Source organism: Brachyistius frenatus, unplaced genomic scaffold (assembly GCF_029030835.1).
Source record: "Brachyistius frenatus isolate BFR_SWC_R1_liver_20210118 unplaced genomic scaffold, ASM2903083v1 Contig_120, whole genome shotgun sequence".
Lineage (NCBI taxonomy): Eukaryota > Metazoa > Chordata > Actinopteri > Embiotocidae > Brachyistius > Brachyistius frenatus.
In genome coordinates this window covers 1,079,571-1,219,885 of record NW_027210719.1, presented here as the reverse complement: position 1 = coordinate 1,219,885, position 140,315 = coordinate 1,079,571, and the positions used below count along the sequence as shown (strand labels likewise).

General features: G+C 40.9%; 12 protein-coding genes and 2 long non-coding RNA genes across 20 annotated transcripts in view; 6 read left to right on the top strand and 8 right to left on the bottom strand.

The window, feature by feature from the left end:
* rpgra (retinitis pigmentosa GTPase regulator a) overlaps window positions 1–6,285 on the top strand; it is a 12,875-nt gene extending 6,590 nt beyond the window's left edge. For both annotated transcript variants that reach the window (XM_069713626.1, XM_069713625.1), the window contains exon 13: window positions 533–6,285. In XM_069713626.1, the coding sequence (XP_069569727.1) occupies window positions 533–4,687 (4,155 nt within the window). In that variant the 3' untranslated portion in view covers window positions 4,688–6,285. The remainder of the gene's footprint in view (window positions 1–532) is intronic.
* Window positions 6,286–7,819: 1,534 nt separating this feature from the next.
* On the top strand, window positions 7,820–23,691 carry srpx (sushi-repeat containing protein X-linked). Of its 2 annotated transcripts, XM_069713649.1 has the most exons (10): window positions 7,820–7,947; window positions 12,547–12,603; window positions 15,050–15,238; window positions 16,483–16,659; window positions 18,291–18,417; window positions 18,539–18,660; window positions 19,430–19,609; window positions 20,914–21,047; window positions 22,790–22,911; window positions 22,988–23,691. In XM_069713649.1, exons 1-10 carry the CDS (start codon window positions 7,887–7,889, stop codon window positions 23,169–23,171), a joined length of 1,353 nt encoding a protein of 450 aa, XP_069569750.1. In that variant the 5' UTR covers window positions 7,820–7,886; the 3' UTR covers window positions 23,172–23,691. The 2 variants fall into 2 exon arrangements, with proteins under 2 accessions (XP_069569750.1, XP_069569751.1); XM_069713650.1 differs by lacking the exon at window positions 12,547–12,603.
* A 2,757-nt stretch (window positions 23,692–26,448) lies between these two features.
* Window positions 26,449–64,803, bottom strand: sytl5 (synaptotagmin-like 5). Of its 4 annotated transcripts, none has more exons than XM_069713636.1 (18): window positions 64,693–64,803; window positions 45,053–45,427; window positions 44,749–44,964; window positions 42,923–43,035; window positions 41,860–41,977; window positions 40,706–40,846; window positions 39,768–39,876; window positions 39,545–39,674; window positions 37,392–37,492; window positions 36,646–36,741; window positions 33,486–33,551; window positions 32,178–32,356; window positions 31,483–31,585; window positions 31,218–31,379; window positions 31,006–31,114; window positions 28,674–28,812; window positions 27,926–28,134; window positions 26,449–26,776 (listed from the first exon to the last, which is right to left on the bottom strand). In XM_069713636.1, exons 2-18 carry the CDS (start codon window positions 45,169–45,171, stop codon window positions 26,634–26,636), a joined length of 2,253 nt encoding a protein of 750 aa, XP_069569737.1. In that variant the 5' UTR covers window positions 45,172–45,427; window positions 64,693–64,803; the 3' UTR covers window positions 26,449–26,633. The 4 variants fall into 4 exon arrangements, with proteins under 4 accessions (XP_069569737.1, XP_069569739.1, XP_069569738.1 ...); XM_069713638.1 differs by having other exon boundaries at window positions 39,774–39,876; XM_069713637.1 differs by having other exon boundaries at window positions 41,860–41,971.
* Window positions 64,804–66,697: 1,894 nt separating this feature from the next.
* On the top strand, window positions 66,698–69,126 carry dynlt3 (dynein light chain Tctex-type 3). Its single transcript, XM_069713611.1, has 5 exons — window positions 66,698–66,810; window positions 67,217–67,258; window positions 67,373–67,496; window positions 67,966–68,043; window positions 68,310–69,126. Exons 1-5 carry the CDS (start codon window positions 66,784–66,786, stop codon window positions 68,384–68,386), a joined length of 348 nt encoding a protein of 115 aa, XP_069569712.1. The 5' UTR covers window positions 66,698–66,783; the 3' UTR covers window positions 68,387–69,126.
* Window positions 69,127–69,792: 666 nt separating this feature from the next.
* Window positions 69,793–79,002, bottom strand: xk (X-linked Kx blood group (McLeod syndrome)). The gene is made up of 3 exons (XM_069713609.1): window positions 78,559–79,002; window positions 72,888–73,150; window positions 69,793–71,673 (listed from the first exon to the last, which is right to left on the bottom strand). The coding sequence occupies exons 1-3, from the start codon at window positions 78,801–78,803 to the stop codon at window positions 70,739–70,741; spliced, it is 1,443 nt and encodes a 480-aa protein (XP_069569710.1). The 5' UTR covers window positions 78,804–79,002; the 3' UTR covers window positions 69,793–70,738.
* Window positions 79,003–80,463: 1,461 nt separating this feature from the next.
* LOC138629710 (lanC-like protein 3) lies at window positions 80,464–86,599 on the bottom strand. Its single transcript, XM_069713604.1, has 5 exons — window positions 85,972–86,599; window positions 85,328–85,451; window positions 83,086–83,283; window positions 82,788–82,995; window positions 80,464–82,521 (listed from the first exon to the last, which is right to left on the bottom strand). The coding sequence occupies exons 1-5, from the start codon at window positions 86,503–86,505 to the stop codon at window positions 82,362–82,364; spliced, it is 1,224 nt and encodes a 407-aa protein (XP_069569705.1). The 5' UTR covers window positions 86,506–86,599; the 3' UTR covers window positions 80,464–82,361.
* A 4,311-nt stretch (window positions 86,600–90,910) lies between these two features.
* On the top strand, window positions 90,911–94,718 carry LOC138629711 (gastrin-releasing peptide receptor-like). Its single transcript, XM_069713605.1, has 3 exons — window positions 90,911–91,332; window positions 91,959–92,310; window positions 94,089–94,718. Exons 1-3 carry the CDS (start codon window positions 90,911–90,913, stop codon window positions 94,401–94,403), a joined length of 1,089 nt encoding a protein of 362 aa, XP_069569706.1. The 3' UTR covers window positions 94,404–94,718.
* Window positions 94,719–97,756: 3,038 nt separating this feature from the next.
* Window positions 97,757–101,300, bottom strand: asb11 (ankyrin repeat and SOCS box containing 11). The gene is made up of 7 exons (XM_069713648.1): window positions 101,204–101,300; window positions 100,689–100,768; window positions 100,458–100,565; window positions 99,540–99,694; window positions 99,339–99,490; window positions 97,973–98,161; window positions 97,757–97,881 (listed from the first exon to the last, which is right to left on the bottom strand). Exons 1-7 carry the CDS (start codon window positions 101,298–101,300, stop codon window positions 97,757–97,759), a joined length of 906 nt encoding a protein of 301 aa, XP_069569749.1.
* Window positions 101,301–102,098: 798 nt separating this feature from the next.
* On the bottom strand, window positions 102,099–107,176 carry piga (phosphatidylinositol glycan anchor biosynthesis, class A). Its single transcript, XM_069713608.1, has 7 exons — window positions 107,063–107,176; window positions 105,918–106,391; window positions 105,559–105,829; window positions 104,652–104,784; window positions 104,151–104,283; window positions 103,645–103,851; window positions 102,099–102,913 (listed from the first exon to the last, which is right to left on the bottom strand). The coding sequence occupies exons 2-7, from the start codon at window positions 106,353–106,355 to the stop codon at window positions 102,626–102,628; spliced, it is 1,470 nt and encodes a 489-aa protein (XP_069569709.1). The 5' UTR covers window positions 106,356–106,391; window positions 107,063–107,176; the 3' UTR covers window positions 102,099–102,625.
* Window positions 107,177–107,975: 799 nt separating this feature from the next.
* On the bottom strand, window positions 107,976–109,436 carry LOC138629731 (uncharacterized). The gene is made up of 2 exons (XR_011311575.1): window positions 109,339–109,436; window positions 107,976–109,147 (listed from the first exon to the last, which is right to left on the bottom strand). It is a non-coding gene; the product is annotated as an uncharacterized lncRNA (long non-coding RNA).
* Window positions 109,437–109,679: 243 nt separating this feature from the next.
* LOC138629719 (uncharacterized) lies at window positions 109,680–111,662 on the bottom strand. Its single transcript, XR_011311570.1, has 3 exons — window positions 111,253–111,662; window positions 110,029–110,343; window positions 109,680–109,926 (listed from the first exon to the last, which is right to left on the bottom strand). It is a non-coding gene; the product is annotated as an uncharacterized lncRNA (long non-coding RNA).
* A 331-nt stretch (window positions 111,663–111,993) lies between these two features.
* Window positions 111,994–126,322, top strand: appb (amyloid beta (A4) precursor protein b). Of its 2 annotated transcripts, XM_069713606.1 has the most exons (18): window positions 111,994–112,239; window positions 115,126–115,293; window positions 115,421–115,550; window positions 115,660–115,772; window positions 116,232–116,422; window positions 116,502–116,755; window positions 116,903–117,070; window positions 119,237–119,370; window positions 119,488–119,562; window positions 120,236–120,394; window positions 120,539–120,667; window positions 120,831–120,930; window positions 122,087–122,154; window positions 122,606–122,744; window positions 123,050–123,103; window positions 123,810–123,901; window positions 124,030–124,176; window positions 124,291–126,322. In XM_069713606.1, exons 1-18 carry the CDS (start codon window positions 112,180–112,182, stop codon window positions 124,390–124,392), a joined length of 2,283 nt encoding a protein of 760 aa, XP_069569707.1. In that variant the 5' UTR covers window positions 111,994–112,179; the 3' UTR covers window positions 124,393–126,322. The 2 variants fall into 2 exon arrangements, with proteins under 2 accessions (XP_069569707.1, XP_069569708.1); XM_069713607.1 differs by lacking the exon at window positions 116,903–117,070.
* A 60-nt stretch (window positions 126,323–126,382) lies between these two features.
* On the bottom strand, window positions 126,383–132,182 carry gabpa (GA binding protein transcription factor subunit alpha). The gene is made up of 10 exons (XM_069713610.1): window positions 131,886–132,182; window positions 130,054–130,150; window positions 129,811–129,955; window positions 129,610–129,694; window positions 129,284–129,508; window positions 128,987–129,181; window positions 128,781–128,837; window positions 128,367–128,492; window positions 127,995–128,187; window positions 126,383–127,141 (listed from the first exon to the last, which is right to left on the bottom strand). The coding sequence occupies exons 2-10, from the start codon at window positions 130,128–130,130 to the stop codon at window positions 126,919–126,921; spliced, it is 1,326 nt and encodes a 441-aa protein (XP_069569711.1). The 5' UTR covers window positions 130,131–130,150; window positions 131,886–132,182; the 3' UTR covers window positions 126,383–126,918.
* Window positions 132,183–134,320: 2,138 nt separating this feature from the next.
* u2af1 (U2 small nuclear RNA auxiliary factor 1) lies at window positions 134,321–139,500 on the top strand. Its single transcript, XM_069713643.1, has 8 exons — window positions 134,321–134,406; window positions 135,703–135,790; window positions 136,370–136,436; window positions 137,275–137,324; window positions 137,844–137,942; window positions 138,037–138,170; window positions 138,940–139,032; window positions 139,134–139,500. Exons 1-8 carry the CDS (start codon window positions 134,363–134,365, stop codon window positions 139,255–139,257), a joined length of 699 nt encoding a protein of 232 aa, XP_069569744.1. The 5' UTR covers window positions 134,321–134,362; the 3' UTR covers window positions 139,258–139,500.
* The last annotated feature ends 815 nt before the right edge of the window (window positions 139,501–140,315 follow it).

Genomic DNA, 140,315 nt, shown 5'->3' with positions numbered 1-140,315 from the left:
TATGGATTCCTCGTCTTCGCTCCATCACCACAGTGGCTTTCTTTACCTCCCACCCACACCTGTACTTGAGGCTGACTACCTTGTTATGTGGGCCCACTGTGCCATATGTTTTATGATATTCTTGGAAGCCCCATTAAAATCCACACATACTCCATCATTTCCATATGCTTAAAGATCATTTTATATACATGTTCAAATTATATTGTACAAAAATGTACCAAAATGTATTTTTAGATGATGATCACATCTAAATATACACTTCCAATAAATGTTCTGTAGTGTAAAATACAGATGTGTAATATTCAAAACACCTTAACAACTGAAACATCTCTAAACCGAATAAGGTTCATACGCTGAATTTTAAAGCATTAAAATGCTAAAGAACCTAATTACTGTCATATTGATTGCAGACCGGCTACTGCGCTGATGCCACTTTTATTTTTATAACATGGTATTGTCCAGCCTATGACCTTTTTTTGCCCAGTTTTTTTTTTTTTTTTATATCTGACCAAATTTGTGTGATTTTTTACAGGAAAAGAAAAAGGGCAGAGCTCTGAGACGAACTGCAAAAGAGGCAGAACAACTCCTATCCAATAGGAAAACAGATCAAAACTCTCCTGAGGCCTTAACCACAGAGCTTCTGAAAGGCACCAGCTCCTTAAAGAAAGATGTGTCTCCACTGAAGAGCACAAAGAAGAACCACAAAGTCAAAGGCAAAGAGAACATTACCAAGGAGTCTGATAAAATCAAAACTCCAGAAAACAGACAACCTCAAAAGAAGCTTTCCCAGCTTAAGTCACCAAAACGTGATAAGAGCAAACTGTCAGAGTACAGTCCAAAAACACAACAATCGGTCTGGAAGAAACTGAATGAAGCGCAGCAGAGACTGACTGAAGTGAAGAAAAATCCCAGGAAGAAAAGAAACTTGACAGAAAGTAATATAAACCAAGCGGATGTGAAAGACAGCTCTTTTCAGAGAGATTTGATGGGGACCCCAAAAAGGGAGAAAATGAAATCATCAACTTTAGACAAGAGATCTCCTGTTATTAAGGTTACTAAAGGAAATGAAACAACCAGTTCGATTTCCATTGAAAAGGCTGCAAAGGAAGATGAAGTAATCCAAAACAAAAGCAAACCTGTTGAAATTGAGGTGCAACAGGGGACGCACCGAGTCAAATCAACTCCAACAAAAGATCAGAACAAGGTTAAATCTACTACAGGAAAAAGTCAAAGTAAATCCCTACCAGCAAAAAAAGAAAGCACACCTGTGACCATATCTTTTCAGCCTCACACTAAGAAATCTCTAAGTGTAAAGTCCACACCTGTGAAAGTTAAAGGGATGTCAAAAGAGCTCCAATCCACACCAGTCAAAGATCAAAGTAACACGCCTGTTAAAAGTAAAGACAAAGAAAAAGGTGAGGAAAATGAGTTAAGCATTGCCACGGACACCATTCAAAAAAGGAAAGGCAGAGCTGTGGATAAGCAGATGTTACCTAAAGTACAGGACAAAAAGAAGGCAAATAAATCTGAAAATGAACTGAAGACAAAAACAAAAGCCAGGGGAGAAGGAGAGAAAGACAAAGTTAAAGCTGAAGCTGATGTCGACTCTAAAGATAATAAAAAGACCAAGCCAAAGCGTAAGAAGATCGAAGCGCCATCCCGGCAGGATACACCTTCTGAAGTGACACGAAAATCCATTTCCTCACAAAGCCCCAAGAGAACAGAGGTGGTTTCTGTCAGTGGTGCCAAATCCCTGCAAGGCTCTGAACCTCTTGGTCCGGATTTGCTTGTGAATGAAACAGACAGAGAGGAAAGTCAGGGCCTGACAGAGGAAAACCCAAGGTGGGGTGAAATTCTCAGTACCGCAGCATGTCTTCTTCCTGCTGTTGGGATGGCAGGTGCAGCTATGGGGGTCTTCAGTGAGGCAGTGACAAGTGTCAGGGGTTTCCACTCTGACAGTGACAAAACCAGCTCGACACCACCTAAAACACCCGTTAAAGCAAAGCAATTCAGAAAGCAGAGCGCAGTCAAGCTGCCCTCCTCTTCCTCCACATCGCCACAGTTGTCTTCAACAGAACCATCGAGTGAAATAGAAGATGGCACGAAGAAAGACATCAGTGTCCTATCAGAGTCAAGAGAGGAAGAGGAAAAAAGTAGCGACACCACTCGTGACCCATCACAACAGGAGGCGGTGAAAAGTGACACGTCTGAGCAGATGAAGGGTGCAGACATGGAAACATCCACACAGGAACAGGGTGAAGAGGATGAAGATGAGAACACCTTTAAGGCTTCTGAAAAGGATGTGGATAACAAGGGAGATGAAACAGATACTGACGATGAGGAACTTGAGGAAGACAAAGATGGAAAGAGTGGAAGCGAGGTGGAAGATGAGGAGGAGGAGGATAGTGAAAGTAGTAGCAACAAAGAGGCTGAAGAAGAGAGTGGTTCTGAAGAGGGTGATGAAGATCAAGATCAGGAATCTGAGGAAGAAGAGGATGGGGAGAAAACAAACTCCAGCAGTGAGGAAGAAGAGGGCGGGGAGAAAACAAACTCCAGCAGTGAGGAAGAAGAGGGCGGGGAGAAAACAAACTCCAGCAGTGAGGAAGAAGAGGGCGGAGAGAAAACAAACTCCAGCAGTGAGGAAGAAGAGGGCGGAGAGAAAACAAACTCCAGCAGTGAGGAAGAAGAGGGCGGGGAGAAAACAAACTCCAGCAGTGAGGAAGAAGAGGGCGGAGAGAAAACAAACTCCAGCAGTGAGGAAGAAGAGGGCGGGGAGAAAACAAACTCCAGCAGTGAGGAAGAAGAGGGCGGAGAGAAAACAAACTCCAGCAGTGAGGAAGAAGATGAGGAGGAGAGCAATATGGAGACCGAGGGAGAGGAAGAGCACAGTAAGGAAACAGGTGGAGGATGGAGTGAATCCGAGTTGAGTGAAACAGCTGAGGAGGAGGAGGAAGGTGAAAGTGAGGAGTCAAGTGAAGAAGACAATAAAAATGATGAAGAGGAAAGTGAGGTGAGTGAAGATGAAGAGAAGAAAAGTGACGATGAATCAGAGAGTGCTGACAGCAAGAGCCAAGAGTTGGAGGAGGAGGAGGAGGAGGAGGGAGAGGAAAGTGACACTGCAGAGTCTGCAAAAAGCGAAGACGAAGATAAGGTTAATGAAGAGGAAGAGGATGAAACTGAGGAACAAAAAGATGATGAAGACTCCACAGAAAGTGAGGATGAGGAAAAAGGCTCAGAGGAAGATAAAGAGACAGAAGAAAGTGAAGGAGAGGAAGATGATGATGATGATGAAGACAGTGAGGCTAATGAAGAGGAGGAAGAGGAAAAAAGCAATCAAGAAAATGAAGACGAAGAGGGTGAGGAAGAAGAGGCGTCTGTAGATGATGAGGAAGCTGAGAAAGAAGAAGATGAGGAAGACAAAGAAGAGGGTGAGGAGAAGGAGGAGGAAGATGAGGGAGAAGCTGAGGGTGAGAGTGCAGAAGAAGAAGAGGAGGAGGAGGAAGATGAGGGAGAAGCTGAGGGTGAGAGTGCAGAAGAAAAAGAGGAGGAAGAGCGCACAGGGGATGAGGAAGAAGAGGATGGAGAGGATGTTGCAGAGGAGGAAGGAGAGGAGGAAGGAGAAGAGGAAGAGAGTGAAGGTGAAGGTGAAGAAGAGGAAAAAATAAAAAATGCAGCGGCTACTGAAAAAGCTACAGTTCAGAGTGATGATGAGCAGGAAGCGGAAGATGAAGAAGAGGATGAGGAAGAAGAGGAGGAAGATGAAAATACAAAGATTAAACAGAAAACACAGACAAGACTAAAAAATCAGAGATATGAAGGAAAAAAGGAACAAACTGAAAGCAAGGAAGGTGATGAAGATGAGGATGATGAGGAAGAGGGGGGAGAAGAAGAGGGTGATGAGGAGGAAGGAGATGAAGATACAAAGATTAAACAGAAAACACAGACAACACTAAAAAATCAGAGAGGTGAAGGAAAAGAGGAACAAACTGAAAGCAAAGAAGGTGATGAAGATGAGGAAGATGAGGATGAAGAGGAAGAGGGGGAAGAAGAAGAAGGGGATGAGGAGGAAGAAGGAGAAGGTGAAGATACAAAGATTAAACAGAAAACACCGACAAGACTAAAAAATCAGAGAGATGTAGGAAAAGAGGAACAAACTGAAAGCAAGGAAGGTGATGAAGATGAGGAAAATGATGATGAGGATGAAGAGGAAGAGGGGGAAGAAGAAGAAGGGGATGAGGAGGAAGAAGGAGAAGGTGAAGATACAAAGATTAAACAGAAAACACCGACAAGACTAAAAAATCTGAGAGATGAAGGAAAAAAGGAACAAACTGAAAGCAAGGAAGGTGATGAAGATGAGGAAAATGATGATGAGGATGCTGAGGGAGAGGAAGAGGGGGATGAGGAGGAAGAAGGAGAAGGTGAGGAGGAAGAAGGAGAAGGTGAGGAGGAAGAAAAAGTAAAATTAACAAAAACCAAAAAAGAGGACAAGCAGAAGTTTCCAGACAGAAAACAAGAGAAAGAAACACCCAAACCGGCACCGAGGACGAAGACGAGGCCGGACGAGGACAAGAGGCCGGACGGGGAGGACGGGGACAAGAGGCCGGACGGGGAGGACGGGGACAAGAGGCCGGAAGGGTCGCAGCAGTTCTGGAACAATGTGCTGCCTCAGTACTTGGACCTGCAGTGACGCGAGCACACGGTCTGATGCTGTGAAACCTCACTGGGAGTCACTCCATGAAACTGTCAGCTGAGTGGTTCAAACAGCAGCCTGCTGTTATTCTGTATTTTCTCTGACTGTCAACAAATTACCTGAAAACTCGAGAACAAAAGCATCTGACTCCTCTTTGACACACACACACACACACACACGGCCATTTTAATCCGAGGATGTAAATCTCTAAAAACAAATGCGTAGCTCATTCTTTTTCTTTAAAGCTCCTTTATTAATGAAACAGCGTGATACTTTGGTACTTGGTACCGCAGGACACTGAATAATCTGCAGCTTTTAATACTGCAGTGGATATTTACAGAGCACACTGCCGCCTGCTCTGCTCAAACATTATGCTGAGACGGGTGAGAGCGAACCAAAATAATACATTTGGGGCCCCGACAGCTAAACAATAACCTGAAACTCACTCTAAAAGTCAATAAAGCAGAGGGGAGCTGCAGGCTCATGTGAAACCTTTCACATTGTTCCTCCACTTTAAACCGCAGCACGCATGTTCAATATAATGGATTTGTTACCGAGCGTGTCTCATTTGTGTGTTTTTAAAGACAGTTTAACATTTCACCGTTGTAACATTATCAAACTTAAGAGAGAGATATTTAAGTTGAATTGCTTAATTAAAAATATAATAATCAATGCAGCAGAACTAGATTTTTTTTTTTTTTTATCGGACACATTCTTTTTCTTTGTAAAATAGTTGACAGACAGTACCCACAATGCAACTCCACTGCTCACCATTTAGTTGATGATTCAGGTGTATAATAGAGGCTTGAGTAGCCTTGATCTACAACGCTAGAGAGACAGTACTTGTTAGTGGGATGGATTTATTGATTAGGTCCTTTCATGGGATTTGTTGACAGAAAAATACAGAATATCAGAATACACTTTAAGAAATGTAAACGTGACTGTCAGTGAAGATTTGTTTTGAATTATTCTCTCTCTGTTTATCTTTTGATGTGTTCTCTTCTCTATCTGCAGACTTTCTGATGTAAAGGTCTGATGAGTGAATCACCTTATTTGAAACAAGTTTGAAACGTTTCATAAATGTATTTGTATTCCTCGTGTCTGTCGAGATGACGATGAATTACGGTCCGTGAATAAGAGGATTTTTATGCCTTTGAGACTTGGAAGTGAGCTGTGGCAGTCAAATGTTCACACCCTGCACCAGGATCAAACCTCCCTCAGGAAGAAAGTCACCAACATCAACTAATTGTAAGCATCATAACTAGGCCGTCTTAATCGTAAATCCCAGGCTGAAACCACATCAACGTGTCACACAGAGCCAAGTGAACAAAGACGGAGTCAACCGTTTCCTCACCTGACCTCAGAGAAACATCTCTCATCCTGAGCAGGCGTTTCACTTGGCTGGAGCCGGGGCGTAATTACAGCTCCAGAGATCCTCTCGCAGTCGCTCCGCTGCACGCCTCCTGCCTCCCCTTTCTTGTTTCCCTTCAAGACAAGGAGCTTCGTGTGTGGACTCGTCCCCTGCACAGGGGTCTGTAACCAAACCACATGCTTGTGGAGACAGAAAATTAAACACTGATTACTCTTTACTTTCACCCAGTTTGTCTACTGTGTGTGCGTGTGTTACAGAACATATTAATGATCATCTGTGTGTCTAATCTGCTGAAGAACATCTCCAAACACACTGCACCTCCTTCTACACCTCAGCCTCTAAGAGATGAAAAAAAAAACACCTGAAGACGGTGATTAGGATACCGTTACTCTAATAAGAAGATATCATCAGAATAGTGTTGCTAGGAAACTACTTGGATCCAACTTTACTTCCTGTAAAATGTTTACATCATTAGGAACAGGGAGTAAACTTGCGCCCGTGTTTCCACCGTGGCCCACGGCTGTGTGCTGCTCTTCAGAGGAGCTCAGCGGATACTGCAGGTTATTCTAACAGGAGGCACACAACCAGGTGAAGAAGGTGGAGTGAAACGAATAGAAATAGACATTTTGACTTGTCAGACAGATGTAACATGGTTATCTGCCGTGTGGCCTGGCTGTAACGGCTTGGACTGAGCCATTAATAATGTCACGTGATCGTCACTTGTGTGTCGTCCTATTACACAATCTGATTCATTAGAGGATGAGAAAAGAAAAAAGAAAAAGTTCTCACTGAGAAAGTATTTTAGCTTCCAAAACTGGACATGATGAAGAAAATGGGAATCACGGTTTACGTTCCTACTTTTTTAAAGTTCTACATTTTAATATTAACATGGAATCTCCTGAAAACTGCAATTAAATGGGAACGTACTGTGTTGTCTCATTTTTCTACCTCCTGATTGATGTACTAAATTGCAGCACAGACAAAAGACAAGTGCTTATTATCATTTTAGACAAACTGCTTGTTTGAGGTCTTTGTTTTGAACAATTACAAGTTGTGAACTATGAATAAATCAGTGCAGAGGACACGGCAGACTTTCTGTTATTCTTGCTGTTTTACTTTTGAAACAGAAGACACAGACTTAAACTTAAGCTAAATAGTCCTGCATCCCTCCTCCCCAATAAAAGCTGTGGGAAACATGTAGGCCAGTGGAGTAAAAAATGTCACGGTATTTTGTGAAATGAAGAGGAGTATAAATACATAGCTGCATTACCTTGATGTTGTACTGAAGCAGGCCTACAATATACTTGTGTAAATGTACTTCCCACCCCTGTTTAAAGGAGCCCTAATAAACTCGTGTCTGGTTGTATCCTCAGATTGAACATAAATAGGCCAACAAAGATCTGGGATTTTGGTTGTTCACAATTTTTCCATTTGTGAGGATTTAAAAAAAAACCCGTAAAGTATTCTCTGTGCTTATCTCAGGAACTCTTTATAGTGTTTGATCTATAATATTGCATAAGATGCAGCTATATATGTAACTGTTTTCCAATGTGCATACTCAAAGTACCTGAAATGATACTTCTAAATGTACAGTATGATGAAACTGTCTTTTTGAGGGTTGATTTCGTGTCACAGTTCCTTTAGAGTTGTCGTAGTGCTCCCTGTCCGACTCCCTCACCCCGGTGGCCAGGTTCTGCCTGCATGAGGAGAATCCTCCCTTGTTTCTGGAGCAAGAGGCGGGCCTTTGGAAAGCAGGAATGCACTGCAAGTTTCTCAGCAAGCTCCCCTTCACATGTGGAAGAGAGTCCGTCCCGCGTCCCCGACATGGACATGTGGCCGCTGGTGCTCTTGGTCGTGCAGCTCTGCTTCTGCTCCGGGTATGAAGGTAAGGACTGACCGCTGGGCCTCATTGATTACCCCGCTGAGAGGAGGACAGATTAAACCACCGAGCAGCTTATCGCCACACTGTCCGGGGGGTGGGGGGGGGGGGGAGAGAATGTGCGGAGTCTGTGGTTTTGGGGCTGGAGTTAGATCAGACACTTTGTGTTGGGAGAGGACTTTTTTTTTTTTTTTTTTTTGTGGCAGAGTGTTCGAGGTTTCTTCCTCAGCGCTGGTGTTGGGTGAACCGCGGTTGTGTTTACGTGGAGGGGGTGGGAAGCGGGGGGAGTGCAGTGTGCATCTGGGGGACGTTTCTCTGCACAGAGCTCAGCCTGTGGCCCCAATGAAAGCTGCAGCTGCTGTGCAATGGAAGTTTAATTTGTACTTTTTTCTCTTTGAATTAAACTACAGCAAAGGGCATTTACATCGTCTCTCTGCCTGGAAGCACTTACATTTTATTAATGCTCTTCTTTCTCTCACGCGAACATAAGCTTCTACGATTAATCGATGAGTTGATTAGCAGAACATTAATTGGCAACTATTTTGGTAATTCCAGACATTTCAGTCCTGCAGAAACACGAAATGTTTTCTGGTTTCAGCGTCTTCAAAGTTAGAATTTGCTGTTTTTCTGAAGATTTCTATCATTGTTCATTGATTAACTTTGGCTTTTTTTTTTTTTTTTTTTACCATTTGCTAGATAAAACAACATATTTTTATTATTTCCTCACCTTTAGTCAAAACAATCACTGTAATTAAAAAAAAAACAACCATTAAGAATGATCTTTCTGAATCCCAAAGAATTACTGAATTAGCCAACATAAGAAAACATAGAGGCTACTCAGAGAGAGACACAGCAGAGTCTGTAGCCTGAGGAGCTGAAATGACTTCAAAGCTCCAAGTCATGATGGAGAAGTACTGTGTGTGTGCGCGCACGCGTGCGTGTGTAGCCACAGTGGCTGTGTGCCTGTGGATGGTTTGAGAGTAGCTCACCACTGCTGTATGATCATACAGGCTGAAACATGAACACAAGCTGCAGGGCAGATTTACACTGACAGACTAAAAACTGCTGGTTGAACTGAGATTCAGGACTTTGGTCTGTACTTGTGTGTGTCTGTGCATTTATGAGGAGTTTATTTTACACAGGTCTGTTTGTGTTTGTTCTGCTGGTCAATTAGCCCATTTATCAGTTGAGCCTGGGTGCCTCACATTGCTTCACAGTGGACGACAGTGAAATGCTCGAGATACAGAGTTTTTCAAAGGAGCTGCCTTTTCTTTTTGGGCTCTCTGAAGAAGGTATTATAGTCTCTGAGTTTGGCCTGTTCTACATTCCTTCTTACAGTTAAACCCATTTAGAACAAGTATTGGTAGAACCCTGGTCATATTTTCCATGATGATTCTCATACTGATGTGGGTCTGAAGAGGAGGATCTTCGTCATGCAGGGAGTAACTTGGGGAAATGCCAGCATCCTCCATCAATGAATAACTCTGCCTCCAGAAAGGAAAGACATACTTTAACATCAGGTGAATGCTGGAAAAATACAAAACAGTCCAAGGTTCAATTTAGGAGCTAACTGTTGATTGAATAGCTTACATGTTACTGTTCTTAAGTTTTACTTCATAAAGTGCCAACACTGGTTTTCATGAGGAAAAATCAGAGCAGAGGATCACCCAAATCATTAGGATTTCACGGCAATCAATCCAATAATTTTCGAAATACCTCAGTCTCAACCAAAATAGGGGGCTGACTGACCAACACAACCATCCTATAGAGCCACGTGGTAAAACCACATTTGTTAGAAAATCTATGTTGTGCATCTGATCTTTTGTAACAAAACTGCTTCCTGCTTTCAGCCAGGTTTGTTGCTGCTGTGCATAAGTTGCTCACATACCGCACATCAAACACTGCATAACGGTTTGAAGTCATTACTTCCCAAATGTTGACTATTACCACTATCTTGATATGATTCTTTTCTATTATATTAAAATTGAAAACGATATTATCATTACCACTACAGTATGGTACACCCTAACTGCTCTCTCTGCTACTATGGGATGGAGAGGGGGGATGGCAGGTTAACACAGAGAATGGATGTCCTCATTTTTCTAACAAGACATCTCCCCTCAAATCACCTACTGACAATATGATAAGTTAGGAACATTCCAGTAAGTTTAATTTTTACCATTAATACTATACTGTGGTGAGCTTCACCAGTGTCACTCACCATGAAGAAACTACTGTACCTTCCTATGAACTTTTAATGAAGTGAAAAATGGGAGCAGTTTGTTCCTCAGGTTGAGAAACTGATTAAGAAAGCAGCAGCAGACGTGTTACTACACAGTATAATTGAATCATTAGGGCACAAAAAGGAATTCTGTAATCATGGTGTGTTGAATTGAGTGATAAAGAAATGACATCTCATATTATTTTCTACTTTCTCCTGCTCTGTTAGCCTGTAGTCATGCTTCAACATTTACACATTTACACATAATGACAGCTTATATCAGAGGCCCATAGAGAGCTAATTGGAATATCAGACTCAGTAGTTTAAAGCATATTCACTCAGAGGTTTGTCAGGAAGTCAAGCTCCCACCGTTTCTGCTTTAGTAATGCTTTGACAGACTTCTTGCTCTGAACTCCTTTGAAGTAGGAGAGACGGACAGGAAGATGATGCTGGCTGCTGATCCCCTTCTCATCATGTTGACAGATTTATTAGATATGAATGGTGGGGGGGAGTCTCAGATCCCATATTCTTATCTTGAATTTTGGAAGCGCAAACCAGGCCAAAGTTAATTTAATCCAACCACAGAGCTGCTGTGCCAGCAGATTTAAAGAGAAGGGTTTACTGTCCTGCACGCTGCACAACACACCCACAAGTTGCACACCCACTTTACTACACAACACAACCACTTCATTACTTAATGCACCCACTCACTGCATGACACACACTTCACTACGTTACACACACCCTAACCTAACCCATACAATGGGTGATGTAGGAGGTAACGCTGTGCATCTGCAGATGTGCCTACTGCCCGTAGGTATGAAAAAGGTAACAGCAGCTGATTAGAGCTGCAGATGGAGACATCATGTGTGTAACGAGGAAAACTCAGAGGAGTTCACACTGTTCTTAGCATCGTTACATGTCTTTTTTCCTCAAGAACTGTTTGTTCGCCTGAAGGACCAAAAAAAAAAAAAAAAAAAAAAATCAATTCAAGAAAAACACTTCTTTGTTCCTTGAAGATGAATATTTGAGCTGTAGACTTGAATTTTATTGTATAACATTTTACATGTTTCTTTTATTAGTTTAGTTGACATTATTTGTTGAAACACCTACCAGATAATGGTGTAAATAATTGCATCCTCTTGGCCTGGAAGAGATGCAAATTATTGCTGAGTAGATATTTTTCTGGGTCATGGTGCTTTAAATAACGCTGAAATTGTGACACACACACACACACACACACACACACACACACACACACACACACACACACACACACACACACACACACACACACACACACACACACACACACACACACACACACACACACACACACACATCTAATTATTTTTCCATACCTCGCAATGCCCTCCTCCCCTCTCACCCCATTGAGAAGTGGACACTTACGTTTTCCCATTAGACAGTTAAATCTGACTCACTCATGTGGGCTTGGTCTATCCATGCTGTGTGATCTGACTGCTGAAACCTTAAAGCTTGTTGTATGTATATGTGTGTGTTTGGTCCAGACAGCTTTTATTCAACTGACAGTAAAGCCACGATGAGGAATGGTGAACGGTACGGGAGACTTGCTCACGGTATCAGACTCGGTGACCAACATGCAGCTGATATATGAAGCTGGAGGAGGGTCGGACACTCCTCCCTCGTGGATCCTGAACAGAGGACACATTCACACAGGGGTTCATAACATCCTCCCTACTTTAACCCTTTCCTTACCCATTTCCTCTTAGATTTAGTGCCTCCAGTCCTGCTCTATCTCCCACCATTCCTTCTTCCTCTTTCTTCAAATAACCCCCCCCCCTCTGCTCATGACAATTCCCCTCACATTTGTCTTTACCAGTGCCATTCAACTGTGTCGAGCACCAGCTCTGCAGCCACCACCCAGAATGCTAACTGTTTTCATGGTCTGCATATCTTGTGTCCTGTCTGAGAAATGTTCTGACTGTTAAAGAGGATGTAAAATGGATAGCTATCCACGGTAGGTAGCTGGGAGCTGTTTTGGAACAAAACGTTTTAAAATAGTTGTACTCCCTTCATTCTTAACCGGACGCTACAGGGGACCACTGAGTGAATCTTTGTGTTAAACAGATTCATTTTTCCAAACAAGCTGGAAAAAAATAGATCTTTTGAGGGTTTTTTTTCATTGTGCATGTTTCCTGTCCAAAAGATCCAGATCAGGCCCCCTGAAGTCTGGTTCAGATGAAAAGTTAAGCAATATTCATAAGCCTGTTCGTGGTGCTGTATTTTTCAGAAAAAAGACCCACACAGGTCAGCCCAGGACAATGCTTTTAAACATTGCCTAACAACTTGGACGCAGCTCTTCATTGTGTTAGTTGCTTTTTCTTGTTTTCTTTCCTCCCCAGGGTCAGGACAGTCCGCCTACGGAGATGATGAGGACTGGTATTCTCGTAGATATAAAGGTGACCACACTTGGTTTGTCCCTTGCCAAAGCACACATGCATACATACAGCGCATGCATTTGGAAATTTGAGGGATATTTCATTTGAGTAAGTGTATTTATTGTGATCAGACTAAATACGTTTTCATGTCCCCCAGATAGTGATGACATCACCTCATACAGACGATCGCTCTGAGAGTTATGTTTTCAATTTGCAGTAATAATGAAACAGTAGGCAGAGGGCTCCACGTAATGTGATTTAATTTAAACAAACTTAATGTATTGGTGGGTTTGCCATAAGGATTTAAATCAAATCCTTTTGATTTCCTTTAATTGCATTGCTTACGCACTGCTGTGGCTTCACAAATACAGCACGGTGCTGCAGAGGATGGCGAGCTTCCACTGACACCTTCGCAACTTTGTTAGACGAGAAACAGGAGAGCTAGGGGCTAATAAATTATTTAAAGTAAAACTATAGTCTAAACAAAGTTTGTTCTGGTTGCGATCCAAACGGTCACCTCTCATGATCTTGTTTGCTGCTACGTCGGCGTGCCACAACTCAGTAGCTCGTTGCCATAAATGCATTTGATTGGATTGATTTACACGACTTCACATACAGGATAGAAATATTTACGTTTTCAACAATAGAAAGAAAGAGCTTTAGATATACTTAAATAAGTTCTGATCTATAATACTCTATTTGCTGCTGAAGATGTGCTAGCTACTATGACCCAAGCTAATGGTTAAATGTGAAGCTACTTGCCTCAAAGAACATTTCATTAATTTATATGACCCCAAGTTGAAAAATATTTTATTGTTTTACAGGAAGAGGAAGAGGGAGATTTGTATATTTTGTTTTTTACAGGAAAAGGATTTTATATAATTTTGTCATTTAGTTGGAATATAGCAAAAGATAACCGAACATTTAACTAATTGAGGGTCACGGGATCGAGCCAGAAACATTTATTTTTGGATTTAACTGTCTCTAAAGAGACATAATTCAACACCAGTTAGTTCTGCCAGTTTTGTAATCTGAAACAGTTACGTCAAAGTAGCTTCCAGCTTTAATTTCGGGGTCAGTTAGACACGGAACATTTTCATCCAGGCCAAACCAACTCTGCCCCGTGTAAAAGCTCAAATGTAGTATTATTTTCTTTAACTTGGTGGCTGTGGAAACTGTGCCAACACACACACACTTACACAGAGAGAGAGCAGAGAAGGCTGGCTGCGTAATGAATACTCATCTTTATTCCAACTGGAAATTAGCCTAAACTGGTGTGTATTCTCCTCTCCGTGTGTGTGTGTGTGTGTGTGTGTGTGTGTGTGTGTGTGTGTGTGTGTGTGTGTGTGTGTGTGTGTGTGTGTGTGTGTGTGTGTGTGTGTGTGTGTGTGTGTGTGTGTGTGTGTGTGTGTGTTGGTCCAGAGGGCTGAGTGTTTGTCCTGAGCCAGCAGGAAATAAATTGCAGATTTTGATTTCACTGTATTGGAATACGAACCTTGTGGCCCCTCAAACCTGGCATCAGAGAAGGAATTTTTACACAAGTATTGTAGAGATGGGCAGATAACCACCATCTGAGGGGACACGCTGAAAAGAAGTGGTGTCCTTCAAGCAAGGGTCCTACGGGAATAGTTCATCATGTTTGGATAATTTTTGCTTTCTTGACGAGAGTCTGAAGAAAAGATTGACACCATCATCATTTCTCTATGATAAATAGGAAGATGTACGGCCAGTAGCCGGCTAATTTAACTTAAAATAAATGCTGGAAAGAACAGCTGCCTCTGTGTAAAGGTATAAAAGTCAGCCACTGGCTCCAGTCTGCAGACCTTATGACCGCTAACTGTTTATTACTGTTTCCAGTTCTCATGATAAGATGAGATAAGTGGCTGTAGATTCAAACACAATATCTCAGAAAGAAAGAAAGAAAGAATGAATAAATAAATAAATGTAATAAATATAACTTCCTTTATTTATGGCGGCATTTCTAAAGACCAAAACTGAACAGACTAAATCTTGAAAGGAGAGAAATGGATCCAGGTGACAATGAACAGAGACGATACCTAAATCAGTGGTGTGATAAGTATCAGAAAAGCCTGCACTCTCAAAACAGACTTTTATCTGAGCATTGACTTTCACACTCTGACACACTGGAATTAAAGTGCTCCCTAGCCTTTATTATCTGTCTCTTACTCAAAAGAAGTTATCTTCTTTCCCTCCTGAGACACTGTTGGATTATGGAAAGCCGCAGATAAGGTAATGAGAAATCTACCGTATCTGCCTGTACTCAAGGTGATAGGTGGGTTTTTACATTTTCACACTAATAAAAGAAGTCTTTCTAGCCATTTCAGAGTCTTCAGGTAAGTGCTTATTATCGAGTCTCTCCCACTCCAAGGCCGCGGCATAGAAAACACGTAACTGTCTCGGCGCTGTGAGGAGAAGGACAGTGTAATTCTCTTTCCTCTGTTTTTAGGAACCCCGTGGTGTGCGCCCATTAAGGTGAAACATGGTGACGTGAGCTGTCGTACACCCAGAGGGGAGCACTACAGGAACGTGATGGGGACACGCTGTAAAATCCGCTGTAAGCAGGGATACGAGGTCCAGAGCTCAGAGGTGGTGTGTATGGCCAGCAAACACTGGTCCTCTAACTACGCCTGCCGAGGTAAGAGCTAAGATCCACCTGAACACCTGCACACACATCATGTATCCCACTGTTTGTATGCACACACTGTAAATAAGGGATGTAGCGAGATGTGATATCACTCACTGGTTTGCAAATTTAAGTCCAGAGTTGCAGTTTGGCACTTTTTCTATTTTGAACCAGCTCCTTTTCAAAATAAAGATTGGGGCTGGTTGGCTTTCATCTGCTGGAAATACGTCCGGGGCTGTCAATCAACGTCAACACAGCAGACATCAAAGCATTTCACAAGCTGTCAAATCTTGTTAATGGAGCTATAATCTCCAAAATGACCACCAGCACAGTTAATAGAGGGCTTAAATTCAGCTACTGACATCATAATGACTTAATATTTCTAGAGAGAATTTGATGCTTTTTGAATGGGGGTCAATTAGAAACCAGGGATTTTTTTGGGCATTCGCTTAACTCTGGGTTCATTTTCAAGCCAAGGTAGTCACTGTTTGATTCAATTATTGTAGAAAGTCTTTGTTATGGAAATCAAAAATGTTTAATCATAAAGCTTCCTGTAACTGATGCTCACAATATTATTTAATACAACAAATATGTAAACAATTACATGGACATTACTGGCCTCAGAAGTCTACTCCTGGCAGGGTGTTAAAGCCTCTGTGGGAACATTATTTATACCATGATACGCTCAATTATTCCATAGTAACACAGGATGTTAAGGGATACTACTGCACTGATGGTATGCTTGTTTGTATAAGGGGATGTCTGCTATGTAAACGGTCACACTCAAAAAGCAGGGCGTCATAGAGAGGGCGGAGTGAGTAAGTATTGGGATAATGGGGCACATTTCCAGAATATCTGTCCTTGAAGACATTTATAGTGCTGCACCAGTTGTATGTACAAAAGACAGAAGTAGTTGTGAGAAGAATGAAGTCGGAGTGATTGTCTGGAAGGCAATTTTAGAAAAGTTAAAACAAAATTGCACCAGCAATTCCAACTTGGTAGGATTCAGACTCTGTTCAACCACCCAACAATCACTACTGTTGCTTTTTATCACTGCTGCTCTAGAATAAGTTTGGTCCAGGTCAGTTTAGGCAACTGTGCATCAAAAACTTTGCATCTTTTTTTTTTTTTTTTTTACCATATCAAAGAAGACCTTGTTGCATCGGTGCATAAATGCGGTACCCTAAATTAAGAGTAGGAAGAGCCAAACATTCAAAGCAACCGCTGCATTAACACTGAGCTCCCTCTGCTGACAGAGATCCGTTGTCCTAAACTGGACATGCCAGTTAACGGCGGCTACAAGTGCTCGGACGGCTCCTACTTCAACTCTCGCTGCGAGTTCTTCTGCTCTCCTGGATTCAGTCTGAAGGGCCAGAAGACGTCAACCTGCCAGCACACCAAGGTGTGGAGCGCTGGAGTCCCAACCTGTGTTGGTAAGACTGTCTATGCTTTTCTTCTGTACTTACGTAAGTCTCCCACAGAGGACTGGAGCCTCCAGGCCTCTAACAAGTAATTACCTGCTTACGGCGCAAGGCCAGCTCCAGCTACTAGATAAAAGTCACGACAAAGCATATTCTTCATAGTACAAGGTTTTATGATTGATGTTGGGAGAAAACAGGCCTCCAGACATGTTCATACACAGAAGCAGAAAAGTAGACTGTGGTTTGTCTCCCCTCAACACAAATATACAGTACATGTTTTTCACTTCTTAGTTTCAGTCTAAGCAAAAAAAAACAAAAAAGACAGTTTTTAATGAAAAGCTGTATTTAAGTGATCTTATAAACGACAGAATAGTTTTGCGACCAGTTGGTAATTTCAGGGGTTTTGGGCACTTGAAGAGACTCTTTCCATTATCACTGCACCACAAGCAGCACATCCTTACCACTGCTGTTTGTGAAATGACATTAAGTCTTCCACTTCTCTGTCTGTGTGATCAATTCGAATTTTCAGCCCTGTTTCCTAAGAGTTATGATTCACCTCACTCTTCGTGGCACCTTAAAATATATTTTTGACTCTTGCAGTGTCTGCAATGAGCGTCTCTTTCTAATTTAATTTTGTCATAGGATGACTGGTAACTTTAGGAGGTGAGCGCTGCTACAGTTAAAGATCCAGTGTGTAGGACTTCGGAGGATCTATTGGCAGAAATGCAACATAATATTCATATGTTTTCATTAGTTTATAATCATTAATAAACTAAGAATCGTATTTTCATTACCTTCGAATTAACCCTTAAAATCTTCATAGGGAGCAGGTCCTCTTCCACAGAGACCACCATGTTGCACCATCATGTATCTACAGTAGCTCAGAAGGGATAAACCAAACACGGTCTCCATAGAGGAGCTTTCATGCTCCTTACAAGTTTCGCAGCTGCTGTAGTTTTTCCTACACGCTGAGAAGGGGACGGTGAGGCGACAGGTGTTCAGTTGGTTGCAGTCTGCAACCTCTCCACTAGATGCCACTAAATCCTACATTCTGGTCCTCGACAACAAGTTGGTCACTGTTAAATGTTCATTAAAGAGTTATGTTTGTGTGTTAGAACAAAATGACAGATCAGATTGATCTTATTGTTTCCTTTCATACTTGTGACTAATTTTCACCACACTACACTCATAATTTATTATACTTTATGACAGCCAATGAGCTTGTTTCAACCAGAATATGCAACTTCAGCCTCAGTCTTTTGGCACAGTACCTTCAACTGGATATGTAAGACCCATCATAATATTCGTATTTTAATATGAGTCACCGAGACGCGTAACTAGTCAGCCAGTGACAGTGTTTTCAACCAACACGAGAAGCTTATTTGGCTATCTGATTAAATCTACCAGCGAAGTTGTCAGCTAGAAATAAGAAGCTGGATTTTGTCCACTTTTGTTAGAAATCTATGAACCATTATTTCAAAAGTGAAAGAGTGAAACTGCATATGTGCTGTGACAGAGTGGAAAGCATGGGCAGGGTTGTGGCGTTTACTCGCCAGGTGACCCTGTGAAGTGAGTTGGAGGTTTGTTTTTTTCTTTGTTTTCCTTTCTATTAAGGTTTTAAATGTTTTGTTTTCTCTCTGTAGATATGGATTCTCCAAAAATCAAGTGCCCTAATCTGAAGGATAAGTGGGCAGAACCGGGGAAGCTGACAGCGAGGGTGGCTTGGGACACACCAGAAGGTGTCGACACTGCAGACGGCATCCTTACAGAGTCAGTCTGCTTTTAGACTTTTTTCTCATTTTTCTTCAGTCTGTTCTCATCCTGTTCATTATTACACTCTGAAAAGTGAGATCACAGTGTGAGATTAAAACTGAGCATGTTCTTTTTTCAGTGTTATCCTGAAAGGAAAACCTTCAAAATCAGACTTCCTAGAGGGCCTCCACAAGATGTCTTACACCGTGTTTGACCGGGCCGGGAACAAAGGGTCCTGCCGCTTCACTGTGAGAGTGCGAGGTGAGCTTCTCAAAGCAGAGATTTTGATCAACTGTGTCGAGCAAAACACTTTGTTTTGGTGCAAGAAGGTCAGACATTCATATCTGGAGCAGACAGTGCCTGTTTCTTTTCCACAGTGAGATGGTCCACCAACAAAAACTGGTGTTTTCTGGTGGCCTTCTTCAGCTTGTTCAGTCAGAAATTTTCATTTATTAAATGGAAAAATGTTCAAGCGTAAAGCAGGTTAATGTTAAACGTCTAACTCCACCGTCATCATGAGTTGTTATTAACAAGAGTTAACAACGCCAAAACTGTCATCACATTTTCATTCAAATTATTCTGAATCCTGATTTAAGTTTGGTCTCCTTTTCCCACCCATACAATGACGGAGAAGAAGTCGATTTTATAACCAGGTCAGATCACTTCGAACAGTTCAGAGAAACCTAGAAGATCTCATGAAAAAAGACCTTAACTGTAAAAAACCTTTGCAGATGATAGTTACCGTCAAACCTCAAGGCTCATAGTGAAGAAGCTGATTGAAATAAATCCGTTTTAAAGTTTAAGTGTTTTTACTTTGTGAGATGTGATGAAAAAGCAGCAGTAAAAAAAAAACACATTTTTGTGTGAATATTAATCATCTGCCACCTCGCTGCCTCCCATGTTTCCTCTCTCTCTCTCTCTCGTGTGTGTGTGTGTGTGTGTGTGTGTGTGTGTGTGTGTGTGTGTGTGTGTGTGTGTGTGTGTGTGTGTGTGTGTGTGTGTGTGTGTGTGTGTGTGTGTGTGTGTGTAGTGCGCCGCTGCAGCCCGCTGTTTCCCCCGGACAACGGTTACATGAAGTGTGACAGCGACGGAGACAACTACGGCGCCTCCTGTGAATTCACCTGCACCGGTGGCTTCGAGCTGCAGGGCAGCGCTGCCAGAGTGTGTCAGTACGGACTCACCTGGTCTGGCTCAGACACAACCTGTGCACGTATGTACCGCCAGCAGATCAACACACACAAATACAAAAAACTTTTGAAATTAGTTTTCTTTTCTTTTTTTAAATGGCTCATCGTTTTTGCAAATTAACTTAGAAAGGCACCTGCAGAAGAAAAAAACAAACAACCATGGCAAAAAAACAAAAAAAAACAAAAACAAAAACAAAAAATCCTTGGGACAATAATAAAGGGTTTTCTGGATAATGAGAGTAGATCCATTTTTAACAGACTTGCAAACATTGACACACTCATCTTTTTTATCTTGGTTTTATGAGCTCTATTTAAATTGATTTATTATATTTTATTTATGTAAGACTCTAATAATAATAATAATAATAATAATAAGGTAAACATTTCATACACTTCTTTTAACCTGCTTTTCATTCTTCTGTGCTACATGCATTCATGCTACAAGAATATTTAATAAGTTCTTGGGATAGGACCAGAAAAAGGCAAAGAGTTTATAGCTTGTTGACCACACCTTCACCCCTTTTGTTCCAGTTTTAAATTACCATTCACATCGATGTTCTTTGTTCTACCCAGCCTGGTGATTTCTTACATGATTAAGCAGTCCATTTTTGTGGCTTGTGATAATTTGGGCTACTTTTCTACAATTTGGAAACTTTTCCCCCGATAAAAAGTTTGGCTGTATTTCAATAAATCAGTCCTTCCTCTTCTCCAAGTTGTATCATTAACTGTCAGGACACTGAGTTCAATAAGCTGAACATTCAGTTGACATTTGGCCTTGAAGTTTGTGCGTCTGTTCATATAAATTAAGACTTTTACTGCTGAATCTAAATGACGTGGTGGGGATCATTTGTTTTCATTGTGTCCATTGATGTAGGTTCACCTAATTTTATTGTTAAAACATGAGCAGATGAGACCAGTATTCAGCCACTGAACATTTGAGGGACCCTGTCTAACACTGGAAATCAAAATGGGGCTACTTTTGTTTAGATTCCTCACTTGCTGTCTGTCAATTCTGGCAACACTGTTTGTGGTTTCATGTGAGAAGGCCAGTGGAGGAGAAAATGGCCGCCTCTGCTATCCATCGATTAAAAAAAGAAAATCAATACTGGACGCTCCTCCATTGAAAGTCTGTATCTACGAGGAAGGAAAAAGTGTGTTACAGTTCTTTAAACTCAGTGTCCTGTTCACTTCAGTTCATTTGATTTCATCTACAGAGCCGCCAGAAGGAATCAGATTATGTGACACGTCACAGAAATAATGTGTTGTAATAGATCGTCTCCTCTTGTCCCGTGTGCATCACTTAATTGTACATTCGTTGTCATCGCAGCCATGAACATTAATGTGGGAGTGCGCACGGCGGCTGCACTGCTGGACCAGTTCTATGAGAAGCGACGGCTCCTCATTATCTCCGCGCCAACGGCCGCCAATCACAATTACCGCTTCCAGATGACTAACTTACAGGTGAGGCACGACTCGCAGGGAGAACACGAGCTGAATGTGGGTCACCTGAGATGGAGGGGTGAGCAGGAGAAAAGCGATGACAGTCAACACAGCGCACATTTGTGTCCCCTGCGACGCTGCTCACACGGAGGACCGCAGTGTGTCTGTGTTCGTCTCTCTCTCGGTCAGCTGCCTGAGTGGGACGAAGCAGCGAGACAAATAAACAGGAGAGAGGATGTCGTGCTGATGATCGGAAAATGTCACGGCGCTGAATAAATGATACTGACATCGGCTCTGATAAGGCTATTCTGAGGTGGATGTTTTCCCAGCTCGTCACAAACCGTGAAGTCACAGCTGACCTTTTCAAAGTGACTGTTTTCAGCTCAGAGACAGACCGGTGTCATTTTTTTCAACAAGCGGATCAATCAGTCCTGAAATCTGTCTGGTTATTTTGATCATATATTTCTATATCTTCTATCATTATAATTGATTAAGTTGGATTGTTGGTCAGATAAAACAAGCGTATTACACCTTATACTTGGAAATTATATAATTATTTCATACAATTTAATTAAATCTGATAAATGTATGATTTCCTCAACACATTTATTATTCAAGCAGCTTGTTTCAAGCCTCTCTAAAATCATTTTTCTCACTATTACTTTGTTTTTGTTTGTCAATATGATCACTTATCTACTGGGACAAGTTTGAAATAATCTTGCTGCACTGGCAGTGGAAGAAAATCTTGGAAACGTTGGGCTCCCTTACAGACAAAACTAACTTAAAATAAGGATTTATATATATATATATAATACAGTGCACACAGTGAACACAGAATTTCCCTTTGGGCTCCATAAAGTCGGTCTATCTGAATCTATCCGCTGTGTCACGAATCCACAGTCGAAAGAAAAAAAAAAGCCCAGACGGTTGCTGTAACTGTGAATTAGTGATTCACAGTCGAGGGTATGTGTTCTCCAGTGTGTACTTCTGGAAATATTGTGGAGTGGCTTAAATTATTTTAAAAGAAATTGCTACAGCAGAGAGCTGAGGGGAGAGACACAGATGATATGACAACTGGAACGGCTGCAAAAGCCAACCGTGAGGCCCCTTACAAATGGACTACTATTGGAAATATTGTCCAACAGAAGATTTTTCATTGTTAATGTTCCTGCTAATACATAGTTGACAAAATAAGACCTGAATGCAGTGACCCTCCTCAGTAATCAGAGATTTTCTCCAATGTCTGCCATTAAAAAAAAAAAATAATTCCTCACATGTAACTTGTTAAAAAATATACTCCTTCTCCTTCTTTGAAAAATCCAGACTTTATGAAAATGCAGATATTGTTTATTGAAGTTATACTGCCGGATGTAAGATGTCTCCCACGTTGCTGAAAATCCTTCTCAGTGTTTGTCCACTGGAGGTTTGAGTTTCCACATTGCACTTGTGTTACATGTATATTTAACCACAAATGGCTGCGACCTACTTCCATGTGTTAAACTCAGATTTAAGCTGAGCACAGAGAGGCTTCGGCAAATGAGAACAGTTCAAGGGAAGTATAAACAAAGCGCTTTGTTGAGTGGAGACGACTATAAATGAATCATGAACATAATTGTTAGCTGCAGCCCTGGTGGTTTAATAGAGTTTCATTTCCTCAGTAACATGGCCTGTGCTCAGTTTTTTTTTTTTTGTCTGCATGTTAATCAATAACAAGGCTGTAAAACTTATGGATGAGTCTCTCTGTTTCTGTCCCATGGGAACAGCATGCTCAGTGTGGACTGGATCTGAGACATGTGACAGTTATTGAGCTGGTCGGGACTTATCCGGCACAAGTTGGCCGAATTCGGCACAAGCTGCTCCCCCCTGGACTGGCCCTGCAGCTCAGGTACTAAAACACACACACACACACTGTGTAACTTCAGCACATGTGACTTTGGCTCACTTCTGCGTGCGTTTCCTAGGTTACTGCTTCAGATTCCTCAAAGGTCTTTCCAAATGGTGCTGGTCGACAAGCAGGGCATGGACAAGCAACGCTACCCGTTCCCGATCACAGCGGCTGAATTATTCACCACCATCGACACCTTCCCCCACCGCAAGGACGAGATGGTGCTACAGCAGGAGGCAGGCCAGACCTGTCAGTCATAAAACGCACCCCACCCCTTTCAGCGCACTTCCACGGACTCGCAGCCATCTATGATCTTTTATTTCTATCAGTCACAACAGACAAGAGCGTCTCAGATCTTCTGTTTCTATCTACATTTCGCACACTGCTACCTGAACTCACTCTGTCCTCTATCCAGTGTGCATGTGCACTTCTTTGTGTGTGTGTGTGTGTGTGTGTGTGTGTGTGTGCGCGCGCGTTTGTGTGTGTGTGTTTGGGTGTCAGTCGTGGTGCTGATCTGAGGCGGCTCTCGATGAGATGAACCACACACTACATAACAATCATATTGATTCCTGTGTCTATTTGTTTTATTATTATTATTAATATTTTCAAAGCAGAAATATGTTTTACTATTTTGTACAAAAAGTATTTTTACTGTGTGAACTGGAAAACTTTTTACCTGTATAATATTTATGTCTCACCTCTCTAATAATGATGTACCCTGTGTGTTGTGCACCGTGCATCTTCACCTGAATTAACACTGATTAAATGTTGTGTGGAGAATGTGCTCTTCTGTGTGTCAGTGTCAGCCGAAGACATGCAAGATCTCCTGAGGCCGCGTATATTGAAGAACTGAAGATGAGGCAAAAGATTTACCCGACTGAATATGACGTAATTATACACGCGTATATGTGTGTGTGTGTTTACATACATATACTGTATATCTACATATATAAACTCGTCACGCCTAAATGTGTAAAAGTGTCACACACACATCTAAATGCAAAATCACGTCACGTGCACACGTGTAAATGTGTACATGTGTAAACACAGGCTAAACGTTTATGGACTGATGGTTTTAATTGTCACTACGACACTGGTGCTCTTTCAAAAATGGTTCATAGTCTAAAAGAAACTTTAAACATTCATATTTTGACAAGTTATTTTTTGTTCATGACATTTTATATTAATTCAGTTAAAGGTGTGTCCTGAGTGGATGAGACAACAGGTAATGAGCGTCATTCATTAATTTAATGCTTCAACAAAACTCCCATACCGAAACATGGACAGATTCAGTCAACCAGCACAAACATGGTTTTGTAGCTGCACACACAGTGACAGCACTAATCAATCATATTATTAGTTTAATATTAGAAAAACTCCCCAAGAGCAACAACAAATAAACCAACATGCAGTCTATGGAAAGATGCATTTATTTCAAAATATTCTTGTAACACATTTAGGACAAAATCGGCTTGAAAACAGTGAGTTTGATGCTTCGACACGACAGAGATAGAACATGCTGTACATCAAGCGTTTCTTCAGTATTGCACGAGCTTCTCAAGTATGTTGGACAGTGAACACGCGTATTATTACTGTAACTATGGGTGTGAAACTGTTTGCTCTGGGAGCTCAGGGCAGACGGTTTGCCAAGGACAGGCGGACAAAATTGGCATTCCACATGAAAAATGATTGCACAGGGTTTAACTTGAGAATCGTTTTTTTTTGGTGAACTGCGTGATTCATCACAGGACGGTGGATCGTAGAGCCCAGGGCTGTAAGGGACAAGGTCACCGTCTGTCATCGGCTCATTATTAGCCCTCCACCCTGAGATGAAGGCAGCTCGCCTCAGCGCTGACTCACCCTTTAACACACAGCCCCCATCTCAGGGTTCCTGGGAACGCACTTCAAATCACACACTCTTTTCTAAGTGTAAAATGATGTCAGTATCAGTGCTTCACAAAACCTTTTGTTCTACCTCTGATTTCTCTAATGTCATGCAGTTTCTATCATCACACTGATACAGTGTTATGTAAAATACATTGAAGCTAGTTTAAGTTTACGGTCTAGACTTTGTGCCACTTTTTTTTTTGTTATTTATTTTTCGACAACCAGGGGTGGAAAGTAACTAACTGGCTACTGTGTTTACTGCATCTTCTTTTTTCAAGTAATTGCTTCTTCAATCAACCAAAAATAAATTAGTAACACATTTGACATAAGTTGATAGAGAATAGGACCGATGTCGTGAAGGAAATAGACCGAGGTTCAGGTTCAGGTTCAGACTACACAATATCAGAATAAAAAACAAAAGCCTGAGTAGACAGGTCACTCACAGCAAAAATGAGAATGGCTCATGTTTAGCTGCTGTATTGTTCACCGTTTTAGTTTAGCATGTTAGCATGCAAACATTTGATAATTAATACAACACATAGTACCGCTGAGGCTAATGGGAATTATTATTGTTGCAAGTTTTGTACTGGACAAACTAAAAAAGGTCTGACCAAGATGTCACGACAGTGTACCGTTAACTTATCTATCATGTCCTTTCACTGAAAATGCAAATGTGAACCTCAGGTTGTCGCTAGAGGAAGTCAGTTTCACTAGGATACGTCATTTTGGAACAATGAACGTCTGCAGAGGATTTTGTGCTATTCAGTAAATACTGAAATACTTCACCACAGGATAAGTGAAAACTTTGACTTGCCGATTGTGCTAAATGATCTCAGGGACTCATGAAAGTTCTGAGGATACATCCTGTGAGGACCCTGAAAATCGAAAAAAATTTAAGACAATCCCACCAGTGGTTTTCCATCCATGGAGCCGTTAACACGGCTAAAAATACCCAACACCTGATGCTTCCAGCATTTTTGGTCTTTTTGCTGTTAAATTGTAAATTTGGTGGATAAAGTGTTTTCTGGGTTTTTGACTGTTGGTTGGACAACAGATGCTTGCCTACAGCTCTACCATTAGATGGTAATTTACCCAGATGTTTTGGCATTTTGTAAACTATATACTAAAAATAATCAGTAAAGTTAGTTTCAGTTGTAGTTTTTTAAAAACATTAAAAAAAAAAAAATCTGAACTTCTGTTTTTACCTCCAGCAAAAATTGCTGTTGTGTTAATTTCTAACTTTTAAAATGTAAGAATTACAGAGTAGCTTTTAGGATGAACTCCACGGTGCTCTGGTAATCTTTTTCCTGGTGAAGTAATCTGGATGCAGGATGCAGCTCGGTTGCTCATAAAGGGGAATGTTTATGTTTATATATCATTGATCAGTGCCTCGTCTAATGCCTTACAAATGGTCTCCGTCAGCTGTGACTACATGCAGAAAGGACTCACAGAGACCAGGAGGGACAGATCAGGAGTCACTGTGTGCTTATTCTCAATGTAAAGTAAGTGACATACAACAGGTATTCTCAGCGTAAACAGCAGTGCTTGGTCAAGACTAGATGCTTTGGAGGGCAGAGGGGCACATGTGGATGAGTGAGTAAGGCATGACTGGCTGTTGTGGACAGGAGAAGGGGTCTGGTGGTAGTAGTAGTAGTAGTAGTAGGGAGAGGGACGGTCTCTGTTCCTTTATGGGTGTTCTCAACCCTCCCTTACTGTTTTTTTGTTGTTGTTTTTTTTCCCTTAAGCGCTCCACTCCCCCAGCTCTCTCCTCAAGCCTTCAGACCACTTCTTTCTCTTCTCCCTCTGTTATTCTCTTTTATCCTCTCCGATCCAGCTCATGTGTTGTGCTTGCGCATGCTGGATCGCAGCATCAGAGTACACTCCTGAGAGACCTCTGGGTTCTCAATCATGCGTTGCCACAGCTGCTGCTCCTCCCCGTATGAGTCCATCCAGTCCACCTCGTTCCCGTAGCTTTTGCCTTGAAGGCATGGAGTAGAGATAAACACATAAACATTTGTTTTACCTTGTTAGAACAACTAGAGAGCCCTGAGGCCATCAACACTCCCTCAACACTCCAGTTTAGAGATCTGATTAATTCATGATGACAAAGCATTTATTAGCAGTATGCAGCACAAAAATGTCATAAAAACAGATAATAAATGGGTAAATAGTAAAACGCAGATGTAGTAATGTAGAAATATTATATATTTTTATGATTTATTCAACAAGAGCAATGCACAATACATGTATTGTACCAGATATGGCTAAAAACTTTCTTTTTGTAAATTTTGGATGGAGGCAGACACATTAGAATTACTCACAAATACTGTACATTAATACATATTTTGAAATGTCCTCATAGCTACATACAACTACATTATTGTGTTGTAAATAAGTTAAATTTGTATACACTACTTTGAAATGCATAACATGAGGATAAAATAAAAATAAACTGATTTAAATAATTTACACAATCAGATGAGTATTGTGCTGACTATTTTTATGCCACCTGTGGTGATTTTGTAGAGTCAGCAGGAAGTCAGCGTGTCTTTTAAGTTTTTAGACAAACATGTTATGGAAAACTTAGTGGTTGCTTCTCAGCTGACATTTTCTCTCTGCTAAGCCAACTGGCTGCAGTGCCAAACTAAACGAACTGACGTAAGAGCTCAATGAATTTTCTTTTGATTATTGTAAACAATCATGTCTAACTGGCCCTTTAAAAGGCATCCAAGATAAACAACCATTTATTTGTTAACATTTGAACACCTGAAGGTTTTAGGGCTTTGTGAACCATTTCGTGGGAAAAACTACTCTCGAATAATCATAGGGTGTAAAAAAAATAAATAAAAAAACTGAAAATAGATCCCACTTTCCACTTCTCCACAATCACACATCTCACACTTGAAAGTTGAAAAGAGGCTTACCCATAATGAACAATGCAACATTAAATTATTCCAGAAGTTATACATGTCAGCCTCCTCAAAGTGAGTAAAGCTCTTAAGCCCACCGAGACCTTTTCAGAGGTTTTACTACCTTGTTTGGAATTCTGAAAACGACGTGGAAATGTCTTCTCACATACAAACACTGTCTAACCTGATTATTTTCTTTTCCTCCCAGACAATCTTACCTGTGCCAGCTCCCAGCCTGAGTCCTCCCAGGAAGACGTTGCTGGCCAGAGCTTCTTTGTCCCACACAGTGAGCTCCAGGCAGACGTTGTTCAGGTCTCCAGACTGCAGGCCGCAGTAGGTGAAGGTGTGGTTCCACTGTGGGTTTACGGTGCGTCGCTCCACCGCCGTCTTGTGCTTGGTTGACTTGTTGCTGTCAGGGAGGAGATATCTGAGGGAGAGAAGACAACTCACTACACACTACTGAAACTGTGATTTAAAAAAATAACATCTTGGCTCAGTATCATGGAGGAATTATTGAACAGGTACAGGGATCATCTGTGTGAAGTGACTGTTAACATTTCTTGTGAGTCAAAAGACTCAAAACAAAGACCAAGTCACAAAAAATGAACAGGAGAGCTGCAGAAATGTAGTTTTACTCTGCCAGACTGTTGCTCACAGCTTCAGTTTTCTTTGCTGTGATTATAGCAAAATGGTTAAAAAGTGGAAAAACAATCTACAGAAAGACACAGAATGAAAACGAAGAGAAGCAAGACAACTATAAAAGGAAGGAAAATGACTCCAAAGAGAATTAAAATGGACATAACGTTGTTTGATGTGATTGCAAACATCTACAAAGAGATTCAATACAATCACAAAGAGCTGCAAAATGTCTACAGGGAGGTACAAAACAAGCCCAAACAGACACAAAGCCGGACATAAAACCTGGTCCCACTCTGCCCCTCCATTCAAAACTCAAACTCGCCTCACCCTTTCACAAAAGGATCAGAAGTGCCTCCAGACTTGACAGCAGTTAGATTTTTGGCTCCTTTGACCAGCAGCTCAACCATGCCCCCTTTAGGCAGAGTGAAGCTGCTCGCCTTCTTGCCTTTCAGGAAACTCTTCTTCACTGCAGAGGAGGAAGGAGAAGGAGGGGGGGGGGGGGTTTAGGAGGGCAGACAGAGAAACAGACAGAGAAACAGAATAAACAATCATTAGTGCACAGTTTCTGGTTTATTCATGAAACACTTCAGAAATCAAACAAGTTTGCAATGATCACAAGCAAGGACAACTTATGCACACAAGACACGCATGCAACTTGTATGTACAAAGAAAGGTACGTAAACGTAATACGATAATGAGCATGTATGTTTCTTTTAAACAAAGAATGAATGAGCAACCTTCAGGTGTCAACAGACTGCAGTTAGACATGACATTAAATCCACAGAAATCTAAAGAGAAACTCAGTATTAACTGTAAAAGACAGTAAAAAAAAAAAAAAAAAAAAAGTTGCAAAACTCTGAATATGATCAGCTCGAGGTAAATGTCAGACGTCGTCAGCCTGTGGATTCATGTACCGGCCTCATGATGCTTTTTTAATGCAGTGATTTAAGCGTTATTCATTATTGAGGAAGTGTCTGCGAGTTTGAGTTCTTTTTTGAAAGAGAGACCTGAGAAAGAAATTACTTTCACACAAGATCTCAACAGTGAAAATATTTTACCTGAACATCACACATGACCACACGAAATAAAACAGCTGCAGACGTTATTGGAAATATGAACTAGAAAAGCGTTAAAATCTCTCAGAGGAACTAGGAAGAGTGCGAAGAATCTCTCCTGTGATCTGGTTATTCGCTCTGAATTCATCTAAAGATGTTAAATATCTCAGCAGCTTGGATAGTGAGCTCGTATTAATGAAGACGCAGATATGCTGATGCTCTCTAAATGCCAGCGATGACCATTTGACCTTTTCATACAGCTCATTGTGGTGATTGTGATGGCTGCCCACATCAATAAATCAAAGTGCACAGTGGTCCATGGCGTCCAGTGGTTTATGGGTCACCGCAGCAGCTTGAGTGTTCATGATACCACTATAATCCAATCAGAAGTTTTGTTTCAGCGTAAGAATCAAATCTGAATTTTTCTTTTTGAGCCAGATGTTTGAGATTTGTAGCACAGTCTGTGTATCATGCATGCATATTTATAAAAAAAAACAAAAATAACAAGCTGGAATTTAGTGTTTCTGGTGTGAAAACTTCACCGAGTGTAGACATCACATAACTTCTGTTAAGAGCTCTTATAAGTTGAGGATGTCATCAACACCTGAATGGAGCTGGCAGCACTGTGAGAATCATGTTCTTTGATTTCTTCTTTAACAGAATACAGCTGACACTGCTGTTAGAGAAGCTGCAGGTAAACACCATCAAAACCTCCTGGTTCACTGACTGCCTGACAGACAGACCAGTTTGTGTGTCTGAACAGGTGGTTAGCAGCACAGCGCAGGGGACTGAGCTCTCTCCTCTCCACTTTACGCTGTATTCCTCAGACTTCCAGTAAAACTCCTGTTGTCCTGTTATCTGCGGAAAGTCTCAGAGGACTCTGCAGTTGTGAGGTGTGTCCATGGTGGAAAGGAGACTGAATACAGTAAAGTGGTGGTGTGATGTAGGAACAACCACCGCCTCTTAAACGTGGCCAAGACAAAGGAGATGGTTGTGGACTTGAAGACCAGGACTTTAGGAGGACCAGGACTTAGCTGACCGCCATCCTGGGAGAAGATGTGAAGGAGGTGGAGGGACTGCAAATGTACCACTGAGGCTGTCTACAGGAAGGGACAGAGCAGACTGCTACTTTAGGAAGTTTAGGTCCTTTAATGTTGTTAGGTCCGTTAATGTGAATAGAGATGAAGATGTTGCATCTTCTACCAGTCTGTTGTTGCAAGACCACATTTTCTTTGCAGCCCTCAATTGTGACAGCAGCATCAAAGCCAGAAACACTAAGAAACTGAATGAGCTGATAAAGACGGAGCACCCGCAGTTGGTCTTTGAGAGGAAAATGCTGCACAAACTGCTCAACATAATGGACTACAAATCACATCCCCTACACGACCCACTGCTCAGAAAGCAGTTCTCAGTCTGAGGCTTCTTCAGTTCCTCTATAATAAGGATCGCTACAGGAAGTCCATTCTGTCCACCACAATAACAATACACAGTATAATGACTCCCCTCTGTGCCGGGAGGATAGTGAATAAAGTATTATGATTTAAAGAAAATGAGCATACACAGAATAATATATGGTGAAATGGTTGTTACAGTGATGGACGTACCTTGTACTTGGTCCAAAGGTAGCGTGAGGTTCTTCTCTGCAGGTATGTACTTCAACACAACAGTCAGTTCTCCGTTGTACTGCATTGTGGAGTCTATACAACTCTCCATCTACACATACAAAAAAAAACAAAAAAAACCATTCACAAACCTCTCAAATACTTGTCTTTGAATGTGTTTGTACCTGGTGGACAGAGAAGACTGTGGTTCTTACCTTGGGCTGCAGGTTGTACCACTCCTCTAACTGGGAATCGAACTCCCAGGAGTCAAAGGTCAGCTCCACTTCTCCCAGGAAGTTGTTGTGTCCAAACCGGTCGTGGTGCCACACGGACACCTGCAGGGTTCGGGTCTCCAGCTGCGAGTGGCTGATCACGTACTAAAAAAGAGCAAACAAGGAAACTTCAGCTCAGTGTTTCTTCATGATAAAAGATGTTAATTCAGATTCTCATCTGTGCTTATCGATTTTTTCTGCCACAAACCCTCAGATTCTCGTTGAAAACAGGGTTAATGGTCTTGGCCTTGACGCTCGTCTTCCTCTTGCTTTGTCGTGACATATCTGGCAGCAGGTAAGTCTTCACATACCTGCCAAAAGAAAGACACGATGACTCAGACATGCTCTGCAGGAACACAAGGAATTCACGGATTTCTGTTTGATCTTGTTTATACCAACAACATGGCATATCTGATTTCTATGATTCCTGGAAAATACTGGACTTCGGAGGACGATCAATAATCTGGGAAAAATCAGATCGAATAAAAATATATTGGCTGATATCACTTTTTGGCAAAGCTCCTCCAAATTTTGCTGTTTAAACATTGTTATGAAAAGGTTTCAGAAGCTGAACAAGAATTAGAATAAGTAAATATAGGATACAAATTAAACATTAAAAACTTACTCAAAAGTAATTATTATAGATAATGACTGTATAATGACTGTATAACGTTAACTACTCTGCCCTCCATGTTAAGTTAGCGGTTTGATAGATTTAAATACTTTAAGAGTTACTGAAGGTACATTTTTTTTTCTTTGTTTAGTCTTTGTGTCAAACACATCCCGGACCAATCTGCACACTGAACTTAAATTTTTTTCCCATCTAATTTAAAGAATGTTCCCTAAAATGTGTTCCTTTAATAGAATTAATGGTATGCACTATTACAATTAATGCACTCTTACGCGTCTGTGCGCTGCCTCCTCTCGTCTCCGGTTGCCAAGTTGTGACACTCTTTCACCAGGACGTTGAGAGCACCGGTTTTGTAGCTGTAGCTGATGTTCAGCAGAATCTCGCCGCTCACCCTGGCGTTGCCATAGTCACCAGTCTCGCTGTACATGCTCATCATGCTGTTTATGCTGCTCTGTGAAGCCAAAACAAGAGATAGAGACGGAGATATGAGAGCGGGAGAGGCTCCGAGGAGAAAGGAAAGGAAGCAGAGCAGCACGGGATGCAAGCAAAGTGAAGAAAATAACAGCATCAGAAGGGTGACAGAGAGCTGATGAAACACAGCAGAAATAAAGCAGCAGCCCTGGAAGAGCATGAATGGAATAAAATCTGTGGCTACTTATTTACTTATTTGAACTTTCCAAAAATCAAAAGAAATTAAATTCACGATCACGTGGCACAAGCCAAGCAGTAAAACCACACAAATGAGAATCTAAAGTGATGTAATTCTTGTTTAAAAATTACTTGCTTTTGACGGACAACTCACTTAACATCAAAGTTACTGCTCTGATTCCAAGCCATAACAAAATAAAAAGACTTCTCCGTCAAATAAAAGGAACTTGGAATAGAAATGTTTAGAATCAGAATAAGAAAGTTAATAAAAAGCCCTAAAGGTAACCATGTAAAACAAAGAAGAGTGACAGCTGCTAATGATGTGAGCTTATTATAACCAGCTACTTCCAGAGAGTTAATGCTGACTTGTGGGGCTGGACCTCATCAGGTTCCCACGACAATCCGTTAAATTAAAAAATTCTTCACATTGTCTACCTGCAAAACCTATCTCGCAAAGAAAAGACTCCAAACCGTTACAACCGCAGAAGGTAATTATGTCTGGAAGATTTCTTGAGAAAAGGCAGGAAAATAAGACTGCTGCAGTTCTGGACAGAATAAAACTGCCATACTCCACTGATAATAATATTGCTGTCCAGGGAGTGCATAAATCAAGATGCCAGAGTTGAGCCACACTATGCTTTTTCCACAGGAAAGTCTACCTCATTTATTTCTTGCTGGAAGCCAGTGTGATAAATGACCAGTTTAATGTGAGGAGCTTAGAATTAAAGCTGCCGTCACGTTAGAAAGGAGGCAAGTATGAGCACAAACACACAGTGAACATGCAGATTTATGAGTATACCGGTACAGTCAGTAAAAACCTGTTTATTATTGAATGTTGCATGTAATATTTATACTTTTCTGATGCACATTTACTGTTCTGTAATATAGAGGTGAATGTTAATGCATACACAACTGTCGAAGGGGAGACTTACAGTCTCAGCATCCGAGTCGGGGATATTGAGGTACCCCCACCTTCGTTCTGAGCCCGGAGTGGAAGACTATTCATTTAGAGAGAGATAAACAAGGGGATGAAGAAGCACAAGAAAAAGAGGGAGAACTGAGCTCTTTGATGTGTTAGTGATAGAGGCAGACCCTCAGCACAGACCCGAGCTCTAACAGCATCCCCAAGAAACCCCATTACACATGGTTACCATGGTGATTATCCGAGGAAACCACAGAGATTACAACTCATCTGGAATCAGCTGTGAAATCAGCGTGGATGTACGGAACACACAAGCAGGGAGAGAGAAGAGTAGGGAAATGTTCCTCTGGATGTTTATCACGTTTATTTATTTATTTATTTAAATATTTTGTTAAATTTATCTAATTGTTTTAGTCGTGTGATTAATGTGTCTCAGTGGATTAGACTGAAACATCTCAATGACAGTTAAACAGATTTTTGGTTTGGTCTGGATAGTATGTTGTGATGTTTAGCACATGTCTGTTCCCCTCACAATAAACCAAAATAACCCAAAATAACTCAGCCTCAGCTATACTATAGATTTGATCAAACGCTGTCATGCTTGCATGTTAAACTAAGATGGTGTCCCAAGTAAACATGATCTATGCTAAACATAAGCAAGCTGAAAGTACATTCTCACTGTTAACCCCATTTGTTTTACTAAAAAACCCTAAAAGCTTGGAAGCATTGTGTTCATTTGAGTGTTGTTGTGAAAACATTGCAGCACATAGTGATTTAACAAGTTTGTGTCTCTGTAGATGACAGAAAAGGTAAGAAACATTTTGTACAAACTATTATTACAACAGAAAATGTTGTTGCTGCGGTGTTGGTATCTTAAAGTTGATTAAACCATTTGAATCACAAAGCTTTGTGCTCTTACATGAGATATAATTTGATTCAGAATGAGATGCTGACATTCAAAGTGCATCAGCTGTGTTATCACTAAGCCCATATTCAGACCAGAGAGAGTTCAGATGTCAACATGGCTGTAGACGCTCAGTCTGGTGCAAAATAACCCCAATGTTTCCCAGGAAGTCACAAGAAAATCTTTATATGTTGCTCATTTTGAACTCAGTAAAACTGAAATAAAGCAGAATAAAAATAATAACACAGAATTTACTAAAGCTTGAAAAAACTCCAAACAGATCCTGGAAACGACACTTTTAAATGCCTGTCACTGATACTACCTCATTTGTCCACAGAGGCCCTTCGTGCAGTGAATCATACCACAGTGGGCAGACTACATTACAGCTCGATTCATAGATAGGCTATCAACGATCTGCAAAATGTCCCTCATCAGCTCCTTCCACCTCCATTCATGCTGCCAGCAGCAGCTCAGTGACGTATACAGTATAAAGACAGACGTCACAGGCAGGACGTCTGTTTATCTTGAATCGTGATTATCAGGTTACACACACAGACAGAGAAGCTGAACAGAGAGTCGTGACATAAGTTATTTTGGCTGTCGGGCTTTTTCTCCAGAGGATATTAACATGTGACCAAGTCAAGAGTAAACATGGGAAATAAAGTCAAATAAAAAGGGCTCTAACTCAACATGTGTGAGAATATTAAATTAAATCATGACGATAACTTTAGTTTTATGTGCCCATGTCGTGACATATCTGTCATTTCTGCCTCCAGCCCAATACAACACATTTCAATTAAATATGTGATGAGGAAATTAGAAAATTTTAATTTAACAGATCAATCACAGCATCATCTCATTCCTGTGGCAGTGTCGATGTTGTAATTCTTTCAAACCAATGACCAGAGTCCAAAGTTATCTGACTGACCTTTATCCTTTTTTTTAGGCAATTCCAACCAAGTCAATCAACACAGGTTTGAATTTCCTGAGCATGACAGATCAGACAGGTCCTCAGCTAAAACCTGGATAAGAAGCATAACAAAGACCTCACAGGCTGGAAATAAAAGGTGGGGGAACAACACAGCAACCCGTGGGGTGCGATTTGCATTGAAATTGACCCTTGTCCAACCCACAAAGCCAACCAGGTCAACGCGTGTTGACCTTTTCAAACACGAAACCAAAGTGGGTATAACCCTGTCTGGTCCCTCGGCGTGAAAGAGGTATTACTCTCAACGATCACCAGAAAACAGCCATCAGTGGTTTTGATTGTAGCTATTAATACCTCAAAACAGAGAATAGTGGAAATAAACAGTTGACAGTAGAGTAACAAGGGAAGGAGTGACAGTCTGTTGTTGTTGTTGTCAGGATGTTGTTGGTCTGACAATTGGCATCATTTTTGTCCGATTATGTTCTGAGATCAATAAAGCATCAACAACAACAAGAAAAAAAGAGACAGAACAGTCAAAGCTTGATTGGCGGCATGAGTATAAGTTGTGAACCCAAAATGGACTCTTTACTGGACCAAAACAGTAATATTTGGGTCTGATAAGATTGTCTGACGAGAGGGATGTCGTGACGCATCTCAGACGTTCTACTGTTGTTGTGAACTATGATAAACTACACAGAGTGGAACAATCGGTTGTCGTGCTGGAATATCATTATTGAGTTATTTTCAATATCGTCAATTAGTGTCGACGTGTACAAACATTGTAGGCTAGAAAACCAAAACAATGAGCTAAAAGACACTTAATATAAGTGATGACAATTCCCTGAGGAGTCATCATTACAAGCAGCACGTTTCACATTACACACACTCAGTTGATCTTTTGTGTAATATAAAATATTCACGAGTGCAGCTTCTTTCCATTTATATAAATGCATTTATCTCCAGAGACACATAGTTCAAACCTGATAAATATCACCATCTAAAACGACCGCTAATATTGATCCTGAACTTAATTCCAAAGAAGAACTCATTAACATACTGAAATATGCAAACGTTATTCTCATACACAGAGCAGTATTACACTACTACTGAGTCAAGTTTATGGAAATGCAGCGGGGTTTCCTAAGTGTGGAAGGTGTTCGTGACACACTTTGTTTACACAGTCAACACTAAACAAACACACCCGACTCACACATCAGGTGCTACTAAGAGTATGCCAACCATGAACATGTAGATGTTTGTATTGTGTGTGAGTACACAGGACCTCCCTGAATCTGTTTTTTGTTGTTTTTGTTTTTGTAGCTTTAAAATGAGAGTTACCGCTGACACTGTGTTGCTCAGGCGCTGGCTAGGGGTCTGGCTGTGGGCCGACATCAGGGCGTCGATGTCTTCCTCCGCATCCTCATCAGAAAACTCCTGCGGATGACAGCATTCAGATTTAATCAAAAGCTGGTTGACATCTGGGAAGCTGGCCAGAGTGTCTTTGTACTGTGCACTGTTTTAAACGCAGCAGCTGCGTGGGTGGACTTCAGCCAGCTTCCATAAATTTAAACAGACAAGTCAGGGCAGACTGTGGTAATTCATTTTTCACGTGGAAAATCACAATGCCATCGGGTTTACAGAAAACTTGTGAGTATGAATGGATGAGTAGGTAAAGAAAACAAATCCTCAGTAACCCAGAGTGTTTCTGTGGACTGCTTTGAATGCAATGCATGCTCAGTAAACACACAGACAAAGCAGCTCTATACGGACCGTCACAGCCTCAACCTGTTTTCAGCCTACATCTGTTTAGATGCTTGTCATGCTCTTTGAAGTGAGCTCTGAAGAGAAATTAACATTCAGGCCCACATGTGACGCATCGCGTCGAGTTCATCAGCTCACGGATCCCGAGCCTGATGTGGTTATACACTACAGTATAGTACAAGTGGGGATTAAAAAAATCAGGCTGCTTTAACTTCAGAGCTTCAGCTGTGATTGTGATGAATGTGTTGAATAAAACCAAATACGTGATCAGTGTGCCGTGATGGAGCTGTGGGAGGAAGAAGGGACGGACAGATGCCGCTTACTGTTTCGTTAAACCCAGGGACCGAGCGGCTTCTGAGACTGAGGGCATCATCACTGGGTTCAGAATCAGGAGCTGACAGGTCCATCTCTGAGCGACTGTGATCTGTGCAGGGGCGGGAGGGGAGGGGGAGAGGGTAGGAAGGGGAGGGGGGGGTGCAGAAGAACAAAAGAATAGTTTCAAAGCTGAGGTAAACACTGAGAAATAGAGGTGGAACGTGAGAAAGTTTTGTGCATCCTAATAGGTCAGGACTTGTATAGGCCAGTTTGTCAGATATCACAGTTTTCAAATGCTTTATATGGCAGCAGAAAGTCTTTTTGTTCTTGATTTAGAATTTTTTTACTCCCAGTCTTGTCAGTTTATTTGATTATTAAACATTCAACAGTGTGCAATGCGTTTTTCTCACCAAACGTTTATTCTTCAAACATAAATTGGTGATTTTGGCCAAAAGAGCCTGTCCACAGCTTTTGTTTCTGAAGACTGGCTCTTCCAGATGCTGTTCTCTACACTTCAGGTCATGATTTTGGTGAGAAGGTCGCAGGTAAAGTTTCCCTGTTTAAATCCTGTTTGTGCATCAACGCTGCACCACCACCCTGTCAGTTCAACCTTCCTGTATGTCCTCTGCAGTCTTATGGGATTTTTGTTTGTGCTTTTTGTCCAACAGACATTCAGTTTTATCTGAAAGTTTCCTGACTCTTCCAGATCTTGTCTCAACTTCCACAGTTTCCCTTAACTGCAATGTCTTACTGACATTTTGGACCGTAGAAACTGCAAGCTGGAAAACATCTTTTTTATAGCTTGCTCTGCAGACATCCGCGAGCTCCATCAGTTTCTCCACTTAGAAAGAGGATCAAATGGCTGTTGAATTTTAATATTTTAAGAGTAGGAACATTTTACAAGTTAATGAAGTTCTCAGACACATGCTATGATGACTGTTTCTTCTTTTCTAAGTTCATTAAATAAAATGTAACAGTGCATTAACATCTGAAGAAAGCCTGATTGTTTTTTGAGGAGTGGTCCAACTTTGTGTTTCCAACTGTGACAGCAGACAAATGCAATTTAAGTCATTCCTTATGCTTTTGCTTTGTTTTTTGAGGGGTTTAAAAAAAAAGAAAAAAAAAAAAGCCTAAAACCCCTGTTTGCATATAGATGAAACAAATGAGATGTTAGTTATTATGCTTCAGAGCCAGAGGGTGTATTTTGGAACTTTCAAGATAGCCGTAGCTGTTCTCCCCACATCCAGTCTTTATGCAAAACGAATCAGCTCCCGGCTCCAGAGCTCCACAGTAAAAACACAGACATTAGATATATTTCTACTCGGAAATAAAAGCCAGTATAGTATTTCCAAAAGTATTCCTTTAAACATGTAAAAACAGATAAGGAAAAGTTAGAATTTGAAATGTAAAATGGATTAAAAGTGTATAAACTTGGTCCACGGCAGCTTTACCACAAGTGTGTGTTTGAGATTTTATAACAGAGTGAAGATCTCAGGAGTCCTCTGGGGACAAAGTGTCTTTATCGGCACAGCAGATGAATAAAATGATAGAAAAGTAAGAGAATCCCTTTAACTGGAAATATAAAGCTACAAACCATCTTTTGGATGCACGGCTGGATATAAACTCTGACATCTGTGGCCTTGTGTGGAGATGCTCACTCAGCAGCTCTTACTAACAACACTAATCGCAGCCATTCGAAAATCTTGACACACTTCTTAGCAGCGGTTACGAGCAGAGATAAATGGTCTGAACAAGCGAGACAAAGTGGAGAGGAGATTATACTTAAAGAAGAGGGGAGTTCAATGCATAAAGACATACAACAGATAGCGATGAAGACATGTGAGTCAACAGTGTAATTTGTGCAGATGTGACATCTGGTCCTGGCAGAAGGAGTAATTTTATCCTTTGTGAGATTCTTAACAGTCTGAGTTGTGGAGCAGCTGAGTGTTGTTGCATCAACCCACCGAGATGATGCTGAGATTGTTTAACATCACCTCTGATGCGATCTGCTGCTTCTAACACGTCTTGAAACTGTGACTCAGTTATCAAAATGTTTGTGCGCGAGTTGCGAAGCTGTAAGACGACAACAGTCAAGTTGGTTCAGTGTGGAGGAAAAACAACAACATGACAGAACAGGAGGTGTGGCTTGTGATGAAGATACCTGAGGAGACCGAGGCCCTGGACACGGAGATGGTCGGGGTGCCGGAGTTTTTCCTGTGATGGCCGGCAGCTTTCTTCACAGACGCACTGTCGATGGATTGTAAACTGGCAATGCTCTCCGCTCCGTCGGGCTGCGTTCAAAAACAAAGACACACCCAAACTTGAAATAACACTGTGAATTGTTTTTGTTGCCGTCTGTCTGTCTGTGTGAATCACTTGCTGACCCTGACCCTCCGGGTGTCGCTGGAAGTGGGTGACTCGTCCAGAGTTTGGGAGCGCAGGTTGTTGGGCACCGTGGGCATCCCTGAGGGCTCCACAGCCACCACATCGCCCCTGAACACCAGGAGGAAACCAGTTAAACATCACCATGTGTTTAACCCCGGAGGCAGTTCCATAAAAACACTAGAATTACCACCTCGTGGTTGTTTGCCTCTGCTAACCAGTCAGGTTTAAGTTTGTATCAGTGTCTGTCCAGACTCACATAATATATCCATTGAAGACTTTAAAGGAATTTGACCAATAAATCTGATCGTGACAGAACACAGTTGTTGCCATGACAGCAGATGATGCTTCAATTATGGATGTTGCTGCAAAGAAGCTCGAAATTATAAAATGTAGAAGCTTCACACACATCTTCAACCGACAGCACAGAAGATTTATGCAACAAACACAGTTTCAAACTGACTACATGGGAAATATGGTCACAATCTCCCCTTCTGTTCCTGAGTTATGGTGCTGAATAACAGCCAGAAAATTGTTTTATTGAAGAACATATTTTTATGTCGCAGTGAAATTGACCTTTAACCTTTTGGATATAAATCACTTTATCCTATGAGACATTTGTGTAAACTTTTGTCATTAACAGCGAATTAATCCATGAGTGATGGCCAATAACTGTGTTTTGGGAGATTTCAGTGACCTTTGAACAACTAAATCTAATTAATTCATCCTTGAGTTTGAGTGTTTTTGTGCCTGTCGGCATAAAAACCTTCAGAGTTTAAAAGCCTTGTTTATATGAACTGTGATCGAGCTTTTCATTCATTCCTTAGCACAGCACTGTGCTACCACGTTTTGAAGATTAATATACTAATGTGAAATGAGTAATCACACTGCATACAGCTCATAGTTCAGTCTGTGTGCTGGTGGACGGAGCGGTAGACACCTGTTTGAAAGTAGACTTGAAGCAGAGCGAGTGCTTTGGATGCTTTGAGTGTCTCCATCCGAAGCAGATTTGACACTGATGCTGTCGATGTTCTCTGGCTTCAGAGCGGACCGCAGGCCTTTCTTGATCATCTTCATCTTTCTACACACACACACACACACACACACACACACACACACACACACACACACACACACACACACACACACACACACACACACACACACACACACACACACACACACACACACACACACACACACACACACACACACACAGAGACACAGGAAGTCTGTAATCTGTTGTATATAACCATTTTCTGAAGAAAGTGATGTTGCAGATTCTGAACTTTTAGTCACGCTGGTCTGTTGGTTGTTTCATCTCTGGACTAAAATGGATGAATTTGGCACAGAATTTATGGTCATTCAGGGTCCCTAGAGGGTGAAGTCTACTTACTGGTCCAGCGGTACTATGATGTTGGCGTTTTCACTGAAATGTTCTTACAACCATTGGATTGCCATGAAATCTGCTGTAGATCTTCATGGTGCTCAGATGATGAATTTTGTTAATGATCCCTGAACTTCTCATGACTCTTTAATGCAGTATTCATTATTTAGTGGACAACTAAATAAAACAGATATAGCTATCGAAATACTTTTGTCTGGATTGCAAATGTCTGATGAATTATCTACTAAGTGTGTAGCAGGGAAACTGCTGATAAAATAATTGCAGCTCTCTGCGATGCTGAAACTGAAGCAGTTCAGGGATTTTTTTTTTTGCTGCCAGAGTAGTCCAACAATCTATTGTTTAGCAGAGCTGGTCTGCCTTTTGGCTGCATGGATTTCTCAGATGCTATCAGGAACCATTAAAGTACAACCGAGATATGGGGGGATGTTAGCAGCACAATCTAATTACTGCTATGTTGCTTTAACAAATGTATTTTAAAATTTATTCATGGTCTCTAAAAAATCACATGAGCATACATCTGATGTTTTCTGATGCTTTTATACTGAAATGTGCCCTCATCACACTACATATTTATTTTGAGATGATTTAATGCCGTCCTTGGACTGCATGTCCCGTCATATTTTAGACTCTCATGTTGAGTAAACGCGATAATAGACAGCTGTTTGTGCTCTGTGTTCTCTTCTTACCCTTTCCTCTTGGCTCCGTCCTTAATGTTGAATATTGTACTTCTGTTGGATCTTGGAGTTTCTGGTTTCTCTGACTCAGAGGACGCTGACAGGTTCTCTGTGGACTTCCCTCCTGTGACTTATGATGCAAAACATTATGAATTGATTTATAAAAATCACCACATTTCCTACGCTGCTACAGCGCCTAACAAGATATTTCCAAAGTAAAGTATTTATTATTGCTTGGGTTACAGCCTTCAAAACAGCTCCTGTTGTGCACAAACGGAGCTCAGCGCCATGATGTGCACAGAGCAGGGGGAAGTTATCACTTTCCTGAGTAAGTAATCCAAGTTACATCTGAGTTACACATTTTTCTGATCGCTGATACATATGGTTTTGCAATTTCCCCATTAACCTAAAACTTGAGCAGAAAACACAACAAAGTTTATGTCAAACTTTTAGGCAACAGAAAGAAGTTTCAAGGAGCCAAATGTGGTGAGTAGGGGTGGTGGTGAGCAGGGATGTTGTCGTGTTGGAGAACCAAAGTGCCATCAAGCTACAGTTCAGGTCGTCTGCACCTATTTATTTTTTTTCCAATTGGACGCCTCAGAACATCACAGTGGAAACTTGAGTTGACAGTCTGACCTTGGGGGGAAGAATTCATGGTGCCCAACCCTGCCAATGTCAAAGAAAACCCGCCTGGTTGCTCCTGACCGGATTCAGCTTCTTCGGTTTTGGACAGGGACGCTCTGCCCCTCATTAACATCAATGTCACTCAGGACACATCGCCTGGCTCAATACTTCATTGCTGTAGGCTTCCTGAAGCATTTCAAGGGTCTCTGCAGCCGTAATCCAGAGTTTGACACAAAACTGAATGTGCGCTCTCTGCTGTACACTACTCACAAAAACACAGGTAACATGCTGATGTTAATCTGGCAGCATATCTTGGAATATGTGCTAACGAAGGGTTTCCCCTGCTCTGTACACGTCACGGTGCTGCGCTCTGTTCAACAAAACAGGAACAGTCTGGGAATGTTTTCATCGCTACCTCGTATAGTTTGAAGTAATTAGCAGTCCCACTCACTTTTTGGGCTGCTCATGATTGTGTGTTTGATCACATCACTGCTCAGCCCTCCCTGCTCAAAGCGCTTGGACCGCTCCTCCAGGAACCACTCTCCGGTCACCACCTTCAGCTCCCTGCGGTACAAACACATTACTGGGAATTCAACACCACAAAATGCCAGATCAACTCACACTGGTTTACATCACCAATCAGCAAGTTATTTCTTGTGGAAAAGTAATTAGTGAAACCACCTTTTCCTCCTTCTGCTTCTATTTCCGTCGGTGATTTTCTCCATGTGAAGTTATGCTGTGGGTCACACGTGGGTGGGAGCTGAGAAGTTTTCCACCTCACAAACATATTCTTATAGCCTCAGTGTAAATATTCACTCTCAGCGGTGAACAGTTTCATATATTTTTTTATATCTAGAATTTATTCTTTTTTTAAGAACAGACATCAAACCCTGATGATTAAAACATGTAAACATGGAGAAAGTTTTGAGTTTGCGTGGACAGCAAATAAAATAAATCAGATCAGAAAATAAAAACTGGTTCCACACTGGCCTTTCAAGGTAATTCAACCAATATCCTTGTTAGAAAAGCTTGAACAATTGCTAGGCAACAAAACACTGTACGTCCTTGCCACAAGGAGCACCAAAAGATTCAATGAGATTTGATGTGAAGATCACCTTGAGGAACAATAGCAAAAAAACAATAACAGATGTAGAAGTGATGAGGTTGAGAGGCAATTGAAGCTTATGATGCCATGTGTTTCTGTATCGGGTGGTTTTGCTTGTAAGGAACAGTGATTGTACCAGTAGTGTTTTTGGTAGTTTCTAATAAATTCGTTGAAGCACACCTTAGAAATACCTTACATTACTTCTTTGTGTGAAATATCCACTAAAACTAATGAAGTGTAATAAAACATTAACAATACATCTTTTCTGAATTAAGGGTATAATGTTCAGTTGCTGGTGAAACTGTTCTACAGAGGTGTACAATCGTTCTGGTGGGTGCTGTGGTAATTATGAGCTTAATGCATTATACAGAGAGGTGGTTCTGGTATTAAGCCATTGAAACAAACGGTGGATAAAGTTATCGTAAACCTGTAAGTATATACGAGAATTGATTACTTTCAGCTCAGCGTACTAAATAAAATGGCAACTGAGTGGATCCCAAAGTAAGTGCCACGTTTCATGACATAAACACAATGACATTTAGATTACCTGCACTTCAATATCTTGTTTCAAACATCTTTACATGAATCATATTAAAAGCCCAGACTCAAAAAGCAGCTGACAGTGACAACAGCTTATTTGTTGTCCATGTAACTTATCACTCTGTCACACAACCATCAGAAACAGCGACTGTCAGAGCCGTGATGGAAAGATTTGTCACTGTAAACAGCGCTCAGAATAACTCTCATATATCACACCACAGTCTGAGACAGCCAGAGAAAGAAAAAATAGATTGTAGAGTGAAACCACTTGGCTTGCATCTTTTCATGGAGAGAAAAAGCCAACTGTCCCACACTTCACGAGAAAAACTGTCAGCTGTGGTAATAGTCAAGAGAGACATCTCAATTCAAAACAACCCTCATAAGTCAGAAAAGATATTGAGCACTTCAAGCCACTTAGTGAGATACCGCATTATGTCATGTCTGTGTGTTTGGGTTTGGTAAGGTTTTCCCTTAAAGCTTTGTAGAAGATCACAGCACTGAAACACCGGAGAACCTCACAGACAAATGAAGACAGACGTGGTGCCATTAATCCTTTAAAAAAATAAAAAAAAACATCTGGAGTCCACTCCTCCTCCAAACACTGATCTGGTCCCTGCAGGCATCACACTTACGAGATCTTGGCACAAACGTTACACCTCCACTGGCGTGACTTGGGAGTTGTGACACGGCATTCGTTGCAGACGCGCAGCTGGCAGTCCTCGCAGAGATCTCCACGGTCAAAGATAAGGCCCAGAGTCTTGAGGCAGCGGGCGCACTGTCGCTCCCTCTGCTCCTTCGGCCGACGGGAGCCTTTTTGTTTGATCTCCAGCAGCTCATTCTTCAGCTTCCTGCGGGACAAACAGAAGAACGACACAGGATATGATGAAAAGTGAGTAAGATGAGAAAGAGTTCAAATGGTAAGACTGAAGTCCTCACCGTATCCTTTTCTCCTCTCGTTTCCTCAGTTTCTCATCTTTCTGCAGCACCTTCAGGATCATTTCTCTTTCATGTTCCAGCAGAAAGGAGAGGTTGAGATCCTCCCCGATCTGCTCCATTGGTCCCTCAGTCTAGTCTCAGCCAGGGGAAATCAGCCAAGCAAATATGTTTTATGGAGGCAGTCAAGAAGAACTACATCATGCTGCAAAGGGCTCATGTTTCTGTAATGTTCTTCTAGTGATTGGATTGTTCTTTTGGTGCTGGCATAGTCTGAACTTGTGATTTGCAAAGCTGCCGGAGTCTCTCCAGTGTTTCCTCTTTTAATCTTCTGTTATTTTACGGGAAGCCGACAAGAGGCGATGACTCTCAGGAAACCTAGAAGGGGTGAAACAGTCACAAAGGAAAGTCAACAACATACTTTCAACATGACTTAAGGATTCAATACTTGGAGTTCAAAATTTCTGGTTAATCCCAGTTATCGTGCCTGTCTTGTGGCCAGCATTAATTTAAAGAAGACGATTAAGAAAAGAGGGGAGGCACAAGTAATTGGTAGACATTTGACAGCGCCACAGCAGCTTATCAATCTCCTAATTAGGCTCCGGGCCTGACATTCAGAGCACAACACCCACATTTCCCAGCTTCCATTAGCAAAGCTCTATCTTCCCCTGAAATTCATGACAAGACTTCTATTAATTATCTGAGCACCTGCACACTAGTCCACACAGCTACATAACACTAAGTTGGCAGCTGCTTCTGTTCAGAGAGACGGACTTTATAGACGCTCGGAGACACGGCTGCAGGGATGGTGATGCAACCCAGTCAGCTGTGGCACCGCTGTTGGGTGAATTACCATGAAATTGGGTGCAGATATTCAGGATGCCTAGAGGATAAATCCTGTGTACTTTGCTAATCGCCTGACCTTTTTAATTTCAGCAACTTCTGTGGTTTTGAGCGAAATGTCTCAACAATTACTGGATGGATTGCCATGAAATTTTGTGAAAACATTCGCTCAGAATAAACGTTAGTGATACCTTTGATTGAGCAATGTCACCAGGCATAATTTACAATTTATCAATCCATTTTGTCCAAATATTTCTATTACCCAACACTGTACTTTGTTTTTACTGCCAATTAACATAGCATGCTAACAGGCTATTCTAAGATGCTGCTGAACATAATTTTCATTTGTAGCGTGTAAACCCAGCTATTTATTTTTTAAATTTTTTTATCCAAACATTATTATGCAATGTTCCAATAATCCTTTCAGCATTAAGTTGTTTTATAGAAATGTTTTGTGGTGACATTCTTATAATGTTCTTAGAGAACGTTATCCTCCCTTTAAAAGGAACAGTCTTGGAACAAAAAAGAAAACCTTTCCACTGAAAAAATTCCCAGAAATTTGAATTATTTCTGCTTCTATTATTTCTAACTAGAAAACATGCAGGTATATTAGCAATTTGCCGTGTGTGATTGTGAAGCTTCATAGAGCTGCTAGCATGGTTGTATGCTTGTTTGGAGTTCAGCATCTTGCTGAAAAACTGACGTAATGACAGTAGAAGTAGGAGCTGGGAATCAAACCGATAACCCTAATGGCTGTACCGTCTGACCTACATCAGGCCTGGCTGTGATAAATGGTCTACAGGGAACAGTATAATGCAGCAGATATGTCATTCCTTCCCGTGTTGTGGAAATGCTAAGTGGCTCTGATTTCTTCTCATGTATTTGCAAAAAACTCATAGAAATGATGTGCTTTGAATGCTGCAAATGAACACATGTCAGACAATATTCTCTTGCCGGAGTGATCAAATAAACTGCAGAGAATAATTAGCACAAAAGTCAGCTTTCCACATAGTCAATAAAACCAGCCATGAAGATCAGAAACTAATATATACAGTGTCGGGCACTGAGCGGAGGGACAGAATTCTGCCAGTGCTCGTGGAAAATAAAAATTGAATGGAGTGGGGAGCTCTGCACGTGCTCACACAAGCCTCCTTCAGTCCTTATTCATTACGGCCTCTTTCATCCCCATCCTTTCTTCTCTCATCTCTTCCCTTCACTTTACATAAATTAGCTATAATGAACCAGCAGACATCACCGCAGCTTCCAGCCATCATCACATCAGTAATTATAGGATCTTAGGCTGAACTCCAGCTGCATCGTAGCTGATGAAGCTTCACCTGTTAGATGTGAGGTGGGAATTAAATAGAGGAAACAATAAAGATTTTTAGATGCCTTTGCATTTAAATTATTTAGACAGCTGAATACAGATGTCCCTTTTTCAGCTATTTACTTACTGTGACTCTGTCAGGCTGAACAAAGACACAGTGCTACTTCAGCTTGAAAAACAAACATGCTGGTGTTATCTATCAAATTGCTAATGCTGACATCTGATAATTAGCACTATAGCAATGAAGACAAAGTACAGCAGAGGGTATTAGGGATTATATTAGTCTTGTATTGCAAGTATTTGGTCATATAGCAAAGTTTTGGACAAACTTTGACCTGATGCTAAATAAAAAAAATCTGAGTATTGGGGGTAGTGGCGGTGCCTAGTCACTAAGATATTTCAGTAAAAGACATACTTGCCAACCTCTGGTGGAACTATAGGAAACATCTTCAAAGTCAGTCATTCTTATTCTCTGGGGACAATGAATGTATGTGCAAAATTTTCCATTTTTCCAATCTATTTGATACATGTTAAGATATTTTACAGAATATGTGTAACCTTTGACCTGCTGGTGGCACTAGAGGAAGAGTGAGGGAGTCACTAGAGTCAGCAGGGAACATCCTCTGGAGACCAAAAATGGCTGTACCACCTTTCACAGCAAACCTTCCATAAATTCTTGATATATTTCAGCTCTGTGTGGGCTAATTATGACCGTAAGTGGGGAACATAAATCAGTGAAGCATTATAAGCCTTTCCACCACCGCACAGACAGAAGAGAGAACAACCGAATTTTCAGATCCAGACAGAATGAAATGTGAACACACTCAGTGGGTAATTAGAAGGGCGATTAAAGAGGCGATGCCATCGTCAATGTTGACAAAATGACCGAAAGACATCCCATCTCTCCATCTCCTACGGTGCTAGAGAGTGCATGGGCAGAGGGGCTGTTTAGTTGAATATGCTGGTCGACTCTTTGATCAAATTTGATCTGACTGAGGTTTGTAAAAGTTAGAATCCATAACGTAAGACCATGGCTACGAAATATCAGTAGTTCAGCTGTGCTGTGTATTTATAAATCCTATTGTATTGATAAATGCTCCCATTAGGACATCCAACTGTTAAAAAACAAATTATCTACAGTATGCATCAGTTTATTCGGGACATGTAGCTCAAATCTAATCCAGTCAAAAGCCCTGCAAGAAATCCCCCGTTCAATTGTTTATTGTTGGAATTGTATATTGAAAGTTGTTTCAAATATTTCTTATGCCCTCATTGATCTAAAAGTGATCGACAAAATATTGCAAATTAATGAAGGTAGGATATATTTCAGCGGTTTTGTTTTGGACTGAATTTTATTTAGCTTTGTGCAACTCATAAAATATAAAGGGCAAGCATGCACATTAAAACAACACAGACATTTCAGGCAGCCAATAAGCTGTGCCGTATGATTTTCCTGACGCACAGGGCACGCCTGACTAGCACTTGGTCAACAACATCAATAAAGCGAAACTAATATTTATCCCAGCTTTTATCATATTACAGTCATGCCATCTCTGTTTGCTGCTGTAGGCGTGGTGTCCTGACGCAGCCCTCCCTGAGCACACAGAAAACATTCCTGTCGCCGCTCACTCTTCCCTGAGTAAACACGAGTGAGGAGGCAGTACAACTTTTGGCTCGGAGGAAAGGAAATACACTCACTGCTCAGCTCCACACTAACAACATGGCTCAGAGGAAAGTGCAGTGACTCACCCCTTCTCTCAACACAGGGGTGGTTTGCATGTTTATCACCAGTCACAATTCATGTTGTTTAAGCTCGTAATTTGGGTTGGAAATACGAATATTGATATTATATGAGACTAAATATCATCTTAGATTTTTGATATTGTAATATCATGATTGTTGTCTTTTTCTGGTTACATTACAGTAAAGTTACGTTGAACTATTCACTCACTTAGTCATTACAGACACATTTCTGATCACTAATATATTAACAAATATTTCGCAAAAGCACCAATAGTCATCCCTACAATATTGTTGCAGTATCAATATATAGAACTTTGGTCAAAAATAATCTGATATTTTGTCCACAAAGTCCATGTGGTGGATCGCTGAGTCTATTGTCCCTCAGGGACATCTGGCTATAGGCAGCCACCCTGCAGTCCTCCTGTGGCATCCTGCAGGTGGGGGAGCTTAAGAGACCGCTGAATCAATCTGACATTTAGAGACCAACAGGTGAGTGGTGAACAGCTTGGTTCCAGTTGGCAGAAAAGCAAAATAGACATAGGTGAGAGATGAATGTGGGATAAACATTAAATATAGCCATTACTGAGCATTCAGCAGCTGGAGAGAAGAAATACAACTTGTTAGAAACCAAGGCCACGCAATGCCCTTCAGTACTCGCATCTCTGTTTTGAAACGTATGCAATCAGACACTGACGGAAAACCTTCACTTGTAAATCGTTTCGAGGGGAAAACGGTGGATGATGACTCACTTTACTTTATTTTACCTTCTGTCTTTGCAAAACGGTCCAGGTTTGAGCTTCACTCCACCGGTAGTTTGGCTTTGGACAGGAGCACTCAGCAAATAGCTGACCTGTCAGACACTAGCTCTGTCAGGCTTTGAGGGATGAGTGCTCATATTTTATATTTTTCTCATTGTCACCAAATCCTCTCTGAAGACCAAAACCAGCTCAGAACTGATCCTCCGAACAAGTGTTGCCTGTGGCAGATATACTGTCGTTTCTTTCTCTGCCAGAGCTCCGCTGTTGTCTGAAAACTATCAAAACGCATCAGTGAGCGGCATTGTTGCGCTGTGTGATATGTTTATTCGTGTTGAATGTGGGCTGTCAGTCTCTCATTAACTATCCTACTACACCAAATCTACAAAAACAAATGTGCTATTTACTTGTTTGAGTAATGATGTTTAAGGCATTTATAGCCTTTTTAAAAATGAATCCCAGTATTTATAACTGTTTCTTTAAGATTTCAATGGGAACCCGTGTGTTTGGACTCAGAACATTGGGAAGTCCCACTCATGGTTCTTATTTTCCCCTCTGGCCACATTGTTTTGCTCATCAGTGCTGCTGTGATTAGAACAATAAACATCTGTTCTCTCCAGGTGTCATTTGTGTTTTGCAGAAAATGTGATTTTAACTAAATGAAAGCGGTGATGGTCAGACCTCTTGAAGCCACTAACTGGAACCCCATGCACACTACGACAGGTCTAACGGGAAGCCTTTATGAATGTAATTTGGTTATTTGAGCAATAAGTAGCAAATAACAATATCTGAGTCAGATTACTCCCACATTAAGTCAAGCTTAAAAGGCAGCAAAAGAGAGAAGCATGCTCATCCCCTTCATACTCAAGAAATGGGAAGAGCTACATACACAGTTATTCAAGATTAAACTACAGAATAGTAATGAGGTTAAAACTGTCATCACATTTTTGGGTATGAATGATTTTTATGCTATGCATCACTATAAAGCAATGTAAACAAAACTGTATAAATAATCAAACTGAAAATAATCTTAAAAATGTTATGTGGTAAATAATCTGCATTTATGCAGTGCTTTATCACCTAAAGTGTCTCATAGCACTTTACACTGTTTCCCATTCACCCATGTACACACACATTCACACACCACTGGTGGCAGAGCCGCAATACAAGGTGCTCGCCTGCCATTATGAGTAACTTGGGGTTCAGTGTCTTGCCAAGGGACACTTCGATACGTGGACAGGAAGAAGTGGGGATGAAAACGGCAACTTTTTTTTATATCAGTTTTCTTGGAAAAAACAACATTCATATCACGTCAAATTGAGTTAAGCTGTCGTGGATTTACAAATGTGCATTATAAATACTACATTGTCATCAAGGCCAAGACGTTGCTGTAAGTTTTCTCTTGACATCACCTTTTTAAGCATCCTGCACGCTCAGCTCTTATTTTCTCGTGACTTGTGAACTTCAGTATGATATCCACTTGATGCAGAAGCATTGAGCAAATCACAAATATCTCTTTGCTCTGCGTGAATGTGGCTATAAAATATTTCTGAGAGTAAAAGTGGGATGAACGAGGTCGAGAGATCGTCATACAGTGTGTGGTGTGTTTTTACAGAAATGTGGGTCACCCCGACCTCTTCAAACTAAAAATTCATCAATTTTGACATCAGCTTTAGCCTTGTTCTTTCCCCGAGGAGCAGCTCTTTCACTTGAGGGATTGGTTTTGCCTTAATGATAGAAAATAACTCAAACAGTAGCTCCTTCACCTCGCTTCAGCAGATTCTTCATCTCCTGGGGGTTGATGTTTTTCTAAATAACTTTCCCAGGTTTTCAAGGATTTTCTATACAACACAATATAATGTAACCGATGTGGGTATGAAAAGCTGCGAGTTCAGATCATGAACAAATCATGCAAACTGCCGGTTCCGTGTAGCTGCATTAGTTAACCATCACTCTGTCTGAAAGGGTTTCTTCAGAATAAAGGACAGTGGATTGCATCATGGCTCTTTTGTTTGAATGTACAGACCTCATATCCCCCCTTTGTAATTCACAGGATGCTGAATCATTAATGCCACGCAGGCGTCAGTCGGCAGTAATGTTGAACGGCAGAAAGCATCCTGGCTGACCATTAAACAGCAGCTCAGCGACTCAGACCTCCTACTGGCTGCAGCCAGACTACACAGGGTTTTATAAGGTACACACACACACACACATACATTCTCAATAGTAGACTTCCTCTATGTGGAGGAAACATCAATTATTTACCAGCAAAGGTCAATAATAACACACTTCACAGCTGCTTGCTAAGAAGCCGTAGCAAACCACAGAGAATATAACATGATACTGACATATCACATCTCTGTATTTTCTGCTATCACTACTGAAGGCAGTTTCCTCGACTCCTGGTACAGTGCACCTGTTTACTCACTAATCTTCACATGTCATCAATCACCATCCATCATGCTGTCTTTGACATAATGGAGCAACACATTTCTGACTTGTAAATACTGTTTATCTGAACGCCAAAATCATTATTACAAACAAGAGATTCCGATTTTTGTGGAAGCAAGGGAACATAAAAAACCTGTCTGAAAGTGACATCAGCAAAAGGCTCCTTCAAGGCAATTGCACCCAAATTTAATTAGAGTGTTACACTGTCAATAAACAGCATTTTAAATCCTCATGCTACCAATTCTGCAATCCTTCACTCCTTGAGTTTACCTTAGATGACTACAACACAGCAGACCCTGTTTTCATTAACTCCCGAGGGAAATACAGTCGAGTGAAAATATGCCATAACAATTATTGGGTTTTTTTCCAACATGTTTGCAAAAGCAAATATTTGATCCTATTTGAAATAGTAAAATAAAGGTGATATGACAAATGACATAAAATTAACGTCTTGAAATCATTTTTATAATTTGAATAAATAAAAGAAACAAATTAATCACATGGGAAAAGTAAGTCCACACAAGCATTTAAATTCAAATTAAATTGTGGGTTAAATTAAATCAAACTAAAATCAGGAGTTCTGGATTAGGTGCCAATGATTAAACCCTTACAGCAAGATAATGATCATAAGCACGTGCAAATTCACCAAGGAATGGCTCAAAAATAGTAAATGGTGAGTCAGGATGACGTCAATGCCCAGACTTAAATCCCATGGAAAAGTCATTGAATAGACAGCACAAGCAAGAAAACCCTAAAACATCAGCAACTGAAGGAATTTAACATGAAAGAGTTGTCAAAACATCTCAGCAAACCGATGTCACAATTGTGCAAAACATCTGCCAGACGTTTGGGTGGGCAAGGCTAACTTCTGATGACTAAGGTGTACTTACATTTTCCACAGAAGAACATATGTATGAGCCACATTTTGTACATATTTGGCTCTCTAGCTGCTAAATGTTCCACTATATTCACCAGCTTGTCGGTAACTGCGTGTGCTGCAACAGGCGTCTGCTACATCAGGGAAAATAATAACTAGAGCTGTGACGGGATCAACAAGCAAAACCAAAACAGCTGAGGGAGCCTCAAAAGCTCCACAGAGCCAAGGAAAGAACAGAGTTAGTTACGCATTTCATCCTCTGTTAATATATATATATATATCAAGCTTTAAGACCTTTAAAAGCTTTAATATTTCATTGATTAGTTTGTTTAAAGGGTTATTTGGTGTTGTATTCATATTGCACTTTACTACTATTGATCATCCTATATTTACTGATAGTGTCTTGATTTATAATATTTTGTCCTTTTTAAATGCAAAGACAAATCCACTCATTCTTGATGTGAACACGTTTAGGATCTCTGCGTTAACTTGTGCAACTCAAACCAGAAGTTCTATTATCCATCACTATTGTTATTTTTTTTCAATACGTAAACATAAATTGAATTAAAAAAAATAGCAGAACCGGACTTAACAGACATCAAATTGAATTGCCTGTTTCAGCAACACGAGACGAAGCACAAAGCTCTTAACAAAGACGTGCGCATAAAATCGAGAGTGAGAACAATCTAATTGACCAGCAGCAAGTCTACAGACTGAGAGCACTTTATAAAAGTAGTTAGCCAAGAGCACAGTGTCTTTCTCATGCTCTCTGACAAAGATCAATGTGCATGTTCAAAAAGGTTTTCCAACTCACCCAGCTTATCTCAACTCAAAAGGAAATGAAGCAAATAAGATTTAACCTTCTATCTCAGCAGTGTATGTAATCAACTTCCTGCGATCGGATGTGGACCTGTGTTCACAGCGAGGTGAAATCAATAGGCAGCCATCATCTTTGCAGAGAGCTGAAGATGATATTGGGCATGGTGGACGTAACCGGAGAGGCTTCTGGGAAGAACGTGACATGGGTTTTGGTGTGAGGAAGAAATTGGACTTTCAATTCGATATGACGTGTTTGTCCGAGTGGAAAGTGTCCCTGCCTTTCACTGAGGTGGCGACTTCTCTGACTGTCCCTCTTCTTCACTGTCTTTCTTTGTCTCTCTTTAATACACACACGGACACACACAAAGACACACACACACACACACACACACACACACACACACACACACACACACACACACACACACACACACACACACACACACACACACACACACACACACACACACCTCAGGGCAGATACCATATCTATACCACTGCAGTGCACTAATGACCCTCTCTCAGCCTGAAGGCCTGTCAGATACACTGCCCATGTCACTGCCAATCAGCGAGGACCTGCTGTCAGGGTGAATTGCCGTCACTCCTCTTCATCCTCTGAGCTTTCTGCATGTCAATAACACTGCAGGAAGACAGCATCATGGCTTGTCAATCAGAATCCAATTTGAAACCTTAATTACTTGGTTGGCTCAAAGGTAATGAAGCAGCATTAGACTCCGATATGAATAACTCACCTCCTTCAAGCCTGACACTTTGCATACCGACGACTTGCACACACACATTTGGCCTTTCGTCTCTGATTATGACTTTGCTGGGATGAAGGTGGTGTCAGATTGCAGAGAAAAGAAATACAGCAGAACAGCTGCCAATTCTTGTGATCTAATTTCTTAATTGCTGTCTACAAGTTTTCAAGCTTGGACTCAGCATGAGTGGCAGCACAGGGAAGAAGTTTGACATTGTGGTATGTGCTGGAAGCAAAACAGTTCTTACGTCTGAAGGCAAAAGTGTTTTCAGCTGCTCCAAACTGCCGAACGCAAAGCTGTGGTGGAAAGGCTGCCGACACGGAGAGGGGAGAGACATGGTAATCGCTCAAAAGGAAAAAACATCAAACACCTTCTCACAGCCACTCCTCAAGGGCATTCATGATATTGCACTCATTTGTACACAGAAAATATGACAGAACAGAAGGTTTGAACCGGAGACAGAGGTTTACGATCTCGTCTAACCACAGCTCGTCAGTGACTGTGAAAGGATCACGATTGTTGCAGTTTGGCTGTTTGAGAAAATTGTTGCATACAAGTTGCCTGTACGCTTTGAATGAGGTTCTTCATGCATCGAACAGAAAGTGAACCCATCCATGCGACGCCACCAAGTCAAAATTAGAGGCGCTACATCCGACAATCTCCGTAACTTTTACTATGTGCCAAAACATTCATTCCCACATCGTGACAATATGACCACCTCTGTTAAAAGGGAGAAAGCGGGTGTGGTTTGAACTTTTACCTGAAGTGTGTGCACAACTGTGAGTGCAGTATGAAGAAAGGCTGCGTGAATGTCAGCACAGTTATCTGCATCTGCATGAACAGCCTGTCTCACTCCTTCTATGAGTTTCAGAAGTGACTTATCTCAAGATATTTTTCGCACAGTTAACCCTGTAGTCACACCACAGGCAATCAAAAACTCCTCTTGCACATGAATAGAGTGCACTGCAGTAATGTGCACAAGGCATGGGGAAGCTACGACCTTTATGAGTAAGTATTCAGAGTTTTGGTGCTTGAACTACGTCAGCATCTGAGTTACACACGTTTTTGGGATTACTGGTCTGGGCACATTTGCGATTTCAACATGGACTTGAACAGAGCACTAGCATCCATGTTTGTATCAGACTCAAGAAATCGGCAACTCAGACCCTTGAAATGCTTCAAAGAGGCCTACGGCAATGAAGCAATGAGCCAGGCGACGTGTTTTGAGTCACATTCTCGTTTCAAGAGGGGCTGAACGTCACTGTCCAAAACCAAAAATTCCACGTCAGGTCAGGAACGAAAACAGGCGGGTTTTCTTTTAAATTTATGGGGAGGGTGCAATTAATTTGTTCCCCAGGGTCAGACTGTCAACACCGAGATCCGCTGTGTTGTTCTGCGGCGTCTGAGGAAGGAAACATTGGGCGCAAACGACCTGAACTGTGGCACAATGGCACTTGGATTGTCCAACAAGACAACGCGACCACTCTCCTGGTGCTCCAGGTGATGATGTCGATCAAGTGACATAACTTGAAAGACTGACTTACCAACGATCTCAGTATTTTCTCCATCACTGCCTCTCAGTGTTGTGTTTTAGCCTCCACTGTTTAAGGCCATAACTAACATCAAAAATGCTGCCCTTAAAGCCATGAGGCACACACGTCACAGCCAGTGTAACATTACAACTCTCAGTGGTGCTGTCCTCAGTAATGACCTATCAAGCCTGCAGGCCTCCACAGGCCCCTGCTGGGCTCAATGAAGCAGGAAATAGGAAAAACAAACCAGAAACCCTAAAAACATCATCCCCTGTCAGCTGTCCTCCCTGCCCTCATCCTCCCACTTTATGCTTTTCACCTTCACTGAACTCTCGGGTATCATTCTTATCTGAATGCTGCTTGTTGTCCTTCCATCGATAGGTTGTTTGTGTCATTTCACCCGCTAATTAAGAGGAAAGGGCAGCGTGGGCGCAATCAAAATGCTGCTACTCCTCCAAAACAAACCAGCAGGAAATTTGCAGAACAGGAGACAGAAAATGGACGATTTGTTTCGATGGTTAAATTGTGTTGTCGGGTGTGACTGGAGGAATAAAAGACTACCTGGAAACACTAGGTGCTCAGGAAAACCCTTAATGCATGTTAACTGTTCTGACCTTGAAATCCTTGTTTTACGTCACAGTATGTTAAAACAAAGCTCCGTTTGAGAGAAATACAAAATCGACTCACAAAAAAGACTCTTTCCCCCCCTTCAGTTATGTGATCACTATTGCATAAAGGTTTTTCTGAATACAGTTAAAATGTTAATAGCTACTTTAAGGAAAATTGCTTTATTACTCAAAGCTGCATTATAAAACATGCTCATGTTTAAAATAACCCAGTTAAATAAATTAAAAAAAACCTGAGACCATTTTCTGAGCTGTGTCTCTTTCTATTTAATAATAGAAAATAAGAAGAATACAAACGACAACCGATGCACCCAATATGTTGGAAGAAGAAACAATGCAGGGTTCAACTCTGGCTCAAACTGCACTTCATGTGGCCAAGCGGCAACCGACAGTGACGTCACACATTGGCTTTTTGAACAGCCTTTAAGTAGCCGTAGGTTCAGCCAGAAGAAACCACTTTTCTACAAGCTGGGGAGGAGTGACTAGTGGATCTGACTTGATCTAATTGGAAACCTGATGACATTACGTCCCACTCAGTGTTAGCGGAAACCTGTCAATCAAACAGAAACATTGCTTTGTGAGGCCTATTTTTTTTTTTTTTTAACAATAACGGGATTATTTTCAGAAGTCTAATAAGAATGAATGATTTTCACGAAAGTCACCATTCTGACTTGTGGAAAACATGGATTGACTTTGTATTTCATGAGAAGCTGAATGGGAGTCTATGGAGCCAGATGCTTGTGGCCCTTGGTGGTACAACAGTTTATGGCACTTCCACATTTGCCTAATTTTTCAGAAAAAAAATAACTTTGTAAAGAGGCTTATTAAAACAGCACAGACCTCTGACACAAATCTAAATAACGATCCACTTAGCATACATCAGCTTCTTAATTTGAGTAGAGGGCAAGAGCTCTGCGTGACCCGAGATGCCAAAGACGAGCGGTGACCTTTGCTCCTTCAATCTCCAGTATAAACACCCCTTGCCATGTCTGCAGTGAGAAACGAGCTAATTTATTCTGCAGCGACAGCGTCCAGATTTGAAGCCACCGTCTGCTGTCAGCTCCACAGATCTGGCACTGTTCAGGCTCACGATAGAAACTGTGAGATGGTTCAAGTGTAGAAAGGCTGTTGGATAAACAAAACATTTTCAGTGCAGACTATCTTAAATGTTTACTTTTACTGTTAGGCAACATAACTGCTGAAAGAAAATATGGAGTAGATGAAACTAAAAATGGTATAACAAGCATCTTTCAGGCAAATGTCACAGAGTCCATGACTTTTGTTTGACAGCCTGGTGTGTAGAAGATGCTGCTTCTGTATGAGCACTTTAAGAAGAAGAGATGAGAGCTGTTTAGTTTGAGGCGGGATCTTATTAACCCAGTTTCAGTTGTGGCCTCGGCTGCTGCTTCTTCAGAGAGAGAAGTAAGCAGCTCTCTCTTCTTTCAGCAACATGGCTGAATATTTCATACCTCTCCACTCTTGCCACATTGTACCGTACTTTTAGAGACACAACCGGCTAACGGAGAGAAGGGAATCCTCTGAAAATGTGTGTGTTAATCACAGTTTAACAACTGAATGGCCTGTGTAGTTTAAAGGTGAGTGAATGCTAATTGAGCAGGATTTTTTTTTTTTTTTTTTTTTACAATTAGCCCTGCGTTGTTTCTGTTTTATTACACTGTGTGCTGGTACATTAGCGTGGCTGGAATATCGAGGAGACAGACGCACAGTGAAATTCAGTGTTGAGAGTCTGGGCTGGCTGAGCCTGCAGGACAGATCGATGAATAAAGATCTTTCAGCAGAGACAAAGTGTTGTTTTAGACAGACAGGTGGGGCCTCAATCCTGCAGCTTTTGTGTTTTTAAAAGCATCCACTTTCACACTCTTCTACACTAATGAGGGTGTCTTTTGAGACGTCAGAGTTTATTTGATCATATTGGTGAGGGAATTTCATGTTAATGTAACGTTCATTCATCTCAAATTAAACAACAGACCACTTTCAGTTCTGCATGTCAACTCTCAGCATCCGATACATGTGAGGACAATCCAGGCAATGAGCCAAAACAACCACATCTGTAAAATAATCAGCATGCAGCCGCTAATGTTCAGAGCGCAGAACAATTTGACAGAAAGGGCATCCTGATCTGTGTTTCAGCACAACCAGACTATCAATGAATTCTTACACAGGAAAAAAAAAGGGTGTCTTCTTAAAATTCAGAGAAGCTCAGGCCACTGAGAATAAGCTGCTTCCCTGGTACCACTTCCTAACAAGCTTTAACTGGATTCACTGTATTTAATAAATACTTTAATTTGTACTTTATAGATAAGTAATTTTGTAAGTGAAACTTTAAGGCTGCCATGTTGTGAAACATCACTTTGCCTGGCGTTAATGCAAGACCAAAGCTGCTACTATGGATGTCAATGAGAACCCATACTTCAGTACAAAGTCGAAGCCAAACTGCTGAAAATGTGACGCTACTTGTTTTTCTGTTGTACCAAAGTCACCATAGATATGTAGGTACTGGACAATGGACATCGCGGCCACAAGTGCAGGTGCAGCAACAAGTTCACTCTCAAGCGATTTCATTTAATTTCTGTCTCTTTCCATGTGAACAGTCAAGTGAAACAGTATGTCTCTGACTATCGCCAGTCATATTGTAAAAAACCCAACAATATACTCTTAAATGAAGGTCCACTACATTAGCTTTTAACTGCATGTCATGGTGCAGGTAAAGATTAAAATATCCAACTACTCAATATCACGAATCAACAGTGAAGCCAAAATCTTATTTAATCAGATTTAATCGGAGCACATTTTAAAGTAAAATACCAAATCCTGAAGAGTGTATAAAACAGTCTTTCAAATAGTCAACAACCCAATTTGTAGTCTGTCAAATACATTTCCTTTTTCTGTCACTGGTTTGTGCAGCAGACAATATTCATCATCCTCATGCAGCTCCACAGTAATTTCACAGCCCAGGTTTATTGCAATATTCAGTTATTGCTTATTATTGCATAACTTTGTAGTACAGCTTAAATTAATTCCTCTCACCTATTGATGTCATTACAGCTGGCTTTAATCTGTTTAAAGATATTTATTGATTTAACCCCTCAATGTGCATGACTTGCCAACAATTAATCCACTTAATGTGTTGGGTGTGCACTGGGCTGTGTTGACTTTTCCACGCAGCACATCCTGGTCAGTGCTATGAAGCACGTGTGTGCTGTCGCACTTTGTTCAGGCTGAGGTGTCCCGTCAGCCCGCTGCAGCCCGAGGAGGTCCAGTTCAACATCAGCAGCCCACAGAGGCATGTGGCCACACATTACAGGTTTACGGAGGGCGACAGAGAGGCGTCACTCCCTGACCAGCAATCTATTACTCATCTGAGCCATTTCTCGCAGCGGTGCCTCCAAATTACATTTCAGCTTTTTGTGATGGTGTGATGTTCCTGTCTTCCCACACCTGCATGGTTTTTGTGTGGTCGGGTTTCCTGCTGATTGCCTCGCTGCTGCCGTGATTGAACGGGGGACTCGATGTATCTCTGAGGCCACACAGGGTTTTAGGTTGCATACCAAGCGGGCCCGCAGCACGCGCTGGAGAGCTGTGGATAAGAGTGGTATCAGTGAGTGGGAGGGAGGGAAACCCCATACTACACTGCAGAGATCAGATGTTATTCAGTGCAGCAGCACGGATGATCTTTGTAATAGCAGCTCAGACCATCAGCAGAGTTAATCTGGATATAATCGTGCATTAATGAGCTAATACTCAATATGGTTGATGTTTTACAGCCAGACTAATCTGTGCGTGCATCTCCGTACCTCCAGCTCATTGTTTGTTGGAACTCAAGGTGAACAATAGAAAGGATTTACTGCACAACAAAGAAAATGTTGTTTTATGTAGTTTTAAGCCAAGTATTCTGTCGTATCAAACCATAATATGCAGCGACTCCAACAAGTTATGTTGTTTTAGCTTTAGTGTTCTTCGTTTTTCAGCCATTAAATGTAGCTCAATCAAATGAATTTATTCTTTATTACTTTATGCTGAATTCAAAGCATACAATTAGAGAAATTGTTCATGCCAGCTTCCAACTTGTAATTCCAAATCAGAAACGATATTTCCCAGTTGTGAAATAAACAGAAAAAACCCCAGATCAAAACCAAATCCACTGTCAACTCTAATAGGGCTTTAGCCAACTTAGCTGCATTTGGATCTGGATTCACTTGGTAACGAACTGCAACAAATATACAACAAAAAGAGCTCATTTTGTACGTTTATCTGGTGTGATTTCAGGGTTTGCAGTTCGAAGTACTAAGTTACCATGCTCGAAGCCACCGCTACTCTGCTAAGCTAGTTACAGTTAGCAGGCGTTTAACTATGTTTTTGTCCTTTATTGTCAAGAATTTCCTGGTGTTGCTGCAGATGTTGTTTTATTTAAAGTATAGGGATATTTTTCAGTTGCACGTAACAACAAAAGAGAAAACAGTTTGTAATTTAGCTTGAGCTTCATGGCTCGCTTTTACTTGACACACTGTTTATTTTTAACCGTCTAATTTTCTGTTTCTCTGCAGCAACGAGCTGCTGAACAGCTTGATTATAAATATTACATATTATGCGCCAAAACAATGAGACAATACTTTATTTAGTCAATGGATTAACAATGGTGATAACTGAATCTTTAATATAGGTAATTTATCAGGAAAAATGTTTTTTATATTTACTTGTTTTAGGTCATAAAAATGAGAATTTGCTACTTTTCTCTTTTATTTAATGCAAAATATGTTATCTGTTGGTCAAACAATGCAACCAATTGTAAGACTCCAGAAAATGTGTAATTTCGCACATCAATAATGAAACTGAGCACCTAATTGATCATGAAAATAATGAATAATTGCACCTCTAATGTTATTTATACATGTATGTAAACCTCCTCATCCCTTCCACAGGACCTCTGCTTCTTTTAATAGAGACTTCAAATCCCGCAGCGTACAACATTTTACCATCTTCACAGAGAAGCTTCACCTCTTTTATCTTTAACTACAACTGGATCTCACACCTGTTATCAGCTGAGAGTGGCAGCATCAAACATAAGGGAAACCCAAGATAATCAGAAGTTAACACCACCACCACCTTGGTTTAGTCGTCGAGTTTGCCGTTCCTGTTGTTTGGCTCAGTTTTTTTTTATCTCAGTTCTGTTACAGCAAATGCTGTTTTTGCAGACATGAAACATTTCTATGATACAATATTTTTCTATTGGCAAATCAGATTCAGACTCGAGTCTGAAATCAGTTAAGACGTAAAATATTGTCTGTTTACAGAGTTTTGGATTTGTAGGACACAGTCTGGCACATTGAGCTGCAGCCTGCAATGGCTGCCACAACAATGCATGTACTGTATGTGTGAATGTATGTGCCCACACACGTACTTCTAATGTGTCTTAGCAGCTCTTAGAGACACGGACCTCTAATGCTGTGTGACTGCACTCCGCAGGGCTTCTTTCCGCTCCGCTGGATGAGCTCTGCTGGGAGGGAAATCAGGGAATCCCTCCATTCGCTGGCTTCTCTCCTGCTTCATTCCCCCATTTGCTCCCCCTCTAGCCTCCAGTGCATGTGCAGCATAAAGGCTCGGTTATCATTGGGAAGGCATTCTCCTTGCGACTATGATACAACAGCCTCAGCCGATATTGCATCTATTACTTATAGGAGCCACATGAACCAATTTAGAGAATCGTCACTATGACAAATTACAGTGCGACAGAAAATCGTACACAGCAAAGGCTTATTGAGGCTTATTGTTCAAGAAAAACAAAACTGCAATGCACATTTTGGCCCGGGATGTTTACATAATTCTCTTTCTAAGACTGGAACACAAACTATTACATCCACTTCCAGGTCCTCATAATGAAACTAATGCAATATATGAACTCATGGGTGTATTTTTTTTTTTTACTCTTTACTAGTTTTACAAACTGTTTGAATAAATAGCCGTTTCCTGACTTAAACACACGGACCTGGATGAATATTGTTTGTCGCTACTTTGTCAGTGTGAGTAGTCACTTTGGCTGGCAGCCACCCGGTCTGACAGGTCTAAAAGCCACTTGCGAGAGTTGAATTGGCCTCTTTTATTTTCACGTTGCATCGGCTGCTAAAACTGGCTACAGTCAAACACTTAATGCCGAATAACTACATTAATAAAACAAAATCATACATTAGTCCACATGTTTTGACCTGAGGGGTAAATCTTTGTCTGAACTCAATCTGGGCTTCAAAACACAAGTACTATCTTCACCAAAATACTACAAGTTTAAACAAGCAGTCAAAAAAAATTGTGACAACTGATATACAATTGATATGATAATAAACATTTAAAGGAGGTTTTTTTTTTTTTTTGGCTTCTATGAGAATACTAATATTTGATTTCTAGTAGAGCGTGAGCAACAGAGGACAGCATTTTTTTTTACAAAACATCTGACAGTGGCACATCTGCTTCCTGCCCGTGTCAACAGAAAATCTTGAAAATGTTGATATTTCCCGAATTATTTGGACGGTATTAAAAAAAGAATTGATCATTAGCTGAAAGGATTAGGTATTGATTAATCAACTAGTGAACTGACATAAAATGAATCTGTAAGGGGCAGCTGTGGCTCAGATGATGGGAGTGGATTGCCCTTGTATCCTCATGGTGAAGTGTCCTTGGGAAAGACACTAAACCCCAAGTTGCTCCTGATGGCAGGCGAGCACCTTGCATGGCAGCTCTGCCGCCATTTTCTGTCTAAGTGGGTGACTGAGGCCAACTGTGAAGCACTTTGAGACCACTAAGGTGATAAAACGCTATATAAGTGCAGACTATTTTCCATAAATATTTTGTTACTCTTATGTGATAGTAAGCTGAACATTTTTGCAGCTTTCAGTTGCTCATTGGACAAAACAAGCAAACCAAAGACATCATTCGGGGGACTGTGAACATTTTTCACTGCAGCATCATCCATAAAGACTTGGAAGAATAAAAAGCTACGCCGCAGAACAACCCTACCATAATAATTTATGATTTCTACATACATAATGTATTCTGGTTTCTACTGCTGACATTTTACCATCGTCCAAAAGAAGCTTCTCGTTTTTGGCTCTCACGTCAACATTTCACCTAACCTGAAGCAAAAGCCCGCTCTGAAGAGGAATGAGGTCAGCCTGTGTGTTCATCTGTGCAGCCACTCAACACTGAGTCCGATAACCAGACAACCCTGCAGACATATAGCAACAGCCCTACACTATTAGTGCCGTCTGTCACCTTTACAGTAACACCAGTCGTCCCTGAAAAGCCCTGGGATACCCCGGTGACTCCCTGGACAAGGTCATCATTACTAAAATGTGTGGCATGCACCTGTTAAATGAACATTAAAGTGCTCACTTCTTGTCACTGCCACATCAAACCCAGCTGATAATTTGATCTCAGCGTGCACAGCGTGTGCTCCACATGATTACATGTCAGGTTTCATGCCTCTCCAGTTACAAGTTAAACAGTGCAACATGTTCTCCACAGATTATTAAATTAACGTGCAGGTAAATCTGCCGTCGAAACCCGCGGAGGCAACAAGACACAAGAAAAGGAGCTTTTTGCTGCATTGCACCTGCCCAAACGCGCCTAACTTTCGAGGGGAAGTGGGCTGTCTGGTCCCACTGATGTGTGTTCGGTCCTCCGAGGTCGTGTTCGCGATGGTGGACGGACAGCCCCCCCCCCTTCCCCCGTTCCTCCCCCCTTCTTCCCCCTCCTCTCAAAACAAGGAAAAGAACCAAATAAAGCAGCAGGAACTGCCAACAAGCGGCAGCGGCTGACCCTGTGTGCCATATGCCGGAGAAAACGCAGTGGCGTTTGGTGTCCCGGAGTGCTGACCCGCAGAGCGGTGTTCTCCTCTTACCTGGCGGCTGAGGACAGCGGTGCGGGACCGGCGGGGGAGGAAGACAGGCGGCGGAGTCAGCCCGGGGATCACGGACCGTATATGAGCGTGTCGGTGCGCCTCAGCACCGTCTGAAGGCAGCCAGCAAGCCACAGCCAGGGTGTTCCCGATAGGAGGGGGCGTGGTGTGTGTGTGTGTGTGTATGTGTGTGTGCGTGCGTGCGTGCGTGTGTGTGTGTGTGTGCCTGTGTGGCACGCAATCCTCCCTTAAAGGCTTATTTTATGACAATGCGACAGTTGTTCTTGTTCTTTGCGTTTATATAATAAACTTATTGGGCTAACCCAATTAAAGGAGAGTTCCGTCCAAAACAGCAGATAACACTGCAGTGCTGAGCTCCACATAGGTTCAGAGAAACTCCCGGGTCCCACTGGTAGTGCATTATGTATTATGGATTTCCCTGCTGACATCCTCTGGGAGTCTGTATTTCTAGTCTGGAAGAAAAAAAATAGGTCATTTTGGTTAAGCAGGGCCGAGAAGCACAAACAAAAGAACATTAACAGGATAAACAACTTGTTTCGGAACTCTTGCATTTTCTGACATCATCCAGCATGCCTTTCAATGCTTTCATTATGCCACAGTATTTTGTATAGTGCTCTCTGTGTTACGCTTCTCTGCTGCATGTTTAACACTAATCCTTATCATACTAAAATGGATGTTTCCTTCCTGTTATTATTTCTCTGCATACTGCAGTAGCCTACTGTAGATATCATACCCTGTTTTCTGTTTTATTTTTCTATTTATGATCAATGTGTAACATCTGTCCTAGGACAACAGACGGAAAACATTCTTCATTTTCAAAAATGTTGACTAATGTCCACTCAACCTGTCATTTATGCCATAATGAAATAAATGAATACACCACCACATTGCAGCATATCAACAACAACAAAAAAGCAGATGTGAATTTCAACGCAAAACAATTTCACATAAAGATACATGGTTAATGAATGGTGTCATGTGTAAGTATTTTCCAACAATGTGAGAAAGTGAAGCAAAAAACCTCAAACATGAACAATCTCAGTGTCAAGGTGGCAGTAAGACACACTTTGATGCTAAAATAAACACAAGTAGGCCTACATGAGCATCATCAAAAGCACAAACTGTTTATCGAGTGAAACAGTCACACGTAAATAATTCACACACACACACATGCTTTATAACAGTGTGGAACAAGTGGTACAGTCGCTATTTGAATTTCATATGTTATCACATGAGAAAATGTTACATTCCTGTGAGGGTGATTTATAATGTCATTGTGTGGGTCACCAGATGTAAAACTGCATTTCATGTCTGTTTTTTTGTGCATTTCACATGTCAAATGTGAGTAAAGTTAAACGCAAGGATATATATTATGGGCCCCGCTTGACTGTACAATAACTCACCTCTGGCAAAATCCATCACACAACAATAACACTGTTGTCTGTGTTTCTTGGTTGTTTGTATATAATATATATAGATATATACTGTATTGTATATACTGTGCATTTTATATTCAATATTTTTACTGCTATTTTACTGCTATTTTATTGCTTTCTATTATTCTATTATTATCTTATTGCTTCCTGTATGCTGCTGTAGCGAGAAAAAAAAATTCCCCTCGGGGATTAATAAAGTAACTACCTAACCTAACCTAACCTAAAGCTCAGGGGCCCTTAGCCAAGACTTTCTGCAATTATCCCTTAAAGATTATAGCAGACAGAAAAGAGACGCAAAGATAGCACAGGCCCAAAAATTAATGAGGAAAAAAAACAACTGGAAAAAGATTTAAAACAACTAAAATGATGCACAAAACAACTACAAAAAGACTCAAAACTACTACGAAGAGACTAAAACCGACCGCAAAGGAAATCTTCAGATCCAGCGTGCTGCCCCCTGCTGGTTGTGTAGTGTCTGACTTCAACCACTGTGAGGCGCTGCAGTAAAAACCAGTCACCCGCCGCAGGATGCGCAGAAACGTCTTTTCTGCGCTCGAGAGGAGCGAAACCGGAACAATAACAGCAGACACCGGCGACCACAAAGAGGACCGGCGGTGTCATATCTGTGGCAGTGAGGATGGAGGAGTACAATCCCGCAGACGAGGTTAAAAAAATAAAAATAAAAGAAGTTATTTTTCAAGTACATTTACCGGAAGGATCGACGTCACCGCTTTTAAAGCCGTGTTAGCTTCATCGGCTAGCTGTTAGCTGACCGTTAGCTTAGCCAGTTAGCCGAAGCTAACGATATTAACACCGGGGTGTGGTTCCAGTAAACAGGTTTTTACTATTAATAATAAAAAAAAAAAAAAAAAAGGTTATTTTATTAACAACTACTCAATCAAGTCAATTATTTAATTTAACTTCGAAAAGATGCCGATTGTTTTAGCTTTAATATTAAAGCCAAAAACATTTGACTTTTACGATATCTGAAGGCTTCTTCATGAATCTTCTTCTTAAATCATTAAATGATATTAATTAACATGTTTTTCCGTCCCGACACAATCCTCCAGGTCGTCTTCAACGTCGATGAGAGCACTTTCTCCATTAAAGAGGTGAGTTTTTTTTTTTTAAATCCCTCTCCACGTGATCAAACTGCATTTATTATTATTATTATTATTATTTATTTACTGTAATCGGATTACATCACTTCCTCTTTCTGTCATCAGTGTATCGAAAGCGTCATCGGGGGAACGGATTACAACCAGGGCAAAGTGAACCAGTGGACGGCCGGCATTGTGGAGCATTCACTGACTCACCTCGTCAAACAGGGACGGCCGTTCAAATACATCGGTGAACCACAATGACGCACGTTGTTGTTGTTGTTGTTGTTGTTGTTGTTGTTGTTGTTGTGAAGGTGAAATCCATCACGCAACAATAACACTGTTGTCTGTGTTTCTTGGTTGTTTGTATATAATATATATACTGTACTGTATATACTGTGCATTTTATATTTTATATTTAATATTTTTACTGCTATTTTATTGCTTTCTATTATTATCTTATTGCTTCCTGTATGGTTAGGTTAGGTATTTACTTTATTAATCCCAGAGGGGAAATTTTTTCGCTACAGCAGCATACAGGAAGCAATAAGATAATAATAGAATAATAGAAAAGCAATAAAATAGCAGTAAAAAAATATAAAATGCACAGTATATATCTATATATATTATATACAAACAACCAAGAACACAGACAACAGTGTTATTGTTATGTGAATAATCTACCTACCTAACCTAACGCGGGCTCTGATGTGTTGCAGTGAACTGTACCATCATGCAGAAGAGCGGCGCTGGTCTCCACACGGCCAACTCCTGCTACTGGGACACGGCCACTGACGGTGAGAGGCCGCCCTCTTCACTTACAGCTGCTATCAGTGGAAATGCATCGTTTCAGTGCCAATAGCACACAAAAAAAAAGTATTTGCTATACCCAAATTTTAAGAATGGAGAAAAAAAGAAAATCTACATTTTAGGAGAAGCCAAACCCTGAAATAACAATCGTCCTCAAACGTTTCCAAAAATATCTCCCTCCTGGTTTGAAATATTGTTTGAATTTAATGTCTAATTTTGGAGGGGGGGGTGATTTCTTCTGCGTGTGTTTCAGGAAGCTGCACCGTCAGGTGGGAGAACCGCACCATGTACTGCGTGGTCAGCGTGTTTGCTGTTGCTGTGGCGCTGTGACGGCAGAGCCGGTCCGTCTTCACCCGCTGTGAACGCCGTCATGTCTGAGGCCGCGCTTCTCCGTGACCTTGAAGTTCCTGTTGACGAATCCCTCCGGTAGAAGTTGATGTTCAAGTAGCTTATTTGTCCCCGCTGGCAAAAAAAACAACCGAACTTAAGTTGTGGTTTGTGATGCGGCAGCCTGCTACTGTGACTGACAAAATTTGCATTGTGTGGACTGAAGTCCTGGTCAGAAGAAGAAGCCTGAGGAGAGTACCTTATTGGAAATTGCTTCTTTTTTTTTTTTTAACATCATGTTGTCTGGTCAAAAAGTGAACCAGAAATTCTTGTACCATTTCCAGCCTGTAAAACTGATTTGTTTTTTAGCGATGCTCCAAAGATGGCGACGTTGGTGTTCGGTCTACCACGAGGTTTACAAATTCAGTTTTCTGAGAAATATCTCAACATTTATCGGATGGATTGCCATTCAATTTATTCCAGATACTCATGTCTCCTTCAGGATGAACTGTAATAACTTCACTGATTCTTTAACTATTCAGGTCAGTTTTAAACTTAACAAATTCCTGCAACACTTAATGACATTCCCATCAGCTTGAGCTGTACTTGATATGACAGATAATTTGTCCGAAACAAAAACGTTTTTCTGAGCTCCTTCTGTTGCTCCTGTGAGATGATGTAGTTTAGTTCAGTCTCCTTGTGTTTTAGTAATTAAAGTTACACGTCTACTTGCGTAAAGTCTTTCTACTTGTCTGTATTGATACTTTATTAATGTATTGAATAGTGTGTATTTCCAGTAATGGGTGGTTTCACGGTCATTCCAGACGTCCAGGAAAGATTTCATCTGTAAAAATGTTTAAATAAGGTTATTCAGTATATTAATTTGTGGAAACCTGTCCAGTGCAGTCATTAAATGTATTCCACAATCTGTTGCTTTTGTTTTTGAGTGAGCGTTGATCTTCACACTGCAAAAAAAAGCAAGAGATTTATTAACCGACTTGAGAGGAGTGACTCCATAGACTGCATGCTTATTACCAATTTACAATTTAAGTGATTATTCACTAGAGGGCAGCACAGGACAGTATAGCGTGATAAATAAAAATCTGAAAATCTCCAACATTTTCACATACAAATATAAATTTATTTGGATTTTTAAGTCGGACTACATCTTTTAAATGCTTCTTATCTTGTAGACTATGAGAATGTTCGATGTGTACGATAGGTCTTTTATTTTATTAATTTTTTTGGCTTCAAAGGTTTCTGTTCTTCTTAGTACAAACGGGGGCATTCATTTCATTCCCGAGGTCGTCATCCCTCTGCAGATACATTGCAAAAAGGAGTAAGTGTAAAACAACCACACTGACACACACTCTCTGAGTGTCTCTCACTGGCGCACACACACACACACACACACACACACACACACAATTATACATTGAAAATAAAGCAAAGATTCTTGTTACAATGATGCTTTTTCACTTCGATATAATCAGTTATTGTGTGCACTCGGTATAAATATTCTAACTAATCTGACATACAGACGCAACAGGCATGAAAAACACAAATGCATCCAAAGCAAAGCGTTTCACATCACTACAGCTGCTGCTGCTCAGCACTGGAACCAAAGCCACTTTAATCCTTTTTTGTTTTTTTTTAATTTTTTTTTTGGTAAACGTGCAAAAAAACATTATACTTGGAAATGTCCGTGCTTTACAGTAACGTGTTAGGTGATCGAGTGGGCTCTTTAACAATGTGTGGAGATTAACATGTCATCATCAAGCACAAGTACATCACAGAAGCAGCGCGTCATAATCATAAAGCTATTTTTGAGGAGTAAAAAAAGCTGATTGCTTGCAGCCATGAAACTAGCAAGGGAGGATAAAAAAAAAAACAACCAACCAAACTCACCCCCCTGCTGGATGACAGCTACACCTCACCTGAGGCTCCACACATGCACACCTCCATGCCAAAGAGACACTAAATACAATCACTTGAAATGCGTGGCTCCTTGTGATCAGTAATGCAGCATATATGTGGACACGGTCTTCAAACCTAAAGAAATAATGGTGGTGTCCAGGGGTTTGTGTTTGTATTAAAGGCTGCAGGATGAAAGGTTAGCGTGTCGGCTGATAAGAGCGGTGAGCACCACCTCTGCGTGTGAACACTATGTACGTTTGCAGCCTGGACAGGTCACAAGTTAAGGACACATTTGCTTCAGGTGGGAGTAAGAGTTGAGATGGACATATGAGATCACAGGAGTGTAAACTGAACTCAGAGGGATCCATGTGGCACTTAAAAGGTTACACAAGGTATGATAACTGTCTCTAAATGGCTCGTCAAGACAACTGTGACGCTCTAAGCATTGCAGGACACGTTGTGGCTGATGTCACCATTGATTCCACCTGTGTTGTTGTGCATTTCATTGGTCATGTCATAGGTTGTGTCATTGAGCGTGTCGTAGGCTGTGTCATTAGGTATGTCGTTTGTGGTGTCACTGGCTGTGTCGTGGGCTCTGTCGTAGGCCGGCTCTTTGCGTGTGGACGGGCTCGGAGGCTCCAGGACGGCCTTTCCCATCGGCCTGATCTGCGGCGATGAAGAGTTGCACATTAGGCACAGAAGAGAGGAGCAATCCCAAAGGCCCTGGGTCATGCTGGAGGAGAAGAGCCTCCGACAGGGATGACAGAACTGGTAGAAGACCAGCATGAAGAAGAGGGCGATGGCGTAGGCCACCAGCAGCTGCAGCACCAGCAGCGGGGCGCAGATGAAGTCGTAGATGTCCGTCTTGTAGATGTACCACAGCAGGAGCAGTGAGGCGTTCTCCACAAAACGCATTATGTAGTACACGGCCATGCGATACCAGTTCTGGGACTTGTTGATGAGGTCTGGGTCGCTGAGTTTCACCTGCACGGCGGACCAGCAGAACATATTGATGCCGGCGTAGAGGAAGGTGAGCATGCAAAGCACGATGGTGGTTCCCACCCTGGTGAGAGTTTTTTCTATGTTCTCTGGGAACGGCGAGTGGCTCTGCCAGAACAGGATCCAGGGGTAGAGGAAGAAAACCAGGAAGTTCAGCAGAACCACAGGCAGGACCCAGAACTGCAGCACAGAGCTGAACAGGACCAGAACCACCACACGAGTGGCTATCTCAAAGCTTCTCCACAGGAAAATGCACAGATAAGCCATAGGCCGCACGTCCACTTCATAGTCATCATATTTGATCTTAATGGCCAGAATGTTGCAGCGCAGCGCTCCATACACAATGGACAGGAGGGAGATCACCATCAGTGTGCCTGATGTGGAAGAAGAGACACAGAGAAGTTTACATATGTTTAATCTCTCCTCTGGAGTCCAGGTGGATTTTGGTTCATTTTTTGCAGACCTTCGAGACTTTCATTTTGTCTTTATTTCTTTTGTAAACTATCCTCCCCGACAGATAAAACTATTTCTAAATTAATCTCAGCTACTTGTTCTGCATATTGTTCTGTAAGAATCAACATTTATGGCAATATCAAATTTGTGGTAGATGATGTTAAAGTCAGCCAGCTGATAAACAGGCTAAGTTGGGCCTGAATAATATATTAAAGTTATTTTACTGTAAACAAAATGTGTTTCCTGTGTTCATAAATAAATGAATGTACTCCAGAGGGTTCGAACAAGCTGTTCAGTTGCACATTGAAACAGTTATTATTGGCTGTAATCGATCCTCCTGTTCCTGCTGGGAAGTAAAATATCCAGTCATAACGTGCTGCCTATCTAAGTGGTGGAGGACAATATAGGGACATTGGATGATATCCGGTTGATTTGATTAACTTCAGATAAACTTTGGGCTTAACTTTTGCACAGAACCTTGACTGTCAATTTTGTCCCCCATCATTTTCCACTGGCAGCTCATAATGATGGGGTCTTTGAGATCGTTTAGTAGATCAAATGAACTGGAGGAATGATTACGGCAAAAAAAAAAAAAAAACTTCTTTAATGTAGGTATGGACATCTGACTACGGTTTTAAGACAGACATGAAAGACTCTGGACCCATTACGTAAGACTGTGAAAATGACATTAATCACATCTAAGCTGTTAAAACTGTGTCAGACGTGCCAGACAACAGCAGCAGAGAAAATCAGACTTATATATTTATAACATCTTTTATTTTGCTGTGCTTTGATGACCAGATGTCCTAGTTTGACTTTGCGTGAGGCCTTTACTAAATCTCCCTCAGGAATAAACGTTCTGACTCCCACATAAACAGTGTTACAGCCTGACCCTCAGATCTGCACCAATTGGCAGAGAGAATCACCATTTTCCATCCTCGATATCAGAGAGGCGTTTACATAACACCACTTTGACTCATGAAAACACCATCCTCTTATTTCCAATATGTCACTTTGCTGATCAGCCCACATTGTGGTGGAATGGTGACAGACCGTGCTCTCAGCATTGAATACGTTTGCCGATGAAATCTAAGAGTCACACACTCGCAGTCCGACAGCACGCCCTCCCCCTCACCTCTCCCGATGGACATCCCCCGCTGCAGGACGCAGATGTAGAGCTGCAGGGTGAGCTGGGGGGCCGATCCCAGGAAAGCCTGGATGACGGAGGTGCGGGCGAAGGCCGCTCGGTGTGTGAACAGTTTGCCCTCCGCCTGCCCCACCTGCCGCTCCACCTCCTCAGACTGACCCTCGCGGGGCATCTGCTTCTTCCTGGTGATGCTGACATAAGGCTCCTCCACACAGCCCACGCTGCCATAGATGCAGAACGCCTCCAGACACCTGAAACAAACAGCGAGCAGAGAGCATGAAGGGCTGCAGATGCCTCTGTTGTGCCGATTGGATTATATCATTCAATAGGATCTCCATCAGCTTCATCGAAAAAGAGTTTATACTTGCCAGAGTCCACACAAACACAGACAAACTCACACCACAGTAACAGACAACTCAAAATCACATTCAAACACAACTGAAAGAAGTAACATGTTCAATGGCTGATGAGATATCCTCCATCATGGATGGCGCTTGAAGAAAAGTCAATAAATTCAACAGGACTCATCCTCTGGAGATCATGAATGTGAGCACCAAATGTCTTGGCCGTCCATTTAATATATGTTTAGATAGTTTAGTGTGCTATAGACTTTGTCTTGCTTGATAATTGATGAATCGATGAATCCATAACTCAAAAAGTAAACCTCACATCATTTTTACTAATGTGTCTGCTATATGTAATTTTACTTTTACTCTTCTCTTGATACACAGATTTTTTTTTTTTTTAATTATTTTTAAATTGGCCAACTGCAGATCCCATGCTGATCAGTTTTGGCACATTATAAACACAGACGAGCTGAAGCCAAACAATTTGTGACGTCTTCCAACCTGAAAGAATTTCATTCACCTGTGGTCCCCCATTAATGACTTAGACCGCTCTTTAAGGAAAACCTCTCTTTGGATTAATTGTTTAGTTTTCAAAGAGCATAATGATAACTATTAATTGTCTGTTATGTGAGTTTTCTAGGCTTAAAATTGTTTTGTGTTAGCATTACTTTAAAGGAAATTAAAGCTATTCAGAGCTGATATTCTTGATTATCTTTTTTTTTTTCTCGCAAAAACATAGAGAAATTTCCCAAAGCCCAAGGTATAATCTTCAAATGTCTTTTTGTCCGATCATCAGTCCAAATCCAAAAGATGATAAATTTATAAAGAGAAAAACTGCTGCTGTTTTGCTTGACGATCGATCAGTTAAAACTGATTAACAAAATCAAATGACGTTGAATGACTAATCAATAAGCATTAACTTCTGTTCTTTATCAGCTTATGTACTGTATAGATACAGCTTATACTATTATTATAAATGGTCTTAAAGGTTAGCAGTCTGAATAAAAATAGATGACAATAGATGTGAATTGGTTAACAAAGGAGCGAGTGCAGTTTCATTCAGAAATACGGACACCCAGTTCACTGATAACTAATTGGTCAATTGTCTGAGAACTAATTAAAAGCACATTAAAATCCTGAAGTTATGAGCAGCTCCAAAATCCCAACAAGCCAGAGGTAATTTTATCATGAGCATCTTGTATACCAGCAGTTAGGTCCCTCTAATTATGGTTGCCTAAAGAGCTGTCAGTGAGAGTCACACTGTGTATTAAACCCACTGAAGTGCAGAAAGCAGGTGAAGAGCCAGAGGTTGAGGCACCACTAATATGCAGCCAGTGAAACAGGCAGGCTGAGGATATTAGCCACATGGCTGCCAAGAGACAGATCGTTTATCAGCATGAAATACACTGGAGTGTCACATGCAGAGGACAAATCACTGATCCAGTAAAAAATAAATAATTAAACAAGACCACAATCTCATCAAAGGGTGAAGTCACTGACTTTGTCTCTGCGGAGCTCAGTATGATGAGAGTAGATACACCCACTCAGTTTATTATAGGTACACCTTTACACTTGTTTATGAATGCAATTATTCAGTCAGCCTTCATCACGTTCATGCAGATACAGGTCAGCAGCTTCAGTTAATGCTCACTTTAAACATCAGAATGAAGTAAAATCTTGTGGCTTGATTGTTAGTTCCAGACTGGCTGGTTTTAGTGTTGCATCGCAGCAGTCTCTAAAGTTTAGGCAGCATGGAGCCTAAAACAGAAAAACACAGAATGATCAGCTGCTCTGTGGACAGAAACAACCTGTGGATGAGAGAGGTCTGAGGCCGGACGGGTTGGAGCTGACAGAACAGCAACGAGAACTCAGATAAACGCTCTTTACAACGGAGCTGATGAAAGCAGCTCAGGATGAAAAACACTTCCAGCATTGAGGTGGAGGAGCTACAACAGGCTAAGACCACATCAGGATCTACACCTGATCTGAGGCTGCAGTGAGCACATATTTACCAAAGCTGGACAGTGGAAGACTGAAAAAACATAGCAGGGTCTGGTCAACCTTGATCTTTGCTGAGGCTGCAGATTTGGGAGAAGTTTGGCATCAACAGCATCAATTTACGTCCCCAACCTGCCTTGCACCAACAATCCTCGCTGGTGGTCTTTAATAGTGTGGGGAATGTTTTCTTGGCACACTGCGGGCACTTTAATACCAATCAATCGTGGTTTGAATACCACAGTCGATCTGACCACGCGCATGTCTTTATGGCCACAATTTTCCATCTTCCAATGAATGATTCTGGCAGCATTTCACAGAGCAAAAGCCGCGTCAGACCGATTTCATGAACATGACGAGGAGTTCGCTGGACCTCAGTGGCCTCCCCTGTCACCAAAATCTGAATCCAACAGAACACCGATGAGATGTTGCAGAACAGCAGCTGACAAATCTGCAGAAATGAGGTCACAATCTCAACGCAATGTTTCCAACATTTTCATTCCACAAAGAACTGTTGAGAGCAAGCGAGGCAGGATGAGTACGGTATGTCAGTCAAGGGCGCTGAGTGTTTGTTTGTGTTTTGAAGGAGTAAGTCAGTCAGGGATCTGCAGATCGAATCGCATCCCGCCATGACATCACCCACTGGTTTGTGAACTTCCGTTTTCAAGCCTCCGGTCTGGTATTTTGGACGTCACCATCTTGGTTATTTGGAGCCAGAAGTGACCATATTTGGAAAAGAGGGTGGAGCTAAATGAGAACCTGAGTACACTACATCCATCTACTGGAAACCTGACTGTACTTCAGGGCTGTCAATCAAACCAGGCACGCCGCTAAACATACCTCTTTTTTGAGGCCTAATATCTTATTAATTGTGGAATTATTTTCAGAATGACCACCAGAACACTGATTAGGAGTGAATGGCACCATCAGCTGTAGATCAGATCATGATTTTACACTAAAGAGGATGCTGAAATGAAGAAGAAAAAAAAAATATGTAGATGAGTGTTTTCAGTGTAACAAGCTGCTGTGTCATTACTGCTGTGACAGAACATGATAAGGACTCTGTTAAAGATATCTTAAGTGCTGCTTATGGGCGAATAAAAAGAGGAAGTGTTGCTGGGCGGTTTGAAGCAGACACTTGTGTTGTCAGAGATAAGGAGGCAGCCGTGACGTGCTATTCTTAGATCTGCTCTTCACTGAGGAAGGATGTAGAAGTAACGATTTGAATGCTCGCTGGAGGAGAAACAGGTCATGCAGGTCAGAGTCACAGAGGCCACTGCTGGAGAAATAATGTGCCGCGAGGAAAAAACAAAAATATGGACGTCACAGGGCCTCAAATATGACTGCCTCAGAGGATAAGCTCACTGTGACTACATCCACAAGTTTAAACATAAAGAGCCATAATTATTGGACATGAATGGGTCTAATAATGTCTGGAAAAAGTGACTAAAATGTATTTTTGTGTAAACAACAGTCTGAACAGTCACCATAGTTTTAACATGACCACCAAAGATTAGTATCAGCAAGTCAGTATCCAACCAAATGTAGAACAGGGTCACAACACCTCCCCCGCCCCCTCCACCCTGTTTCTGAGTTATGGTGTTCAATAATGGCCAGAAAAGTGTTTTTGCGGAACATTATAAGGTGACAGTGAAGTTGACCTTTGACCTTTGACCCTTTGGATATAAAATGTCATCACTTTATTTGATCCAATTAGACTTTTCCGTGAAGTTTTGTCATAATTACTGCATTAATTCCACAAATGTGTTTTGTAAGGTCACAGTGATCTTTGCCCCCAAAATTCTAATCAGTTCATCCTTGAGTCCAAGTGAATGTTTATGTTAAACTTTATGAAATTGCCATCAGGGCGTCTTTGAGATATCACTTTCACAAGAATGGGACAGAAGGATGTACAGACAGATGTACAACTTAAAAAGGAAATGGCTCCAGTCACAGTTGACTGGGGTAAAGTATTGTTAAAGAAAGCATCCTACGAGGCTACGCACTACAACAATTTAGAGCTGCTCTTCCACAAAGCAATTTTAACTAAATATAATATTTTGAAAAGATGACGTACTCTGACATTTATCGTCATCATCAAAGTAATTTTTCAGACTTTCAAAGGCTCCTTCCAGAGCTACAGAGGACATTACACATGTTTTTTTACAAGTGAACTGAACCTCATGAAATGTGCGAATCTATTATATAATAGATTGGGAGATGGGATTTACTCCCGAAGCCTTTTTTTGGATTTACTCTACATAAAAAAAAAGTGTCTGTTTAACTTTTGATTAAATAAATAACTGTATGTGTTTGCATTAAGGCTGCTACTTGTTTTGATTAATCTACTGATCATTTTCCCAAATAATCAAAAAATGATTTGGTCTATCAAACATAAGACAAAGAGGACAAATGCCAAATTCTTTAATTTGCTTCTTTTTTTTTTATGTTGAACAACCCAAAACTCAAAGAGATTTAGTTTAATACAATATCAAAGAAAATAAGAAAAATTATAAAATTGGAGGCACTGAACTCATGACAGCAGATAGATGCAGATCATTTTTCTGGCAGTGTAGCCGGAATTGATCTCTTGCGTCAGCTGTAACCTATATTTGAGGCGATGGGTTTCAGCGGCTTTACTAGAGTCAGATCTCCTGCTGTTTGTGTTATGTCTGTGTGCAAAGAAGGGAGGCTCTGCATGCAGGATTAGGTTAAAGTTCCCATACAGCTGAGGCAGATGGTGCAGCCAGACCAGGCCTTACAATAGGGGAAGACCAGCCTCATCACGGTTCCTCCATCAGTGTGAAACAGCCGTGAGCCTCTTCAAGTGCTCCAGCTGAGCTTCCTGCTGCTGATTACAGAGAACTCTCATGAATAAGTCACACAGCTGTGCTCCGCCTGTCAAATGGATGTCCGCAGGTGATCAGGAGAGCTAAGTGAAAGTGCTTTGGCTGAGCAGATTAGCAGCTGTGTGGCCATATGGAACATATTGACCGTTTTTACTTCCGAACTAAATGGCAGACAGCATGTAGGCTCTGCAGCCGACCAGAGACAAAAGGCCAGAGCAAATGACAACAACGGCATGTGCACAATGCTTCCATCAAACCAGCCGTAAGCAGCTTATATGCAGGCGGCCAGACATGTTTTTTTAAAAAAAAAAATTATATATACAGACAAAACATCGGTGGACAACACTTGCGGGGGGTAGTGAAAGACGCGTCCTCGGCGGACACAGTGGTTGTGGAGACAATGGTATCCAGGGCTTCTGCACGGGGCAACCATTAGAGAAACACGGAGACAAACATGTCAGCACTGACCTGACGATGGGACCGAGCTGCAGGATGTGCAGCAGCAGGATGAGCGGTCTGTCTCTGCTCAGGTCCCGGTGGATGAAAGTGAGGGTCAGCTGCACGAGCACCGACGGGACGAGCGTGAAGAGGAGCGTGAGTCCCTGCCAGATTTGGTCTCCGGCGGAGCGGTACGTGGAGCTGAGGTACAGCGCTGCCGTGGTCTCGGCCGTGAACAGAGACACCGACACAAAGATGGAACTGGGGAGTCGCATCCTCACTCACTCCGCCATTTGGGGAATGCGTCGCGCTGCTTTGCTCAGGGTCCGCACATCCATACCGAAACCATCGAGCCGTCAGTCGGGCGCCAGCTGGACGGGACGGCTTCGCTTCGGAGGCTCGCTGCCGCAGCAGCAGCAGCAGCAGCAGCTCATCCGCGATGAGGCAGGCAGGCAAGTTGTCCCGGGAACAGACTGCAGGGTGCGCAAGCGGCGCTGCCAGTCAGTGACGATATGACGCCCCGCACATTGATGTGGTTGGGTTTTTTTTTAGGATTGCAGCAGTGAGAAGGAAACCGATTACACAATGACAGTGAGACTATAAATTAAAACTTGTTTTATTTAACAAATGTTGTTTGGATTTTTTTTTTTTTATGAAAAACTCTTTAGGAAATAGCACACAAACAACAATCAGTTGACATTGATTAAATCAAACATAAGACTAAATGACTATTAATAACTTATATTAAATTATACAACAAAAGAAATATAAATAGTCTGTGAGACAAACAAAAGATTTAACCAAAGCTTTGTCATAAGAAAGAACAGTTAAGCTAAAATAAAACACCCCCAAAGTGGCACTGGGCCTCTCAAATTATAAAACAACTATTATTCCACTACAAACACAAGTTAAGTTGTGACATGGAGATCTAATTATAATAACAGTATCATTTTATATTAATCTCCTTTTTCCATTTCCTAAAATAAACCTGATTGAAACTAATGGATTCTGAAGTCCTTAAAGTTGTTCCAAATTTGTAAAGGAGATCCACAACAGCCATAAGTATACAAATTTGATTATTCTGAGTATGACACCAATGTTGGTCTCTTATATGCTCAAAGGCCTTTAAATAGGCTGCTGATTTATCATATAGACATTTGTACACACAACCTGCATGCTGCAAAATACTGAGAAGTTTGACCATTTTATTAAAACTCCTCTGCAGGTGGCATTCAAAGTTTGTAAATTACATTAAGCCTCTCATCTCTGTTTGATTCAAAGAGAGTTGAATACAATAACTGCTTTTTGCAATTCCTTTATTGATGTCTGCCTTCATCTCTTTTTTTAATGATGGGAGGCATTGTGTCAAAATAACAACAGATGCCATGGTGTTGTTTGTTTCTACTTGCAATAAGCAGCTCAAGCTCACATAAGCAGGATTTTATGTGTTTGCCAGAACTGGAGCAGATTTTTCATGGATTGAAGTGTATCTTCACTCTCTTCTGACATTTAATTTTTCTGCTAGCTGAACAATTATTACATTCAGCTTCCTTTTCTTTGAATTTATCAACTTTGAAAAAAAATAATAATAGATGAAATATAATGTTTGGATTTTTTTTTTTAAGTTTGTAATGAGTATTGACTGCACTGATGTTTACAACTTGTAAATGAAACCCCAGTATGCAATAAAACATTGATGTTAAGGTTTAATTATAAATACATTTTATGTTAAAGATTGTGTTTTTATTTATATATATTCACCATGTCACTGTGTCAGGGTGTGATTGATTTTTAGAATAAAATAAAACAAAACATCCATCTTATTTTTTTGTTTTCCATGTGGACACTTTATTGATAACACTAATCCTGCAGATGTTGTTTTGAACAGCTTATATTACAAATGCAAAAACAGCACACACACACACACACACACACACACACACACACACACACACACACTAACAACATACACATGTCCCACAACATTAGCGTATGAAACCGGTTTGGTATGCTGTTTTTACTAATGTGAGCCACATGTTGATGAACACCAAAGCATTTTCGGTTTCCAATGTTGTCTTTCTTTACACTCCCAGTGATGCAATCCTATCCAAGTGCTAGAAATGTGCTTTTAAGGCCGCATTATCACATTTCAGTACAGAAATTCATCACTGACTGTAACTCACATAACTGAGTTGCAAAAAGTTGCCTCTTAAACCGACTGAACTGGAAGAAAAATGTAATTCTCCCAGATAGATTTTTCTCTTTTGTTCTCTGTCTCCATCACCGTCTAACACATTCAGTTAATTTTTTCTTTTAACGGTAATATTCCTCACAAATCACAATATATTGAACACTTTTAAAGTCCCCACACAGTAGCTAACACGGTTTGAAACATCAATACAAACAGCTGCTACACGGTGTAACCTCAGAACAATCAGGTGAGTCATCATATCACATGGCGCAAACAAAGTCAGACGATAATTATTATTTGGACAATTAAACGACGGTAATTACCTCTCAGCATCTGCTGACTGTGCATTTCTACCCAGGATTGATGATTCGGAAAGTTCAGTATCAAAATCACTCCATAACATTGAGCATCGAAGGCTGTGACAACAGTTAATTGAGAGATTACGTACCCTAAAGACATGAAGTCAAAGGTCTGCGATATGTGACGCTGAGCTGGTGAAGTGGTAGAAAAAATGTAAAGGCATTGTGTGACACTTATTATTTTTGTATGCGATTACCATTTACTTCGAGCCGTCAATAGTGTACGTGCATGTTTCCGACCTGAGAGCAGCACTTTGGTAGAAGATGCTGCATTTTCAATCATTGTTCGAACAGTACCATTTCTCAAAAATATTTCAGTTTTCAAAGTATGACAGTGTGGGTCCTCTTCACACAACTGCACCAACAGCTGGAGTCATTTGTGGCTTGAGGCAAGTAAACAGGAAGTAGACTCTAATGGAGTCAGTCAGTCATGTCTGGCCTACAACGTCAGCACGGCTGTTTCTAGCCTACATTTGTTTATACTATTGAAAGTACACTAAAACACCCATTCCTGTTCCTGTTTGCACCATTTCCTTGATCATTTACTGCCTTTAAATGGGGTCATGTTTAACATGTTCATGAGAAGAATCCATATGAATGCCCCTTTTCTTATATCAGTCAAGACCTCGTAATTTTTATATGTTAGGGTTATATGGAAGTTCATTTTTTGTTGGATGTTAATCTAATATATTGTAATTCAGAGTTTAGCTTCATAAATCTAACAGTTCATCCTGAGGAAAATTTGTACGTTGCCTCATCTTCTCCCTCCGTCATTTTACCTTTGCATTTCTTGCATAACGTTACTGGTCTGCTAGCTTGCTCTATTGTTAGTGTCTGTGGGTTCTATATGCCATTGCCAAGCAACAGTGCTCTTACAACTCACAACCGTGCACAAGACTTTGTAATCACGAGCTCAAGAGTTCCACTTGAAGGCAGCATATGTCTCTATGTTAACTCTGCAGCGTCTCACAGTTTGGAAACCTCTGCCTCAGTGCAATTGAGTACTTTGTAAATTAAAATGACCAACGTTACAGTAAGTGCAATGTATCTGATAAAGCCTGGAAGCTGAGCGCTCACACAAAACAGGACCATTTTACTACTGCAAGACACCTTGAATGGGATTTTTTTTTTTTTTTCTAAAACCATCCATCCCTCTGCTCTGCTTTTAGGTTTATTTTTTTTGCTCTGGTTCTAAAGTTTCTATTGGTCCGGTTCTTGAGGGATCTCCGAGGAATGGAGTGATGTCTGTCCAGGTCAGTGGACAGCAGTAACCCAGGGTCTATTCACACAAAGACACTAAACAGAGGGAACTCTGACTGGTCCGGCTGAAGGAGGTCGACCAGGAAACAAACCGTCCCCGACAGGCCTTCAAACAGACTCAAGACGCTGCTTACTGAGCGTGAGCCCGCCTTGAACTCCTCAGTGAAGAGGAACTCTGCAAATCTGTCAGGAGACAAGAAGAACAGACAGACATGAATGGACATAGACACGGTAAGTGAATGGATTACAGTTGATGGGATAGCAGAGCTGTAGCTACAACTGACGGCATCGATGCCATGTCCACAGTATATTTTTAAGAAAAGGATACTTGAATGTCCAAAGCACGATGTTTTATATCTTTACCTTTCAAACTCTTTCAAATCAAAAATATGGAATAAAGCTTACACAGCTTACGGCCTTGTGGGAAACAGCGGGAGAGGTTTCTTTACCTCTGAGCACGGTAGATGTATTTGGAGTGGCCTGTGAGCCGATAAAGCAGGAGGAAGACATAAGCGCTGCCTGCAACTCCGTGACAAATCCCAGGTCCTTCCTTCAGCAGACCTTTCTGCCACACCAGCTCTCCACTGCGGATGCACGTGTCCAGATACTGAGGCTTCTTGTTGATCAAATAGGCTTTTGCAAAAAGATATGCCACACCTGCACAAGAGGACGGAGACATGAACTGTAACAGGGTGACGTGCTCTAAACACACAGTACATGAACATGATGATGTCATAGTGACTGTACCCGGGGCCCCGTGGCACCAGTGCACCAGCTCGTTCTCTCTCTCGATCATCGCTCCCAGCTCTGAAGGCCAGTTACAGTTCTGCTCCTGGTTCATGAGGAAGTCCACGCTCTGCCACACTAGGTCCTTCTCTGCCCAACTGAGCATGTCCTGGTAGCTCAGCAGCATCTGCAGCACCGACGACAGGCCGTGGGCTGCACCTGGGAGGTCACACATGCACCCACCAAACCAGGACACGCAGGGAAACACCATGCCAGGCACACAGACAGACACAACCCGGAGAATACGAGCACAAACATTCACAAAGGTCTACTGGAGGTTTTCGTTCTCTTCTACAACATGTAGCTCACTATTCATACTTGACAGTTTGATTGGCAGCTATTGTATCTTGTTTTCCAGCCTGAACGTGGTTGATTGCCAGAACAGGTGAGTGGCGGGCAAGTACATAAGCATCTTCACAATCTCTGCCCACGAAAGAATAAATTTGACCAGAATTCACATGCTGAACTAAAACTGCAAGCCGTGTAGTAAATCATAAAACAAAACAAAAATAGAGCTATCGCAAAATGTAGTGATAATAGTTTGAAGTATCTGGAGTCATGCCTTGGTCTGGTAATCTTGAGCTCAATTTGAGATATTGATCTAATCCCAAGTATACACACACAAATATACAGTATACAAGTATACACAGAAGAGGAGACAGTAGAGGAGCCCTTTGTAGTCTTGCAACCACATCTGCATACAAGAAAGTCAATATTGGATGATTCTGCAAAAATTTTGATTATGTTAAAGACAAACCATTTTTTCCACATCCAATGCCAATGTTTTGAATATATATATATATATATCATTTCCGGCATCCTTTGAATTACAGATTAACAATAAATTTAAGGTAACTGTGTTGGCTTTACAGCCCTGTTTTGGTTGAGTCTTACAATATTATTTTCAATTGTAGGAGGCAGCTGTATTCAGTGAAAACCCACTGTATGCTGCCTGCTCAGCATTAAATGAAATGATACAGTGCACAACTGGTTGACAAACACAGACGAGCATTTGGCATCTAGAGTAGATATTTCCCTCAGGAGTTTGGTGGAGACCAAAATCAGAGTTAAAAGCAATGAAAGTCAGACCTTCATTTTTCAGGTGGCCAGAAACAAGACTACAAATGAACAATAATGCTGCTCCATGACTGCTTGATGTGTAAATAAGCAAATGTTTGCCATTGTTTTGTATAGCTGAAATACAACTTGAAGTTACAATCTCGACTCCTGTCTTGTTTTCTTTGTGGGCACCTGTGGTGATAAGCGGTATTTGCAGTTGTGTGTTTGGACTTCACTTCTGCGGTCACAGTCAGTTAGCATTTGAAGAGCTGTTGCCTTCGCTCCGTCTACCCTCTCAGCAACTGGTTCTGATATGTCAACGTTGTCTTCACACTGCTCCCAGGAGGACGACCGCCCTCGACTTACTGCAGGTTTAAGATTAGGGAAAAATTGTGTTTGTGGAAAACAAGTATTGTTAAGGTTAAGCAAATAAAAGACTTGATGAAGTTCGGAGAAAGATTGCGGTTATGCTAAATCAAAATGTTAACAATAACCAAAGGTCTGTGATTGGACACAAACTCCAGCCTCCTACCGGACAGTCAAATTATCTACAAATATGGATGAAGCTACATTGTGCGATCCTTGACTGAGTCTTTCTGAGTAATGCTGAGCGCATGCAGGGAATCCACGTGTTTCTGAGGCAGATGACTGATGTCAAACCTCAGTGAGCAGATCTTTTAGGACAGGCAAACTGTAACACATGCAGCACCTTGAACAAGTGTCTTTATTAAACATCCAGATATTTCTGGTCAAAGAAAGTCTGACTGTCATTTATGCTACTCCCTCTTCGTCCTCAAAGCAGTCGTTATGTATCCATGCAAAAGTGGCCAGCGGGGCTAATGCTTACTATGAACTTTGTGTTGGTCTGAAAGTTACTGAGGATCTCCAACCCTGACGGGTCCCTTCATCTGATGCAATTAAGGAAAGGACAGTTAACTTTACACATGTTAACACACCAAACCTGACATTAAAAAAAGATCCTCTTATCGTCAGAAGACCGCAGTTCTGAAAGTGAGATACAGAGAAAAATCATATAAAGTCTACCTCAATAAGAACAACAAACATAAAAGACTTTAAACAAAAAAAAAAAAAAAGGGGGGACAACTATCAGTGATGTAAGTTTGCACAAAGCTTATGATCTTACCGAGGTACTCTGTTCCGTAGTAGGAATACATGAGGGGGAAAGGCTTTCTCTTCTTTCTGGCATACTGCTTTCCTGACTCGATGATGGCCTGGCAAATAGATTTAATTTGATCTCTGCTCAGAATCTGCAGAATAAAGAACAGACTGTAGTTACTTACAATGCAATAATCAAAATTTAAAAAAAATATATAAAAAAAAACATTGACAAAATTTAATAGATAGGAATTAAGAGCCCCATTAAAGGATTCTTGGGTTGTATGTAGATTATGGGCTCCCTCATGATAATGTAGGCAACATTTTTCTACAAGAACAACCACCAACCACTCTGTGTTTCCAGTCACTCCAAGGATTTCTGTCTTTTTCTGGTTTTATATCATTGTAAATGGTGTGAATTAGATCGTCAACTGATTGACAGAATAGGCCTATCGATTCTCATTCACTTCCATTATGGATTTATCCTTTTAACCATTTAACATTACAGAAGAAAACAAACCTTTAATAGCATCAGAAATCACGTGTTTGTGTTTGTGTGAGTGGACGAGGACCCGCTTCAAAGCAGGTGAGTAGATCAGGGAGTGATAGCATGTACAAGTTTATTTCTGGACTGCTATGTTAAAGTGCGCCATCCTCATGTGGGGAGCTCACCTCTATGCCCAGCCTCTGTTTGAGGACCAAGGCGGCACACAGGTACCCAGACCGCCCTACAAACAGCTCATCCGAGCCGCACTCCAGAAAACTGATGGGCGCGCACACCTCCCACAGGTTACGAAATTTGGTCAGCGGCTTAACGAAGTCAGCCAAGCCCTGGGATTTGTATATCATAGCGGCCACCGCGTAGATGCCCGCCCCGCCGAGCAGGAAGGCTGCTCGCATGCTCTTGTCCTGCTCTGCGTCCACGTATCCGACCGACACGTCGATGATCTGCTTGGCCGTCTTCAGGTAGACCTCCCGGTGCTCGGAGAACAGCGGGCACTCGCTGACGTGATACAGCATGTAAGCCACGCCGGCCGGCCCATCGTACAGCCCTCCGTCGCAGTCCCGGAGGTCGAGGGGAACCCTTTTGAGGATTTTATCGACGGTGGCGACGACGGCGGGCACCACGGCCTCTGCGCAATGGCCGGAGAGCAGCGCACCTTGGTAGTCGGAGAAGCGGTTGGCAAAGCAGCGGGTGTTTTCCATCACCGACGTGCAGGCAAAACCCTAATAACGCAGATCTGTGTGAGCTGATCAGGGTGTCCGAGGATGAGAGAGGAGAGACACTTTGATTGCACATCCAAGCCAATCAGCTCTCAGCTGATTGGATGTCAGCAGTGATGGTTCAGCCTCATATTGGCTGATGGGACCTGCAGTCTATCCACCTACAAGACCTGCACAGCTTCAGCCTCAATAACAGAGAGAGGCGGAAGAAGTAGTTAGATCCTCTGAACAGTGGAGAAATAGACTAAAAGCCCCCAATCAAAAATGTATTCTAAAATAAAATAACCACAGTTCACAGTTTTTGAGGAATCCAGCTGTTGGTTTTTTTTCTCCATTATTTTGTGTGCACAATTCATGGATGAAAACTTAGAGGTATTTCTAACTTAATTTAAAAAAAAAACACAATCAGTTAACACAAGCACAAACTTAGCGTCACCATGTGTCCCTCTTCATGTTGGACAGCACCGCATTTTTCTCTCCTGTCCTATATGTCCCACATATTGAGACGATGTCCTATATTTTGATTGGCTCTAGTTTTTAAGAGTCGGCACTGACCCAAGCCTGGTCCCCAAGACAATGTGGATCATGTCACTCCACTTCTCACTATTTACAATGACTTCCTGGGGGTTAAAGAATTGGCTTGAAATTAATGCTATTAGTTTAATGCAGTTAGTTTGTAAAGAACTAAATGATTTAAGGCCAAAAAAACATTTCAGACCTTGGTCTGGGACAGGTCTGCTTTTTGTTCCCACATATCTGGAACAACCTCAAAGATAACAACAAGTGCACAGAAACTCTAATTTCTTTTAAATCAAAGCTGAAGACTCTTATGTTTGCTGCTGCCTTTTCTTAAATTAAATAATTAGGCTACCTTATTTATTACACTGCACTGTGACTTTTGTTCTCTATTTAACTCTTTTAAATTTCTATCTGTTGCTTTTACATTTTGAATTTGCTTTGTTGCACATTGAGGCCATTGGACATTCAACCTATGCGTACCTAATGAACTGGCAGCTTTTGTTATAATTATACCAAATTGCCCCTCTGAATGTGATATTATGTGGTTCGGTAAAGCAGATTTTAACTTTTAACATCATATTTTGTGAGCTGAGTTAGTTATTAAATGGAGCATTTTAGCACTGTGCTAAAGGCAATTACTGTAGGCTCGTAATTATAGTAGCCTTTTAGTTTTCATTTGCTTAAGTAAAACATATTTCTTCCACCACTGTAAATAACTCCATTATGTTATCAGAACATAATCATGTTGAACAATAATAGGTTGTAATAATAGCTGAAATGTTGAAACCTTTGATGTCTTTGCTGTCAGAGGCTGTTTGGACAACAAATTCAGAAAGTGATTACAAATCAGAACACAATGGTATCAAATAAACAAGAACATTAAAGGCAAAAAAAAAAAGAGAAGAGTTTTACAGATGAATAAAAACAGAACATAAAAACCACAAAATTTGACAAACACTAAATTCTCCTGGGATTCATCCGCGTCAACTCACCTGTTTCATTTGTCTGTAGTCAGTTCATTATCTTCACCACCAGGTGACGACAAAGGTCTGCAGGTTCAGCTGGCTGCTGTCCATGGTCCTGAAGGAGCAGCTGTTGTTCTTTGGATAGAAGTCCCAGGGGTCTTGAGTCCTAGGGATCCCACGCAGATGTTTCACCTAATTTGTTCTTATTTTGGTTGGAACATGATTCAATATTTATTATTCAAATGCTTTTTATTGTCTGTTTTAACTGCAAAGGAATTTGTAACCAACCTGGTTAAAAATTGCTGTATACATGAAGTTTTACTTATTTGTTGTCACCTTGACAGTGCAGTAAAAATATCACTGTAATAACTTTATCTGTGACTAAATGTGTAATCAGGGGTGGAGACCACTTTCAACTACCTTCGAACAATTGTAAGTTTCTGATATTTACTTAGATTTCACTCTCTTGTATTTCTACACTGTGACAGTTTCATAACCAAACCTCACAATAAACTCACAAAATAAATCAGGACACATTACTCCATTTTAAAGAACAAATACAATAAATATTCAGAGATGTTACAGGTGTCAGGTATCAGTTTCATTCACTAAAGATTTAATGTGTGCCATTTCCAGATGACTGTGGTGGTTATCTGAGTCCAGAGTGTGACTGTGAGACAAGCTTTGAATGTTTGAATTTGAAACTAGCAGTTTTGACCCATTTGGAAAGACAGAGATAAAGAAATTTAAAAAAAAAATGGAAGAAAGCCTTGGAGATACGAACGTGAAAGCATAGGGCATCTTCTGAATAGAGAAGTAATTACATTTTTGAGCACTCAATACAATTTCTTTTCTACAGAAACTAAAATGGCCCCCCAAAAAATGCTAATTGAACAAAGGCAAAGCTTTTCTTATGTCTTTATCTCAAAGCTGTGTGCGAGAGAAGGACAGCAAAGAGAGAACACAAGTGGATGCAGTTCCACCCAGAGCTCTGAAAACATCTTGTGGTCTATCTGATCATTACTGGCAATTATAGAGATGGAATCAGTAAGTGGGGTCCTGTTTGAGGTCAGACAAAAGCTTGCTTCAAGTGCAAGTAAGTTTTCTTTGATGGCCATTTTTCCTCAGTCTTTTAAGATGCAGAAAAAAATGTATACACGAGGGGAAAATAAAATTAAAAATGATCTATGCTGAAACCATTTGGTTCTTTGAAAACATTTTTAGGCAATTTTGAGTAAAGTTCTCAGATGTGGACAAATCTAAATTCTTCAAGTCCGCTCAGAAGAAGCTTTTTCTCTCTGCATTATCTGCTGCACGGATACAACAAAACTCAATTTGCATTTATATGAGAAAAATGATTTGGGACTCAGTTGGCTGGATCTGATGTCCCAGAAAATAATGCTTCAATATGTCTCCAGTGAAAGATACAGGGGCCTTGAACACTGTGTAGGTGATGCGCTGGAAAGGTTTGAAAGATCTGACCTTCACACCTACGATAAAGAAGAAGGTGCCAGAAGACACTTTGATTAGTGGTGACAAAAGCATCTCTTCTTCTTGACAATAAAGCATCAGGTTCCTTTGTAACAACTAAATAGATTGGTTAAGACTTTTCACTTCAGCAGCATGAAGTGAAAAGCCACATTCTTTTCACCTGGGAGCCAGCAGACTACATATTGATTATACAGGGTTGAAAGTTCCCCGCGATAATAAAGTACAGCTTCACATTTTTTCCACGTTTGTCTCAGAAACAGTGAAGACGTATCGATATGTACAGTCATTCTTTTGTTCATTGTTTAACTGTCTAATGCATTTCCATTACCATTACTTTTCTCTGTGTGAATAATCAGTCTAAAGCAAAGCTGAATTAATGAGACTTCAGCTGTCTGACAAATCCACTTAATTACTTTAATTTAATACAATGAATAAATGATTTACTTGCAGTTCAGCAAGGAAACACTTACCAAGGAAACAAAGGAATAAGGATTTTGTTCCCCTTAATTTGCACTGAAATTACAAAAGAAAGAGATTACTTAACAGACAATGTGAGAAGCAACGATACAGCGACCAAGAAACTGTTTTGATACACATATGTGAGCGTTATAATCAGATTTAGATAATAAGATGTATACTCAGTCAAACTATTTGTCAGGTACTCCGGCTTAGATATTAATCACAGTTAAATTCTTCAGTGAGAAACAACTGTTCCACTGACTGACTACATAATTCAGTTTAATTATGTCTACAGTGATTAATTACATAATAATTTTTTTATTTTACCATTATTTAGTTCTATTATGCAACCAATCATTTTTGAAAAGCTGCATATAACTTTATTTTAAATTCTTATGTTTCCATACTTAAATATATATTTCCATTTATAAAAACAACAAGGTATGTGTATTTATTAGGCTATTATTATTTACAATGTACAGCTACAGCCTCAATAGGGTAAGAGTTGAATAAGTACTTGAAGAAGTAAGAATGGTCTCTTTTACTTTACATCAATTTGTGATTTATTTGTGTTGGCTGCTAATGAACACTGAAGGTGTGATACCTCCAAATCACATCAAGATGATCTGTATGTATTCTTGGACATTCCCAGGAAGTGTGTGCGTATATTTGCCAATAAATTCAGACTCAAATTCATACTGAGAGGAGCCTTTTAGTAAAGAACAAAGTGATTTTAACCCTGAAGATACACGGGGGCTGAATGTTTAGTCAGATCAGTCTACTCTTATAGACGACACCACCCCACCCCCCCACCCCCCTACCCCCACCCCCATCAGCCCGTAGCCGGTGAAATGACGCACGCGCCAGCAGGAGTTCATAAAGTTTATAAAGGCTTCCAGCAAACACATCAGGAGACACCAGACTGAAGACCTGTGTCCTATTCCTGCGCTGCCATGTCTCTGGAGGATCAGTTCATTTTAACCCCGGAGGACAGTAGCGTTTTTCCTCCCAACGTCTCCAGAGTGTTGTATTTGAACTCGACAGGAGGAGAGCCGCACCAGTACGGCATCTGGCTCCCTGGCATCGGGATCGCTGCCGTCTATGGGATCATCATCGTGGTGGGTCTGATTGGAAATGTCACTCTGATGAAGACGTGTCTGCTGGTGAAGTCCATGCGCACGGTACCCAACTTGTTCCTGTCCAGCCTGGCTCTGGGTGACCTGCTGCTGCTGGTGACCTGCGCCCCGGTGGACGCCAGTCGCTACCTGGTGGACGAGTGGCTCTTCGGCCGCGTGGGATGCAAACTGATCCCGTTCATCCAGCTCACCTCGGTGGGAGTATCCGTGTTCACTCTCACGGCTCTGTCCGCTGACCGGTACCTGTCACACAGTCAGTCTGCGCATGCTTTTAAAAACGTTGTAATTTCCCAATTTATTGATTTCTTTCTTAAACATGTTTATAGGATTAGAGTGACATGATGCGCATCGGGGCTGGTTTTCTTTAAGGCATGTCTTAGGCATTAAGCTACATCACATATGCCTACATGTTCTAGAAATCTTTGCCACAGATTTACACATAAAAATGTCTACAAAGTTCCTGATATTTGTTTTGTGTGTGTGTGTGTGTGTGTGTGTGTGTGTGTGTGTGTGTGTGTGTGTGTGTGTGTGTGTGTGTGTGTGTGTGTGTGTAATGTTTGTTTTTTGAGTTTACTGATAAATTTTTTTTTCATGTTCCCTGCTTAGTTATCAACATGTCTTATGCAGTTGAGCACACCTCCCTACAATTTAAAGCAGCTTGAACATTTAACAGCTTTAATTCCCAAAGCGTCCCCAAACAACCTACCTACCAACCAACCTACCAACCAACCAACCAACCAATCAACCAACCAAAAAAAAAACAATCAACCAACCAAACAATAATCGGCTTGATTGATTATGTGCTAATTAAGAAACTGTAATGAAGCCATTAAAGTTGATCCAAAAATGATTTTTCTTCCTTCAGGTACAAAGCTATCGTCACACCGCTGGACATCAACAGGTCCAGTGCAACACTTAGCATCAGTTTGCGAGCGGGGGCCATCTGGCTGTTCTCTGTGACTCTGGCGATTCCTGAAGCGGTGTTCTCCGACCTGCACACCTTTACCACCAGCGACACCAATGAGACATTCGTGACCTGTGCGCCTTACCCCCATGCCGGGGAGCTGCACCCAAAGATCCACTCAACCGCCTCCTTCCTCATCTTCTACATCATCCCGCTCTTTGTCATATCTGTTTACTACTGCTTCATCGCTCGCAGTCTGTTCAGAAGCTCTGCGGACATCCCTGCTGAAGGACACCAGTACCTCCAAAAACAGGTCTGGCTCTTGACTCTGTTGTTTGTTTACTTCCAAAACAAAAAAAAAGGTATCTTCTTGGCAACACTTAAAAAAAACCCACAAAATGTCCTCCAAATACAGCCACAGAAGGATTTCAATTTTTAGAAGACATCTTATTTCTTTCTTGACAAGAAGATTGTCTGTAAATATGTTTTATAAGGCCACAATTAGCAACCAGTTATCTTAGGTTATCTTAAATAAATACATTATAACCACGGCCAGGTTTACCTCCTGAGGGGTTACAGGACATAACTTTCATTGATAAGCTCCCCCACTGTACATGATAGTGTCATTATTTCCCCAGAAACCAACCAGCACTCAAGAGCCAAAATGATCAGTCATTAGTTGACCGGTTGACTGAAAGATATTCAGTGGACAAGGTTTTTTGGGCCACTTTGCTTTCATTTTAATGTTGGCAGGAAAGAAGGGTAGCGGGAGAGGGGGTATGTGTCAAACATCCTCCTGGCCCTGAACCGTGGACATTAAGGTTATGTCTCATGAAGATTAGGCTACCAGAGGAACAGATGGGGACAATTTCAATAAACCTAAGTTTTAAACAAAAACATCCAACATACCCAGGTACCAGCTCTTAAAATGTGAATCTTCTCTGGTTTCCCAGTTTTTTTTCCCATGATAGGCTTCGAAACTCAACATCTCTGGGTTTGTGACTGTTGCTGAGGGCAAAACAGCAAGTTCAATATGTTAAATTACTTTTCAGAGAATGATGGCCTTTTTTCAGTTTTCCAACACTTTTCACACGAAATAATCAAATCGTTCAAGAAAATAGCTTTAAGATGTACCGATGATGAAAATAACGGTTGGTACCATGCTGTGGGGTATAATAACACTCTTGTCCAAGGTTTCCTGTGTCTTTGTGATCTTTCTTTCCTGGTTGCCTGGTAACATCTTACTTAAGTTAAATATGGTGTTTTAAAGGTCCTATATTTGACTCTTTTCTGATGTTTTATTTGCAGTTTTGATATCCATGAGAACATATTATTGTCGTTTTAATTACCAAAAAAACTCAGTATATTTTTACATCTCTCTTCAGCTTCTCTCAAAGAGACTCCACCAACAACAGGCTGTTTTGTGTATTCGAGACACGTTGATATCAATGACCCTCTCTTCTGATCGGCTGATTGTTTTCTTTGCGATGCACTTCCTGACCAACCACAGGTTTTCTTCTGACTTGTAGCATGTTAGCGCTGCAAGGAAATGACCGCTCAGTATTTTCTTCCAAATACAAGTTTGGACAGTGGGCTGTGCTGAGGGCAAGTATATGATATGAGCATATCATTTGTGACATCACCAACGTACAGAAGTCCAAACAGCCCAGTGGCTTAATATAGGATGTGTTTTAATGGTTTTACTGTGTTTATGTAGCACCTAGACTTGCCGGATATTCAGAAAAGAAACAGAATTCAGAATTTTATACAATATATGACCTCTAACTGGGTATCTTTGAGGTGCTGGTTGGCAGATTTTGTGACCTTTTGAAAACCTCTTTTAGCTGAGTGGAGCTAACCAGCTGCAGCTTCACAATAAAGGCCTGAAAGTGGTGTCAACCTTGTCATTAAGATAACGGTCGGGAAGAAAACAAATGTCAAACTATTCCTCTAATGTGAACATTTTGAATAACAGTGCAGCTCAGGGTGACGGGAATGTGGTTGGGGAACCAGATATTTGGGTACATATGGTACAGAATGGAGAAAAAAAAATGTAGAAATGAATTTCTTCTCTCTCTCCTTCATTGTCAGATCAAGAGCAGAAAGCGTCTGGCCAAAACTGTGCTGGTGTTTGTTGGCTTGTTTGCAGTGTGCTGGCTCCCCAGTCATGTGATCTACCTGTACCGTTCCTACCACTACGACCAGGTGGATACGTCGCTGGCCCACTTCATTGCCAGTGTGTGTGCTCGCATCTTGGCCTTCACCAACTCCTGCGTGAACCCGTTTGCTTTGTATATGATGAGCAAAAGCTTCAGCAAACACTTCAACAAGCAGCTGCTGTGTTTCGCCTCTCCCAGACGCCTGTACAGCCAGAATAGTGTCAGGACAAATATAACCAGCGTCTGAAGAAAGTTTCATGAACTCAAAGTAATAATCTGCAGGATTTCAATTTAAATAAATGTGTCTAAAGTCATTATCTATCACAGAAGGAGGGAACACAATATTGATTGAGCCTGTGGTCCACTCATTACTGCACTTGCATTTGCAGTAATAGAAATTGAACAAGCTGAGTGACTGTGGCAACATTCACAGAAGAAAATGCCATGCAGAGCAGTCAGTGAAGCGCTTTGCATCACCCTGCAATGATGTTTTCAAGATGGTAAACAGAGTTAACACAACAGGCTTGCTCTTCCACTCACTGGTGTGAAGCAGAGCACTGAGAAGAAGAAGAAGAAGAAGAAGAAGAAGAAGAAGAAGAAGAAGAAGAAGAAGAAGAAGAAGAAGAAGAAGAAGAAGAAGGAGAAGGAGAAGAAGAAGAAGAAGAAGCGTTGTTGTCGGTCTATGCCAGGGTCTCAGAAGAGATCATTTCCTTTTCACTTTCTTGTGTTCTAACTCGAACTGCCAACAACCAACGAACTGACATGACACAGGTGACACTGTTTGGATCTTTGGGAAGTGACGTCCAAAAACACAGCTGCAATTACTGCTGACTGCCATGGGTGCCACCAAAAAGAAAGAACACTGAGATCGAGATTGTAACTTTAACATGTTCTTCAGGACGAGAGTCACTTGCTATTTTAGTTGATGAGTGGTTAATATTAAAAACAACAATAACGGAAAAAAAAAACTTAATAATTGATTATTTTAAAATATCTATTGGCAGTATAAGAGGTGATTTGGCTTTAAAACAAAAGTTTTGGTCAAAAGACAGATGTAGTCTCCACAGATCTGAAGCTGCTTGTTACAAATACAATACAGCGTCTCCATTTGCTTAAGAGCAATTTTTTTTTTTTGCATGTTCCCTGACAACTAAATCTAACATTAAAACAGATCCTGATTGTCGGTGTGTTCTCTTTGTGTTATAAATTAAATTATGATAAAAATCAGATGTGCTCAGCTTCTACTTGTGGTATGAACCATTCATGAAACAGATTTATCAATTCATTTAAAAATATTTATTGTGCATATTAATACAGTATTTCCTTATTATATATTTGCCAAGTGTTGTTATTAAAAGAAATGTCACCTATTACACATTGTGTACGTATTGATTTACTGTATAATGTGAGGTTGCTAATGGTGCATTTGTTGGCTTTGCTTCTGCGTGTACATACAAATTTAGCAGCTATTTGTTAATTCTTAATTAAGTGTTTAAATAGTAACTTAACACTCGCTGAAGGTCTTGTTTCAGGTTTATGTGTAATATATTAGGCAGAAACTGGCTATTGCAAATAACTGTTTTCATTATTGATTTGTCTGTTGGTTATTTTGATGAATATTCAGTTAAATGTTGAGTCAGAAAATATAATTACAAAAATAATGTTTTGTTTTGTTTGCTCAAAAGTGCAAAACCCACAAATATTAAATTGACATTGATTAGAAACAGTGACATTTGAAAAAAAAAAAAAAAAAAAACCCATTAAAACAGCGTTATGAGTGGATGCATAGTGGATGTTGGTCCAATATTTTGGTCAAGACTGATCAATTTAAAGAAGAGTTGGGTGGATTGTAATGACATGTGGACAGATTCCCTTGTGATGGATTCATTTCCATTAAGTGTTTTGTTGATGGCTATCAGTTTAACAGAGTGCAACACTCTATATAAATGTGCAAATGACAGAACTGTAAAGTAAACTTGTTTTGGTTTTGTGTCATCAATGAAAAAATGTTTAATATCTGGATGTTTCTGTACAATTACACTTCATTTGATCTGCATGACTCCCTCCTGTTGTCCTTTTTAAGACCATCCATTATCTATACCTGCTTTATCCTGAACACGGTCACGGGGGCGCTGGGCGAAGGCAGGGTACACCCTGGACAAGTCGCCAGTTATCATAATAATAATAATAATAATAATAATAATAATAATATATAGTAATATTATATATTTTTAGTCATACTATTTTCTCTTGGGTAACTAGTGAGTTTGGGGATGAGGAGCGGAAAGCTCAGAATGTCATATATCCCTCCTTCAGAAGCTTTGCTGAAGGCTTTTCTTTGCTATTCAGGGTAAATAAATGTCAAGTTAAATCTACTCAAATAAGGTCTTTCAGGTCTCTGCAGAGGTGACCTTTCAGGGTGGCATCTGAATAAAGGAAATTAGTGCCCCTTGAGCAACTCAGTAACACAACGCAGTCTATTCCACAGTTCTTTAGATCCTTCACGCTTGCTGCTGTTTTCATTGTCATTGATTGTCTTTTATAATTTCCTGCTACTCAATTTAAAACCCTTATTCTGGGTTGTCGCATGTATACGGATTTTAACAGTTCATTATATATTTACTGCATATCCACTGATGTAAAACACACAACTCCAGAACACTGTGCTTTTTCCCACTAAAATCTTTCCAGTTGTCTTCTCATCAGGTTGGTGTCTGAGTTTCCTCACTCACAACCTGTCGATCACTAATGTGCCAAAAACATTACTGACACTTTTTACACAATAAAAGACATATTCCGCGTCGATAGAGAGGCTTATAGGTTTTGGTTATAGTATTTTGTGGGATCAGACGTTGTAATAGTCAAAATGGCATCTTATAGAGGTTCAAAGGAGCAATTCATGCATTCTTCCTCTTCAAAACCTGGTGCCTACGTTACTCACAATGCAACTTGGCAGATAGAGCAGGTACAGATTCACGTGTCTCTCCAGCCACCTGATGTTATATGACAAAGGGCACAATGTGGGAAGACGCTTCACCAAGCAACCAGGCTGTCTGGTTTACTTTTAAATATATTTGAGTTGGTAGGAAGGAATCAACAAGTTTTGATGACTTACCAGAAGAACAAGATCTTCATCTCTGGCTGATGTTGAACCCATAATTTTTCTGAAGAAACACAAATCTATTCAAACCTTTTTTGTACATCTGTCACAAATTTGCATCACTGCCAAAATGATTAGTTTTAATATGAAATATTCACAGTGTTTAAAGGCCAAAACACTTTTACAAACAAAATAACTTGATAAATTAACCTTTAAAAACATTCCCAATGGAGAGCTTTAGTTTAAGTATAAAAATACAAAACCTGATATGTAACAGTCACTGAAATATAGTTTTCCACTCTTGTATCAAAAATGTTCCTTTTGAGTTTGACCTAAACTGCAACAAATATAATATAAAAACAACTGTCATAAAATAGAGATGAAAATTGAATCCTATACTGAATGTGGAGGTGTTTTTTCCTTGTATAGGAGTCGCAAAGCAAAAATGTGCGGACGAATCAATGTATGTTGAGCATGTCAACCTACAAAAGCACAGTGTCTCACTGGTAAAGAAGGAAGTCCTTGATACTGTGAGGAAGGAAGAGGCTGGGAGCTCTGTGCAGACGACTCCTTCCGAGACTTCGACGAACACAGAAACGACACAGCTGAGACAGAGAGCAGGGACCTGGGCAAAGGAGAGAGGACATAGCTGTTAAATAAAAAAAATTAAACAGGGTAATGGATTGTGAGTGGTGCGTCAGTATGTTACAACACACCTCTTTTCTGCAGTGCAAGTCTCGCTGCGCTGTTTGGCGTCGACAGACCCAGAGGAGTCTTTCCCTCAGCGTTCCTGCAGGACCCATCAGCACCGAAGTCCAGCAGGCGGTCCACCACGTCAGCTCTGGCACCCCGAACTGCAGCATGTAAAGGACTGTCCTGCCCACATCCTAATTGAACATCTGCTCCTACACATACAGAAAAACAGAAAAAAAATGTAACACCTGATACCAAGTAAAACGGCCAAATTACATGATGTAAACACCAAAAGCCCTCATGTGCTCTATAGAGTTACTTTAAGTACTGTGTGGTTGGAAACAATATACACAGTGAAAGGTAGCAACTAATGGAAAAGTGGAACTGGTGAAACTTAGAGCAGAGCATTAAATAATATTAAATGATTTGCAGTAAAGTCTGACAGCTCTTAAATTAGACTGACTAGAAATGCCATACAAATAAATGTGCTGCTGTGAACTGCGGAAGCCTGCTTTTATGTTAAAATGGAAAGTGAGAGGGAGGCAAAGAAATGGTCAAAATCAATCAGGGAACAGCGGGGACAAAAGCAGCAACATCAGCTGCATTCAATAATTCCAAGGCTGCAATGAATTCTGTAATCATTTTCTTTGTTTATTAATTGGCACGACATTTTTCATTTTGTCTATAAAATCACAGAAAACAGAGCGACATGTCTGTTCCATAGTGTATAGTGATGTCCTCTCAAACCCTGGAATAAAAATATTTTTTCTATCTGTAATTTAAAAATGTTACATTATCACTCTTATCATGTACACTCTTATTGTGTCGGCTGAATAAATCGTTTGATGCTCCTATTTCTTGGAATTGAAACGACCTCAGAACTACAGCTGTGATGTCTGCACCAATGCTAACAGGTCAGGAGAAGTTTGCATTAAAAAATAAGTAAAATTCGCAGATAAAAAAGAAGAAAAGAGGCTTTCTGAAAGCAGCTCGGACAAAGTTTGTTGTGAACACAGCTTAGTACAGGCATTTCTGAGTGGTTTAATATTAGCATGTGACCCGTTAGTTTTTTCCACTATATCCTCAAGTCTGGATAGCAGGGGTTCTTGCTGCAGTTGGAGTTTTCTAAATGTAGGCAATGAGAACTCACCGTTTAAGAACTGGTTTTAATGTTTGACTTAATGTTGCATCTTACATAGGACCCTTAGAGTGTTTTAGTTCTCAGGGATATTTTGTTTAACTGTTTATCACTTCTTATTTCATATATTTTTGTGCAGAACTAGAGGTGAAACTAACAAAAGGCTACAGCTAAAAGAACAGCTGAGGTTTCCACTTTATACATTCGTCTGTTAGGGGGATAGACATTTGTCTGAGTCTTTTTGTTGTTACCTGAATACAGCAACGCCTCCACACAGGTTGCAGCCCCAGCCAGGCAGGCAGAATAGAGCGGCGTCCCCACCACCAGCAGCTCCGAGTCTATACAAGCCCCACAGGACAGCAGCAGCTCCAGACACTCTCTGTGATATGGTGAAGGTACAACACTGCATCACAATCTCTCCTGAGACGCCTTTTCCATTTTTGCACAGACACACACCTTTCTTTGCAGCCTCATGGATGGGTGATACCAGATGGTAGGTGGTGTGGATGGAGGCACTGTGCTGCAGGATGAGCCGGACACAAGCAGCACTCCCACTGCTGCAAGAGTTGAAGAGAGGTGTGGCGCCATCTATTGTCACTGCCTCTGCCTACAGAGGGACACAAATACCCAAGCACAGCAGACTTCATGTCATCACTGTTGTTTCTAGTAAAACAAAACAACTACAAGGGTTTGGATGATTACTTCATTGATACAGAATTACACTCTGGTCAACAACAAAGAAAAACTTTTTTTCAAAAAACATTTGCAATTGTAAAGACTGTAATGCTTAAACTCTGTGAAGTTTAAGTCTTTTAAGAAAAGGCTGATTGGCTAAATAAACTTTCTGTACTGGTATTATGCAGTCGGTTAACAGCCCTAGACTTTGTATTTCTACTTTTACTTACAAATTCAGTCAAAATGTAAGTAATTTCAGAAAATATTCCCAATTTCATGTTTTGACAAGAAATCACAGTGATAATGACAATTAACCTTTTTCTCTAATCTTTTCAAATCTTGATTGTAGAGGATTCTTAACAGGCTTGTGGTGGTCAAATGTTTTTGAGACCAACTGGTCAATCAATATGTAAAAGAAGCGACAATCACAACATTCGTAAATCCTTTTTCTTCTTCTGTAGTCAAATAGTTATCCAAGTTAAGCTTAACAATATTGAAATTGAAGCTGACCAGCTGCTCTGATTCCCAAATATCTAAACTATGTCCCACCTGACATTTGGACCTCTGTCTGGACAAAGACCTTTAACATCCAAATCAGTCTCATTGATTCAAACTTGTATGATAAAATAAAACTTGTTTTTAGGGTGTTAATTTGGATGATAAATGCTGTAGAATTAAATTGACAGTCTTCTTACATTTGCACCATTATCCAGCAGGAACTTGGCACAAGCATAACGACCACCGAGACAAGCCTCGTGGACAGGAGACACTCGGTCCATGGTGAGCGTGTCTACATGGAAGCCCTGCAGGGGAGATGAGAGGATAATACTGTCAGATATTAATTTAAATTTGATCACATGAAATGATTGCGTGTTGCACTGGGAGGACATGATGTAAAACTCCAGAAAGACCTGTATTAGTTGTACCTGAGTCATCAGGGTCCTCAGGTGGAGCAGTCTGCCCTGATAAGCCGCTTCATGCAGAGGAGTTCTGTCTGACCAGGAGTCTGAGAGGCAGAGGAAAGGATCAGGAAGGTCTCCACATTCATAACATGGTGAACTTGCTCTGTCCATTGTAATGTTACAATAACTTCATTTGAATGCCTGTTTTTTGGGTTTTTCAGGGTCATTTTAATTGTTAAGCACCAAAACAACTGAACTAAAAGCATTCAGAGTTTGGTTGGGTTCTGCAAAGCCAGACAACAAACTTGACATGCAAAGTTTTTAAGTCTCAACCAATATGTAAATCTGATTACAAAAATAGTAACTTTTAAAAAACTTAAAACTATAAAGAGACAAGTCTAAAATTGTCTTTATTGTTTAATGCAAAGCTAAACCACACGTATTGGAAAGTTTGTGCATTTGCTCAAGAAGTAACGTCTTTTAATTTCTCTAAAAACACAACTGAACCGAACAACTAAAAAATAGCAGAATAAACTTACCAGCCATCAGCGAGTTGCATGGCAGCCCCCCATAGATGTACAGAGGCCTCTGCCAAGATTGTGGCCACAGGGAAACCTCTGTTTGAACAGCAGCCATGATTCAAATGAAACAACAGCAGACCCTTCTGTGACTGTCCAGGATTGTCCAGGACGCAAGCTCACCCAGTCGGATGCACAAACATGAAGTAGACCTTCCTCCCCTTCTTATCTGGGTCCTGGCCACTTCCTCCACATTACCACATTTAGTCCACAGCATGTACTGTACATGACAATGGATACTGAAATGGTGCTGTGCTGACACACCTTGGAGAAAACACTTAGTTATGCATTCTACAAAACAGAGGAACACACACAGGCATGGACACGTTTCTCAAACTTTGGATATTTGGAGGACACAAGAGCAGTGTTTTGCTGAACCTGTGAAATGTGGATGTGCAGTATTTTCTGTGATGACAACATATTTTTAGTTGAATGCACAGTACTTACTATCAAAAGCTGCGATTGAAACGCTGTCACTACATGAACTATGTAACTCAAGGGATATCTCATAATGAAAAGCTCTAAAACACATTCACTTCTCCAAATGCACAGTCAAAAACATAGAAGCTCTACATGTAGACACGTATATGCATAAAAAAGTTTAGTATTTTCAGTTTAGTTTCTTCTTAAATGAGGCTCATTTAGACACAATGCGATGTTGACACAAATCCCCACTGTTAGCCTTGAAAACACACCCCTCTATCTCCTCACGTTTCACAGCTACTCTGTGTTTTGTCTGGCGCTCTTCCTTCCAGAGCTGCCTCTTCCGTAAAACTAACTCCAAAAATATAGTTGTTTAATGTATCTAGAAGATGAAACAATTTAAATAAAATGACATGTAAGAACAGATTATACTTTAGCAAGTATGCTTTATTTTCCAGATCTGACTGTTTTGAAGTCAAACTCCCACATTTACATATAAATATGTAACATCTAAAACAAAAGAATGGTGTTCATAAAGTTTGAATTGGGACTAAACAATGTGCTCTGATGACAGCTTCACAAATCTGTGAATTTTAGTATTAAACAAAAACATGAGGTCTGCTGATAACTGAACGTAAGATACTGCAGCTTTGCTTCCCAGTGAGTGTACAAGTAGTCAGCCCTTTCTGTCCTTCGGTTCAGTGCAACCTGTACGGTACACAACAAATTAAAAAGTGCTTATAAACTGCTATAGATTTAATTTTTTTTATAAAAAACATCTATTAGATAGGATGCTTTCACACAAGGTCCCTTTTGGTGAGTAAATGTAAACAATGTTCTGGGTGACCATGAGCACATTCAGCATTAAGTAGTCATGTTTAAAATGTTTGTTAGCACCATGAAAAGCACATACAACACCCTGTAAACAGCTGGAGGTAAGGCAGAGCAGGTTTGGAGATATCACTGCGATGAGGTTTCTGTCTCTGCTGCTCGCTTCATGGCACGTTTGGAGAAACCCTGATTTCCGTTGCTTGTTTCCTGCCTCCACAGGCCGCGAGGGCCGGTGCCGTCCACAGCGACGTCCATGACCCGGTCTGGCACCAACCATCGAAGGAGCAGCAGGAAGAGGAAGTCTAACACGGCTACAAACGCAAAGATGGAGCCAGCCACGGGGCCGCAGTGGGCCCTTAGCCTCCGTAACCGTCTGTCCAGGGGAAGAACCTCCTCCCCGGCCACGCTGTCGTACACCTGAGAGGAAAAACACAGTGATGAGTGGCTACAAACAATTCAGCATCTATCGTAGGCTCAGCTGTGTGGACCATTTACACTCACAAGAGACAACAGGATACTCGGACAAATCCGGTTACGCAGGAAAACCACGTGTTTCGGTAACCTGGTTACTTCTTCTGTGTACACATTCATCAGCTGGGTAATCAGATCGCGTCCCGTACTTTGTATCTTATTTTAAAAGCAGGTCTTCACAGTTGTATCTCATGATGCAAAGATGCTTGAATTTGAAAAAGAATCAACTCTTTAACGACTTCTCTAAACTTCAAAAGGCTACATAAGTGTAAACGCACTGCAAGTAGAGATGCAGTATGTCTCCGAAAATGTTACGCCACTCAGTTATCTGTCCAAATAATTAAGAACTTCATTGTAAAATATGCTAAGTTTCTTGATAAAACGTTGAGGATAAAAGCCCGTGTTGAAAAAAGACTAAAACGTACAGGTAGAATTTAACTACAACTCTAAAAAAGGTGCATTTCGCCACAAAAAGTCAAATCATACATCTTAAAATTGTGTGAGAGAAAGAGGTAGAGATTACAATGCTGAAGAAGGTGAAAACACAATCTGCAGCTTCCGTCTGTTTACTGTATTCTTGTATTTTCAGCTGTCTGACCAACCAAAAAGGACACGATTCAGTGTAAATCCATAATACATATTGCAGTGATACTACCAGGAAATTTTGGTCAACCTACTTTCTCAGTCCTCTCTGCCACGTTTCTCCAGGTGTAGAGTTTTTGTACACGTTCGTGGATGGAGGCGGGAGAGGGGACGGAGCCCGACCGATGCTGGGCAATGACTGTTTCCAGACCAGCACACAATGAGCGCACAGTGGGTTCACACAGGGTGATCAGGTCCTCAGGTAACACCTCAGGGATGCCCCCCACACGAGTGCTTACCACCTTTGAGATAAGAGGAATGGATGTTCATATTTCATACAAACACACAGCTATAAATGTAAATGAATAAATGAGAATAAATACTATTTCTAACAGAATAAAATATTTCATGGTCTGGCTGTCTTGGGTCGAAGTGTCACATCTGTCTTTCCCTTCAATCCGGTGACAGGTGACTTTAAAGATCATTTTTCCTTGTAAAACAAACTGACTTGTTGGCCTCGGTATTGTGCCATTGGACTGAAATCCTGCACAGCCTACTTAGTGCTCGATTTCTTTGAATTATTGTATGAATGACAACAAACCTGCAGTCCACAGCTGGCTCCCTCCAAGATGGCCATGCAGAACGCTTCAGTCAGCGATGTGTTGAGGAAGATGTGACCCTGAACCAAAACGCCACACACATCTTTGTGCTCCAGAGCACCGAGCAGACGCACCCTGCACAGATTCAGTTTAAAGACTTTAGTCACATCAGCATTGATACACACAAACCGAGTGTTCAACCCTCCATACTAGACTCCCGTCACAGGATCATTTCTGAAAACACAGTTGAACTCGCTGTATTTTCATACACAACAATGCGTATCTGCAATCCTTCCCACACATTGTGTAAATATTCAAGACAGTGTTGCCAAGTTTCAGATCATGAAATGTCTCTGCTTTACCACTGAGACATAAGATTAAACATGAAAGTAAAGCGGTGCCATTTCACAGCATTTTTTCCAACCAAAGACATGTCCTTAAAAGCAGTGTAGTTGTTGCTTTCCTATGAAATAACCTCTGGAAATATGAGCATCCAGCGGTACCTGTCATGCAGTTGGTATTTCTCTCTCACTTCCTCCAACACAATTCTCTTCGGTCCCTCTCCGCCGATTAAGAAGTGTAGATTAGGATATTTGAGGCAGAGCTCTGGGATTATTCCACCGAGAAGATCAATTCCTGAAGAGAGGAAAAGAAAGTGAACGCGTGTTTTCTCAATGACAGTGACGTAATTCTTAATCGAACCTTATTAAAGAAACTGGATTGTTGAGGCTGATATGTAAAAAGATAATTGAGTGTTTGGAAATTACAGATTAACCAGTATTCATTTTTTAGATAAACATGTTACATACAGTGCTCTCTTATAGACAACTACAGTGTGTATTATATAAACATTGTTAATAATTTAATTAAAATGTTTTGTGCTGCAATTTCATGCTACTGTCCTTATGGTCCAACATGTGAGCTAAAACTGTACATCTGTGAAAATACAAAATTAACTGATATAAAGTCCTGATTTGTCTGTTAAGGTGCGATCATAATTTGTATATAATATATATAGATATATACTGTACTGTATATACTGTGCATTTTATATTTTATATTTTTTACAGCTATTTTACTGCTATTTTATTGCTTTTCTATTATTCTATTATTATCTTATTGCTTCTGTATGCTGCTGTAGCGGAAAAAAAAAATTTCCCCTCGGGGATTAATAAAGTAAGTAACTACCTAACCTAACCTAACCTAACCTAACCTAATTAATGTTGTCTTTCTCCTGTTTTTAGATGCACTGATGAAAGTGTAAAATAAGGCCCGCAACTGGACAAAAATGGGGGCCTGAACTTTGTTTCCAAAACAAGGGCAGTGTCTGATTCATCCCGGCACCCTGCAGCTACAAGTACGACCTACCTTAAAAGTGGGAAGAAGTCAAACACAATAACTTCTCTTTACCTTTGCGGTAGACGAGACGGCTGATGACGACGATCGTGATCCTGTCATCTTGGCGCTGGGAGGGGTCGGGGGTGAAGTCTGTCGGGTCGACAGCGTTGGGAATAACAGATACTATCTCCGGGTTGAGCGCCGCACGGAGTACCGTGTTCTCTTTGCTGGTGTACGACACGCACACGATGTGGTTGGTGTCACACAGCGTCACGGTCAGAAGCTTGTTGGTCAGCACGGAGCTGACGTCGGCAAAGCCGAAGAGCGAGTGGTCAGTGAACACCTGAAAATGATAGCGCTCTTTAGCCTCGTCGGCAAATTATGTGCAACACAATGGCGTTAAACCCGTCGAATCATTTTGAGTCACGCACCGTGTTGAGGCCCATGGTCTTGGCGTGGAACAGCGCATCATGGCCCATGGCGGAGAAGGAGCTGTGTGCGTGCACCACGGTGATGCGCTCCCTGACAAACACACAGCGCAGCAGCGGGAGGCTGTGGAAGCAGGTGGTGGCTGTGGACTGGTTGTACATCACCTGCAGGGGCAGGTAGTACACCTTCAGCCCGTTGGTCAGGTACCTGACGCCCTTCCTCCTGTCGTAAGCGTGGGTGACAATTACCACCTTGTGTCCCTTTTCGATCAGACACTGGGAGAGCTGGTAGATGTGGCTTTCTACTCCCCCCATGTTTGGATAGAAGAAGTCAGACACCATGCAGATGTTGTGTTTCCCGCTGTCGACCTCTGCAGGAGCTCCAGAGTGTCTCTGGGATGGAGAGTTCTTCACAGCTGCCGCTCTCCTTCGTTGGCCCATTGTCGATTCCTCTTGTGGATGTGCACTCGATCAGTGCTGGAAATAATCAATTTAATCCTTAATGGGTGAATTGACATGAATGTACTTACTCCACCAGTGTTTTATCAATTTATGTCAATTTTAAAAGTAAATGTACCAAACATTAAGCTCTGAAACGGTTGAATAATCTATTAGTTGAGAGGGTTTCTGCCTATTGGGTATAAAATGTAAATATTTTTGAATTTATTAATATATCCCATTGCATATCAGGATATTGTGAACCCTACCGCATAAAAGGAAAACCTAAACAACTTAATTAAATCTAATAAAAAAAAACGATCTGCCACAAATTCTACTTTTACAGCCAGAGGACCAAAATATTCAGTTTCTTTTGACACTGTCAGAAAGTGTTAATTCAATGATACTGCGTGTTTATTACCGAGGTAATAGTCTGTGGTGCATTTAAATTGAAGTGTATTTTTAATGTTTGTCTCCTGGTGTTTGTAAATGGAGTGGGCACAACTTTAGAAACAGTCAATAGTTAAGATGCAACACCTCTTTAACAGACACAGCTGATTTATGACTGAGCTATTGCATCAAATTGCATTTTATTATACAAGCCGGATTTAACAGTATTTGCATACGTTAGCATCGAGCTAACAAACTTTGTTATCTGACCGCTGTAATAGCATTACAGCACGCCGTTTCCGTCGTGCAGACTGTCTTACCTTGGACAAAACGTCAGTCTCGTTTCAGCCTGTGAAAACACACGCAATCATGTTTTTTTTTAGATGCGGACTCATTTCTGCTCGCTAGCCCCGAGCTAGCCTGTTAGCCATGTGTAGTACTTCCTGGTGTCTACGTCACAAGGCAACGAAGACGTAACACAGCGTGGCTGCGGCTCTGATATACGATTATATACGATTATATACGATTAGATTTGACTGATTACTACATAGGAACCATTCAAAGTTAACTATATTCCTTAATTTTTGTTTTTTATTATTATTATTTTATAAGGCATTTGACTCAAAAGAGATTTTTTTATTTATTTATTTTTAAATCAAGTTATTTAGTTTGGAAAAAAAATTCTATGTTCCGATGTTTCTTTTAAAAACTTTCCCAATTTACGAGCTGTATACATGGTAGGTAGGTATGTATTTACTTTATTAATCCCCGAGGGGAAATTTTTTTCGCTACAGCAGCATACAGAAGCAATAAGATAATAACAGAAATAATAGAATAAAATAATAGAATAGAATAGAATAGAATAATAGAAAAGCAATAAAATAAAATAGCAGTAAATAGCAGTAAAAAATATAAATATAAAATATAAAATGCACAGTATATACAGTACATTATATATCTATATATATAATATACAAACAAACCAAGAAACACAGTCAACAGTGTTATTGTACTGTGATGGATTTTGTCAGAGGTGAGTTATTGTACATGCCAAGAAAGTCCTATTTGTTTTCGGTTTGTGATTGTTGCTGGTAAAAAAAAAAAAAAAAAAAAAAAAAAAATCTCACAGCTAACTGATTGCTAAGCATTATTTCTCAAGAAAAAAATACAATACCATATACAGATTGCAATTGCAATACATGTAAACTCCACAAAAGATTTTCCACCCCAGTATGTTTGTTAGTACGTTTTAATAAAGAAAAAAGGGAAATTAAAAAAACATTAGATCACAGTAAACCATTGTGCTTTTTACAATGAAATGTTATTGCTAGATTCCTGGTCATGAGTCCTTGGAATTGCACTGCAAAGTGTGTGTCATTCAAACATAACTGTTTTTATTAAAATAAAAATGCTGGACTCAGCTATAGTTTAACATAATTCACATTTTAAAAAAATTGGCTCACAAAGATGCAGTCTCAACATATTTAAATATTCTCAATGTTGGAGTATGGTGTGCCAACTGAGCTTTATCAGTGACATTCACTAAGGCACACATGATAAGCAAGTTACAGAAAGAAAGCACAAGTGACAATGATGCCAGAGAGTCAAGAAATTAGCAACCCCAAAACAAAAGGAAATATGCACAAAAAGACCAAAGAGCTTAGTTTGTTTTGTTTGTCTTCCATTACCGGTAGTTACAGCATTGTCAGTTTTTTTTTTTTTTTTTTTAATTTCAACCCTTTATTGATCAGAGAAGGCTGATAATCATGTTTTATTGCTGTTCCCTGTTCTCAAGCTTTCTTCAGATCTGTCCGCTCTGACTGCAGCTGCTGACTAAACTCAGAACATGGGATCAGAGTTGAACCAGCAATCTGTCTGTTTACCAGTTCCCAGAGTTTAACAGCATCTTTTCAGACTGGAGAAGATTAAAATGGTTTGAAAAAAAAGTCTCTGACTTTCCAGGTAAGGATTATTCACTGGCATTACTTTTTGGCATAATACCTCTTGAGTGTCATAAAAATGTCACAGATGAACGAACATGATTATTTACAAATGTGAAACAAATGTGGTAAGGCAGAGAAAGAGCAAAGTGCACTTTAATCAGTCTACCATAAATGCAACAAGTAAAATTTTAACACCTTGTCATATAAGAAAAGAAAGAAGTCAACTTCACGAGAAAAGCACAGTCGCCCTCAGACACATACATGTTTTTACTTCACTGTTCATCTAGAATTTCCAGAATGAAAACTGAATGTTCATTTCAGAAGCTCATTCTATGAGCATGAATGCAGGATGCAACCGGTTTGTGTCTGTAAAGTCCCATCCATTCACCTGTTCAGAGGAGAGGAACTTTCCCATCCATTCAGCTCTTGAAGTTGTCACGTTCCATTTGTCCTCAGTGAAACCTACTTACTAAAGACAAAGAGATATGGCTAAATAAAATCCCCTGGGAGACACAATAGCAATGGAAACATCAACATGGAAGAGGAAAAACAGGTAATGGCTGCCAACAACTCTGTTGCGCAAATCCGGTTTAAACTTTAATCCTCAAAGATCATGTGACTGAAATTAATTTGGTGGGATGACAAAAGCTTACCGTGTAATCTTGCAACACAAAACTAAGGAAAGTCCCAAGACTGTCACAATGATGATGATGAATGGAAAGACATGCCTCCTTAAACCGTCTGATGTTATTGGTGCAAAAACCGAAGAAAATATGAATCAGTAAATAATACAATTATTTAGTTTTCTTAATGATTTGATGCAACAGACGTTATTTTAAACATATTATACAAGATGTAACTTTCTAAAGTTGTGTTGTATTATGACTGTTGCTGCTTTACATTTAATATTGTTTTGCTTTCACTGTAATAAATGTAGGAAACATGTGTTCTTTGACACTTTCATTTAAAAGAATAGTTACCCGTCTTAGGCTTGATGACACATTTAGGCTCTGATGTCCAGCTGAGTTCAGTCCTGAGTTTGCTGGTGAGATGGTGGAGGCCAGTAGAAGCGTCCACGGTGCGTGTGATGGATATGTTCGTCGTTAACATATTTGTAAGAAGCTTTCCATCCAAATGCCACTGAATCTCAGGCTCTCTGTAGTGCGCTTTCACATCACACTGGTGAAGCCATACACCATCACCCTGGTTGATAGGAGCATGCTGACGAACACTGTACATCGCTGGTGAGACAAGACATGGCTTAAAATTAAGAAAGATTCAACAGGAAGTTTTTAAGTGGATAAATATTGTTGGTATGCTGACTGAATAAATTCATGACTCACCAGAAACATTTAGATTCACAGATAAAGATTGATATGTTTTGCTGGTGAAAATACAGCTGTATCTCCCCTGGTCATCCTCTGTGATGTCGGTTAGGAGAATAGAGCAGTTACTGCTGTTCTCATTCAAAAATATTTTGGCTCTGCCTTTGTATTTGGGCCCGAAGTATGACTTGTTCGTATTGTTTATGAACAACAGCTTCGTTTCGTTGCCTTTCTTCTGCCACTTAAAATCACTTGTCAAATTTCTATCCAAGCAGGTGCATGGCAGAAGGACACTTTTCTCTAAGACACCTGTAACAGCAACCTCGCCATCACCTACAACAGAAAAGGTGATTATCATTAGTCAAGCTATCAGAATCTCCTCAAAGTTTTAAAAACATTTCTGAGCAGATACGTTTCCCTGCTGCATTGAACATTTGACTGAACTGAACTATACTTGGACTTGAAACCAACTGATGTAACTTCAATAAATCTGGGAAAACATGACAGATTCAGTTCAATCAATAGATTTTAGTTTAATTTGGAGTCACATTCTCAGTCAGAAGCTTTTTTCTTATTAGAGTCACTTTCATAGGCTGACTTTTCAATGGGCTGCTCAGAGTGACTCTTAAATTTAGAGTGTACTGGTACAGGGCTAAGAACTTAATTGGATGATTACCTTCTTCAAGCTGTTCCAAACATCTCTTGAACATTTAAATCTTGTAATAAAAGAACATGTCGGAGAAACTGCTTCAGCTGTTCTCAGCGGTGCACTTGGCACATCTAGGTTTTAATGCTTTGAACCCTTTAAAAGCCATAAACTGCAAATTTGACTTTATTATTTGATGGGTTTTTTTTTAGGACTGTTTACCAATTGTGTTATTTATGAATGCTGATTGTTTGGTTATCTGATTATCAACGTTTCCCTGTCTCGTGAAAAAGCGATCAGAATCTTAATGATACTATCTGATTAAATACAGATTCAACACTTAATAAATAATTGGAATGGAAGATAATAGGCTAACTTGAGTGCACAAAATATATATGTTGTGTGAATGAGGCTTTAATAAAGAAAATAATGATTTAGAATTTTTTTTTTTTTTTTATAAAAGGGACCAATGTGTAAAATAGCCTTTTACTTGTAGTATTTTCACATTGTATGAGTACTTCTTGATCCAGCATCTGCAATAGGCTCTATTTTCAGGGAGAAAGACAGTTTAATTTAGGGATATGAAAGAGGCTTACCTGAGACCATTAACACCAAGACCAGTCCCAGAAAAGTCCGCATGTTTCCTCTCGGGTAATGCCAGATGATATGTATTGATATTATTATCCTGAGCTGCCCAGCGTCATGTCGTTATATCTCCAGATCCGTCCGTCAAAACTGTGGTTAAAACCCGAGACCAGCTCTGCACTCCTCACGCTGATTGTGAAACTTGGCAATATATTCAGGAAGGCCGTCATTGAAGATGTCTATCTATATAAGGAAAAGCAGTGCACGACATATCCGCTTCCTGATGACAAACTTTATGAATTGATGTCATATTAATATGGGATAACTATTATACAATATTGTGTTGTTTTTTACTGTATGACCACATTTTGTGTGCAATCATATAAAACAATGGCATGAAAGCACACAGAAACACATGCCGTCTTTCTGAGGACCCTCATTGATCTGTCCCTGGGCTGACAGCACCCCAACATTAACTACACACACACACACACACACGCACGTTGCTTTTTCTATCTTTGTGAGGACACTCTGACAAATAAAGCATTCCCTGGACCGGAACCAAACACAACCAAGTGCCCAAACCCCAATACTTACCCAAACCTAAACCTAATTCTAACCTTAACCCTAAAATAAAGACTTAATCCTTAAAATACCCTCACACGCGTGCGTGCATGCGCGTACACACACACACACACACACACACACGTGGGCGCGCTTACGCCCCCTCCCGCCCCGTCGAGGACCAATCCAAACATCCAGCCTCACACCGTCACCGGGAGCCGAGCAGAGAAGTCCGTCGGGATCGGAACAACCACAGCCGGCTGTTGTGTCGACGCAGAAAATATCTAAACAATTCTCATAGTTCAAACGGGGGAGAAGAAAAAATAAAATAAAATCGTTAACATAACGGCGGTGCTGGATACCGGGAGGACGGTATGGAGGAGCACACGGCGTTTTTGCTGTTACTGGTGGCGACCTTGACGCTTTCATCCGAGGTGAGTTCGGCGGAGAAACCGCAGCTTGTGGCGGAGCGTCGGTGAGTCGTGTGGCCCTCCACCGCCTCCACCGCCACCACCACCACCCCGGCTCGGTGCTCAGCCGCGGCGGGCCTCTCGTTAGACGGGTTACAACCCAAATCTGAATAAGGTTCGCTTTAAAAAAAAAAAAAATAAAAAAAAAAAGTCAACGTACAAAGACAAACACCGAAGTGGTTCATAACCGTTAACGGCCGTGTTGCTGCCAGAGATTACATGATTACCGGGCTTAACCGAGGGGGGGGCCCACACTCCGTTTGATCCACTAAACCAAACCCATCCACCCTGACATTTCGGAACTTCTTGCTGTGTAAATCTGAACAGATTTACTGCGTAGAATAAACCAACCAAACCAATAATGTCAGCGATGCTACCGAGGCCGACCGTTAGATGTCAGTGATTGACAGCTCGGCCCTGCCATGTTTGTTTGTTTTGTTTGTCTTCGTTTTTTTTTTTTTTTTTTTTTTTGTACCAATGTCTGTTTAATACTAGTTTTTAGTTAGTGGTTGTGTTTTTGTTAGTCGTTATTTAGCAAATTAAATCCCCTAACTAGAGCAGTGAACAGGGTGAGGGAGCTAACGTTTGTTAGCTTTTTTTTTTTTTTTTTTTTTTTCTCAAGAATATTACACAGATTAACGTGAGAACCGAGATCTGCTCACAAAACGGTAAATTCACGTTCACACAGTTTGTTCACGCTGACTAACTATTACAAAACAACACGGGCGGTTCAGCTTTGATGTGAAAAGCCCAGCTCATACCCGACGGTGTTTTTTTTTTATTTTTTTTTTTTTTTAGCATCGCTAATGTGCGGTGTTAGTGCCGCTCGGTCCAGCGGAGCCTGCAGGGTGGAGGTGGAGGAGGAGGAGGAGGAAGTGGTGGTAAAACTGCTGAGGAGAATGGAAAAAGGATGCAGCCTTATTGGTTTCATACAAGCAAGATGGCGCCTGCAGCCTGCTGCTGGACCAGAGAGAAATATGCAGCTCAGGAGCAGCTGGAAAATAAGGATTGAACGGGGACCTGCATTGTAATATGTCACTCAATAGATGCTGTTTTCGCACTAAGGTGCTGCGTTAAAGGGCGCAAATATCTATAGAGATACTGCAGGCTCATCATACTCACACACCTACTTACACCCTCCCCAGCCAAACCCCTGTGCGCTGCAGTGGGGGGAGAAAAAAAAAAATGTCTCCACAGCAAAATTATGCAGGACATACTATTTGATGTCATACCTGTAACTGTCGTGACGCTATATCGGTACCATTTAGATGGGACTCAACGTTGTTTTTGGGTGCTTTGTGTACTATTTCTGTTTTTATATGCAAGTTTTTGTAGTATTTTAAGATTGCATGTTTCCCCAGGGTCCAGATGGTACGCCTGGGGAAATTAGTTTCATTCTTTTCCCATTTAATCTGATTAAATTCACCAATCGTGTTGCAGTGTATTCACTTTGTCTGCTGCATGTTTTTTTTAGGCTGCAGGCTGGTGATTACCTCACGACGGGCTCGTGACAAAAACACCAAGTCTAGCAACATCGGGACTTAGATGTGATAACTTTTTGCAGTTATGTGTTGTTGCCACTCCCAAACCCCCTCACAGGAGTATTTTCCATATTTTTTTCCTCAATGTACAGCCAGGTCTGACAGGTTACCTCAGTGTAATGGACATGAAAGAGCAGGAGCAATTTACGGGTTGCCCACAGCTTTGTATAATTGTTGCTTGTGGCTTAAATGTTTTTACAAGGAGTTGTTACTTCGAAGGCATGAATTAGTGATAACAGTATTTTGGGTAAACGACTGTTCGTTGATTGATACACAAGGTAGCAGGGATCAGGATTAATACTCCCGAGTTAATATCTCACGCACATCACACATCACTCCCTACGTTCGGCTGGGATGCGGTTAATGGACTTACTGCTTTATGTTGTCCATTTCTCTTTGTGTTCAAATACAATGAGCACGATGGATGTGCCATATAAAGCAAGGGACTCAAATAAAAAAAATGGAATTGCGCATGAAAATAAATGATGGCTAACATTGTGCAACGGTCTGTTATGGTAAGAAGAGAGCAGTTTCGACAAAGGAAAAACAATGGGTTATCCCGTTCAGATTAACAGGAGGGTAATATTATGCAGATCGTCAGAGACAAACACAGCATCAACTCGGAATTAGTCACTTGATGATTGGCAACAGATGGCTTGGTCGCTAGCGTTTTGTCAGTTTGCAGCATCGGTGTTTTCTGATGTTCGCCAAAGAAGATGGATGGCCCATAAAGCGAAACACAGAAGTCACCCTCCTATTTTTCCCCTGAACAGAAAGGAAGGAAGAACATCACGTGCAGAGCGGTGAAAGGAAATGTCCAAAGCCAATTTTATTTAAAGAAGTTGTTCTTGCGTCATGTTTGATCAAAGCTGAATTTAAACAGATTGTGGTTTCCCACATCTTTTCATGTGGCCTTCCTTCCACTCTTGTGTCACTTTCTCTAATACAGAAAATGAACAAAGCCAGACTAACAAAGGGCACATGTGCTGCCCTGTGCCTCTAATGCTTATCTCTCTGCCTTCTGGACTCAGAGAATTTCCCTGGCTTAAGCTTAAAACAGTACTTACTTTTACATATTTATATAATAACTTAAATGTGTCGTGATATTATAGAGCAATTTAAAGAGGCTTTTATCCTTATAGAGATTATAAATCTCAGTATTGTACACACAAATGTTGTTGTGGGATAAACTGAGAGGGATTAAATATAAACAAGCTGCACAAGGAGATATTTATGGTTAAGCCGTACTTTAGCCAGCATATTACAGTGAGTCTTCATCGTTGTCCTCTCTTTCTCCTTGTCTGTCCAGGTGCCTGCTGATGACTCTGTGGGTTTGCTGACTGAGCCCCAGGTGGCCATGTTCTGCGGGAAGTTCAACATGCACATCAACGTACAGAGTGGCAAATGGGACTCTGACCCCTCCGGCACCATGAGCTGCATTGGCACCAAGGAGGGCATCCTGCAGTACTGCCAGGAGGTATTTAAACAGAGTGAGACAGCACTGCTGAGACACAGAAAGAAACAGAGGCGAGAGGCAGGAAGCAGACACAACAGGGAAAAGGATAGTACAGTAAGAACATCAAAATCTCACTGGTCTCTTACAGGTGTACCCAGAGTTGCAGATCACAAATGTTGTGGAGGCCAACCAGCCCGTCAGCATCCCCAACTGGTGCGAGAAAGGCCGCAAGCAATGCCGCAGTCACACACACATTGTGGTGCCATACCGCTGCCTGGGTAAGCAATTTTAATGGCCCAGATACATGCTACTGAGCGTATTTGTATATGGTTCCATGTTCGAATAGAAACACTAAGCGCAAAGGGTAAAAACTTATTCATGTTGCAGTTGGGGAGTTTGTGAGCGACGCCCTGCTCGTTCCTGACAAGTGTAAGTTCCTGCACCAGGAGCGTATGGACCAATGTGAGAGCCACCTGCACTGGCACAATGTAGCCAAAGAGGTGAGGATGGACAGTAAGGCAGCAATCAATGTCAACTTAACTCATGCTGCCTGGTATCCTCTCACTATCATTGTCAGGTAGTGGCCTTTTGTGTCCATTTGTCTTCCCCCCCGCACCCCCCACTGAATGACTCAGCACTCCTTAATTTCATCCTCCCGCCACTCGTATCTCCTGTCAACCTACTTCGACATCATCTTCTGATTTGTGTTCCTTTTATCCTTGTCCTTTTCAGCGCAGTCACTCACAAAGGCAATTACCTGTCATATATTGGTTTATTTCACCTCTATTATAATAAATAAGCCATGGCTCAGACTTCAAGGTTTTCCACAATAATCTTTCTTGAGGATTGAAATGACTGAATGTTATGTGATTTAATTTAGGTTGCCAGTATATAACTGCATATAGCGAGCCATTGGAGCTCTTTTGGAAGTCACGAGTAATGTCTTTTATTAAATTTAGTCCTGCGGAGACCGCTCCATGGATCTCCATGACTACGGGATGCTGTTGCCATGTGGCATCGATCGTTTCCGAGGGGTGGAGTTTGTGTGCTGCCCACTGGAGGCGGAGCGAGAGTCAGACAGCACGGAGCTGGAAGGGGAGGAGTCTGACGTCTGGTGGGGCGGAGCTGAGACTGAATACTCCGATAACAGGTATTGTTACTCAGACACATTCATCACCATCCGCACACACCTGTTGATCCAAAGACTGAACCCACCACTCTGTCCGCAGCATGACGCGTCCAGCAGACACAGAGACAGCCACCACTGAGGACGATGAAGACGAGGATGAAGAGGAAGAAACCTTTGAAAGAGATGAGAACGGAGATGGCAATGAGGATGACGATGAGGAGGAGGAGGAAGAGGAGGAGGAGGACGACGACGACGACGTGACCTACGAACGGGATAGCGATGAGCGCAATGCTAACATTGCCATGACAACCACTACCACCACCACCACTGAGTCAGTTGAGGAAGTCGTTCGAGGTGAGAAATCAAGTGGATTCACACACTTTGTTTACATTTCTTCATTCTGCAGTTGGTTTTCCGTCACGTGTTGTTTTGTTTTCCATGAAATTTAGAAGCTCACATTTTTGCATTCATTTTTTGTTTGCCTGTGTGTACACACCTCAGCGGTTTGTTGGGCTCGTGCCGAGTCAGGCCCGTGTCATGCCATGTTGGAGCGTTGGTACTTCCTGCCCGAGAAGGGCCGCTGTGCTCCCTTCTTGTTTGGGGGCTGTGGGGGCAACAGGAATAACTTTGAGTCGGAGGAGTACTGCCTAGCTGTCTGCAGCAGCTCGTGTAAGTCACAGGACTGGAGCTCAACCCTGAAGTGTCCACATAACAAGCCTACTGTATTTACTGTCCTCAGGCTGCTGCAGATTGTCTCTCTGTCTCATTCAGTCTCTCTGTCTCTCTCTGTCCTGACTGTCTGATGCCTCTTAACCAATCAGAGCACTGACAGCTGGACTCAGTTCCTCATCCTCTTGTAACTCATATTATGTGATATTATTGTCTCATCAAGATAAAATAAAATGTATCTTTGATTGGACAGGAAAAGTAGAGACGGGGCAAAAACGAGGGCCATGAAATCACCCGTCTCTTTTTAATTTTTTTTTATTTGTTCATCTAAATGTCTTAAAATTTGTGGTAAACATAAAGAAAAGTGAAAGTTCTAAAATCATAAGTCTGGCAGTTTTCTATATTTTCTTATTGTGAATGAATCCCACAAACAAAAACCAAATCAACAATTTGCTCCTGCTAAAGACTCGAATCTCTAAAAATAGATTTAAATAGTGTTTAACACTTTGGGAATAAGTGCTTATTTGTCTTCCAGTTGACAGTTAGATGAGAAGATCGATACCGCTCTTAAGACTGTTCACACAATATGAAGCTGCTGCCAGCAGCCAGTTAGCTTAGGTTAGCGCAAAGATGGAAAAAAGAGAAACACCTGGCCTGCCGCCTGACTGCTGAAAGTAGCTTCATATTTAGCAGACAGACATAAGAGCAGTACCAATTATCTCATAGCCTTAGGTAGGAAAATTAAAAGTGTTTTTCTGAATGTTGAATTGGTTATTTCATTATTCAAAAGGGCGAGGTTATTTCCTGACACAGCTGGGCACTTGTGTTTTTAACAAATACAGTACTCATCAAACAGGAGTAAATAGAGCATCTGCTATGGACTAGTTTAACCCATGCAATGAATATTTGAGACAATCAGAACTTTGTATGAAGGATTGAATTAAAACATACTGTAGTGCCCATGTTTATTATCATGAGGAAACCTTTCACCCAATGCACCAACTGGAAACCGTACTCATTGGAGCAGGGCCGGAACCACATATTCACTCAGTGAATTTACGTCTGGTTATACCAGGAGAGGTGTCCGTGGCAAAGAGGAATCAATTCATTTATACAATTGATTGGTTGATTGTTTTTGTAGGATTTATGGACAAAAAGAAAACTATATTATACCGCCAGCTGTATCATTTTGACAGTCAGCAGTTTGACGGTCATGTTTGAGCTCAGTAGTCAAAGAACAATGTCAAGAAATAATGTAAAAGCCAGCAGATGAAGGGATGTCTCTGATGGAAAGTGGCCATGATACAGTCACAAAGAGATGTCATTCACCTCTGAATCATATAATCACTCATTTAATCTTTTCCAACCAGTAACACTAACTGATACTTCTTGCAGCATGTGGACGAAGCAGCGTAAACAGAGAACCTTTAATGTCAGCGTGCGTCTGCATGGATCACTATACACGTGTGTCTGCATGCTTTGCATTGTACTACACAGTTTTACGGTCTTGTGTGTGCTGCTGCAGCTCTGTAGGAGTCTGATCTGGCAGTTGTAGGTGTCTTAACAATGTCATCAATATGTCTAACCAGCTGAGCGTGTTGAAAGCTGGAATGCGTTTGTGCTCGTGTGTGAAAGGTTAACGGGTTGATTTGCTGTTTTCACTCGGTGAACTCCTCAGTGAGTGCAGTCTGCCCTGATCCTGACTCCACAATTCGCATCTTATCTCCAACCCACATTAAACAGCACACAAATGGACACGCACACACACACACGCACGCACGCACACACACACACACACACACACACACACACACACACTTATTCTGGGAAACTCAACACGTTTTGTCCTCTGATAACCTGTGTGTCTTTTATGACATTATTTATGTAGATGTTAAAACAATGTTCTGTGTGGCTCTAACCTCTTATGTGTGATTAACCCACTCGTTTGTCAAAGAACTGGAACCGTGTTTGATGTTGCCGCTGTGGAATGCGTAGTGCGTTTCAGACTGACTGATATCAGTGTTTTTCCTGCATTTATCTTTCCTGCATCCTCTTTTCTGGTCATCCTGTGAGCCACTCTGCTTCATGACATCCTGTTCTTGTGCCCCTTACTCGGCCTTCCACTTCTCTGTGATTGATCCCTCCCTCCACTTCGCTCTCCCCCAGTGCCCACCATGGCCCCCAGTCCTCCAGATGCCGTGGATCAGTACCTTGAATCTCCTGGAGATGACAACGAACACACCGACTTTCAGAGGGCCAAAGAAAGCCTTGAGGCCAAACACCGTGAAAAGATGTCCGAAGTACGCGTTTTTACCGCCTAAACGTTTTTTCTCATGGGCGTTTTGCCTCGTCGAGAAGTTGAAATCTCAGCGAGAAATGGTTGTTTTTGTCTTTGACATGACTTCCTGTATGTCCAGGTGATGAGGGAGTGGGAGGAGGCTGAGAGACAAGCCAAAAACCTTCCTCGTGCTGACAAGAGAGCCGTCATCCAGGTAGGGAACACACCACACCAAATATTCAAAATACATTTGAAAATATTTCCATTATCTTTGGCAAAAGTAGCTAAGAGTACTTGATTAGTACGTGTACGAGGGAGATTAAAATCCAATCCTTCACATTTAATTTGATTGCTCAGATGTAATTTTTGCCAAGTGAAAAAAAAAAAAGAATTTTCAAAACTGACAACATGCAACATGTAGCTTGTTGAGCTTCAAATCAGGTTTCTTGCCAACTTAATTCTCTGCTCGCTGGCAGGTGTCGTTCTATATCTCCTTTGATTGGATGAATTAAGGTATATACCTTTAAGACCAAGATGCAAAAGTATATTCGTGTCTTAAAGGAAGAGAAAAAGAGGATTTCAACATGCAACAAGATAAAATAGAACAATATAAATAGGGATGTGAAATTAATTGTCAGACAATGTATCATCATCTTTTTTTTATGTTTCGCTATTAATAATTTATTTATTACTAAAAAAAAAGGGAATCCTTTTGATTTTTGACAACACTTTCTTACTGCCACATGAACATGCAACTTCAGAATAGTATCTGTCAATCCCTCCATTCTCCAAGTCGAATGTGTATTTCACCACCATGTTGCCATGTTACCTGTTGGTATATATGATCAGACTTAACTCCAGCATGCACACTGTACTGTAATCTGCAGCACTTCCAGGAGAAGGTGGAGGCGGTGGAGCAGGAGTCAGCAGGCGAGAGGCAGCAGCTGGTGGAAACCCACATGGCCCGAGTGGAAGCTCTGCTCAACAGCCGCCGACGCCTGGCTCTGGAAAATTACCTCAGTGCCCTACAGGCTAATCCTGCACGGGTACAGACACGTCCACGTTTAACATTTCTGCAAACACATCTCAATACTTTCTTCTGTGTGCGTCACACACATACTGTATGTGAAAAATGAATCTGAAGTGTTAATGATCCCACTAACAACATTCAACACTGCCGCCACCGCCAGCCCCGTCAGGTGTTGAGCCTGCTGAAGAAGTACGTCCGGGCAGAACAGAAGGACAGGCAGCACACGCTCAAACACTACGAGCACGTCCGCACCGTCGATCCGAAGAAGGCTGCGCAGATCCGACCGCAGGTACTCGCGCACACACATTCAAGATCCTTTCATGTAAAGAGGTGGCGATACATTTTTATTGTAGCCTAAAATTTTATTGTATATTCTTTTAGGTTTTAATCCGTGGAGAAAATTACGATTTTCAGAATTGGACCAGAAGTAATGAACTTTGTTTGACCTCTAGGTTTTGACCCATCTCCGTGTGATCGACGAGAGGATGAATCAGTCATTGAGTCTGCTCTACAAGGTGCCAAATGTGGCTAATGAGATCCAAAACCAAGTTGGTAAGTGTTTGTTTATGCTCTACTGTTAAAGGACCATTCCACTGCTTGTACTCCATGGGTACAGGAATTCCTGTGTGCCAACCAACAATTATTGGAAGTGGTACCATGTTTTTGTTTTTTTTTACTTTTAGGGGTTCTTTGGTTTCAGTTGTTCATCAATTTCATTTTCATTTAGTCTTAAAATCATGAAGTCATCTGTGAATCGTTCCCAGTGGTGCATTCGTGTGCTGAATTGAAAGTCTGACAACAGAGCTCCTCCATTCAGCCGCCACATAGCACTGAATTCAGAGGCTGTGATGTAACGTAAGCTATAACACATCATAGATTCTCATAGCAGAACTAGTTCCAAAGTCTGAAATAAAATGTGTTCATAATGAATCCAATGGGCCAGCCTGGAAGGTGGAATGAAAAGCCAGCTGTCGTAGAGAAGGGGAGGAAAACATTGATGGATGTTGAATTGGATTGTCCCGATGCAAAAGAGCCACACGAAGAGATTCAGCAGATACATTGCCTAGCTGCTCTCCACCAGCCACCACGTGAACACTGTGTGAATACAGGATCTTTGTTTTCAGAGAGTTACAGATAATTGGTAACTCAAACCTCCTCTATCTGTCATCAAAAAAGGTGTGGCGGGAGGAGGTTTTGGACATTATTTGCCATGCAGTTCAGGCAGAGCATAAATCCAGCTTAATGGCCTCATGGCGATAGCTTCATATTAAATAGACAGACTCTTTACCCTTTGGGAAGAAAACAAAATGTCAGACTGTTCCTTTAAGTTACTTGCAGTGACTAACTACTATGCTAGTCGGTTATATTGCCGTCTTGTTGTAATCCAGAACTGATGTCAGTACAATTCTGCTCATCCTTAAGATAGAGAGTCTTAAATGTGCAGCGAGACTGCAGCCTGCACTAATTAAGTAACCCTACAACATCTGGCAGCGCTGACTGAGTTTAACAGTGTGTGAAGTCCATTGATGAACAGTGTGCTGAGAAAACGGACTCTTTCCAGGCAGATTGCCTTCAGTAGTCAAGACATTGTGCAAACTTCACCTGGCATCGCTTTCTTTCCCATCTCACGCCTACCACTCCTCCCTCCTATCCATCATCACACTGCTTCTCTCTTTCTCACACTCACGTTATGCCTTTTCCTTCGTAGCGGTTATAGTGCAGCGAGTTCAGTCGGAGCTGTCTCAGCAAGTCTCTTCCCTACAGAGTGATGGGAGGGTGAGTCAAGTTGCACCCACTCACATATGCATGGAGTGTGTCCTGCATAAAGCGCACTCTCTCGTATATAAATAGAATTACCTCGACAGAATGATAAGACGGATGAAACAAAGTCGCCGTGCAGCCCACACAGAAACTTGCTGACATAGTTGGGAAATGATGCACTTCATGCTGAGAGAGCGCGGGGACGTTGTTTAAATCACTGAGGTGATTACAAATAACGCTGACTGTAATTAGATACGGTGAGTGACTAGAAGAGTTGTCAAACATACATGATCTCTCAGGAGTACACTGTCTCTGAAGGGCAAAACGGATTAACACTGTGAGACCGCAGATTTCCAGATGATACATCTTCAGATTTCCCGTTTGTTTACTTTAGTGTTTAGCGGGAACATAATTACATCCGTTGGTACCTGACAGCGTCCTGATTAACATTCCTCTGTGTTTGCAGGTGGACGGCAGGGTGAGTTATGGTAACGACGCTCTGATGCCCGATCAGGCCTACAGCTCTGCCCCTATGGACCCGGGCCTGAACGGACTGGGCTTCATTCATCCTGAGAGCTTCAACCAGCCCAACACAGAGAACCACGGTAACACACACACATAGACACGCACACACATGTACCGCAGATTAGAATACACACGGAAACATATTCATTCATAATAAAATGAGATATCTACGAATTAAAAAAAAAAAAAAAATCCATATCCAAATCATCCTTGGTGAAGTTAAAACTCAATTCAATTTCATTGAAACACCAACAAAGTGTAAAGTTTTGAACAGAAGTAATTCCAAAAATTGTGAACAATAATTCATTTTAGTTTGACCTCTACTGACTTTGAATACAGTTTGACATTTTATCCCTTTTTTAAAAATGGATTCTTTTTTCTACAGTTGAGCCCGTCGATGCTCGTCCAATTCCAGATAGAGGACTCCCCACACGGCCCGGTATGTATGTGTGCTGCAGAGACTAACCATGTCTACACCTGAACGCCTACATTACATCTTCTCCTATGTACATTTATTATGTATTAAGTGCCATGAAAAATATTGATAATTGTTATTTGGTACAGAAATGAAAAGATCCAGATGATAAATTCAACTGACAATCAGGACTCTCATATTTCTTTCGTCTAGCACCACCATCGGGTCACAATCAGTTTGTCAGTACAATAGTTTAAGACCAAATTTATACATAACCTGCCTCAGCTGTTCTTTAGAGAAGGGTCCAACTGCAGCTGCATCACCTCCTTTTCTATATAAAGGCAAATACTACTTTCTCTGTTATTTAAATCCTTTTCACTCAGGACAAAAGGGAGCAACGGGGGGAAAAAAAGCTGCATAAATAAAGTAAAATAAAAATCCAAGAAAGCCACATTTAGAGTGAATGTTCTGCAGCAAAAAACTATGTGACAAAGCAAAAGTATTTTTTTTTTTTTTTTTGTGTGTGATTTAAATTAGGTATTTGGAGTAACATATTAATATAAATTTATGGTGCAATAATATTTTCAGGACAACTTTTGAGTCCCATGAAATCACCTTCTGTCACGTGTATTTACATAATACAAAATACATTGAAAATATAAAATAAAAGATTTTATATTTGACCACAAAATTTCTTCCTACATTTTTTTTCTTGTTTCTTTGGTTTCAGTATCTGCCCTGAAGCCAGAGGAGATGCCAGAGGTGCGGATGGAGATTGAAGAGAGGCAGAGTGCAGGATATGAAGTTTACCATCAGAAACTGGTATGAAAACCATTCAAATCCAACACGTCACATTTAATCACCATGTGATTTATTTGGGTCCTGCAGTAGTCTGTGCTTTGTGCACGTAACGCCTTTTTTTTTTTTTTTTTAATCTTTTTTAATGGCAGGTGTTTTTTGCCGAGGATGTGGGGTCCAACAAAGGTGCCATTATCGGGCTTATGGTTGGAGGGGTCGTCATAGCAACCGTCATTGTCATTACTCTGGTGATGCTGAGGAAGAAACAGTACACTTCTATTCATCACGGTGTGATCGAGGTAAAAGGCTGAAATGAAGAGCCGATGCAGAAACCCTTCTCCTCGTGTTTTTAGTCGTACACCTGCATGGAATGCAGTTTTCGTTGTACTAACTTCCGTCGTGTGTTTTTAAAGGTGGATGCAGCGGTGACACCAGAGGAGCGTCACTTGGCCAAGATGCAGCAGAATGGCTACGAGAATCCCACCTACAAATTCTTTGAGCAGATGCAGAACTAAAGAAGGGCTCACTGACATTTCCCCCGGGCGTGTCCCCGTCCCACACCGCCACCCTCATGGTCTGTTCCATTCTGCTCCCTTGCCCTCAGCCCCTACACCTCCAGTTCCTACGCCCCGTTCAGGGGGGGAGGTTACTGGGAGAGATTATTTTTTATCATAGAACGTAAGGAGTAGACAAGTCTTTGTATGTCTCGGTCAGGGGTTTGGGCCAAAGGAAACGGACATGGAACAAAGCCCTCTTAATCCCTTGATTGTACAGAGCTTAAATTCCCCTGCAACTGGTTAGACAAGGGTTTCCTGTTTCACCTGCACATTTCAGCCAATCACACCTGTTCTGTGGGTTTGTACTGAAAAACCCTGCCGACTGTTTCTATGACGTCACTGCAGTACAACGCTCACAGCCGAGACCAGAAACATGTAATTTCCCAGTCACTCCTCGGTCGCCTGTTAAACTGCCCCCGACACACCGCTCTCAGATGACAGGTGAGGGCTCTCGGAGCGCCTCGCTGCACGATTCAAGTGTTTCAGGTTTCTTTTTCAGAAAAGAAAAAAAATTCTGAAAAAAAATATGCCTAATCAAAATATGTAAAAGCTGAAAAATATTGAATGTTTTTTTTTTTATTATTATTATTATGATTTTTATGTGTAATATATTAAGACAGAGATTAGCTGTAAGTATATGTAGTGCATGGCCATATTGATGACTGATAAAGTATACTGTATTGTTGGAGGTCCTCCGGAGCAGTCCTCTTTCTAGATATTTTAGCAGGATTGTACATTTCTAGTGTCTTCTTTGTGATCCTGTGATATGAAGAAGAATAAGAGTATTCAGAATCTGGTCTGCTTTGTTGTCACACAGACTTGCTTTAACTGAATCTTGGCTCTTTATGCTCATCTCCATGCTTCACTGTTGTGTTAGCTGCATGGGCCAAAAAAAAAACATGCTCTCTACGTATGTAATATATGAAGTGTAATAGTATCCGAAAGGAAGATGATTGTGTTACTGTTTGCGTTCTATGCACTCTGTCATTTTTGGAAGTCTGATTATTACCACCAAATATTATTGCTGTCGAGTCTCTGATGCCAACTGTCGCTGCACTTTGGGTTTTTATTAGAAGGAGGATCAAGGTCAAAGTTCAGACAAAGTTTTTATGAAAGCATATTATTCCAGATTTATCATTCAACTGCTTTGATTGTAAATATTTGGATGAAGGAGGTCTGGCTGTCATCAGCCCCGTTTCATGATCATTCCCACGTTGTTTCTCAGTTTTCTCCCTTTCCCGAATCCTCATTTCTCATGTTTATCCTCTCGGTCTTGTTGTGTCAGCAATATTGTACAGTGAAGCACTTGGGAGTCGGTGTGTGACAATTTGATAAAGAGACTAGACTCGTCTGGCCTACAAAGATCAGATGGTCCGGTCTCCTCTCCACATACATTCCTTCACCAAATCTCACATACACGTTCTATTTTTCTACATTTCCTGTGTGTACTTGTACAATGCTTCCGTTTGTCCTGTGGTGAATATTACTTTGCCTGCATATCTGTTGTCACATCTATAGCTGTCCTCATGGAGAGTTGACATCCGCACCAACAGACACACATTTCCCTCTTTCTAAATTAAGTTGATTAGTTGTGAACATGAATGTGAGACACATCTTGTGCATTTATACCATAGAAATATGACATATCATCTCCACGCATTTTTCCCACACATTCAGAGACACCAACAGAAGCTCTTAATCAGGTGAATGTTTTAAATTTGTACCGACGCTCTTTAAGTGTCTTTGAAGCGTAGTGATTAAAAATGATGTTTGTTTTTTTTGTCATTGATTCGATGACCTTCCTCTGTGTGTAGTTAAATGGACCATCTGCTAAGTGTAAGAAAAAGCTTTCTACACTCACTATACCATGAATAAAATTTTGAATGTACATCTTGCTGTCTCTTACTATGATTCATACAAATCTAAATATTTACACTTCACACACAGCTGTTAAGAAAAATGAGTGCCACTTTATTCCCCCTAGTGGACAGAAAGGGTCCAGCAATCCAGGGAACAAACACTAAATAAAATACAAAACAGATCCTCTATAAATGGAAAATATGAAAATACACTTGCCCATGTGGCTATCAAAAACATGAAGTACCGGTATATACAGTGGAAATGGTCCTAAACTACAGACAGGGAACACGATACAAAGCTCTGAACTGGGTTTTCAGTCACACTCAAGCATTCAGCCACATGCACACAACAATCAGTAACCACAGAGACATTCTCCCCCCCCTCCATCCTGAACACGCTTCTCTTGGTTAGAGTTAAAGAAAAGCTAAAAAAAAAAAAAAAAAAAAAAACTTTACCTGCTTCCGTCTAACTTGAATCAAACTGTAAAGACAATAACAAAGTTGTTAATCCACGCTGATCAGGGATCAGCGTTATATCTCTGTGTCCCATTGACTCTTGATTTCCCATCAGCGGTGGAGAGCACACTGTCTGCGGCAGCTGGACGGCACTGTAATGCCGTCTCCTTCAGCTGTCCTTGTCTAGTGTCGTGGTGGCCAGGGTCACTGTAGTGATGGGCTGCCCGAGGCCGTGTATCTGCATGCGAGCCAGTTTCTTCTGCTCGCACTCGGTCACCAGGTTGTTGAGATCAGCCGCACTGTAGCCAATCAGAGTTCTCAGGTCGCACACAAACTTGTAGACAAAGCGCTTTCCCTGCACCTTGCTGATCATGTCCCCGTCGTAGTAATACCTGCGTGAGAATAAGAAACTCAAGTTGTGATAAAACAAAACCACATCATCAACAACAACTCGGGCTGGGCTTCAGACTTGTGTTACAAACTGCAGTTTTGAAAGTGTCTTTACCGACAAGGGGAGGCTGAAAGGAAATGTGGATTATGGTGAAATGTAGGATATTGACCCCTAGTAGGGACTAAGTCCTGAAACATGCTCCACGCAAACACACTCGCTTTGTTTGTTCCGACGGCTGTCAGACTATTCAACACAACCGTAAAATAACGTTGCACTGTTCATTTCATAGCGCCTGACACTTTCCATTCATCCCAAGCTGTATTTATTTATTTTTGTGTATATAGTCTGTGTGTGTGTATTTATTTATTGCTCTTATTTTTTTGCCCTAAAATAATTCCTTTTATCTATCTTATTTTATGTATTCGTAAATGTTTTTTCTTATTGTGTGCACCTTTTTTTGTGTTTCTATGCTGCTGTGACGACTAAATTTCCCCACTGTGGGATTAATAAAGTCGAAGTCTAAGAAACCCAGATTGATTTCACAGGTTGCCGAGTTCTATTCTGAAAAAGTCTAACTCAACGCACATGTGAGAAATCTTTTGTTTGGATCCACTACCACAAAAAAAATTTAAAAAAATAAAAATCCTTTCTTCAGTGCAGTTCGCCCATCAGTCTACCCATTCCTCCACAGATCCATTTTTGTAAACATAGAAATGCTGATTAGCTTTAACCAGCCTACATAGTGCACACCAGGTTTCTGTATTTCCTCCAGCTCAACTGGACATTGTTATTTGTGTTCATGTACCAATATTAAATAAAGTACCCTTTTAGAGAAATAAACAGAGGGAGCGAACCTGAGGGCTCGGCTCAGCTTTTCATAGTTCATGGTGGGCTTGTTCTTGCGCTGGCCCCACTTCTGAGCCACAAGCTCGGGCTGGTTGAGTTTGAACTCTCCTTCCTCGCCCACCCAGGAGATGCAGTCTCTCGCGTCCTTGTCTGTCAGCAGCTCCAGCAGGAACTGCCACAACTGGATCTGACCATTGTTACCTGGCACACCGGGTAGACAGGAAAGTCAGTGTACCAATAAAAATTGAATTCCCCAAAAATTATATTTGCAAATGCAGTCAATAAACAATGCACCACAATTCTACAGTGGCAGCTGGGGAGCTGATTAACAGTAGGAATAATGAAACATTTGTGTCTTCGGGGAGTCTGCAGTGCGTTACCTGTGCGGTTGCCAGGCGAGCTGCGCTCCTCTCCTCCTGAAATACGGGGTGTTCTGGGGCCGCGGCTTTGCTTCAATACTTTTATAGCAGTGGGTGTGTTCACTTGAGCTGGAATTATCTGTACGGCTGGAGAGACACACAGAAATCTTAGAGGAGGATTTTCAACTGCCAGTGTCCCAAGATCTGACTTCATTATATTTCCTGTTAAATAGGTGGGAGTTTGTCTGCTTTGCTGCGAGTAGAGCCGCTCCGTATGATGGAAGAGTTGAAGTAAAAGGTTAAAAGGGTTCGCTGTGTCGTGTCTTGTCAGACAAGATACCCTGAACAACTCGTGAGTGGCCACATCTGCTTCATTGCCGAGAGTCTGCCGGAGGGTTTAGTAGCGCTAAAAGACTTTTTCACTCGAACACTCACGTTGATCAATAGTGACAGTAGCGTCCCCTCCAGACTGGTCCTGGCTGGCCAACACATCTGAAATGAAAACAAAGATTGTAATTGTGATTTAGATTCTGTATGAAACAAACAGGATACAACTTTCGCCTTAATTTTCCTTCGTTTACTTCTAAAAACACGCCGTCATTCATCAGCAGTGTGTACAGACTGAAATTTCTCCGACTTACATTTGCGCAGGAGCTCCAAGTGGCTCCACAGTATCTCTCCATTGGGCACCTTCTGAAGGAACTCGTCTTGGCTGAAAGCACAGAGGTCCCGACCTTGGATGTGAATGCTGCCTATTTCCATCTCATCAATGTTGAACTCCTTCATTACCCACACAGCCCAGTGGATCACCTGATCAGCTGTCCAAAGTAAAGGGTCTGAGGAGAGAGGGAGAAGCTTGTGTAACAACCACGTGTATTTTTCACCACATTGTGGTTCGTTTGTCCGCCAGAGACGTGTTTAATGAAAGTGCTGCTCACCGTACGGGATGCCCAGGCGGACCTGCTCTTTGCGGTAGCCTTCGAGGGCTGCGGCCCAACGTGTAACCTGCTCCGACGTCTCATCGGACAGACCAGACCGCTCTACAGCAATGAGCTGCCCATCCTCCACCAGAGTACCCTCATCCCCTGCTGCATCTGGATCAATCACCACTTCTACCGTTTCCACCGGCTTCACAATTTCCAAAATGTTCAGCTTCTCCTCTCCTAATCAAAAGAAAAACGATGAAAGAATAAATCACATGGATGATTACTCACTTATATTTTGAGAATATGAAATATATCACAATTTCTGGTTAGATTGGCACCTGGTTTGGTTATAATCTGCAGGCTGAGCTGGACTGTGCCATCTGTCTTTACTCCCTGATCAAAGAGGCTGTGATCAGGATGGAGCTGAAAAGAAAAATAGGACAAATAAGATGAATTACAGATAAAGAGGGAGACGTAGCAAAAAAACACTATCAAAACTATCTCATCATGAAGATATTTTCATTTTTGTGAACCATTACCTGAATGTCTTGTAAGCAGATGTCATATGCGTCCAGTGAGATTTGGATACGAGGCTCCAAAAGCTTTTTCAAGTTGCCAATTGGCTCATTGATGTCGATATCTTGTTGAATCAAATCGGATGCAGTGATGGTCTGCTCCTCAACACTACGAGTCAAAGAAGATACAAGTGAGAACTTTAACAGGGTCATTTCTGCATGTGCAAGGATTTGCTATTTGAATTAAGTATTTATCATCTTGCTCACCCTTCCTCCAGGCATGCTTGTTTCTCCCTTTCATCGATCTCGATCTCTATCATCTCTTCAGTCTCACTTTTAGACATTCTGTTTGGAGGCAGCCAAACTTTAAGGAAGTAATAAAAGAGAAGCATTATTGTCATTCAAATTACAGATAGTCAATAAAAATAAAAAAAAACATCAACAGGATCAAACACATAAAATAAATGGAACAACCACAATGCCAATATAACTAGTGATATTTTTGTTCAGTACTTTAAATCTTAACACAATCCAAACCACCCTCAACAATGGCTTACAGCATATTCAAATTAACACCCTTTAACTGACCATTCAAGTCGCTTATGAAGCAAAACCGCCAAACACTTTGGAGTTCATGACTTTAAAACGCAAGTATTTTCTGAACTTTTATGTTTTATATTGTAAATCAAATATTTTAGATTTTCAGATAAATCCAAGTTACTTTAAAAAGGTATCGTTGGGGTCTACAAAATTGAGATGGGCAAGATTCACTATTTCGAGAGCCCAAATGATAACAAATAATGGTCATATTCAACAACAGACTAAAAGATATGTAATGTAATGAAACAAAACTAAGAAAGAAGTAAAAAAATAAAAAAATAAAGATCTGTTGAATTTGAGATCAAAATACAACAGTGAGACAAAAGAAGATACTGGCTTTAGCTTTTATTTTACTAGTTATGAATCCAAAAGTATGTTAATGTGTACATACAGTATATGTATGTAAATAATTGGCCAACCAACAGTCCAAGATCAAAACCATTTCAATTAAAATACCACCAAAAAGAGCCTGGACCCATCAAATGCCCTTTTCCTTGAGAAATTACTTACAAAAGTAATTTTCTGCTGATTAATTGATAAAACAGTAAACTAGTCATTGAGACCAATCCTTTTTCTTTCTTTAAAATGCTATAAAAATAAAACCACAGCACAATTTCACAACAGCACAGAAACACTTTTATTTTTTATAAAAGATACTAATCTGTAAATACAGGGACTAATAGTATAAAAGTGGAAAACAAGTTTAAAAAAAAAAAACAGAATTAAAGTACATTTTGACGGCGGTATTTAAAACGGTCTAAAAATGTGAGTATAAACAGCAGTTTTTGGTTGTTTTTTTAATTTTAAATTTTTTTTTTTACTATAAAGGCCTCTCAGCCTCGACCGCTTATCGGGCCGTCTGGGACTGCTAACGTTAGCCAACTCGAGGACGAGGCTGAGGCCAAAATAGTAGGCCATTAGTTACACACACACACACACACACAAAAAACAAAAAACACGTTTAAAAACAAACACTAAAAACTAAAAGATTTGCACATGTCGGCGACACGTGTAGCTCCAGCAAAAGCGGGCCGAAGTTAGCTTCAATATAGCCGCGCGGGGCGAGGCGAGGCGAGGCTTCACCTTCCCTTCCCCCCCCCCCTCTACCACCGCGTGCTAAAACAACTGTTAAAATATCCTTAAAACAGAAAAAAACCACCCCGCTTCGTGACTTCAACAAATCTTCGATAAACTACACTTTAGCTCGGCGCGTAGAAAACTTTTGAAACGGAAATAGAATAAACGGAAACAAAACAGCGTAAAGGGGCAAATGGGAAAAGGAGCCGGAAATCCTGGCTAAAGCTTTGAGAAGCGTTTACAAGACTTCCGAGAGCAGCGACACAAAACTCCGGTGGTTTCTTTTTTTTTTTTTAAAAAGAAGAAGAAGAAGAGGAGGGGAAAAAACAACAACAACAACAACCGTCGAATAAACACGAGGAAATTAAGATCTCTTAAAAGAAAAAAAAAAAAGCCGTATTTTTTTTTGGTTGTTTACGTACTGTTGTTGTTTGGAGCAGAACGACGACGATCAGGCGGCTTTAGCTTCCCCGTTAGCACCCGAGGCTAACAACTAACTAACGTTATTTTCTCTTTCTCTCTCTATATATATATATATTTCTATATATATGTTTTTTTTTTGTTTTTTTTTTTTTTACAGCGGCAGCATTAGCTTTAGCTCGTTGTTGGACGTCGGGCTACGACCGTGAGTGTGTGTGTGTGTTTCTCTGGCTTTGAAGGTGGGCGGCCTCTTTCCCACCGAGCGGACTAGGAATCAACAACAGCTAGCTGGGTTAGCTTAGCTTCTTCTTCTTCTTCTTTTTTTTTTTTTTTTTTTTTAAAACCAAAGCGACAAAATAGCGGGAAGAGCGCGAGCACGACAAAACCGGACCTCCTTTTTTTTTTTTTTTTAATATAAAAACATGACCGCAATTGTCCTTTTTTTTTTTTTTTTTTTAAACACCTGAAAAAAAAAAAATTCATACCTCTTGAAAAATTTCAGACGTCCAAAGATGTAGAAATTATTATTATTATTTTTTTTTTTTAACACAGTCGAGTCGTATCATGCAAGTTTTTGGCCAACTACGCCGTGTTGAGGAGGGGCGGGGACTAACTGGCAACTGGAGTTAACATCTGCACACACACACAAACACACACAAAAAACACTTAATAGCTCAATGCAGCGGTGGAAGAAGTATTCAGGTCGTTTTCTTATTTGAAAGTACTAAACCAAACCAGTAAAAGTAAAAGCGAACTCTACTCCAATGCAAAGTGAACGTGCACAGTAAAAACCAAAGAAATTTCCCCTCGGGGATTAATAAAGTGTATAAAAAAAAAATGCTTGTGTATATTGTATTGGGAAGTTGTTGTTTTTTTTTTGTTTTTTTTGGGATCAGTATTTACTGTTGAATATGTCGATTTTTAGGCGCTGTGTTTATTTTATGTTGTGCCTATTGTAACTACTGTACTCGTAATGTCAAAAACTTTGCCATAAATCCTATCAAGTAATTATTATGCTGTGTTTTCATCATATCATCCCCTTCAGTGATTTTTTTTTTTATTTTTTTTATTTTGAAAGTCCTCATGTTTGCTGAAGGCTAAAAGAAAAAAAAGAAAGGCCATATGAATGAGTAAATATCAAATATGACCATCTGTGAATATTTTAAATATTTAATAAGGTTCCTGGGGACAAAAAATGAGTTGTGTGCAAAGGCTTCCTCTTTTTGTCTAGTTCATCATCCAGCTTTGGTTTGCAGTAATACATGTGTTGGATAAAGTTTTATGTGCAGCGGTGCGACAAAATAAATGTATTTTTAATCAAACCCAAAATGATCTTGTTTGCATCTTTTTTTTTTTTTTTTTTTGTCAAAGGGTCTAACTCGGGCTTTGCATGTCTCATTTTCATGTCTGTTTAACTGTTGCTCCGTAGTCATCATCAGAATTTATAGCATTGAACATTAAACAGTAAAATAAACGGTATGTAAATGTAGTAAAAGATGATTTGGAACTAAAGAAAATTGGTACAATCAATATTTTACAAGGAAAATGGTGATGCATATTTTTACATATGTAGCCTATCTATAGGTGACCTGCAATTTATACACAGGTAAAAGGCAGACGTGTGGTCAATCATTTCCTGCATGGTTTACACAACTTTTTCACAGGTATTTAAGGATGATATACTAACAGTTAGTGGTATTTCTGTATTTTATTTTATTTTAATAATTAGATTATTTCACATCTGTCCAGTCACATGAAAACAAACAGCCATTTGTTCAGGTATAACTGTCATGTAGTACATCTAGAACAAATAATCATACTGTATGTACAATGTGAAAGCGGGGAAACCACACGACCCCTACAGAAGGGGAATTGCCTGTTTCCATTTTGGGTGTCCCTCAAATTAAAGACAAAAGAAAGATAAATTAAAAATTTATTTTTTACAATCTATCTTTAGAGTCTGCACATAAAAGACGATATTTTTTTTTTGTATAGATTAATTGTACCGTAAATACTTTAATATTAATTCAAAGTAGTACAGGGTCCAAGGTAGTTTAAAAAAAAAGAAAAACACCTCAAGGTTTGGCTATTTTTGAGGGCCTGTACTTTCACTCGAGTTTAGTTGTAGACTTTTCCTCTACAGCAGTGGCAGAAGTGTATTTTGACTCATGCACACCACAAACAAGTACAGAACCATGACTTAAAAGAATAACACTGGATCAACACCTATTAGAAACAACGTGCTATACATTGCACAACATATATATATATATTTTAAATATAATTTATTTAATAATAATATAGTCATTACGCAGTTGTGTCTACTAAACTATCAAAGGGTAATTTTTTTTATTGTGAAGGTTTTACATAAAAGTATGATAGTAGAAGTAGATTTGAAGAAGATTACGCTTTTATTGTGAAGGAGTTGTCCCGGAAGTGTAGCTGTTGATGCTGCCTGGTTGAACACAGGCGAGCCAAGATGGCAGAGTACCTGGCATCCATTTTTGGGACAGAGAAAGATAAGTAAGTAGTTAATGTTAACTTACTCAATTGTTAGGCACTTTTTTCCCCCCTCCTCCCCGCGTTGATTTCCTTGAAATATATCTTTGAGTAGCAGCGAAGGTTTATTTTTTTTATTTTTTTTTACAGCCGGTAACGTTTAGACTGGCTTTAGCCGCTAGCAGCTTAGCATGCTAACTAGCGTCATTAAAAAATACCGCGCCGCGACTGCTAAGTTAGCGGTTAGCTGCTTGCAACATCTGGGAGGGGAGGGGAGGGGGAGAGGGGGGGAGGAGGAGGAGGAGGAGGGGGGGGAAGCTGGCCAGCGCTAAAGGATGGCTCGAGAAATAAGTCATTACGATTTATTTTGTAGTATTTTAAAAACAACAAAAAACAACAACAGACCGCTAATTCAACGTGAGTGAAATGCTACGCTGCGTAGCAGTGCGAGTTAGCTTTAGCGAGTGCTATCCCGAAACCCACACATGTCTTTGTTTCAATGGACAGACACGCAAAACCTCCATTAAACAAGTGAACTGGCCCCCTAAACCCTCAACTCCTCCACTTTTAAGTGTTGCGAGCCACTAAATAAATAAATTTAAAAAAAAAAAAAAATCTTGGAAACACTTTTCTCTTCGTACTAATTCAATATATTGCACTCAATGTTTCTTTTAAAAAAAAATAATAAAAAAAACCGAAAGAGAAGATGAGTGGGATCGAAGAGGAAGTAACCAACATCATAAACGTGACGAGACATCTTGTTTTCAGGACACCAACTCAAAACAATAAACGACCTGAGGTTCAATTTCCAGCTCTGTGGAAATAAGTGCATTTTAAAGAGGCTCTTATCACAACAGGAGTAAAATAAGATCACCGCATCTTGTTATTTGTCAATTTAAAATTAAATTAAGAGCCATATTTAATCTGGTGAAATGACAGATGTGTGTAGATGGAGCTGGTTTGATCAATATTTGTGATTTCTTTAGATTATTTGCGCATCTTGGAAGATATTTCTTCATTAATCTGAGGACAATTCGAGTGTAATAGATAAACTAGTAACACCGATGTTTAATTTTTATGTTGCATATTTTATGTGTAAGTTTATATGAAAAGATGGAAAACGATACCGGAGGGGGATATTTGAAACGGGTTGTTTTAGTCGTGACTTGTGTGTCTGCGTAGAGAAATATTTGGCTTGATTTGAGATCGTTGCTGATCTCAGTCTTCGTTTGAACATAATGAAAATGTCGAGGGGATTTTTTTATTTATGGTTTTATGTTAACCACATCTCATCCTTTTTTTTTTTCTGTTCTTTCGCAGGGTCAACTGTTCTTTTTATTTTAAAATTGGTGCCTGCCGACATGGCGACCGCTGCTCCAGATTACACAACAAGCCAACATTTAGCCAGGTAAGATCACCGTCCTTTGATTTCATCTCTCGTATTTACTCCTGAATGAACAATTATAATGATAAATTCCTCTTCAACAAAATGTATGCGTGTTATGTGCTGCTAACACGCGCAGTAATGAAATTAACTGGTTTAATTTGCTTGTAAAATGTTGTTGCATAGACCAGTGTGATTAATACACATTTGCTTAAATGAGTATATTAAGCAATCAAAACTGTAATGAGGCATTGGTTGGTTTTAATGTCCAGGTTTTTGGTACTTGTGAGTGAGGTTAAGATAAGTTTTGTATTCAAACAGGTGAGATAAACAATATTTAACAACAGCGCGGTGGAGAGGGGATGCTGCTCCGCAACAGAATTGAATTATCGGTAGTTAAGGAATGATGACAGAAGGCTTTCAACCATTCGGAGGATATCGGCGTGTCTCTGATTGGTTCAGTGGTTGCATTTGATATCTGAATGATATAATTGATTGTGCTTACAGTTTTAATTGTTGGCATTTGACAGTTTCCCATGCTCTGCTGTTGGACACATTTTAGTTTGCTATGCAGCCTTAATCATCTAAACTTTTGTGTTTCAGACGATTGCCCTGCTGAACATTTACCGGAACCCTCAGAACAGTGCGCAGTCTGCTGATGGCCTAACCTGTAAGTGATGAACCAGTGACGAGGGTGTGCGACTCCTCAGTTCGCGTTTGATGTCGGAGACAATGCCACATTGTCTTGACGACCGTTAGAACAAGTTGTTAAATAATACATAGCCTGGACTTGCTAAACCGGTCTCCGCTGCACTAAAGAACGGTCTGGCTGCACGCGTATATCAATCTGGAAAAAGGGAATACAAAACTCTGGCTTGTTTTGTATTTCTTTAAACCAGTCACAATCGTATTGAGTGGTGCTACGCCGAGGATGCAGCGATGCCGACCTTGCAAATTAACGACCGGTGGCTTGTTTGGGGGAAACATTTGTACGTGCCATTAAAACGGCTGAATCCCCACAGAAGACAGAAAAGAACGCAAGCGGGTCTGGGTTGATGTTTGATCCAAATATTTGTCAAAAGATACCAGTTTAAGTGAAAAGTTCGCTGGTCTGAGGTTGTTCACGTTTCCTGCTGCGACGGGGAATTTGAAAACGGTACAGCGAAGATAACGGAAGTGGAGACCGAAATAGTCCAACAACGACATGCTTATAGCTACATTGCACAGCCAGTGAGTCCGATGTATTAATGCACTGCCACAAGTCCAACATCTGCAAGGACACCGAATCTGAAGTGACGGAGTAACAGCCTACACCGGTTTTACCGGGAAGGTCGAAAGAAAAGTGCCAGTAGACACACATTTGAATTTAAACAGGTGAAAGTGCTGCTCATGCAAAGTAAAATACAAACGAGTCGATCGTTCATTTATCCACGAATTTATGGAAAAGAATTTGTTGCCCAGGTGACAAATTATATTTATGTTTAATTATTCTTTCTTACAACCACCAGGTGCCATCAGTGACATGGAGATGCAGGAGCACTATGACGAGTTTTTTGAGGTAACTTGTGTCTCTTTGCAGATTTTTTTTTCATGTAGTGCAGCTCAGCTTCAAAGCAGAAGAACACGTCACTCTGGCATTGATGTGTTTTTCTAAAACCTCTTTGTTTCCTTCCTAAAAAAAAAACCAACTAAAACTACGCAGCTGTTTGTAACAATAATAGTCTGGTAGTTTAATTCATTCTTTTAAATACTCTTGCGATAATGGTAAGGATTCATGAATCCAGATTAATTATCGATAGTGTGGCGCAACACCTCCAGTTGAACCGTGAATTATTGTGTTTGTTTGAATTAAACAAACAAAAAATATTATCGAGTGAGCTTTAGTGGTGCTGCTATTCAGATTGTGTCCATGCTAAGCTAACTCAAGAACTCAAGAGACTCAAGAACAGTGTCAATACTCCTCTAATTTCCACTAGAAAGCTAATAAGCGTATTTCCCCAAATGTAGAACTCTTCCTTTAATGAACTCGCTCGAGTATCCAACGTCACACTTGATTTTTCCGCTCACATCCTCGCAGGAGGTCTTCACAGAGATGGAAGAAAAGTATGGAGAGGTGGAGGAAATGAACGTATGTGACAACCTCGGGGACCACCTAGTAGGAAATGTGTATGTGAAGGTGAGTGTCGGGCCCAAAGCCACATATCTTCAATGTAATGCTGTGAGTTTTCTTTTTAAAGACTCCCCGTGTGTTTCTTGATTGTCCTTCGTAGTTCCGCTATGAAGAGGATGCTGAGAAGGCCGTGATAGACCTGAATAATCGATGGTTTAATGGACAGCCCATCCATGCTGAGCTCTCTCCCGTCACGGACTTTAGAGAAGCCTGCTGTCGCCAGTATGAAATGGGGTGAGTGCTGCATGATGGGATACGGAAGTATTTAACTTTACCTACCCAGGAAACGGGTCTCACTCAGATTAAAAGGCCTTTTTTTTTTTTTTTTTTTTTACCACAATATCCTGCTCAGGATAGCCACATCACAGAGCATTCATATCAGTTAATTCAGCCTCCTGGTCTACAGTTTTTTTTCTTCGCTGGTTTTCTATGTAAACAGTCTAAATACGCTTCATTTAAATGACGATTGGAGTAATGAAAAAAAAAAGTCGGCATCCTAGTCGTGTCGCTGTTATCATAAACTTAAGCAAATTCTACCAGTTTTGTGAACTTGAATTCATGTAAAACACTTTTAAAATACATCAGTTGAACCCTGAAAAAAACCGCCTTCTTATCCTGTTTTTCATCGTATATCGTTAATATTTCCTTAAAAGTTTACATGTCTTTATCAGTGTAATAAAAGACCAAAAAAAAGTTATTCTATTATACGGACTCCAGGAGTAAAACTTGCATTGTATTTTCTTTATTATCCTCTGTGCACAGACTCACTATAAAAGTCCAGACGGACTATTTCTATTGTGGAATAAATACACTTCATCATATCTTTAAGTGATTTCCAGGTTCCAACCTACAGCTGTTGTTCAAAGTTTCTGGCGGTAACAGTTACTTTTCCACGTCGGCACATCTAAAACGTTTCTGCTGTGTGAAACTTGAGTTTTGTCAGATCTAAGACTTCTTTCACGCTGCCTGCTTTTCTAACTGCTTTGAGCTGCCGTCTCCACAGGGAGTGCACTCGTGGTGGCTTCTGTAACTTCATGCATCTGAAGCCCATCTCCCGCGAGCTGAGGAGAGAGCTCTACGGCCGTCGTAGGAAGGGGTACGCACGTCTCGCTGCTTTTCAATTCGTGAAGTCTTAGCCTTTCTGCGGTTGTTTGAAAATGAATTCATAACCCCTCCTCTCCTTCCTCACTTCTGCAGCCGCCACAGGTCTCGGTCTCGATCGAGAGAGAGGCGATCTCGCTCGAGGGACAGAGGCCGAGGAGGCGGACGTGACCACGAGAGACGCCGCTCCAGAGACAGAGAGCGTTCAGGCCGATTCTAAACCACAAAGCCATGACTACTCGCGCCCCCCCCCCCCCTCTCCACCTCCCCGTCCTATCCCTCCCACCCCTCCCCTCACTGTATCCATCCCCGTCTTTTTTTTTTAAGTTTGTACCCATCAGATCTGTTTTAGGACTAACTGAAAGGTACCCAGTTTGAAGCTGTGACGGCATTGAGGATCTTGTTTTTTCTCGATTTCTGAAAATGACTTTCACCTCATTAAAGTTAAAAAATTTTTACTTAACGAGACTGATTTGTGAATCTTTATTTATTCGTTACTTGGTCTCTAAACTAAATGTACCCGCTGGTCATCTTTCAGCCCAACATGTGGTTTTTCAAATAATAACTTCATGGAATACCGATAACTTTAATATCTTAAATGTCACAGTCTCTTAAAACAGAAGTCCGGATGAATCTGTTCGTCTCAGCACTTTTGAAAACAAAACTTTTGTATCTCGTTTACTTGCGCTGAACCGGATAGATCGTCTCTGCAGTCACAGGTTTTAACACGTTTTCTCCAACGCGTTTTACATCTGTTTCCCATATGATTCAAGACTTCACACCTCAGAGAGACGGACAACAGAAATTCAATATTCTGCTTGTGAGGGATAAAATACAGATGAAGATCAAATCTAAATACTGAAAAATGCTTTTTCAAATGCACGTATATATATTTTCATACTGTACACAAAATAACGGGTCAAACTGAAACGACAAAATATACTTGTGTAATTGAGGTAAATATTTTGATTGATCTGATGGTTGATGAGCTTAAAATTTATGTTGGCAAAAAAAATGAAGTCACTATGAATGTTGATGAAGAAATGGGTCTTGTAAACAAACCTTTCTTTCTTGCAGGATGTTCTTTGTGTAAGAAGTCATTTTGTCTGAAGCACTTCTCGGCTTTATCAAGTCTTCTGATGGGCAGGTGGTTGAATTTTTACTGTTCTATGATCGATCTTTGTGTGATTTGAAGTCGCATTTTTAATATTTTTCCTTATTTTAAATCTCGGTATTTCCATGCCCTGTCTATATTTTGCATATATAATATGCTTAAAA

What these genes read in the sequence shown, in the direction of transcription:
- piga (XM_069713608.1), bottom strand. Translation starts at nt 106,355, where the DNA reads ATGGGCCAACGAAGGAGAGCGGCAGCTGTGAAGAACTCTCCATCCCAG. An exon ending in AGACCATGGGCCTCAACACG is followed by an intron (nt 105,830 to 105,917) that starts GTGCGTGACTCA and finishes TATCATTTTCAG; the next exon opens with GTGTTCACTGACCACTCGCT. An exon ending in CCGTCTCGTCTACCGCAAAG is followed by an intron (nt 104,785 to 105,558) that starts GTAAAGAGAAGT and finishes TCCTCTCTTCAG; the next exon opens with GAATTGATCTTCTCGGTGGA.
- appb (XM_069713606.1), top strand. Translation starts at nt 112,180, where the DNA reads ATGGAGGAGCACACGGCGTTTTTGCTGTTACTGGTGGCGACCTTGACG. An exon ending in AGTTGAGGAAGTCGTTCGAG is followed by an intron (nt 116,756 to 116,902) that starts GTGAGAAATCAA and finishes TACACACCTCAG; the next exon opens with CGGTTTGTTGGGCTCGTGCC. An exon ending in TACAGGCTAATCCTGCACGG is followed by an intron (nt 120,395 to 120,538) that starts GTACAGACACGT and finishes CGCCACCGCCAG; the next exon opens with CCCCGTCAGGTGTTGAGCCT.
- gabpa (XM_069713610.1), bottom strand. Translation starts at nt 130,130, where the DNA reads ATGTCTAAAAGTGAGACTGAAGAGATGATAGAGATCGAGATCGATGAA. An exon ending in TACTGTCACTATTGATCAAC is followed by an intron (nt 128,493 to 128,780) that starts GTGAGTGTTCGA and finishes GTGTCTCTCCAG; the next exon opens with CCGTACAGATAATTCCAGCT. An exon ending in AAGCTGAGCCGAGCCCTCAG is followed by an intron (nt 127,142 to 127,994) that starts GTTCGCTCCCTC and finishes ATTCTCACGCAG; the next exon opens with GTATTACTACGACGGGGACA.
- LOC138629710 (XM_069713604.1), bottom strand. Translation starts at nt 86,505, where the DNA reads ATGGAAAACACCCGCTGCTTTGCCAACCGCTTCTCCGACTACCAAGGT. An exon ending in AACAGAGGCTGGGCATAGAG is followed by an intron (nt 85,452 to 85,971) that starts GTGAGCTCCCCA and finishes TTTATTCTGCAG; the next exon opens with ATTCTGAGCAGAGATCAAAT. An exon ending in CTGGTGCCACGGGGCCCCGG is followed by an intron (nt 82,996 to 83,085) that starts GTACAGTCACTA and finishes CCTCTTGTGCAG; the next exon opens with GTGTGGCATATCTTTTTGCA.
- asb11 (XM_069713648.1), bottom strand. Translation starts at nt 101,300, where the DNA reads ATGGCTGCTGTTCAAACAGAGGTTTCCCTGTGGCCACAATCTTGGCAG. An exon ending in TGAGGACCCTGATGACTCAG is followed by an intron (nt 100,566 to 100,688) that starts GTACAACTAATA and finishes TCTCCCCTGCAG; the next exon opens with GGCTTCCATGTAGACACGCT. An exon ending in ACTTGCACTGCAGAAAAGAG is followed by an intron (nt 97,882 to 97,972) that starts GTGTGTTGTAAC and finishes TCCTTTGCCCAG; the next exon opens with GTCCCTGCTCTCTGTCTCAG.
- dynlt3 (XM_069713611.1), top strand. Translation starts at nt 66,784, where the DNA reads ATGGAGGAGTACAATCCCGCAGACGAG. An exon ending in GCACTTTCTCCATTAAAGAG is followed by an intron (nt 67,259 to 67,372) that starts GTGAGTTTTTTT and finishes TTCTGTCATCAG; the next exon opens with TGTATCGAAAGCGTCATCGG. An exon ending in CTGGGACACGGCCACTGACG is followed by an intron (nt 68,044 to 68,309) that starts GTGAGAGGCCGC and finishes CGTGTGTTTCAG; the next exon opens with GAAGCTGCACCGTCAGGTGG.
- srpx (XM_069713649.1), top strand. Translation starts at nt 7,887, where the DNA reads ATGGACATGTGGCCGCTGGTGCTCTTGGTCGTGCAGCTCTGCTTCTGC. An exon ending in CTCTAACTACGCCTGCCGAG is followed by an intron (nt 15,239 to 16,482) that starts GTAAGAGCTAAG and finishes CTCTGCTGACAG; the next exon opens with AGATCCGTTGTCCTAAACTG. An exon ending in GCAGACGGCATCCTTACAGA is followed by an intron (nt 18,418 to 18,538) that starts GTCAGTCTGCTT and finishes TTCTTTTTTCAG; the next exon opens with TGTTATCCTGAAAGGAAAAC.
- u2af1 (XM_069713643.1), top strand. Translation starts at nt 134,363, where the DNA reads ATGGCAGAGTACCTGGCATCCATTTTTGGGACAGAGAAAGATAA. An exon ending in ACAAGCCAACATTTAGCCAG is followed by an intron (nt 135,791 to 136,369) that starts GTAAGATCACCG and finishes TTTGTGTTTCAG; the next exon opens with ACGATTGCCCTGCTGAACAT. An exon ending in TGTCGCCAGTATGAAATGGG is followed by an intron (nt 138,171 to 138,939) that starts GTGAGTGCTGCA and finishes CCGTCTCCACAG; the next exon opens with GGAGTGCACTCGTGGTGGCT.
- LOC138629711 (XM_069713605.1), top strand. Translation starts at nt 90,911, where the DNA reads ATGTCTCTGGAGGATCAGTTCATTTTAACCCCGGAGGACAGTAGCGTT. An exon ending in ACGGCTCTGTCCGCTGACCG is followed by an intron (nt 91,333 to 91,958) that starts GTACCTGTCACA and finishes TTCTTCCTTCAG; the next exon opens with GTACAAAGCTATCGTCACAC. An exon ending in ACCAGTACCTCCAAAAACAG is followed by an intron (nt 92,311 to 94,088) that starts GTCTGGCTCTTG and finishes CTTCATTGTCAG; the next exon opens with ATCAAGAGCAGAAAGCGTCT.
- sytl5 (XM_069713636.1), bottom strand. Translation starts at nt 45,171, where the DNA reads ATGGAGCAGATCGGGGAGGATCTCAACCTCTCCTTTCTGCTGGAACAT. An exon ending in CGAGAGGAGAAAAGGATACG is followed by an intron (nt 44,965 to 45,052) that starts GTGAGGACTTCA and finishes TTTGTCCCGCAG; the next exon opens with GAAGCTGAAGAATGAGCTGC. An exon ending in ACCTTTGGACCAAGTACAAG is followed by an intron (nt 28,813 to 31,005) that starts GTACGTCCATCA and finishes CCTCCTCTGCAG; the next exon opens with TGAAGAAGAGTTTCCTGAAA.
- xk (XM_069713609.1), bottom strand. Translation starts at nt 78,803, where the DNA reads ATGCGACTCCCCAGTTCCATCTTTGTGTCGGTGTCTCTGTTCACGGCC. An exon ending in CAGCTCGGTCCCATCGTCAG is followed by an intron (nt 73,151 to 78,558) that starts GTCAGTGCTGAC and finishes TGTTTGTTTCAG; the next exon opens with GTGTCTGGAGGCGTTCTGCA. An exon ending in GGGGATGTCCATCGGGAGAG is followed by an intron (nt 71,674 to 72,887) that starts GTGAGGGGGAGG and finishes CTTCCACATCAG; the next exon opens with GCACACTGATGGTGATCTCC.